The 144,179-nt window shown below is 37.5% G+C and overlaps 6 protein-coding genes across 7 annotated transcripts; 3 read left to right on the top strand and 3 right to left on the bottom strand.

Annotated features, from left to right (window-relative positions):
- The first annotated feature begins 8,686 nt into the window (after positions 1-8,686).
- LOC113050340 (probable G-protein coupled receptor 173) lies at positions 8,687-11,542 on the top strand. The gene has a single exon (XM_026213205.1). The coding sequence runs from the start codon at positions 9,112-9,114 to the stop codon at positions 10,225-10,227; it is 1,116 nt and encodes a 371-aa protein (XP_026068990.1). The 5' UTR covers positions 8,687-9,111; the 3' UTR covers positions 10,228-11,542.
- A 2,995-nt stretch (positions 11,543-14,537) lies between these two features.
- On the bottom strand, positions 14,538-16,580 carry prok2 (prokineticin 2). Its single transcript, XM_026214706.1, has 3 exons — positions 16,265-16,580; positions 14,804-14,929; positions 14,538-14,734 (listed from the first exon to the last, which is right to left on the bottom strand). Exons 1-3 carry the CDS (start codon positions 16,334-16,336, stop codon positions 14,609-14,611), a joined length of 324 nt encoding a protein of 107 aa, XP_026070491.1. The 5' UTR covers positions 16,337-16,580; the 3' UTR covers positions 14,538-14,608.
- A 33,341-nt stretch (positions 16,581-49,921) lies between these two features.
- rybpb (RING1 and YY1 binding protein b) lies at positions 49,922-73,855 on the bottom strand. Its single transcript, XM_026213204.1, has 5 exons — positions 73,493-73,855; positions 72,733-72,858; positions 55,621-55,887; positions 55,442-55,537; positions 49,922-52,425 (listed from the first exon to the last, which is right to left on the bottom strand). Exons 1-5 carry the CDS (start codon positions 73,516-73,518, stop codon positions 52,176-52,178), a joined length of 765 nt encoding a protein of 254 aa, XP_026068989.1. The 5' UTR covers positions 73,519-73,855; the 3' UTR covers positions 49,922-52,175.
- Positions 73,856-91,513: 17,658 nt separating this feature from the next.
- shq1 (SHQ1, H/ACA ribonucleoprotein assembly factor) lies at positions 91,514-120,299 on the bottom strand. Its single transcript, XM_026213203.1, has 12 exons — positions 120,215-120,299; positions 119,266-119,427; positions 118,902-118,966; positions 114,971-115,093; positions 114,692-114,852; positions 114,488-114,600; positions 114,215-114,315; positions 111,279-111,436; positions 110,414-110,467; positions 107,648-107,771; positions 103,131-103,251; positions 91,514-92,331 (listed from the first exon to the last, which is right to left on the bottom strand). Exons 2-12 carry the CDS (start codon positions 119,406-119,408, stop codon positions 91,713-91,715), a joined length of 1,782 nt encoding a protein of 593 aa, XP_026068988.1. The 5' UTR covers positions 119,409-119,427; positions 120,215-120,299; the 3' UTR covers positions 91,514-91,712.
- Positions 120,300-121,323: 1,024 nt separating this feature from the next.
- Positions 121,324-133,730, top strand: LOC113050336 (glucoside xylosyltransferase 2-like). The gene is made up of 7 exons (XM_026213202.1): positions 121,324-121,745; positions 126,467-126,662; positions 128,424-128,555; positions 128,651-128,902; positions 130,904-131,027; positions 131,371-131,543; positions 131,943-133,730. Exons 1-7 carry the CDS (start codon positions 121,477-121,479, stop codon positions 132,120-132,122), a joined length of 1,326 nt encoding a protein of 441 aa, XP_026068987.1. The 5' UTR covers positions 121,324-121,476; the 3' UTR covers positions 132,123-133,730.
- A 426-nt stretch (positions 133,731-134,156) lies between these two features.
- On the top strand, positions 134,157-140,446 carry LOC113050335 (serine/threonine-protein phosphatase 4 regulatory subunit 2-B-like). Of its 2 annotated transcripts, none has more exons than XM_026213200.1 (9): positions 134,157-134,316; positions 135,244-135,325; positions 135,724-135,894; positions 136,127-136,220; positions 136,684-136,721; positions 136,838-136,912; positions 136,992-137,132; positions 138,433-138,749; positions 138,834-140,446. In XM_026213200.1, the coding sequence occupies exons 1-9, from the start codon at positions 134,283-134,285 to the stop codon at positions 139,154-139,156; spliced, it is 1,275 nt and encodes a 424-aa protein (XP_026068985.1). In that variant the 5' UTR covers positions 134,157-134,282; the 3' UTR covers positions 139,157-140,446. The 2 variants fall into 2 exon arrangements, with proteins under 2 accessions (XP_026068985.1, XP_026068986.1); XM_026213201.1 differs by having other exon boundaries at positions 134,232-134,347.
- The last annotated feature ends 3,733 nt before the right edge of the window (positions 140,447-144,179 follow it).

Below are 144,179 nucleotides of genomic sequence, written 5' to 3'. Positions count from 1 at the left end.
GAGTCATCAACCTCTTTTGCAAGATCGCGAAGTAAATCTAAAAATATCAGTTCTAAAATGCTAAATTTTCCAATACAATGAAAAAGTTACATTTTATCACAAATCTATTTTGGGGAAACTTTATATGAAAAACCTTTGAATGGAGCCTCAAGATTTGCATTTTTCCACTACAGGTAGTTGGTAAGCACAGTAGTGAAATAAGGTGAGAAATAACTCAGGCTCTCATTGAGCGCCAAGGCCGAAAAGTTGCAAAGAAAAGTTCAGTCAGTGCTTTTAATCCTGGGTCAGCCTGCATTTGCAGAGGTCCATTTCTGCATAAATGAGCACACAAACATCAGTGCCTGTTCAAATAGTCCCTTTCTCTCTCCCTCCCTCCTTCTCTCTGTCTCTCCCTCTCAGGCAGCTCATGACAACGGCCCAGCAGCAGTACTGTTTGATCTCCAGTGTTTTCCTTAATCTGGGTTGTCAAGGTTCGCTTGTTGGAGGCTGTTTACTTTACTTCTCCTACCGAAAAAAAAAAAAAAAAAAAAAGCATTCTTTTTTTTTTGGGTCTTCTTCCCTCAGACAATGACTAATCCTAAGAACTGAGCCGTGCCAACGCAGGGTGTTAAAGCTGCTGCTGCTTCCTATTTTAAAATGTGTTCTTAAAAGACGTTTAAAAGTTACATTTATGAGAATCAATTAGTATAATAATATACATTTACACACAAACGCAAAAAGCAACATTTCTTTTGCCTTGCCAGTTCCAAAATAAATATAAAACATCTGCATTAAATGATTTACATGTGGATCCATTTAGTTTGTATAATTATGCAAATGCATAACAGTGTAATGTATGTTAAAAATATATATATTTATGGCTATGTATCTATGGTATAAAAAAAAATTCTGTTTGTTTAATTTGTAAATGTAAAAAAAAAATAAGCTAAATAAATTATATAAATATAAAACAAGCTGGGCAATAATGGGACCAAATATAGTATTATGTGAAGAAAATGTCAGGTCAATTATAAATGTAAAGTATTAAAATGTAAACTTTTAGAAAAGAAAAGTGCTACTTTTATTCTGTTCATGTGCACAAGGACTGCATCAGTTTAAAGGTTTCTGTCCTCCACTTCTTATAACTTTTGCTAGACTTTTATAATTGTTTATTAATAGAAAAAATTGATTTATCCATTTGTTGCTTATCTCAAAATCCGAAATTACAAGCAGTTAGGTACATTTAACTGACTTGTTAGGCTACAACACAATTATGGTGGCAGCCGATCTCACTATAACTAGCTACACTTGACATGACAACATTTAAGGAATTGACAGGCACGTTCGAACGGTCGATATCAGTGATGCTCAAAAAAGCTTACTAGGTTTTGAAACGCAGCCGACTCTAGATGGAGTGAGTAACTTATTTCTCTCAACTCTTTAGCCCAACCGGATGATACACTGTACTGAACTTTTTTAATGCACAGAATTTTTTTTTTTTTTATTCTAAGCAGTTTTCGTACTCATAAATAATGTAGTATTTAATTCCAAACGAAAGGATTCACCAGTATAAGTGTTTGTTGATGTTTTTTTTTTTTTTTTTTTTTTTTTTGTGGTTGAGGGAACACGTGGGGAAAAATCCCATATTCAACACTGTATCACTGAAAGAAATCTCGGCTCGCAAACTTTTACTCAGTCGACAAACAAACGCTCAACGATTTTAATACATCGTTTTTACGCGTCTCGTCATGCCAGAGCTGTCAAACGTGTAGCGATACAATGTTGTTTCTACAAACAAAAATGAACAGCGTAACAACTTACTAGCCACAGAGCTAACTTCAGAAAAAGTACTTGAAGACTGAAAAATAAAATTCATCCCCCCGACATTAGTTATTAGACACACGACCAATAATACTGTTTGTTAGTTTGCTAATTATCTTATTGCTAAAACAATAAGATAACAAAGACAAACTCCGTATAACCTAAAATGTTGCAGAATGCTGGAGGAGAGTGAACTTACCGTGGTTTGACAGAGACGTGACAGTATGCGGAAATTTGTGAACGATAACAAATTCAACTCTTCACGAGATCTGTATATCATGAGCGCGTGCTATAAAACGTACTGTAAATAACCAACAAATATATCACTCCGCCAGCGGCACTAACTTCAGCTGCAAACACTGTACTGGGAACAACGCCGTCGCTTCGAGCCCGGTTTACACCGCCTTTCTCCGCGGAGCTGCTTCGGATGATATTACACTTTATTGCGTGTTGTACTCACACAGAAAAGGGAGAGAATCGCGGATTTGGATGTTGTTATTTTCTTGAGTTGTACGCCCGTGACGTCACATCCACCTGCTGGGTAAACAACATTCATGCGGATCTTTGCGATGCAAAACAAAAGTGTGTCAAAAAAGTCACAGATACATAAGTTAGATTATAGATATGAGATAAAAAAAATAGTAGTCAAAATATCTCCATAAAAAAGTGAAAGACTACGAACCACTCAGTGCTTATAACCAGATTTAGGCTGAATTCAAATTCACATAATAATACTCAGTTAACTTTCCTTGGCCTAATAAATAAGGGTAGTTGACATAATGTAAAACATGGAGATTTTACATGTATTTAAAAAGGAAAGTATGGGGGGGGGGGGGGATAAATCTGTATGCAGTGAAATATATTGTAGGTGTGAAGTTAACCTATAATATATAGGTAGAATTAGAATAACTGATTAAAAATATGAATTCATAAATAAATAAGAGAGAACGTATAATAATTGGTCGTTTGAATACGCTGGTGACTGTTCATTGTGAACAGCATTAACTTACAATTCTGGAATAAGGGAGAGTCTGACTGTCCTTGATCAAGGACTGAAATGCACAGTTCAAGTAACTGTGAAAGAGGACCCAGGTTGATGTGTTGCACGGATATAGAGCGCCACCCCCTGGACTATTGTGTCTCCTGCAGGCATGTAGTGCTGAATTTATACAATTTTGTCCTAAAATAAATTCAATATATAAAAATAAGTCTGATAAAAAATATTTGCTAAAGAAAAAAATATATTATTATTATTATAGTGAAATTAATAACAGTTACAGTTTTTCTCAGTTGCTTTGGTACATTTCCCGAATCATTCTTGACATTTGCAAAACAGTAAGTGCACTTCTCAAAACAACTCGTACAAATAGCAAAACACCATGGATTACCTTTGAGGTCTCTTGCTCAAAATCCTTAGTTCATCTCTCAAAAATAAATCCTTGTGTCATAGTTTACGGATAAGACAGTCAAATTGCTTCGTCATGTTGTCAATATAACTGTACTCTGGAGGGATGCTCTGATGTAAACCATGGCAACATTTTGGATGACAGTTACTGTATTGAACAGTATGCCATATGCTTATGTATGCCATACTGTATATCCATTTCAAAAGTACAAATTTACACATTACTGTATGTGGGATATTGATTGGAAGAGACTGGATAGATTTCCTAGTTACACTTTTACTAGTGGTCTGACCCAAAAAAAAAAAAGTATAAAAAAAAAACCTTTACAATGTCATTGTGATATAGAAATGGAAAAATAAATATGGGCACAATGATGAAAATAAGTCAGTTTTCAGAATTTGTAACTCTTGTGCTGTCCTCTGTCAATACAATGTAAGCTTTCCAACTGAAGATTCATGAGATGAACCTTTGAGCTATTTCAGAGAAATGGTTTATCATTGGTTCATCATCTACATTCTCTTCATTAGTGAAGATTCACTTGCACAATTCATGCCAAATTGACAAAATTCTAATAATAATGTGTAAAAAAAAAAATAAATGTGCTTGGCAATTTATGACATATAGATTAACCATTTTGCATTTAATGACTTATACAATGAATTAAAGACTAGATGTTTTGAGGGGTAAGACTATTGCATAGAAAACTGTAAAATGCATTTTGAGCAACATGACATTAGCAACTGCACTTCCATAAACACTCTTTTGACATTTGACAAAGAGAGGCATTGCAATGCTTTTGTCCCTGGTCATATTGCTCACAGTATGAAAGGGGGCACCAAGGGGCGTCACTGGCCTATATTCTTATCCAGAAAAACTGCACGCCTACAGGCATGAGACGGATACATCAATCACAGACACACCCATCATGGAGATATACTCCATTTTGACTTATTATTCTGCTTCGTGTCCACTGCAGCTAACAAAGGATACTTTCAAGAAAGTGACAGACATCTACTGAAATATGTAAAAGCAACATTAAAAACCTCATCAAGATATAATAATTATTTTAAAAGAGGTCACAAAAGTGTACAAATGATGCATACATTTTTAATGATTTTCCAAGCAATTTTTGGTCAATTTGGTTAATTACTTCAGTATTTTATTCATTAAAAAATTACCTTAATATTAGTTCAGTCTGTCATGAATTTACAGACATTATTTTTTTTATTTTTTTTTTTTTTTAAGATGATAATGAATAGATCATATAATGTTCCACTTCAAAGGTCAAAAGGTCACCGCTGTAATAGTCACTTTGGTGCATCTCTCAGATCAGAAATCAAATTCTCAAAACTACTTGTTCAACCTCCACATCATCTACTTAACTGTGCACATCATAAAAGCAGTTTTTTAATTCTTTTGAACAAGTTGTGATTACTTTGGTGCGTTCATGCAACTGATTATGTATGTTTGTCTGCAGTTTCCTGCATTATCACTTGCTAATGTCATGTTACTTGAAATGTACTATAGTTCTCTGTGCGACCGTTTTACCCCCAAAAACATCTAGACCAGGAGTCACCAGATTCAGTCCTGGAGGACCCCTAGCCCTGCACATGTTGTATGTCTCCCTAATTAGACACACCCAATTTAGCTCTTGCAGTCTCTGCTAACAAGCTGATGAGTGGAATCAGGTGTGTTAGATAAGGGAGACAAACAAAAGGTGCAGGGCAGGGGGGCCTCCAGGACAGTTTGGGAAGCACTGATTTAGGCATTAGTTCATTGTGTAAGTCATAATTGCAAAATGGTTGATCTAGTTGTCATAAACTTTCAAGCATATTTTCTACACATTTCTATTACTTTTTGTAAACTTTCCATGAATTGTTCAGGTGAATCTTGACTTTCACTAATGAAGAGAATGTAGATCAGCTAATGGCTCAAAGGTGCATCTCATGAACCTTCAATTGAAAAGCATATATATATATATATATATATAAAGGACAAATCTGTTGCAAAAAGAGTTACAAATTCGAACAATGGATATTTTCTCCCTGTTGGCATGGCAAATCAACAGTAGTTCTGTGGCTGATGACATTTCAACCATGACTTCTGCTTTTGGTCAGGTTGAAGCTAACGTCATCCTTATATATGAAGTTGTGAGATGGTTCACTTGACTTCAATTCCACATTGCATTGCGAGGGAAAATATTTGTTGTGATGTAGATGAGAATCTGTGGCCCGACAGAACAACTGAGAAAAACTGTAAAACACAACTCATCAGTAATTGGCTGAAGAACTTTATTGGAGTAAAATCCATGTGAGATTGACATGTAGTTTGTTTCTCAAAAGGAAAACAATAGCAATGTTATTTGGATTGTGTTGACATCAGATTTGGCTTTTCTGATGCACTGTGGATCTGGTTTTGTTGTGATAAAGTAGCACTTTAAAAAAATTAATTGAGAATTACTATTCATTATGTAACATTATCTCAATATGCACTCATGCTCAAAAGGGGAGTAATTAGAGTTGTGTTAATTAGGTAATTAAGCAAATGAAACGAGACGACTCTGTTCTTCATAAGTCTGGCTCAGAAATGATATCCGTCCATGATTCTTAAAACACACTGAGATACAAAGGAACAATAGCTGGTATTTGCCTATTGTATAAAAGACAAAGAGCCCTTTATCTCAATCTGACATGACACAGGTGGGACAATTTCACTACTGACCTTTGGAAAATAAGATGAAATCATTTTTATTATTTTTTTTTTTTTTATCATTTATACATAATAAGGCTGCAGAGCACAAAAAAGGCATTCCTGTTAGCATATTAAGCAAGTTTAATGAAATATAATAACACATATAACCAACAATACACCTAATCTACTATGAAAATCCAGTGGAATTGAAATTAAACTTAATATGTTTACCATTTAAAAGAATAGATCTTTAATAGCATATCTAAGTATGACATCTAATTATGACTAATTATCATGTAACACCACAGAGAAGAAACAAACAACATTTTCAGCTAAACTGTATATGCATATATAAGGGAAAGTGTGTATTTATATTTATACTGTAACCATTCGTCTACATCTTTATTTTTTTATTTAGTTGAGTGAGTGAGAAAGTGATTAAATTTAACATGTCACTGCCATTGTTATTATTGAGAACTACTCAAAGTAGCGGTTATATTCATTCCGAAATTGACCACTAGGTGGAGCCAAATATAAAATAAAAAACAATATATAAAAACAGGTTAAATTTTTGTTACAGGTTAAGACTGTAGCATTTTTTCATGTTTTATGCAAATTTGATAATATATAATATTCCATCATTTTATAAAGTTAAAGTCTTTTAATAATAAGTTTTAAGCAACCCCTCGCTCCAGAATTATGCCATCACTGCGTCTGCGGTCAAACTGGCATCTTTGGGTCTCATCACCTGCATCAGCCTGCTCGGGAATACCGTGCTCTCCGCATTGGTGCTGAAAGACAGCTCCCTCCACAAGGCTCCATATTACTGCTTATAAAGTTAAAGCCTTTTGATAATCAGTTTTACTAAAACTTTTTGACCTATTAAAATTACCTTGGAGTCTCTCAAACAAGTGTTAATGCAAAGAGCCTACTCCTCATCTTACCTAACTTAAAGAAAAACAAGCAAACAACAACAAAAACATTGGCATGGTATGCTCTATGTAAAGCAAAGAGCATAGGTTATGAAGTTATCATTAGTATGAAACATTCAATAATTAAACACTTATAAATAGGTGCATCAAAAAAGCCACTTTAGCTATTACAGTGGCCTAAAAGCACACCTTTTGCCACAATTATAGTATGAATTTCATGTTACTGCATTACATTAAATTTTAAACCAAGTGGCATCTGCAGTAAAGTTTTTCTTATATCTAACTTCCCTTTTCCGAGTCTTTATTTATTTATTTTTAATTTAGAATTTGTGAATTTTAGTGAATGTATAACATGCACTGCACATTTTATTCATAATTAACCTTCTACTGACTGGTACAGCCAACAGTTTGTTTGATTTGTTCTGCTAAATGTAGTGTCAAATAATATATGCTTTCTAATCATTTTAAAGGGTTTCAAATAAGCACACAGAATAAAACAACTTTACAATAATAATTATTAAAAGCTTCTTGTGAGATACCTGTTCGGTTGCTTCACAAGAGTCCAAGTGTTAAGGGAGCCTTTCACATTTATCTCACTCCATACACTCCATTTTGGTTAGGAATAATATTCCCTCATTCACCTGCACACATACAGTATTTATAATAATTATGATGTTTCATTTCTGTATTTTATTGTCGTGGTTTTTATTTTATTATTATTATTATTATTATTATTATTATTATTATTATTATTATTATTATTATTATTATTATTGCCCTTGATTGCATTACCATATCTAAACACTAGATGACGCTATTCATCACAAAACTGACTGGGGCTGCTTCTGGCCTGGAAATGAAAATACCATCGATTCACTGGAAATTTGTTAAGATAGAAAACCTCTCTCGTGTCAATATTATTTCTTAGGTTGGGTGATTTTATCAGGTCAGCAGCGCTCTGATTGACAGCTATCAGTCACGATTGCACTTCAGCACCACGGACAGCGCTTCGCCAGAGTGAAACTGCATGAACGACCACCAGGACTATGTGTTAAGACTGAAGTAAATGTAGATGCAAATACTCCTAGGTGTACATCTACTAAAAATCACCTTGGGACCGGTTTGTTAAACGTTACAAAATTGAAGTTAGCTCTGAGAAAAGCCCTAAACTTTCGATTGGTTTGACATTTCGTCTCTAAAGCAATGACATTTAGACATTTAAAGCGTAATTTAAGTCTCCAAATATTTTATTTCATTTCATTCAGTGTTGCAATTATTTAATTCACAATTTTATTGTATGTCTAAAGGAAATGTGTGCCTCAACTTGGTTCTTTAACACCTTTTAAAAATCTAATAAAACATAAGTAACTAATAGAGAGTGGAATAACATGCGGTGACTATCACATACAATATATATATATATATATATATATATATATATATATATATATATATATATATATATATAATTGTTGTGATTCTTAGTAAGCCTACTGCTAAACTATTTTTATTTTTAGAAGTGTTATACACACACACACACACACAATTTTATGTTGTACATGATATGTAGCCTATATAAAGTTGTATACAGATATCCACTCATTAAGCGTTACTGAAGTAATCGAGGTTACAGCTGATTGGCCCGCGATAGTGAACGTTTTAAGATGACGTGTAGCTTCGGCGTAGACAGCCTCGAGCCGTTGCGTTGCGGCGCGGCGCGTCGCGAGGCATCGGCCGCTTCTAGTATAAACGCGGTGTCAGGATCGCGCCGCTCTCCCTTAAGACGGACCCACCCTTGCTGTCACCGGAGGTTCCCATTTTACCCCCCCCCCCCCCCCCCCCCACCCCCCAAAAAAACAAGAACGCACTAGACAAGACGGCTACGTGCTCCAACGCGACCTCCACATTAGACTGGATGCTTACATATACAGGCTGGTATTTATTCAGAAATTATGTTTCGCTGAAGTGTCTTGGATTGTTTTCGGCCTACGCGACCGCGATCGGATTAATAGAGACGGATATGTGTCTATTATTGTGTAATACACGTCGTTTTTCTTCGACAAATAATGGATTACACAGCATCTGGTTTGAAGAATGAAGAACCGTACGACGCTGTTATAATCAAAACGATGCACGTGATGTCTTGGATCTCCAAAAGGCTCGAGGTATGGTCATATAAAAGAGTCGACTGATTGTTAACGGCTGATTTTGTACATCAAACTGGGGGACAAGGACTGCTTAATGTCGGATTACAAAGCCCAGCTTGGGTTGTGCTTGCACAGATGGCGAACACAAGTGATCCAGGAGGAAGCATCCCCTCGCTCCAGAATTATGCCATCACTGCGTCTGCGGTCAAACTGGCGTCTTTGGGTCTCATCACCTGCATCAGCCTGCTCGGGAATACCGTGCTCTCCGTGTTGGTGCTGAAAGACAGCTCTCTCCACAAGGCTCCATATTACTTCCTCCTCGACCTGTGCGTGGCAGACATCATCCGCTCGGCCGTGTGCTTCCCGTTCGTGATGATCTCCATCAACAGCGGATCCGTATGGAGCTACAGCATCATCAGCTGCAAGATCATCGCGTTCGTGGCCGTCTTGTTCTGCTTCCACATCGCGTTTCTCCTTTTCTGCGTCAGCGTAACGCGATACATGGCCATCGCGCACCACCGGTTCTACTCCAAACGCATGACGCTATGGACATGCGTCGCGGTGATATGTATGGTGTGGACGCTCTCGGTCGCCATGGCATTTCCCCCAGTCTTCGATGTCGGGACCTACAAATTTATCCGCGATGAAGAGCAGTGCATATTCGAGCACAGATACGTGAAAGCTAACGACACTCTGGGCTTCATGCTCATGCTGGCCGTGATTGTGGCCACGACGCACGTCGTGTATGTCAAAATGCTGTGTTTTGTTTACGACCACCGTAAAATGAAGCCCGCGCAACTGGTTCCGGCTATCAGCCAGAACTGGACCTTCCACGGACCGGGCGCGACGGGCCAGGCCGCTGCCAACTGGATCGCGGGGTTTGGACGCGGTCCGACGCCGCCGACGTTAGTGGGCATCAGGCAGGCGTCACACAACGCCACCCGGAGGCTGCTCGTGCTGGACGAGTTCAAGATGGAGAAACGGATAGGAAAGATGTACTACATGATCACGCTGGCGTTTCTGCTGCTCTGGACGCCCTATATTGTCTCGTGCTACATCCGGGTGTTTGTGAAGGGAAACGCGCTTCCTCAGGTGTACCAGACCGCGGCCGTGTGGTTGACGTTCGCCCAGGCGGGAGCGAATCCCATCATATGTTTCATATTCAATAAGGAGCTGAGAATGAGGTTCAGAGCATGTTTGCCGTGTTGCCTGACTACTCAAACACCCATGGAGCCATACTGCGTGATTTGAAGTGTTTTTCTCACTTATTTTCATTGGCTCTGTCTGCTTGTCAAACATACAGTGGCTCCAAAATGTACAGAAGAGACCTATGAGTGTTCAAACCTTTGTTTTTTTTTTTACATTCCTATATTTGTCTGCTTCAAATTAAAGCTGTTTATGATTCTAATACTTCTTCACAAAAAGTGCTGCTTTAACAAGCCACCCTATAACGTTACTTGAAAACAAGGAATCACTCACTTACATGCACACACATACATAAAACATAGACAACTGTTCCATCAAAATTCTTTTGCCTTATAAATCTTTTATATTTTAAGTTTAGGTTAAGTTAAGGTTTATGAGGCAAATACATTTTTTGATTAATGCCACTTGATCTTTTGCTATGTAATGCAGTTGTGTTCATTCATATAAAGTGTCCTGATACTTTTTGGAGCCACTGTAGCATGTGACATTTCCCTTCATTCAGAGGTGAAATCTCAGACCTGTTCCAGTGTTGCATATCAGAAGATCCACATCTACATTTATGCAATCCACATATCGATGTAAATAATGTAAAAATATGATTTATTTATATTCTGGAATTCTTTATAACTGATATGTAATATATTTGCTATGACTTTTTGTGTGAACAAAATGGCCAATGTCTTTTTACTATCACATGGACTAAATGTGAATAAACCAAGTCCCTCTCACAGTCCCTTTAAATTGCTATTGGAAATTTGTTTTCAGTGGACACAAGCAGATTTGATGGGTCGGTGTTGAGGAGACTGATTTATATTTTAATTAAAATAAATGATTATAAATGCACTGTGTTGGTGTGCTAAAGCAGTACAAGAATCAAATGCAAAAACAAATGCAAGCAAAAGGCCAATGAGGCATTACAAGAAAGGGATTTTGTTGTCTTGTCAGACTAAACTGATGTTAAACATCTGGTTTTGTATATATTTCGCTAAGCCTTATGTGATGTTTCAGACTTGCTCATTCAATGAGAAATTTTTGGCTGTGTTTCCACCCCCCCCCCCCACCCTTCAAACAGGCAGTTATATAATACGGAGCCCTTTTTTCCTGAACCTAACCTCAGCACAACTCCAGCTCTACATTAATGTGATCTGGTGCATTGCAGGCCACTAGAGATGCAAAATAAGATTATTTATCTTCAGTTAATGTAAACAGTGCATGCTGGGTAGCTGCTTTCTATGTAAAAGCGGGGGAAACCTGAAGAGGGAAATATTTCGGGTTAAAACATACAAGAGACAAGACCATAGCCACCATAGATATTGAAGGTGACAAGGTGTCCATAATATTTAGGCTAGCAGTCAACCAAAACTTTTCTTTCTACAGTCTGTTCTGAATTTTTTACACTAGATCCCCCCAATCCTGGTCATGTGGTTACTTAAAGAATTTTAAGATATTTCATATATATATATATATATATATATATATATATATATATATATATATATATATATATATATTTAAAGGAAGTGTTCACCCAAAAAAAATAAAATAAAATGCTTATAAATTGGACATCTTGTGAAGTGAAAAGCTGCATGTTTGTAATAAACAAATCTATCATAATTGTTTTAAATTTAAACTGTTGCTTTCAGGCACCATAGTCCATAATCCATATTCAAACTTTCTCCAGTGAAAATGTCCATCCTCTATTGTCTTCCCACATCAAAATCCATTTAGAACTGTTTTGGACAGTTTTCGCTTGCTAGCAGTGACCTGTGCATATTTTTGTGCATATAAGAGTTTACTTTTTCACTCCACAAAGAAATATTATGGATAGATGACTTGTATTTTAGCTGGAAACAGTGGTTGGAGGTTAGAAATGTCTTGATGAATTTCTTTTTTACAAACATGCAGGTTTTCACTTCACAAGATGTCAATCGATGGATTGGAGTCGTGGATTATTGTGATGTTTTTATCAGCTGTTTGGGCTTGTCATTCTGATGGCACCCATTCACTGTGATGCAATGCTTAATTTCTCAAAATCTTTTCTGATGAAGAAACAAACATCTTGGATGGCCTGAGGCAAAGTCAATTTTCAGCAAATATTCATTTTTGGGTTAACGATTCCTTTAACAGGAGAACGTTGTCACCAAATAATTAAATCTTTCATCATTTAAAAATCATACAGGATTGGAATGACATGAGAAAGTCAAATGGTAAAATCATTTCACAGAAAGAAACTGCATTATTGACCCCTGTTGTGATCATTCTGCATCTAGCAATATAATGAAAACCTCCATCAGCTAATTGTAGTGTTTTATTTGAACGCACTTTGTCATCCATGTGAGACCCATAGGAGAGACAGAAATAGTCCACAATCTGCTGAGCTGTTAACACTACCTTATTATATATGAACAAACAATTTTAGAACAGTTTCAGACTTGCTTTATTTGCTGCCATACTAATCAGAAAGGTAGCTGCAGTGCCCAGGGAAAACATATAGACTGAAGCACTTGCTTTATTAAAAAATATATATATATTCACCCTGTATTCCCGCCTTGTGTAAAGATGCGCCACACATACTGCCTTCTTTCTGGCCTCCTTCCAGCTAGTGCATTAAAACAGCAGTTATAGTCTGATGGAAAGACATACTTATTTGAAAAGCAGGCCATGAATATTTTATCATGCAGCGCAGTGTAAACTTATCTCAGACTTATGGATGCAATATGCAGTTTGCTTTGTTCAAGCAATTGAGCTTTCAAAGACTGAAATGTTTTTTTCAAAAGAAAAAGCCTGTTTAATCCTTTGAGAAAAGTTTGTATAATTGCTCTAGAAGCATGCCTGTTATTTAACAATGACACAATAGCTCTACACAGTGTTCCAGCTCCAGCACTCTCAATGTTCTTCAGTGCAGCAATAGAGGGTAAATAAAGTGATGGTGGTCCTTTACCAGGACAGTTTCTTCACTGTGACACACTTAAGTGAGAAAAGAATACTATAATAAGCATTTTTAAGAATAGTTCTGTCGAGTACTTTGACATGTTCTTTATAGGCCCACACAGTAATCCAGAAAATATGCAAGAGACTATTTGAGTATTGGACCAGTTGAATACACAATTATATAAAACAGAGCATTTTATATATTGTTATTTGCAGTGGTTAAATCATAGGTATTAATTGTATTCAATACATTTGAGTGCACCAACAAAATAAAGTACCATGGTAGTACCACAAATGATTTTGAACATAACATTTTTTTTATATGCTCCACACTAATACCATTATATTATTTTAAAGTACCTTAAAATACCATGTAAAGAATATGATATGCAAATATGGTAATCATTACAGCTTTTTTCCTACACTCCAAATAGTAGGCCATTCTAAATTTTGAGTAAATCGATTCCAACATTACCTTGTTTCACCATGCTCATAAATTACCCTGGGTTAAAAATGATTCCTGGTTATTCATAAGATGACAATTCACATGCTTAAACCCTGTTCTTTTTTGCATATTTGCATTGTCAGCATCATTGTTTACGTGAGAGCTCTAGTTTTTCCTGAATTGACTTTTCAGACTATAAAGGTAAGGATAAGAATAGAACATTACAAGGATGGAATAAGTCTCTTTTTTAAGTCCAACTCATGCGTTTTCCATCACCATTTGCCACTTCTTTCCCAAAACGCTGCTAACCTTGCTCCAAAGAAGGCTTTCAAAAACCCGCTTCTAAATTGCAAATGTGAAATGTTCCTCTACAAAGGTACCAAGAATCTTGAAAGCATGCAATTTAGTGAAATTAAATGGCATGAAATCATAACTCGTAATAATAAATGAAATGAAATTACAGTGTACATCACCTGATAATAATAGAACTGATTTATATTTATGTAACCTTTAAGTGTTGCTAAAACATTATCAAAAATATGAAATGGGTTCAGTAAGAAACTAAATGATTGTGTTTTAGTCCTTGACTAATGAACTGTCAAAGAGCTGTTGCGCAGCGCTCTGAAAACAACCACCACACGTTGACCATACCTGTTTGCTATACTTGAAGTAGCATTTATCATAGTGTCAGGTTCAAATAGCTATTACGACCTGTAACCAAAGTTTCAGTGGCCCACATCTTTCTGTTAAAAAACACAGTTAATGGCTTATATACTTACATTATACTACCTTAGTGTATAATATTGTAAACAACCAAAAGAAAAACTGTAATATTTATTTATTTGGTCATATTCTGACATTTTGGCAATAGCGCTTGCATTTTATGATCTCATTGCCATAATTTACTTATTTACTATACTTATAATTTATTTTCCATTTTCCATAAAGATTAAATAAATTCAATAAAATGAATCTAAAATCAATCAAGAAAACACTTTTGCAACTATACACTGTACAAACATCTGCATGGTATACAGGTAAACATCTTCATCACAGGTACTGATCCTGGAATGGAAATGGCGAGAGACATTTGGACTTGCCATCAGCTATGGTGATGCATGCTAAGTTGGGCAGACAAGGGCATGTATGATGGAGTCTCCTGCCAAAGAAGGGCACCTAAACAGAAATTAAAGATTAAAAAACAGGAAGACGAGAAAAAATCATAATGAAAGTGAGGAAATGAACCTTGTGGGTCATTGGATGACAGTCTTCTCCCTCCTGACCCATTGGGATGCACATTCGTAGGCTCCGGATCCACAGGCTGACTGCACAACACATGCCACCTCCACACTGAGAGTCCTTCTCACATGCCTGCACACACACAGGTCTTAGGGCCCTTACTCATTATAAATACAACAGCATGTCTGCTTTCGACTTTAGTTAGAAAACATATCAGTGTTGAAATGTTCAGTGTGTCCACCTCATGCAGTAAAATAGCACCATATGACCGATCTGAAATATTTTTAAAGCCATGTAGTGAGTAGGAGCCCAAAAGTGGCATGGGATTTTCTCATGTGGATCCAGGCAACTGATTTGCCTTGACAGAAAGTGTAGGATGAGTGTCTCAGTATGTGTGAAAATGCCATGCCTCCATCTCCATTAGGCCTGGGGTGTTCTGACAGCACTCTCAAATATTTTGGGAGTGCTGTAGGCTTTACTGTACTGACAGGTGTGGAGGAAATGCATTTCAGCATCCCAACGCATTCATGTCAAACAGCACGGCATCTCTACTGACCCTAAGAAATGCTCAGAGAGTTTCAAACTTTAGTAATGAAAACCCGTTTTATGCATGTGCACTGGAATATTACATTTATTGTTTTATTTTTACATCCCTTTATTTAATTGTGTGATTGCACTGAAATCTGGAAAGATGTAATGTTAAAAAGAAAAATGCAGGGCTTTGATTTGTTCTGTTGAATAATTCAGAATTAGCATATTCTAATATATGGGCTACACCCTTAATGGTAGTGTATGAGTTAAAGACCACCAACCCCCACCCCCCAAATTAAAATGTATAAATAAATAAATAAATAATAATAAAAAAATTATGAGGCATCACATTTGTATATATAAACAAAATAACAAAATAAGAGGCATATATATATATATATATATATATATATATATATATATATATATATATATATATATATATATATATGCCTCTTATTTTGTTAAACTAACATTTAATTAACATAGTTTCTGCAAGGGATGTATAAACTAATCTAAAATATAATAAAATATATATTATATAATATAAAACTACAATCTAAATATGCACACATACATAAATAATAAACAACTCTCCCCTCAGTTTAACGCCAATGATAGTGCCACATTGCAGACAAAAAATATATTATAATTTGTTCTACAGAATGCTATAGTGAAAAAAAGATCTACAGCAAAGCATTACACTTAAATGGCGTGGCATTTATAGAGGTATAAATAAATTATAGATGCAGTAAATAATTAAATGCCTTAAATTCAATCATTCAATCAAATATGAATCAAATATATATCAGTGACTTCCAAAATACATTACTACTAGGAAAAAATAGATAAAAGCAGTCATTTAGAGTAATAGCTCTATAGTTTTCAATCCAGTTAACCAGACTTGCTCTTCAAGTTCAAGTAAGGGTCACTCACCCCGGTGATGACTGCAGTCGAACCACAAGACACCAGCAACAGGCAGAGACAGATCGAAATGTTGGATGTCATGGTCTTCAAATGCTGGTGTCAGAGGTTTCTCTCCCCTGAAGTGGGGGGGTCCAAGCACAACAAACTGCCTTCTTCTCAGCCACACCAATCAAATACTTTAAGGTATAGTTTTTCTTCAGGTGGCAATGTCCCACAGGTACAAATGGTCGTCACGAAATATGTGAGTATATGTATGTACTGTATACTCCAAAATGGGAAAAGAGGCAGCTTCTCAGTTGTTCTGATGAGGGACAGATGGTTTATAAGCACTGTCCTTCATTCCGAGTTATCAGTGAGTCACGTCTTCATACGTGAAAGAGATGGAATACGAAAGAGAGGAACAAAGAAATCCAAGGTAATAGAGTTGAACTCCCATCTGCCTGACACACATTACACCCCTCGCATCCCAATTATAACATTCCTGTATACCTAATAATATATTTCCCATTGTCCCAACCTGGTCTGTTGCAATTTAAATGCATATATTATTTGCATTTAAAACAATAATACGCAATTTTAGAAATAAAAAGTCCTTGTGCATGTTGTGCATTTTTTATGAATTACTGTTATATTAAAATATAATAAGTTAACCTGTAAAAGCAACAATATTTCCCCATGCATGCAAACCTGTTTGGACCTAAATTTCATTTCACAAATCTGTCAAACATGATGTGTGCCACACAAAATATATATATTTAAAACCCCACTCCTGGGGTCTTTTTTCAGTTATTTTTATTCAATACTTGCTCTAATGAATGGCTGAAATGGCAATGAAAAATGGTGAGGGGAAAAAATGATGAAGGGAAGCTATGAATGGTGTTGGTTCACAAGGCCAGGGATGGCAACGTCAGATGGAATTGTCCTTGAGCATTAACAATGGTGGTTCAAGGTGGAGAAGAAGTTGAAAAGATCCTTTACGCACAGTGAGTAATGTGAAACAGCTGCCTGTCAAATTGTGATCACGGAAATTTAGAAAGCACCCAAAAAGATACACTTTCTATTTGGGTATAGACAAATAAAAACACAAAACAGCATTTCCTGAAAACCATGAAAATTCCCACTATGGTGTCCTTTACACCACTTCTCAAACTGTGTGTAAAAGAACGATGTATTGGAAATGACAGTGATGATTAAATTAGCCTTTAGTCAAGGGTTATGGTACAGTAGATATTTTATGTGCTAAATAATATTTTCTACACGTTTTGGATATTTTGACGAAATTGCTGCTTGATTAGAATTTATGTACCATAATATTTTGTTCATAAGTAATATTTACCTTATTTTGCAGTTTTCTTCACACTTCACATGCTTCAAACTTCATCTCAATCTTTCTCTTTGGTAAACTATTAAATAAATAAATATATAAATAAAACCAATTATTTTCTCACAATTTGTATGGTTTATTTATTTCACCCTCTCTAGAATATCATAGTTTTAGTTTTAACTTTTTTAGTTTTATTGTAATAATTCATTTTTTTTATGATGGTTTTTAATATTTAAAGATTGGGACAAGGCATCGCTTGGACAAGGATAAAAAAATAAGTTTATGCATATGCATTTGAAAAGTATAGCAACCATAAAAGGTCTGATAAAATATCCTTTAAAGTGACCTTCGTGTAGCAAAAATAATGAAATCTATTAATAACAAATAACTCCTGGGAAATAAAAAGTCTGTAATGTTTAAGCAGTGCCCATATTAGTGTGACACTGGCTTAAGTGTCCAAATACTCTTGTACATGGACTGACCCCTTCATTTCATTATGGAGTTTTGCCAATTATGTGTCCACCCACTTGTTTGTACACCTATCTGCCTGAAGAGTAAAACAAACACCAAATATTTGCTTTACAACCGACTTGGCAATGGCCACTGGCCCATTACATTTGAATAGGCAGGTAATAGCAGCAGCAATTTGTTCAAGCACATCCTTCTGCTTCTTTGTGGTTTGCACAATTTAGTTCAAAAATGTAGTTTTAAGTCCATTTAAAAACACCTCAGCTCTGCTTTCAAAATAGTGGACATTGTTGCCAGCACAGTAATGTAATTTCAGCCTCATTAAGGACTTATTAATATCCCATTAGTGCCTCTCTTTCTTTCTATTTCTCTTTGTGTGCCAGGTGTTTGGCCTTCTTCCCCCACACTGCTTCTCTTCTACATCATCTCTAAGCTATTAGTGCCGGCATTTTTTGACTACAGCCCAAGAGTGATGAGAATGGATTAAGAGGACCATATGAGCAGAGGTCCAGAATTGCAGTCTTGCATCGTAAAACTCAGCTATACACGTTTATCAAAGCCTTCTCTGTAGTATCATGGTTTGTTAACAAGACCCCCATAATCCAGTGCCATAATCCTTTATTATGCTTGAGTAAACGGAGCAGATGGTTTAGAGACGGGATTTAAGCAAACTGTGGTAGAGATGATTACATAGCAGCTCTTTTGTGGCCTATGAAGGACTTACAAAGAATTAGTGGGGAGAATAAATGTTTAATGCTAAACAGAAACCTAACAAAACAAAAAAAAAAACAGATTTGCCAAGGTCTCAAATGAGAAAGAGAATAAGAGAAGAGAGTTCTGACTCATCCATTTTTTTAAAAGATATTTGATGAGTAACATAAGGTTCAGATTTATCGATCATTCGTTTATCATTGTAATTATAACATGACAGGAAAGTTCAAAAAGCTAGTGGTCTGTATTATATGGATGGAAGGATGGAACAGTTTACAGGTGGATGAATAGGATGGGTTGATGGATAGAACAAAATAAAAATATATGGATGGATGGATAGAACAAAATAAAAATGTATGTTTAAATTGATTGATGGATGGATGATAGAACAATAGAATAATATACAGATGGATGGATGGTTAGAATTACAGAACATTATACAGATGGATGGATGGATGACTAGAATGACAGGACAATATATGAATGGATAGATGGATGGATGGATGATAGATAAACAGAACAATATACAGACTAATGGATGAACAGATAACACAAAATATAGTACAGTTGGAAGACAGGAGAGATTGACGGAACAATATACAGATGAATGGATGGATGGATGGCTAGAATGATAGAACAATATACGGATGGATGGATGGATGGATGGATTATAGACTGATACTGTACATGGATGTACACAATGATAAAACAATATATGGATATGGAAAGATGGATGGCTAGATATAATGATTAACATATACAGATGGATGGATGAATGGATGGATGGAACAATAAAACAACATACAGATGGATGGATGTAAAAGAACATTTTGGAATTCATTTATGTTGCATATGTTTTCTTACTACATGCAAGGGACTAAATTCATGAACACAGACTGACTCAAAAACCCAGATTTATTAAATATTGAAAAGATTTTGTTTTTCTCGAACTAAAATAGAAACTCCAATGAAAGAAACACCTTTCTCTGGAAGCGTTTGAATATTATGCCATCACGTTCTGGTTTGCTACCCTCGGCAGGTGTCAAACTGAGGGTGAAAAAATCATGCATATAGCGCAGTCTCTTTTTGCTGCGTTCCCCACATCAGAATGGCTTTGTGTGGGTGTGCGACAGTTGGAATGATGCAGAGGAAGTGTAGAAGTGTCTTTTGGTGTCATATCAGATTACCGAGTGCTCCATCGCACTGTAAAACCTCATGAACACAGAAATGATTGAAACAATAAAGACCAGCAGGGATGTGTTTACATCCAACACCAATTATTCCACCCACTTCTTAGTGTTTTAAATGTGGATGGCAGACTTTACCCTCCTATGTCCTTGAATGTTTTTTATGCCTAAAAAGTTTTTGCATGTCAAATTTTAATTGAATTGCAAATAAAAATGAATTGTTCGTCATAAGAAAGGTAATTTAGTTTTTTTTTTTTTAATACAGTAATATATGTTTGTGAATTTCTTAATGTATAAAACTACCCATAGGCAATCAATAGGCATTGTAAGCTTGGTCTCCACATGCAGGAAGTTAAATTGCATTCAAATTAATATTACAAATAATACAACAAAATGTTGAAATGTTCTACTACTTTGAAATATTGATGAAAATATGAACATTGTGTTAAAATTAAATAGCAGAAAAAATATTGTTTTGAGTTTTCTCTCATTTCCAGAGCACAATTTAATTAAAATTTAACAGTTTACCTTATTTGTGCATATGAAAGTAAGAAAAATAAAACTTTTAACTGAATGATATTTAGGGCATCATCCAGAAATAAAAAAATCTTCAGCTTCTTTCAAATAGCACAGCCAGATGCTCTCTGGCTCCCTGGTCGCCTTGTCTAATTATTTCTCCCTGTAACAAGGCCTACGTTTGGATCATAGCATCATATTTTGTGCAATTTCTTCTTTCTATAAATGGTTCTGAGGTTCAGTAATTTACTTGTCTTGTAATTCAGTTAAAGTTATAATAACCTAAATAAATGCTTGACTTTAATTAAATTTTAGTTTGCCTCTGAGACTCTGCTCATTTTAAAATGTTTAGATGCCCATTTATTTTACAGTGTCAAGGTGCATATTTTGGATGAAAAAAATTATACAATTCAAAGATATATAATACAATTAATACAACTGTTATACATGTCAAATACATGCTTAGCAGTGAGACCACAATTAACAATTTATCAGTATAGGCCTGACCTGAGAAAAAAGTACCATCTTAAACCTTGTAACAGTTTTCGTAACACATATTTTTGCTAACTGCTTTGTCTAAGTTGGGCAATAAACCCAATGTCTGCAAGATTTGTTCTAAAGAGAAAATAAAAGAAGTGTAGAAGAAGACCCAATGGACACTGGGTAAAATTAGCATCTCATTACTCAATAAGCAAAATGTGCACAATAGCAATCTTTTTATGTGGATGTATGTTACTGTGCATTTCAGGGAGGATATTTTATTTGTAATTTAATTCACCCCCTAAACTTAAGCTACTCTTTTGGTTTTGTGATATATATCCTTTATGAGACTGATAATAAACAAATATAATTTTCAGCTTGGGAAATGATACGATTTAGACTATACCCTGCCTTGACATGCCACAGTCCTTAAAAGACATAAATATGAAAGATCCACCATGGAAATAACGTTTAGTTCTGCAAGGGTAGTAGCTCATGTCCTCCTGGCTGAGATCCTGACAGCCTTGGCTTCTGCTGTCATAACAGAGGAACAATATGTACAAGACATCATGAAGGTCTCCAAAACAGCTGCAACATCAAAGTTTTAGTGAACATTAAAGTACGCCATGCACTCAATCTCTAATGCCACATCTTCATCTTGAACTGAAATAGACGATCATTATTAACCCATTTGTGGCCAATTTTTTTCTGAATGGTTTTTATGCATATGTTACTAGTGTCCTATGTGAACATATTCTGCATTTATTTCCCCCAGGTTTTTTATTTATTTAATTTTTTTCTTGAAAATCATATTTAAATATGTGGCAAAATGCGCAACAATGTTGTATGCACCCCTCCAATGTCAAGTTTGAATAGGAGGAGAGTATTTGGCATCTAACTCAAAATAACTAAATAATAGAATTTAGAAAATATCACATCTATAAAATAAAAAAGGTCTAAATTAAGTTTATGCATTTAGCAGACGCTTTTATCCAAAGTGACTTACAGTGTATTCAGGCTAACAGTTTTTACCTAACATGTGTTCCCTGGGAATCAAACCCACAACCTTGTGCTGCTAACGCAATGCTCTACCATATGAACTTGTCTGGATTTTAACATTATAATGGAATCATAAGCTACTAGTCATAAAAAGAATTAGGGTCCTGGACCAGTTGGAATGAAATGCATCCAAACTGGATAAAGGCGCCTCAATATTTTGCCCCTTAAAAGACATAATCTCATAAAAGGGAGAAAAAGATAATCTACAGCAATTAATCCCATGTGTTAGCTTTTTATCGTACCATTCTTCCTCTTGTGTGACTGACTTGACTGAAGTTTGTAAACTGCCGCTGTCACTTGAAAACTGTAAATCTCCACTCCCCAAGGCCAAAGCAGACACAGAAGTGGAGCAGAACAGCTGTGGAACGACTGCTCTCTCAATCTCCTACTTTTGACAGATTTATTCCAAATTAAATTAAGGTCCACTATGCAGTAGAGATGTCAGTTAAAGGGTTAAATTATGTTTTAGGCAGGATATTATGAAAGCAAAAAGCAGATAACAAGACCAATTACCTTGATTTATTAACCTAATAAAACATAGTATACCCCATTTCCCCTTGATGTGCAGTTACAAGTCATTTGACTACAGGCAACTATAGTTGCAGCTTGGACTTTTGACTAAGTATACAAAAAACTATAAATCTCCCGTAAGATTTTTTTTGATGAATAATTTTAGAGACCTTCATGATTATGTAGATATATATTTATATATATATATATGTCAACAAAAAATAATATTTATTTGGGAGGGTTTGCCTTCGCCATGCTTCCTGGAATTATTATTTTTTTAAATATATTTGGTTGTTTGGTTGAATGTCACTGAGAAAATAAAACATGGATAACGTCTAGAAAAACACCTTCAAAAGAAAAAAGACATCTATAAACTGCGGCAACTATAGCTACCAGTGGGCTTAAATAGGTTTTAATCACTGTCAAAAAATGAAAATGAAATGTGCACTGCAACAGAATCCTTGACGTAGATCTATATCTTGATAACTAAAATGCATACTTTATACTCTAAAGAGTATAAAGAGATTTTGATGTGCAAATTACTTGAATCTGGAGGTCAAATGCAATGCTCTTGATGTTATAAGGCCATGCTTATGAAAGTGAAGCAATTTGCACCTTTCTAGTAGAAATAATCTCAGGCTGGCTTGTGGCACTCTTTCAAAATGTAAAAAAAAAGTCCCAAACAAAGTCTCTCATACATAACAAAATATGCGCCCTTGAGATGTTTCAAACTTATCCTTTTGCTGCCAAGACATTCAATATGATGCTAATGTCTCCAACACCCCCACAAGGTCAAAACATTTTTAATAAACAAAAAGACCTTGACTGCACTGAAGCATCTGTCCAATTGCAATGTAGTCTGCAAATCAGAAGCTCGCTTAATTTAAAGAACTACCAAAAGAGTTTCTGTGACATAAATAACATCACCATAAAAGCTGTTTAATATGGGTTGTATGCGATATTCTATGCCCTCTCGTGCTGTATTCAAGCTTTTTTTAAACAAAACATTCACTGAAAATCATAGTTTTCATATCTTTTTCGGATTCTTACTGGCCCAAAAAAGGCCATACCCAAGCCACTATGATATTCTGATCTCTATACGGTTCAGGCTGCTTTTTCAGTATAAATCTATTGGATTGCTTATTTTATCAACAGCTTTTTTAACATTTTTGGAGTACGCTTATAAAGTTTGTATGATTTTTACATCAAAATTTAGAAATAAATTGACATTTTCTACCGTGGTTTTAACCCTCTGATTTAAACGCTCTGTTTGTAGGGGCATGTCTGCTGTGAGACTTCAATGGGAACACCCATTGCTGTGATTGGCTAATATCCTTGCATATGTAATAAGTATTACATGTGGAAAATAGTCAAAAATGTATACTATGTTTTTACTATTACAGCTATCGATCTAATCATGGAGAGTGTTGATTATAGCATTATATTTAGATTTACTCCTGTTGCAAAAAAGGTTGCCGCAATTTCACCACTGCAACTCAGTTTTGCATTTTCACAAATCATCATAACTAACTAACAGTGGCAAACACAATGTAAATAAGATATTGTGCAGTGTGGACTGCATCACTGAATATGAACTCATGTTGTGTGATTGACAGCTCCCGCGATGATAAAGGAGGCCATAACTAAGTCTCTATTATATCCTGGTCTCTATGGTTCAGGTTGATTTTTTTTGTATAAATGGTATATGGACCCACTTTATATTAAGTGGCCTTAACTACTATGTACTTACATTTTAATTAATAATTTAGTACTTATTGTGTACATACATGTTTTTACATTGTACTTATATTTAAAACAACTACATGTAATTACATCTGTATGTAATTTCTGTAATTACCTTTATAATTACACTGTTGACCCACACTTTACACCTTAACCCACCCTTAAACTTACCCATACCTCCAACCCTCCCCCTAACCTTACCCCTATCCCACCTCAATAGCAGAAAAAGTGTTTTACGATACAATATGAACACAATAAGTACATTGTACTTATTTTTTTATGTAAGTACATAGTAGTTAAAGCCACCTAATATAAAGTGGGACCTGGCATATAATTTAATATAATATAATTTTTTATCCTACTGAATCCTGGATGTATTTATAATGTTCAGGAATAATGCAACTTCATGGTAGATTCACATGATGCATTGCAAACGTGCTTAGAGAGCAGATACTGAGATATAATGGAATAATAATGCAATAGAACATGCTGCTTTCCCACACAGTATATACTGTATGCCTTTTTAATTTTTTTTATTTAAATCGTCAATCAATACTTTATGAAGAACATTTTAAACAGTAGGATATAAACTACATGTCATATAACGTTTATTTGTCATCCTGGGAATTTTTTTAAACTTTACTCCAACTCTGTAAAAGCGGTAACACTGCAAATGTTTAATGATTTTTTTAATGAAAAAAGTGACATGACGTGAGGCCACATATGGTGGCATACTTTGATCAACATCAGCATATTAGAATGTTTGCTGAAGGATCATGTGACACGAAAGATTGGAGTAATGACTGCTGAAAAAAATTGGCAGTCCAAATAAATATGGAGTCAAGAAAAACTGGTAGTTATTACTTCTGATGTCACTAGCTAGGGCCACGCCACAAACCAGCTATGCAACTGGGCAAGAGTAGAAAGAGGATGAAGGGGTCGAGGGAATGGGATGATGGTCAGGTTGATCAGGGAATCTTGAATTGATGGCTCAGGGAGACTCAGGGTGGGGGTACCATCTCTAGCGTATATTTAGGCCAGACAATAAGGACCCCCTGATACAACCTGATAGAAATATAATGTGGGATAAGGTTGGTTGAATGGATGAGAAAGGGAGGGAAGGGTGGGTTCTCGAGAACGAGACTCGCAGAGTGGTGTGAGGTGGCCCGGTATATATGGAGGTTTGGAAGTCAGGTGATTGTTTGAGGCGTGGCCCTGCTCCCGAACTTTAGTTAACCTCACTTAACCCCATGTTGTTAACTACAATAAGTGTATTATGCAATTTTCACACCATATCCATAACTACGTCAGAAGTGGCATGGCTTTTTAAAAACGGTACTGTCCTACTTTTATCACAACATCTGGTCACCCTAATATGGACATGTGTTTTAACTTACTCAAACCACTTTAATTTTGAGATCAGAGACTTACAGTGGTGTTTTTAGAACTAACACAGCTCTTTCTTTTCAAAAGATAAAAAATGTGATTTTCTTGTTATTGTCATTTTATCATATCTCCAAAGAAAACACTGCACTGATATTTTGAGGTCAGAGCAAGCAAAAAATAAAAATAAAAAAGCAAAGAGGCATTAAATCTTGCTTGATGGTGAAACCATTAAGGCTTAAAAGGGACACAAACCTCTCAGCCTGCTGCTAACACACAGCACTATTCACAACGTGAGGACACAGCTTCACCATCCCTCCACTGGAAAGCAGTCATCAAACTCAACTGATTCATCCCTTTTCTCACTTTATCTCCTGTATCTCTCTATTTGAGTGCCTTCCCCTTCTTCTGTAGCCTGTTTACCCCTGGCACAAGCCCCCTTGGCAGATGCACAGCATACGGCAGTAATAAGGAGCTTCCCTCATTAAAGAGGTTAGCCAGAGGCATTATGACATTACTGTCCCCAAACACGCAGATATGCACATACACACACTGATTCCCTATGAGTGACACTGGTTAAACTGGCATGTATGTTATTCATATTATAGCCAGCTCATGAATGTAATTTTCTATGTATTTGTTTTTGGGAGCTCGTGTTAAAATGTCTGGGAAATTCTATTATTGCATTCTTAAATGTCAGGAATGTTCGATAATTATTGCTTGAACAGCACCACAGAAATATCAACGAAGAGAGAACTTCCAGGAACTCATTCTTTAATATTTGCTTTTTTTATATTTCATCTTTTAAAAACATTCTACAAAAATCCCAAACTTTGAAGTATTTTAATTTTTTCAAAAAAGCTGGACAAACATCAACACATACCTGCAGTGATTGTTGGTTTTTCTTGAATCAGTGTGTTAACATTGTCTGTAGCAGCCGTGTGAAAAAGAAAACACTAGTCCAAAAAAACTTGATCCCTAGAACATGTTAAAAAGCCATAACCGTAATATTACAACTGTAACATAAGCCTGAAGTCTGAGGAAGACAATCTGACCTTTTATGCTGTTTACTGGGTTAAACATAAATATTATGTAGGGCATCTGCATTCATTTGAATCTCGATGACATGGTTTTATATAATTCTCACAGATAGTGAGAAAAATTAACCACACGAAGCCCTAATTTGAGGCTAAAAAAGGAGATTCAGCTATTATTTTACAAATGCCATATTTCACAGTGTCATTATTCATAACCACAATAACTTAACGAAGATGTAATAATGTGAAAGAATAATGTATTCCATGTTACATTATTAAATTACCTTGGTCTTTGGGGGAGGCCTCTGCTCTTTTCTCTAATTTAGAAAATGCTGCTGAAGCAGAAACTCTGATATTTACACTTTGCTTTTTTTTTTTTGCTGGAAGGTAAAACTGCACCTCCTTTTTCTTTCCTTTTGAGTCAGGCAAAGGAAAGCGCTCTCTCTCACTCCTGACAGCTGATGCAGAATAACACCATACTGAGGGAGAGAAAAAGTGCGAGGAAGGGAGAAAGAGAGAGAAGTAAACTGAGATTTGTGGGAATAAATCACTGTCCTTTCATGACATATCCCAAGCTGCCAAGCCAGAAACAGAGACAGTTTAGAAGAACTCATGGAACTGCAACAGCATCCAAATGCATCGGTTTCATTTGCTTTAACATTTGAAACCTTTCCATCTCACATCTTTGCTGTTAAAGGGACAGTTCCACAGAAAAATGGAAATTCTGCCATTATTTTTTCACCTTCATTTTATTCCAAAACTGTCTGAGTTTCTTTTGTGGTACACAAAATAATAATTTTGAATACCTCAGTATCAATGCCATGGAAGCCAATGGAAATGGCTTGAAATACCTGTTTGAAATGTATGTATGAAGTGACATAAGAGCAAATGTTCACTTTTGGGTAAACTATACCTTAAAATGATTTACACGAATGTCATTCTATCTGCAAATGATGCAAATCTATGGCCTGAATAGTCACAGCCACAGTGTGTGACCTATATTACCAGGGAATCCTGTGGGTGCCTGTATGGGGCAGTAATGATGGATGTTTGCTTGAGCCAGGCAATGAAGCATCACAATCTATTCTCCTCTATGGCACAAACACCTCAGGTAAAAGAAAGAACGGTGCCCCACGCTCGATCTCAAACATCTTTACACATACAGGGACACACATGCACACATGCATCAACTAGTTTTTCATCCTTGTCCCTCTGTGATATTTCACCTGCCAGAGGCCCGGCTTCTTTATTACCTCTGTTCTGTAGCTGATAACCTCACTTCCTGCTTCTTAGTCAATGTCATGATATTGGGCTTCATCTCATTTGTCAATGTAGCCTTTGTAGGCATCTGGAGAAATATCTCCAATCTGTCTCTAAAAATGGCTGCTTAAACAGCTCTTTAAGGATTTACTGCATTGTCTTGTGCTATATAGTGGGTTTACTTACAATGTCATTCATATCCACTTTGAGTGGCATTATAAATACTCCTTGATAAATTTCGGAACCACACAATTATGTAAACAAACTCCCCAAAATATAACCTAAACAAGCAGTCTATCTTATACAATGCAACGTTGAAATACATTTATCTCATCCGCTGCTTATATGTGACACTTAATTAAGACGTTACACTAGCCACAAAGAAGTCTTTAAACACAAGGTGAAGGCTGATGATTTGTAATGGGGTACTAATTAAAAAGATAATTACACATGCATCTGTTGAAATATGGATGCCAGCAGAAGTTCCCTCTAATTAATCTCCCAAGGACGCTCAGTTAGTAATGCTGTTAAATAAAGTGGAAGAGAGAGAGAGAGAGAGAGAGAGAGAGATAATCAACTCATCTTTCAGTGACACAGCAATAGAAAAAAAGCAGGAAAGAAAAATGGAAGGAAAAAGATGTAGCTATTATTAAATGCTCTGTATTCTTTCTGGAAGGTCCTAATGGACATGTTCTTTAAATATAGTGGCGAAAACACACACACACACACACACTTCATGCACACATGTGAGGCCTAAAGTCAAACTCATGGAGAAAACATACCCAAAGCCCACAGAAACACGGAATACATTTGTGCACACTGTTCAACTAAATAGCAAAGGCATTTTTGCTAAAAATAGAGACCCAGCTGACAGCCTGAGGGGACAGAGTGCACATCTACCAAAATACTCCTTTTATAACTTCAAAAAGTTCTTTTTTATGAGACACAAGACAGTCTTGGTCAGATTTGTTCTCTGAATTTTAATGTTTAAAGAGCTTATATCATTTGGAAGAGAGAAAATGATATCAGTCGAGTGTTTAAAGTTAGTGGTGGCCAAAGCATTTGTATCTGTCAGGCCTATCAGTTAAAAACATGCAGCGTGTTGCTGAATGAATGATGAGAGCAAACTGAGCTGTAGCACACTTTTACTGTTGTAAGGGTTTTTGAGTAATCATATTTGCGTACAGGCAATGATCCAGCAAAAAAAAAAAAAAAAAAAAAAAATCCCCCCTTTCAATTTGAATTCATACATTACTTCCTGCATTTACTTACCTCCATGTTGCTTCAAACATGTACTGTATGACTTTTATTATTAAAGTAGTTAACATATCTTGTGTACTATATTCCAAATCTAAAGCCAAAGAACATAAGTTTATAAGTAAACTACTGTTTTAAAGGTTTTTTAATTCTTTTGGAAAAAGACGTCTCTTAAGCTCAGCAAGGCTGAATTTATTCAATCAAGAATAGGGTAAACACTAATATTGTGAAATATTATTACAATTTAAAACAACTGTTTTCTATTTTCATATTTTATAAATGTAATTTATTTTTATTATCAATGCTGAAATCAATTTTGCTGCATCATATTTTTGTGGAAACCATATTTTTCAGCAAATTTTTTTTCAAAGTTTTCTCAAAAGAACAGCTTTTATTTTAAGTATTTATATATATATATATATATATATATATATATATATATATATATAGTACCAAAGCAAAAGGAAATTTTGCTCAGTTTAAAGGTACAATTTGTAAGATATTTGCAGTAAAATATCCAAAAACCACTAGGCTAGTGTTATATATTTTGTCCAGCTGATTACTAACAATATCTCTAATGTTTTCAACTACTTGTAAATTATGAGAAAATTCCCATTTTAAACAGTGACACGGGGTAGTGCAGTCACCTGTCAATGACGTTAGTTACCCTTTGTTACCACCTTTACTGACTTAGAAACCACATGACGTGGACAGTGTCGTGGACAAATGTGGGAGTAGCTTCGCGACAAAGTTCAACTAGAAAGAGATGCTGATCTCGCTTGTGTTTTACACGACAGGTGAGTTGTTTTGATTCGTATCTTTACAAAATGTATGCTATTATAACGATCAACAAGATTAGCATTATGGGGCATACAGGCCAAATGTAGGGCATCGCGTCTCTAGACCTGCACGAGGACGCATTTGATCTATAGTCCGATCGCGTCTTTGCATTGACTTTGTATGTAATCTACTCGCTCAAATCGTTGAATTCGCGTTAAATCCATGATATATCTCTCCGTCCAATTGATGGCCGTCAGCGTTTGGGTAGAAGACAACAAATCCCATCATTCCACGCTCCTTCTTAGCGTCATCAAACCACGCGATTGTTATTGTTTTGATGGTGCGCCCTCTTGTGGCAGGTCCTACAACCTGTACCTTTAATTTGATCTTGCAGTTTTGTTCAGTTTAATTTTAAATGCTGAAGAAAATTATTTTTAAAAAATTTACACAAACAGTAGCGTACATTTAAATTCTTCAATTAAAATTTTTTCACACCCAACTTACATCTCAAAATCTCATTAATTTACTTGCACATTTTTAAACATCCATTTTTTATGAGACCAGCAACAACAAGTTTTATGTAATTTATCTTTTTCAGAGTTGAGATTTCACTGTTACATTTCCCATTGCCTTCGGAACCAAAAACCCACATATAAATATTTTAGCAGCACTCTTTGCTCAAGTGAATAGTCAGCACTATTCTCAGTTCTTCAAGCCCTATATTCTCACGAAACAACCAGATGCATTTACACTCAACCTAAATTTACAATGAATATATATGCTTTCCCAGCATGCTAATGTTTTGTGAGTTGCATCAGATATTGCCGTTTACCATGCATCTCTCAAACAGATGTCCAATGTCTCTCGTCATTAGAGTTTAACTGTGCATATCTTCGGCTGAATCGTGGTGTGTTAACAGCACCGACAGAGCAGTTTTGCTGTTTATGTGATGCAACAGGCATGGCAGGCATGTTTGATGACAAACAGAAGCCCTCAGATGCACTTGAATTGTTGTGCAGTTGGGGGATATGAATATTATATGTTGTGATGTTTTGTACGAGTCCCCAATGTCGCAAAGTCGATGCTATTATCTTTTATTTAACAGCAAATGCTAATGATGTTTACAGGCCGGGTAGTCTACGTTTTTGTCAGTTAAAATATTTTAAAACTCACAATAGCACAGTAAAGTTTCAAATGGATAACACTGGCTCTATATCTGTAAGCGAGTGACATTTAATTTTAATTAATTCTTATAAAAGAATTCAGGGCACAAGGGATATATCTCAGCAACTTCAGGGGTTTAGAGTCAAAAGCTCAATTATCAGTTTAATCACCTAGTTTATGGTTGGAAAATCTCATGGTTGAAATCAATTCACTACTTTGCATAACAATAAGGTTGTGTTCAGTTCAGTTCTCTTGGTTCTTTTTGGCCAGCTCCTATGACAAGAAGAACGAGCTATCATTGATCATTCTGTCTTCTTTTTAGGGTTGCATCTTGTGATATCACATTCAGTTTTTTCGTTCATTTAGATGTGTTTGGTCCACTTTCTGCTCATATATCAGCGAAGTTTGTTTGGAAGGGGGTTGATACCAACCTCTTTAGGGGTATTTGGTGTGTACCAAGGCCCAGCAGAGTTTGCACTTATCAAATGATAATAACAAAGTAATCACCGCCGTTTTAATGTATCTAACCCTACTAAGTGTAAAGACATAATGATTCATTGTAGTGAATTAGTTCACTTGGTTAATTAAATTAATTGTGTTCAGAAGAAAACGCTCAGTTTCAAGGTAGTTTCCCTAACAAAAAATGTATTGTATTTTTGCTGTTTCATAATTGTTTTGCCGTATTACTATAAATCAAGTTTCAAAAAAGCAATGAAATAGCCGTCTAGGCATCTATGATACAGATATGTTGGAAGATGGCTTTTGTTGAACCTTAGATTGCATTTCACAAAAATGGTACAGTATTTTAATTAATTTTGCGTTCACTTGCAAAAGTTCTCCAATCCCCACAAAAGCTTTTTGTTTCTTTGCAAAACTTTTGAGACTGAATGTAACTAGTGATGGAACTGGAAATAATGAAAATAAAATGAAATGGATAGAAAAACTATATTTCAATGCTTTTGCAAGTGGATGCAAAGTTTCTTTGGGGAATACAAGAGTTTTGGGAGTTAACGCAAAAGCATTGAAGTATAATTATAAAGATTTCAATAAATTTCAATAACCAGAAGTCTCCATTCTTTACATTTTACTTCACTCAGTGTGATGTGATAACATGTTCCGTTGAATGTCTTAAATTAACTGAATCTTTTTTTCTTCTGCAATAACGATATACAGACAGAAACGGACTTTCAAAAATAAACTGAGAAATATGTACTGGCGTCAAAAACTAGGCCTGGTTTGGTTTCCCCTACAATTTAGCTCTCTTTGATGACACATGCTCCAAGGGAACCGTGTTGAACATTTCAAAGGTTGCCTATTCCTATTCCTCTTCAACACAGAGGAATCTTTGATCCTCATGCTGCTCTATCTATTGCCCACACCTGCATGTGGGCAGCAGAACACGATCATTAACCACGCACGTCTGCATCACATCTAGCTGAAGCACTTAATTGAGGAGAGAATTCTTCCTCACGAGGCGTTAATGAAAGGTTTTCACTTGAATGACCGTGACATCCCAGCAGCTCAAGCACCAGCTACTAACACGAGAGGTGAGAATATATTCTGTTACACATGCTATATAAGCTATGGATGATCATACCTTGTCTTTTTCACAGTCAAAATCTCAGTAATAAAGATTTTGTCTGCTGTCCAAAATTGGGTTATTTTGGGTTAGTTAGATTTGTTACCATTTCACAGGCCAAAACTCTATTTAAAAAAAAAAAACTGATTTATGTTCACACACACACACAGATACATACATGCACAGACAAGCTGATTCACCATTTTTCTTGAATCAGCCATCAACATTTACCAATTGTAAGGTATGGAAATAACTTTAATGATCATTTCAAATAGGTATTGAAGATGCGGTGTGGTTTTCCTGGCTTTAGGAGATCAGACAGACAGTTTGCCTGGAGGCTGATAGCTCTCCCATAAGAGAGAGATGAGAGGCTTTTCAAAGAGAGAGATGGGCTGAATAGCTTAAAAGGGATTTAAAGATTTATCGCAAAGTGCCACAGGAGGATATTCCCATCGAAACCTCACCTGATATCAACCTTCCTGCTTCACTAAGCAGTACAGTGAAAAATTCAGTCAACGAATGAGCAACAGAAGATTCACACTCACTTCAAGCAACACCTTCATATATCATAATCATTTACGAAACGTCTCTGTATTCTTTCATCTCAGAGCCATATGTTGAGTTCATCGGGCAGATCAGACCCGAGAGAAATACCACAGAGATAGAGAAAAGACATGTGAGAAACTGTCAGAGCATGAGATGACTCCAGGCAACAGATGCCGTATTACCATCTTTGCACAATTATGGTGATGCAGTTGGATCCGAATGAAGTTGTAAGAGCACAGCTGTTGTTGTCCAGCTCAGGCGTAGCTCAGCATATACTCAATATTTATGTGACATTTCATGATATTGCAATTGCATAGTGCTTCTCACAGTCAAATGCAGACCCATATTAAAGGCTTGAAGCCCATCTGCAGCAAGGTTTCACGGCAGAGTTAAATTTAACAAAATATCATAAAATAATGAAATGAAAATGATATTTGTGCAGACAATTAGATAATAGTTTAGTTCCATCACTTCTTTTTTTTTTTGGTAATAAATAAAATCATTAAATTGAAGGAGGGAACTATATATATATATATATATATATATATACATACACACAACACACAATAATGAACAAAAATAACCAATATCATCTGAGGAATATGCATGGGGCAAAATTGAAGCACCCCAAACTCCTAAATATGCATTTACTGAAAGTAATCAGACGATAAAATGAATGAGACACAAGCCTCTCTGGAATTTTCCCCACTTTAAAATATGTTGCTTTGTGCTTCCCCTTTGAAGAAAGGCCTGCTGTTAACAGGCTTTGTGCAGTCTCGCTAGCTAGCTCTTGGCCTGAGTCTTTTCAACTTTCAGATAAATTATTCAGACAGATAGCCTAAAAATACTGTTCCGTTTTAATGAAATATCCTGGCAAGGCCCTGCAGTATGATGTAGCAAACACAGACAGTCCTGTTGTCTTCCACGTTCATCTATTTACATTTCTCAGAATACAAGACCTTACAGGAAACATTTGATTATCTCATTTCATCTCATCAAGATCATACATACTCATACATTACTCTTTAAACGTTTGGGGTCAGTAGTACTTCTGTTCAGTAAGGATGCATTACATTTATAATGTTGCATTCCATATAAATGCTGTCTTTTTGAACTTTCTATTAATCAAAGAATGCTGACAAAATATGTATAACAGTTCCCACAAAAATATTATGTTTTCACTAAATGAAAATAATAAGAAATGTTTCTTAAGCACCAAATCAGTATATTAGAATGATTTTTGAAGGATTATGGCATATTGGAGACTGAAGTAATGATTGCTGAAAATTCAGCTTTGCCAAAACAGGAATAAATTACATTTTAAAATACAGGTTTATCTCAGTAAATTAGAATGTCGTGGAAAAGGCATGTCCCTTCTGGAAAGTATGTAGGGGCTCCTTTTGCTTTAATTACTGCCTCAATTCGCTGTGGCATGGAGGTGATCAGTTTGTAGCACTGCTGAGGTGGTCTGGAAGCCCAGGTTTCTTTGACAGTGGCCTTCAGCTCATCTGCATTTTTTGGTCTCTTGTTTCTCATTTTCCTCTTGACAAGATTCTCTCTGGGGTTCAGGTCTGGTGAGTTTGATGGCCAGTCAAGAACAACAACACCATGGTCATTTAACCAACTTTTGGTGATTTAGACAGTGTGGGCAGGTGCCAAATTCTGCTGGACAATGAAGTCATTACAGACTGTTGAAACTTAACACTGGACTTCAAGCAACTTGGGCTATGAGCTTCTCCACCCTTCCTCCAGACTCTAGGACCTTGGTTTCCAAATGAAATACAAAACTTGCTCTCATCTGAAAAGAAGACTTTGGACCACTGGGCCTTAGCTTCTCCTTAGCCCAAGTAAGACGCCTCTGACGTTGTCTGTGGTTCAGCAAATTCCTTGACACTTCAGTGTGTGGTGGCTCTTGCTGCCTTGACCCCAGCCTCAGTCCATTCCTTGGGAAATTTACTCAAATTCTTGAATCGATTTTGCTTGACAATCCTTGTAAAGCTGCAGTTCTCTCGGTTGGTTGTGCAACTTTTTCTTCCACACTTTTCCCTTACACTAAGCTTTCTGTTAACATGCTTGGATACAGCACTCTGTGAACAGCCAGCTTGTTTGGCAATAAATGTTTGTGGCTTACTCTCCTTGTGAAGGGTGTCAACGATTATCTTCTGGAGAACTGTCAGATCAAGCACTCTTACCCAGGATTGTGTAGCCTAGTGAACCAAACTGAGAACATTTTGAAGGCTCAGGAAAAACTTTGCAGGTGTTTTGAGTTGATTAGCTGATTGGCATGTCACCATATTCTAATTTGTTGAGATAGTGAATGTATTTGAAAATAAATTGTTTAGAATCTGACTCAACAAAATTTCGATGGATGAGACAGTTTGCAAGTTTTAATATGTGCAAATGAGATTTGAGTGAAGGAAAAAAATAATAAAATTATTATTATTTTTTTTTTTGAGTTTGACAGTCACTGTCCATTGTCTTATACCAATACCGCTCCAAGTCCAACACAACAGATAATTTAACAGTCACATGTAAAAGCAAAATAGTAGGTGTATTGTAACTTTAAGTGTTTGTCATCAGAGTAAACTTCACTTTGAATGCTGGGGGGAATAGCATTTGTATAGACTCCTTCATGTGCTTAAAGTAGTGCTGCCACCTACAGACTTTCCACAATTAAAGCAAATTAAGAGCACTGCCAAAATCACTGACTGCCATCTATGTACATATGACTGACATATACTCAAATGCATTGCTGTTACATTCTGTAGTAGCATTAATGGAAATATTAATCACTAATATCAGATGACAATGCAAAAGAATCTAACTAAAAGTGACCACTTTGGTCTTCTTATGTACTAAAGCAGCATGAGGTGTTAATTAACATGTGATAAGACAGCTGCCATGCTCCTGATGATCTCCGAGTGCAACATCTTTCCAGCTTAGCCTCAAAGTCTTTTAAATCTCCTTAGCATTTCTGTCTAGAAAATACATATAAATGTAAATGTCAGCTCCGATGAGGATAGACACACTGGCTTTTATGGCTCATGAAACTGTCTGTGCCTAAGGGTGGGCGAGGAGCCACGGAAAAGCAGTCTGCCGTATCTTTAATGCAGTAGCTAAACAGAAGACTGTCAGATATGATGATGAGGATGAAAATGAATTGAATCAAGCTATAAGTGTCACAAATTCACCTCCAAGTGTCACAAGCTATCACGTCACCTCACACTATGCTTCGACGAACGACACAACCAATGATTTAATGCAGCAAGATTGTGGCTACTGACACACTTTTTCACAAGACGACACAAATTTGTTCTTCTATGATGGTGGGAACAGTAACTTCTTTTGTTCTTATACTGAGCTAATTATAGCTTCTATATATCTATCCCCTAACCTGACCTCTACTCAGAGAACTTACCCTCATACAAACCTTTCTGTGTTTCTACATTTTCTGTAATACATGTGCTTATAAACAAACTGAGACAGAGATACATGTCTTCATATTAAGCTGATTTGCCTGTGGGTAGCGTTAGCCTCAAAAGGTAAATTCAGGTCTTGATTTTTTTGTAAGGACATTTAGTACTACTGTACAATGTAGGCAAAAACCTGACCCCAAAACCAAAGAGAGGAATACGACAAAAACAAACTTGCGGATTGTGACCACTAGATGTCAGAACAATACCATTGAAAAAACAGCCACATCATCTGTAAAGATCCTTTGAAATATTGTTTTCCCTCAGCCCCTTCACTGGGTATAAAAGTTAAAAGAATAATACAAAAAATTAATAAATAAATGAAATATCGAACAACAGTATCGAAACACGAGAAGTAATACTGACACTTGTTTAGCTTTCACTAGATTTCCAAACACAAATAAAACGCATATCTGCTCAGCCAAATACAGCCTAAAATACAGTTAAAACGAGTACTGATAAAAAACAAAAGCAGTTTTATTCACTAACTGCAATAACGAGTTTTACCTTGTTTGTGTTACGTTGAAGACGGGAAAATTGGACGTCATCTAGCGACGTAAGCATTATCAGTCCTTTAAAGGTACAATACAATATTTACATCTTATATCTTTATATTTTGCTACGGTTAAGCATTTCGTGTGAGACAAGGGGACTGACTTTTGGTTATTGGTTAATAAAGACCGATAATAGCCTGTACACGCTTTCAGGACTGGTTAGTCTGAATCTACAACTGCTGTAGGATTTCTGTGCCACTAAACTGTTTCCAAACAGGTTTCCTACACACTCCTCCCATCTTCCCAAAACTCATTCCATTGGCTTAATCACTTTGGAGTTTTGGAATTGGACCACATTTACATGTATATAATTTTTCAATGAAAAACAAATTAAATAAAATGCTTCACTGCTTTTGGAAATTTCCTGTATTCCTTGTAACCAGCATTTTGCATCAGCTTTTCTCTGGTGGAAAGATGAACAGCCATTTATTTAAATGTATTTGTTATAACTGATTCACTAATTCTTCTTGACAACAGCATCTAAAAGTGTAGCAAACTGTAGGTCAGGATTTTCACCTATTTGTACGCTGATGTATGTTCATTTTAATGTTAATTATAAAAGAATCTGTGAAAATGTGTTTAATGGCTTGTCTTTTTTCTGTCTCATACTTGAATGAGCAAGTATGCAGGTATAAATAAGTAATTAATATTGTAAGATGTTTACAAACCTGACAGACATCCTGATTAATATGCCACATGCCAGCTGTCTTACTGGATTTCTAAAAGATAACGTTGTCTTAATCAGGTTATGGAAATCCAGTTAGCATTTGAAATAATACAAAAAATTGTTGTGAATATCTCACACCATTGCCCTTTCTCTCTCACCTTTATGGACTCACATACACATGATGGGTTTCCATGTTTTATGGAGACATTTTTTATACTGTATGATCTATATTTTCTATCCCCTTACCCAACCCCTATATACCTCTCACACAAAATCTTATTTCTTACATATTAACACACACACACACACACACACACACACACACACACACACACACACACACACACACACATATATATATATATATATATATATATATATATATATATATATATATACATATATATATATGCATGTATGTATGATTCATATGCTGTTTTTCTCATGGGGGCAAAAATGTGCCCCCCACAAGGTCAGAATTTAGAATTTACTGGTATTACTACACATATGGGAACATTTGTTCACCATAACATAGGGAATACCAGGACCGACCACACACACACACACACACACACACACACATGAAGATGCTCACACATCTTCAGTTACTGTGTGTGGTTACCAAGCTGTGCTGCTTTCACATTCATGAAAATCCCAGTCATTAATTCCCTGGGATGGAGGCGAGGCTGGACCACTGATGAAATATATACCAGAAGCCCTGCCAATTTCTATCTGAAAGCCAACAGACATCTCATTCGCTTAATGCTGTTTTGGTGAGGGGAATGGGGATGTTTTTTTTTTTTTTTTTCTACACCATGGACTTGTGCATCATGATCAGCAGAGGGAGAGAGAGAGATTGAGAAAGAAAAGACTCTGCCTGAGGTGGGTCATTTCTCTGTGTGCCTTCCATCAGCTCTTTTATGGAATAATGGCATTCCCATGGATATTGAAATAGATGGTGTGACAAAAAAAAAAAAAAAAAAAAATAAGTGAAGTGAAAAATGTGAACAATTCAAGCAACTCCAGAGTGCAAAACACAATTCTGACCCAAAGAATCAGTCAACGTAACACTAATTGACTTTGACCATCCAGTCCAATGTTTTTCTTTTTAACGTCTGGTATTAATGAAAGAAGAGCAATGCTGTACTGAATTGTACAACCGTGATCAGCAGCTGCGTAGGCCTGTAAATGAAAATCTGAGCTCACTCTGACATCAAATGAAAAGAAATATTGTTCCAACATTTTAGTATTCATATTTGATCCTTTTTCAACCATCTGGGCGTTATGGTAGTGAACTTTTTACTCTGTAGAGTTACTACTACAGTGGGTATGCCAGCTGGCAGCTTGGCATAACACATTGCTCTCATAGGTACTGATATTTCAGACAGCCATCTTCCATGCCAACAGTTCCTGCAAATCCTCATGCAAACTATTGTTGGGCCCCACGGACCTCAACAGAGCTAGAAATGAGCACACCATTCTGCATGTCATTTCAAACCGACCCTGTAAAGGGCCCTCTCAGCTTGGAGAGCAATAGCAATGTGGCTCAAAACTGCTTAGGAGCAGATATCATTTCAGAGAATGCAAGAATGCAACATCTGATATTCATTTAATGTCAACGCAAAATCTTCAATCGTATACTTTTTATATAGTTTAAGGTACATCAATATTCAGTCAAATTAACCATCATCTTCAAATAAGTGATTCATACAATGAGTTCCAAACTATAAACAGGCACTCTCAAACATGATGATAAAATACCAGATATAAAAAGACCAAATACAAATTAGAGCTATAACTCTCCACCCAATATTGTAAGCATAACTGTCTCCTAAATCTTCCCTCCCTTGGACAGCAGATGATTGGCATGCCTGTGAAATCCTAAAGGGCCCCAAGAGAGGTGATGCCTGGAGATGATAAGAGCCATTCCCATCAAAGGTCAGAGCTGGTCAAAGAATAATACGGTCAACATAGGGCAAAATCCCATCACATTCCTTATTAGCATATTCCTGAGAGCTGCAGATAATGTCACTGAGAAAAAGTACAATAGGACTGTCGAAGAAAACTGATAACAAACTACAAAAGAGACAAGGCCTGCGGAATGGGTGCTTAAGATTGTGATGGTAGTTTTCATTTATGCTGCACGTAATATCTATGAAAACCTGTAGTATGAATCAGCTTTCCTTATCTTCTTCGTACATCATATGACAAGGCTTAAAAAAGAAAGCATTTTCTTCTTGGCTTGTTGAAAATGTTTGAAGATGACAGAGTTAGTCCTCAAAGCCCAGGCCACCCTCACAGGAGCAAAGCGCTGCACAAACAACCCCCATCTCCCTGAGGAAGGAGTGAATGAGTTTATGTTGCCTTACTGTTCCTCGTCCTTTCCGTTTTTGTCTCCTCCTCCTTTCCTAACTCATGAGACCTTCTTGGCTGAGGTTCAGAGAAGTTTAGTTTGGAAATGACTCACATGGAAACTCATATAGTGTGGGCTGCCTGTTCCTATAGCCTGTGATATAGTGAGAATAATGGTGATTTAATGCCGGTACAGCCCTGATACAGCCACGGAGAGATAAACCATACATGAATGAAGAGCAACTCCTGCTTCACAAGAATAAAATGATTTTTGGCTCTAGGAAATGGTGCTATTTGTGTCCCTGTGACTTAAATAAAATTAATAATAAAGGAATAAACACAGAGACTTAACTAAGTTGAATGATTTGACATTTAAATATATAATATGCAACCAAAGACTGACTACGTATATTGATGATTGATGCAAGTCTATCGAGGTTCTTTCACATTCTTAATGGGTTTTAGAAAGAAAAGAAAAAAATGGTCACAGCAACAAGAATGAAAACTGCATAAATATTCCCAGTTTATACAGTCGTTTATTGATATGGAAATACTGACATGCAATGCACATGTAAAATGGTCTAATTCAGCTATATCTACAGATAAATTATTATACTTTCTGTGGCTCTGTATTCTCTGACTGTTGAATTCACATTTGCACAATTAATGAAGAGGTAAACTGTAATATGTAGTGAGTGTGTGTGTGTGTGTGTGTGTTCTGTGGACTTATACACACACTTGCTGCCCAGCCATGACATTAGAGCCAGGCGGTTAAAATCTAAGTTATTAGCGTTCAGACAAATGGAGGTTGCATTTGGTGCAATTTATTCTCATTAATTATTTAGCGGCCAGGGCCTCACATTATGCAGTTCAGATACTTAACAGGAGCAGATCACCGAGTGGGTCAGGAATGATTACACATTGCACTGGCTGGCAACGAGAAAGCGTTTGCTGAATGGTAATTACTTGAAATGATAAAGCGCTTGCATTAAACATGATAAAGAGAGGGTTCAAATGCCAAGTCACTCTTTGCGAAATTAAGAGAATTAGCAACAATTCTGCCTGCCAGTCGTGCAAGGAGTTCACATTGCTGAGGTCAAATCAGACCACAATACACTACAAACATATCCATGCACTAATTGACCAGAGTGGATGTTTCTGAGGTTGTTTTAGATTTTTTTTTTCAGACGCATCACTTCCTATGATAATGTCAGTCGAAATGCTTTAAAATAGCTGCTCAGTTTGCAAGCCTCCAGAGGTTCTTCTCTAGAATTGAAATAGCAACGCAGAATGTCTTCTCTTGAAGCAGACACAAAGACGAGCCCACGGGAGCTGTAGCAAAGTGAGACAAATGAAGATTTGACCAGCAGTCAAGTTATTACTCCAGACCGGCAGATATGCCTGTCTCAGAGGCACCCAGGTTATCAATTATTAATAATGGGGGTTTAGTTCAGTATTCAGGCTGGTTCTTGAACAAATTCTAACTATGCGTTTTAATTCATGCTATGTTTCCTCTTTCTGTCAGACATTTCCCTTGTTTGTCACTATCTTGTTCAAACATAATGACTTTGGTCATGCAAATGATGTCTCTCCACGGGCCCTTTTTTCACTCGCACACATTTTCTAGTCATCATTTTCCATCACAGCTCATCGAAGCACCCAGTTAGAGGCAAACAAAGACTGAGCGATGAAGTTTATAGAGAGCACACTTGGCTGCTCAGCATGATCAGAGTGGCAGATTATCCAAGCACACAGTGTTAACTTCACTGCTGTTCTTGTAAAGTAAACACATCCCGTGTCTTAGGAGAAGATTTTGTTAAATTCATTTTTTTTAAAGCATCATATGCGTGTTCAATCCAAGTCTAAACCTAGTAGGTAGACCTAGATATCATTCTTGAACACCATAGGTTTTGTGAACATATTGAGCCGCTTACCTAGTCAACATTTTTTGCATAATCAAAACTAGTCAAAATCTAATCTGCTACCTACTTTACTTACACAGCATTTTTGAGCATCATAGACACATTTGAAATTAAGATCCAGCATTTTGGGTAATCATAGGCACTTTTGAACCTATTGTTGTAAATATTTTATATATATATAAAAAAAAATTTTTTTTTTTGTGTGGTTTTTGGACAGCACAGGTATGTAAACCCGATGAAAACATAATGATATACCTATCTATAGCATTTTTGGCTATAAGAAGTACGATCAAAACTATAACGAAACTAGTGGGTATTTATCTAGACAGAATTTCTGACCACCTAACTAGGCAGCATTTTTGGTCATCAAAGACATTCATTCAAAGGCATTCAAGCTGTTAAAACCCACAGACACTCATATCTAGACAACATTTTGGGCATCATAGGCATGTACAAACCAGTCAAAACTCAGTGAGCTACCTATCTATGTCATCTGTACGCATCATAGGCACATTCATTGCTAACTAGGCATTACAAGCACTTTAAATCCTGGATACTTCAAAATGTAAACACCCAGGCATACCGTAATATCTGTGCCAGATTGATATATATATACGTATATCAATCTGGATTTTTTTCAGGCTCTTATATTTATGTTCAGTTATTTTACTTCAATAGCCTGGAAAAGGACCTGCACATTGCCATTAAAGTAAAATGACTCAACCTAAGCATAGGAGCTTGATAAAAATCCTAATTTTAGATGAAAATTTCAGATGGCACTTAAAGGCTTTTGCGTCTGAACTCTTCATATATATATATATATATATATATATATATATATATATATATATATATATATATATATATATATATATATATATATATATAGATATATAGATATATATATATATATACAGTATATATATATATATATATATATATATTAGTGCTGTCAAAATTAGCGCGTTAACGCATTCGATTAATTTGAAATATTTAACGCGTTAAAAAAAAATAACGCAATTAACGCGGTTGCAGTTTTTTTTTTTTATTTCCAGTTGTGGCCTATGTGTGTTCAACGTGCAAAGAAATATGGATAAGACCAAGGAAGGACTTTTAGACGGAAAGTTTCAGTAGCTATAAAACTCTGCCGGATTACTCTTCAGTCTGCCACAAGAAACATTACTCTTCATTTAGTCTGCCACAAGAAACAGCAACATTAAAATCATGAACTCAAATGTCATTGTTTAAAATAAAAAAAACAATGACTGTAACAGTGCGTAAATCAGACATTTCTGTAACGCTAACGTTAATAAGCTTAAATGAAAATAACGAAATGATTGTGTAACGGAGTATTTTTTGTTGTCAATCACTCCTGTGCGCGTGCATCACTGTCCTCCTCGCAGCTGCAGCAACTTGCGCTCTCTCTCTTCATCAAGCTTTAAAACAAAAAGGGGACAAAAAGATCATATTGTCTTTGTGCATAGGCTATAGATTAATTAGATAAATGAATATCTAAATTTGTGCCTTGCCGTCTACGGTATTTTTTTAGAACTTAGAAAAAAGATGCTGCAGCCAATGAGCAGCCAGCGGGGGCTGCAGGACGACTCAACCTCCGCAGACAGTTTTTAATGTTTATCAGACAATAAATACTCAAGATTTTGCTTTAGTATAACTCACAACGAGTTTCACACACCTTCTCCGGCCACGCTGAGTTGTTGACACTTAACAGTGGGAAAGCGCCACAAATGCGCTATTCACTTGTATAACTTAAGGGTGAATGGGTAATGTATTTTCTGCTCTCCGTGGGATGAATTAGGAAGCTTGCATTGTGAAGGGCGCTCTGAAAATCGGCAGTGCAGGTAAAAGATTAAAACCTCTATTAAAACAGCTGTCCAAATGAGCGTACCGGTACGCTACAAGCACGTTCTGGGCGCACGGAGAGGTGACGGTACGCTCAAGAGCTATATTTGGAAGTGGCGGTACTGAGTACCTGTGCATACTGGCCCACTTAAAGCACTGGCAATGACTATACTTCGGCTATACTTATAATTTTTTTGCAGTCCACTTAGAATTCAACATGGAAATCATTTTTGTTGTTTATTGGCATTGATTGTTTTGAAATTCAAATGGTACTTACATGCCTGTGTTTTTATTTCTGTAATAAATATGGCTTTCAAGCCAACAGTTAATTTGGAGGATATTGATGGTTTATTGCAGGTATGTTGTTTACATGAGAAAATCTGTGTTACAAGTTAAACAAAAATTCCAATAAACAATCATATTTTGAATTTAAATAGTTTCTTTGTCTTGAGTTTACATTAATTATTTACATTTTACATTTACATATCCAAAAAGTTTCAGTCTTTTAATTGCGATTAATCGCGATTAATCGCGATTAATTTTAAAAAAATTGTGCGATTAATTAGTTAATTTTTTTTAATCGATTGACAGCACTAATATATATATATATATATATATATATATATATATATATATATATATATATATATATATATACACACACACATATATATACAGTGGGTACAGAAAGTATTCAGACCCCCTTAAATTTTTCACTCTTTGTTATATTGCAGCCATTTGCTAAAATCATTTAAGTTCATTTTTTACTCATTAATGTACACACAGCACCCCACATTGACAGAAAAACACAGAATTGTTGACATTTTTGCACATTTATTAAAAAAGAAAAACTGAAATATCACATGGTCCTAAGTATTCAGACCCTTTGCTGTGACACTCATATATTTAACTCAGGTGCTGTCCATTTCTTCTGATCATCCTACACCTTCATTTGAGTCCAGCTGTGTTTGATTATACAGATTGGACTTGATTAGGAAAGCCACACACCTGTCTATATAAGACCTTACAGCTCACAGTGCATGTCAGAGCAAATGAGAATCATGAGGTCAAAGAAACTGCCTCAGAGACAGAATTGTGGCAAGGTACAGATCTGGCCAAGGTTACAAAAAAAAATTCTGCTGCACTTAAGGTTCCTAAGAGCACAGTGGCCTCCATAATCCTTAAATGGAAGATGTTTGGGATGACCAGAATCCTTCCTAGAGCTAGCCGTCCGGCCAAACTGAGCTATTGGGGGAGAAAAGCCTTGGTGAGGGAGGTAAAGAAGAAACCAAAGATCACTGTGGCTGAGCTCCAGAGATGCAGTCGGGAGATGGGAGAAAGTTGTAGAAAGTCAACCATCACTGCAGCCCTCCACCAGTCGGGGCTTTATGGCACAGTGGCCCGACGGAAGCCTCTCCTCAGTGCAAGACACATGAAAGCCCCCATGGAGTATGCTAAAAAAACACCTAAAGGATTCTCTGGTCTGATGAGACCAAGATTGAACTTTTTGGTCTTAATTCTAAGCTGTATGTGTGGAGAAAACCAGGTACTGCTCATCACCTGTCCAATATAGTCCCAACAGTGAAGCATGGTTGTGGCAGCATCATGCTGTGGGGGTGTTTTTCAGCTGCAGGGAAAGGACAACTGGTTGCAGTCGAGGGGAAAATGACCTCAGACTGGACCCAAGGTTCACCTTGCAACAAGACAATGACCCAATAACCCACAGCTAAAATAATGCAGGAGTTGTTTCACAACAACCCCGTGACTGTTCTTGAATGGCCCAGCCAGAGCCCTGGCTTAAACCCAATTGAGCATCTCTGGAGAGACCTGAAAATGGCTGTCCACCAATGTTTACCATCCAACCTGACAGAACTGGAGAGGATCTGCAAGGAGGAATGACAGAGGATCCCCAAATCCAGGTGTGAAAAACTAGTTGCATCTTTCCCAAAAAGACTCATGGCTGTATTAGATCAAAAGGTGCTTCTACTAAATACTGAGCAAAGGGTCTGAATACTTAGGATCATGTGATATTTCAGTTTTTCTTTTTTAATAAATGTGCAAAAATGTGTTTTTCTGTCAATATGGGGTGCGGCGTGTGTGTTCATTGAGGAAAAAAAAACGTAAATGATTTTAGCAAATGGCTGCAATATAACAAAGAGTGAAGAATTTATGGGGGTCTGAATAATTTCCGTACCCACTGTGTGTGTATATATATATATATATATATATATATATATATATAAACAGAAGTTAGTAGAGGATAGGGTATGGATAGGGCAAGGGACGGAGAAAAAGCTTCTCAGCAAAAAAATAAAACTGATGGAAACACTTAACCAAACAAACCCCAGTAGCTGTCTAAATCTCCCCTGCTCCTCTATCCTTTCAAACCTTCTGAAACATTATTGTCTTTCATTAATCAAACCATGGAAGTCACGCCGGACTGAACAAAGAGAAGCTCAAATTCAAAGCAGGCAACAATTCCTTCCTGCAAAATGGAGATCAATGCTATATTGGCTCGCACTCATCAGAGTAAATGATTTTTTTATTGATTCTGCTGGAAGACCGACATGTGGAAGCCAGAGAATTATGCTGTTTGGTAAGATCTGTGAGTGCATTTCTGTGCGTGTAAACAATCGAATATTGGTCATAGGTTACCAATCCAAATACATCTCATAGATGTCACAGGTTACAGAAAGATGCAACAAACACACTCTGTGACAGCATGGATCAACTTCTGTGGTGAATTTTGTAATAAGAGTCAAGTCAGAGTAATCTAAGAAACATCGAGTAATGTGAGATGCATGCATTATGAAAATTATTAGGAAGGACATTTAAACTGACACGAGTCAAAAATAGCAATCTTTTAGCCTTTTTTTTTTTTTTTTTACTTTTTCAGTTTTTTTCCCCCCCAGAAATCAAAAAGCATGCATACAATATAAAAACCGTACAAACAATACATTGATTTCACCACAGCACTTCTGAACTGAAATGATACAAAAATAATTATACACTATACATAATATATCGATATATGGGAATAAAATATTCAAATTTCAGTCTATATTCATAATAAATTTATCATTTATATTAATTAAAATAATTTAAAATAATTTATACATAATTTAAATAAAAATATTTTTCATTAATTAATAAAAATGTCAATATCTAAAATTATGTTAATACAATTTTGTTCATCTTTAGACCATCTTTGGGGCCAATTTCATTCACACATGCACAATATCTTTTATCTTTATCAATATCACAGTATCTTTTTTTTATCAATTCATCAACAGGTTGGGTAAAAATCCTATTTACTGTTCTATTAAACACATATTCTTTTTCTCTTAACTAAGCTTCTGGTTTTTTTTCTTCGTATTAAAAGCTCTTCCCTTACCTGCAGATGTTCAGATGTTAGCCCCTTCCCAAACATATGGAATTCCTCACCCTATGGTCTGGAGGGAGGGAATGTTCCAGAAGAGACCCATCTGGAGTGGGAACAAGGCGGGTAATGGTAGAGATAAGTTCCCCCGTCTCTGCCGGACTCTCCATGGGCTCGTCTGGAAACGCATCAGGCGGGACAGACACAGCGGCCCGATCCAGAGCCAGTCACCGGATAGCCCAGGGAGAGGAGTTAAAATGACAACTGGTTCTGCCATTAATGAAAGACACTGAAGACTGCACGAGTGCTGAACAGACAGGCTTAGTGAATGCAGCTGAAGGATTATGGCAGATTTTGGGTGATGATGGAGACAAGTGGTTTCGAGACCGTGAATAATCAGACGCAAAGTCAAACTTGACCACTTTTACATGCTTATTCAGGCTTATTATCACGTGTGAAGAGCCAAAGAGCTGCATTAAACCCCTTTCACCTGTCAGGGCCTCAACGCAGCACTCAACACAAGCGTCACATGCTATTTTGACATATTTTAAAAGTGTCTGCAGATAACATTACTTAAGGCGATGTTATGAGATTGGCATAGGTTTACAAAAGTGTTTTTTGAGGTAAAATGTGAAAACAAAAGGTTTAGCATATTTTAATCTACTGTATGTAATGGATCACATGTCATACACAGTGCTGAATAACAATGATGATGAAGAAAAACTGAGATCATGCTTTTTGCTGTACACAAATGGATAATACATGTTTGTAACACTATTTTATGACTTAAGCACATTTTGATTCAGTGACGAGCCAAAATTCTTTCAGCTTTGCAGCACACTTTCGGATAGATCAATGGCTGATGGGGGCATATTTGGAAATAGATTTTTTGTTTGGTTGTTTTGTGGTACAAGTGTCACAGGAATTACACTTTTTCAGCTTAAATGTGTATACAAGTCTGTCTCATTTTAGTCTTAAAAAATTGGAAATCCCTGACTGTTTCACATGTCAGCAGCAATGATTGAAGTGTGTGTTCAGTGCACTCAATGCAGTTCAGATGGTAGGGCCATAGCTTTGTGAAGCCTCCATATGTACAGTTCAATGCATTTGGGAACACTTGTGGGAGTCATTTAACTAGAGGAAGAGAAAAGGAGTTGATTATCTCAGCTGGGTTAAAGCACTTGACCCCTCTGGGTCTAGTGTCAGTGCTTTACATGAGGAGTGAGAGCTGTATTCTGACATCTCCATCCCAGATGAGACAGCTCCCAGCAGCCCTCGGGGCACCAGGACTCACTATCAGACACACATCACTCAACATACTGAGGAAGAAGTTTTTATATTGCATGCCAATTTATTTCCTACAAAATGTCATCGGAGGACAGAACAGTAGTATGGAGATCTACAGCGGTTCCAAAAGTATCCAAACACTTAAGCTGCACTTAACATGTATAAATGTCATTGCATTAGATAAAATACAAAACGGTCACTCTAATAATCAGTTATTTTAGCTCTGGGTGTGCTGAAAATGAACTATGAAAAAGACCAAAATCTACACATTGATAAATTGAACATTTTATTTGTGGAAAAAACCAAGCAAATGCATCAATAGACATTTCTACTGGAAGCAAGGGATATGATGAAGAAGCATCTAAAAGCAAAGTCGTGCACATGCCAGAAGTCTGTTGAATGCTAGCTTTGTATTAGCTATAGACAAGGAGCAGTGATCAATTAAAAAAAATGAAATTAATGAGCTCCACACAATTTTTTCAATAACAGTAAGGAGCAAGAAACAAAACGAGGAGAAAAATAGATTCTTGCTTACAAAATTAAAACTTCTTATGCAAAAGGAAACTGTAAAGGCATTTTTACAAGACATAGACAAAATTTAAGGAACCAGGACTATACAGGTACACGGTAATTTCACAATGTTAACGCTAAAGCATATGTAAACAAGCATTCTATATTTGGGTTTCTGACAAACAAAGCTAAAAAAAAAAGTAACCATCTTTACACAGTAAATTAAGGTTACTAGTCGTACACAAGAACAGAGCTGCTTGCGCGTAAAAACTCCATTGTCATTCATAGCCGTTACGTTGGCTTTTACACCATTTGAATTATACATAAGCACGGTTTAATTTCAGCAATTGTTCTTCTCCTCAAATGTAAATAAATTAAACACAATTCATTGTTCTTTTTTTTCTTTACAGTTTTACAAGATTCAGGTAACTGTTTCTGACAGCGGATAAGGCAAGTGAAAAAATGGCTATACTCATACAATTTTACGAAACATTGCGTTATGCTATACATTGCACATTTGATGACGTTTGGGGTTAAAATGTAGTAAAATCTCAGTAATCAGAATAATGCAGAATAATTAACACCCCATTGATTTGTGATTTGTCAAACATCTCCCATTCTGGTTATTACTTTGCATACTTGTAAGAAAAAGAAGATTTTACGAAGTGTCAATCTTGCACTGATCTAATTGGAATTGGATCAATACAACTTAAATGCTTTGTATCCAACAATCAATACCGGTTTGATTGGTTAACATCACAAATATATAAAGAAGACACATGGTTACCCTCGAAAAAAAACAACAACCCAGTGAAGTCTTCATTTATACATAATGCTTTAGTCTGTCTACTTCTGTTAACAAAAACAGTAACCTATTCAAAGCGTTAAAGTTGCCAGCCAATAATAATGTCCATTTATCTCTTCATTTCAAAACAACACAATGGCTTAAAAGCAGAATTTGTGGAAGGGAAAAACAGCTTGATGGGAGTTCACTGTAATAATTCTATGCTGTTACAGAATTAACACGCAGTACAGTGACAAAAGTCCGTTTCGTCTTTACAGACTTGACATGAATTTCTATGAATTTACAAGTATACAAATCTTCTGCATATATCAAGAGGACAAGAATTACACATTTGAAATGGATTATATTAGACTTTATTAAAATGTTATATCACACATATGGTAATTACATTTTGAATTATTCATTTGTCTAGCATGTCATCAATATCAAATTCCTTTGGTCCTTCAATAAATAAAACTCATATCATATACACATACTTTATACAAGTTTAATACACTTCAAAAGGGAAGATGTGCTGACCTTGAGATTTGTGGGACTACCTGCTAGACATCTTGCGTTAATGGGGAGCGGGAATATTGTATGAAATCATGCTTGCATCAACTTATTGTGACACAAATAAAAAAATGTTATTACTGAATGCTTGCGAGTAGGGGTGCGCAATAAATATTGTACGATAATTAATGCGCATCTCGTCAGTAAAGCCGGTTCTCTAATCAGCGGTAAATTCCATCAGGTGTGCGATTTCACATAGAGCAGCTGTTACTTCAAGGAGTCATTGTTAACGGATTAGCTGCGCAAATCCACGTTCATTATCATCGTTTATTCGCGCATCTTCTCAGTTAACAATGGCTCCGTGAAGTAACAGCTGCTCTATGTGAAATCACGCACCTGAGGGAGTTTACTGCTGATTAGAGAACCGATGAGATGCGCATTAATTATCGTACGATATTTATCGTGCACCCTTACTTGCGAGATTTCCCATGCATTCAGTGACAGTTCACGTTCAGCACAATATCACTTATTTCTAGAGTTGGGATTGTTTTAGTAAATACTGCACTGCTTACCATCATCTAAGTTTCTGTAGATTATGGGAAAAAAAACTTCAAAAGTTTGTATTCAGATAAAAACAAGGCAGAGTAAAACCCTAAGATTAAAATCTGTATCTTTCGATCAAAAATACCTATAAAACAAAAGTAGTTCTTCAAAATTAAAGGCCTACAGACCTTTTAGTGTTTTTAAAATACATCATATGTAGACCATAAAGGACAACAAAAGCCAAGGATGTTAAGCCAAGTGAGTGTTGAGAAAGCTCAATTCACCTCAGAACAATCAAATCCATAGCTCACATCAAGCTTGCAATGTCTCCTTGCAGTTTGTGAATGGCAGATGTTTTCTCCATACTACGCCAGATGCAAAACACCATACGTTCAGTATGTTGACGAAACCAGATCTCAGGACCGTCAGTGCACAAATGTCCAGATCAGTTGCAAAAAGAAAAAAAAAAATCCCAAAACAAAGCAACAGAAGAATGCAGCCTGACACCAGGACACAAATATTTCCACTGTTTCCAGGAGAAGAGGGATCTGTTTCTATGGTGTGAAATCATTTCACAGTGTATCTAGCACCATTGTGAGAAGTTTCTCGGGAATCTTCAGAAAAATCATTTCAGCACTGAAAGGGAGCTGTTGGCTACTTTAGCTGAGAAAAACGGTCCATCCGAAAAAAAAAAGGGTACAAAGATGCAACATAATAAATTAGAGCAATAATGGTCCAGAATAGTTAAAATGTTGGTGGTTATTGTGCACCACGGACATTTACATATATATATTTTTTTAAACAAAAAAATGTTGATTCGGCTGCACATCCACTTACAAATATAAAACAATACATACAAGAGTGGGATGTCTCCAGGGAGGGAAAATCCATGGTCCGCCATGGTTGCACCATTCACAAAAATGTTGTGTATGTTGTATGTTGAGTGTGTGTGGGTACAAGGACCTTAAATCCCTGTTTCAGTGATAGAAATGAATACGAGTTGACTCAGGGCAAAGAGAGGGGAAAGTGGAGGCAAAGTACATCCCTGCTGTCTGGACAGCGTCCGAGGTGCTCAGAATGACTCATCGTGCCCGACCGAGAGGTCTCCCTTTGGTGTTGAAGCACGGGATGAGCCCTTGTCCATGCTCTCGGAGCCAGAGCTCTGGTGCTGCTGTTCAGAGCCGGCGCTGGAGGTCACTGTGGAGGACGAGGTGGAGGAGGAGCGGGTCTTCTCCTTAAAGTCTGTTATGATCACGGTGACGTTCCCCACGGTGATGGCCAGCTGCTGGGCTGTGCTCCTGTCAATGTTCTTCAGCTTGGGCCTGCAGGTTAGGAGACAGGGAGAGAGTGAGAGAAATATTCAGGAGGGTAATGCGACAAAGAACGCAATAAAAAAAAAAAAAAGATAATGGCTTTATATTTGTGGCTTCAATTTATCAAATGAAGATACAATTCCTGTTTCATGTCTTCTTTGCAAATTTTCTGCAAATAAAAACATTACAGATTCTCTCTGGTCACGTCCATAACAAACAATTCTATGGTTGGATAATGGGGGGCAGGTCCAGCATTTCACCTTCCACAGTATTTGCATGATTTTGATATTAAAAGCTGAAAAGGACAGGGGTATGGCCGTTGCACAAAAGTAACTAACATGAGTAACATTTAGGAATAACATTTCCTTAACACGGTTTAGTATTCAAAAATTTGAGGTGAAAAGAAACGTTTTTCCCAAACATCAGAATCTAAGAACGCAGGCAAAGATTAACCGTGATCAACAAGATCACTGAACAGCATTAATAAATTCATACGTTAAATATTACCCAAACTGACACAAATGTACACAAAAAGCCCACCTCAAAATCTGTCAAAAAATGGAGACATATTTCCAGGGTTGTGTGCATGGCAAAAGCACAAAGCTAAATTTCATTGATTGGCATTAGCCTTAGTTGTTAGTATGCCACCAAGACAATGTGACACAGTGAGCTCTGCTGGCAGAAGCAGACAGAAACTGAACGGTGGGACGGCAGCCAACAGGGCGTGTGTGGGAGTAAAACTGTGCTGCTCATTTGAGATCAGCCCACGACTCGCTCATTCAGACAGAAAGAGAGACATGCAGACAGAGAGAGAGAAAGGCATTTGTGAAATCAGAGCACTTTCTGCAGTGACTTTCGTCATTGCTGTCTGCCAGCTTTGTTCACTCTCAGTGTGACTTACAACACATTCTCAAGCAAGACCTTCAAAAGCAGTTATTTATTATTGCAATACCATTACTCTGGCTTTTAAATGACTGCATCAAGCGTCTTTATAAATCTGTATGAAAGTGACTAGTGCTAATAGAAATAATAACCAGCACCTGAACAGCACCCTCAAAATGACTAATTAAACCACAGAAAGCTATACTCTCAGTTGTTTTCTGTAACAAAATTAATGCTGGCAAATTTGTTGTTGTAGTCTGGATCCCTGTGGAGTAGGGAGTCAACATGAATGATCCACACGTCCAAAACGCTACAAGGATTAAGGCCTGTTCAAACCAAGGATGATAACTATAAAGAGAAAGATAAAGATACAGTTCCAAACATTGTTGAGTCCACACAGAGACAATTTATAAGAGACATTCCACTTCCTCAATCCTCAATACAACTATATATGCCATATGCATATGGCATATATAGATGGGACATGTGCATACAATCGCCATCTTTGCCGTTGCGGGTTTTCCTTATATTATAAGGAAAACCCGTAACCGCAAAGATGGCGGTTGTATGCACATGTCCCGCCCCTCCCGCTGGAAAGCCAATCATCTGCTCTTAACAGTCAAGCTGGGAAACATTTAAGCCTATCGTCTGGTTCTACTGATGTATGCGCACAGTTGAGGAACTCTTGCGCATGCGTAGAAAAAGTATAACCTGTGGGGAAAATGGCGTTTTAAACCTTATTTTGGGGCAAAGTAATCAAAAATTTTCAGCAATTTTTATCATATTTTACTGCTGTTTCTTTACATGTAGTTTTTATGTCCCGGTGACCAGTGAAAGTGCAGTTCTGACTCTATGCCCATTCATTTAGATAGGAGCCTGGTCTTGTTAGTCTGAAATAGCTGCCCGGAGGCGATGCCAAGATGATGGCCGAGTGGCACGCCTTGCCTAAAAGGACTTTGGTCCACACCACAGCTATATCGATAAAGGCACAGATAAACAATATCGTTGGAATCACTTTCAGAATGTTTTTTTCCAGCTGATGAACGATAAAAACATTGCAGCGGCTTTTTGCACTAAGTGTAAATAGCTATAGATTCTAGATTCAATATTAACTTATTGAGTGTAAATTGTAATTTTAATTTCAAATTATTAAATTAACGCCACCTTATTGGGACAATAAAGCCCTCCGTTCACCTATCCTAAGCCTACCCAATACTTTATTTTCAACTTTTTGAATATATTCTTCATTTTCATTGAAAATAAATGCTTTTCTGATATGATTTGAAATTTGAAAAGGGAGAAAAAAAGTTTGCCAAAAGGCGGATTTGAACCCAGATCGACGGCATCAAAATGAATGTGTCACACATTTTACCATCTGTGCCACTGGAGTTGATGAATATCGGTTGACTTTTGCAGTGTTGGTGGGCGGGGTTAGTGCAAATAGCTTCAACCAACAAGGCGGGCTCTTTGCACTTAGTGTAAATAGACACTCCGTAAAAACACTGACACCCAATTAGAATCAATCCTGCGATAATGAGCTTGAGAATTTAAAACAGCAGATTATTATCCTTTGATAAATAGAAAATTCAAAAGAGCAGCATTTATTTGAAACAAATTATTTGTACAATTATAAATGTCTGTGCTGTCATTTTTGATCAAATTAAAGTGTTCTTGTTGAATAAAAGTATTTAAGAATTTATACTGACTACAAACATTTGAAACTGTAATGTACATGTTACACTAATTTGATAAACTATTAGTAGACAGCAGGAATGTGTATAAAATAAATTATTTTGGTTGACTGGTAGGCAAGTCGGTATGTAGATATTAAGTAGGAAGGAAGAATGAAAGTGAAAGAACAAGGGAGTAAAAGAAAGACTGAACAAAAGAGTAAAAATAGATAAATACATTAGAAAATATGAATTTACAATACCAGCCTTTCTACAGCATTAGCCAAGAACAGCCTCAATTCAACTTGATAGGAATTTAACAAATATGATTTCATTTTATACATCTTGTGTTGTGCAACACACACTAAACAACTTTACAGTCGACAGGTTTTTTCAGGATTTTTCTCAACAGTGAGAAAGAGACAGTGCGGATTTGTCATTACAGAATGCATACAAAGATAAAGGTGAGATACCTGGAGATGTGGGAGTTCTTGGTCTTGGTTGTGGATTTGCCGGACTGAATGCTGTTGCGTTCACTGGGTGGGCTTTGATGGCTGTCTGACTTGGGTCTGTAAAGAGAAACTTTTTTGGTTACACATGCCATAAAGCAGAACATCTGAATTTCTCACATTCTTATTGGTGACTAACATACTTGTTCTTTTTGCTGTTGGGTTTCTTGATGACGGCTGGGGTGATTTCTTTCTCTCGGTCCTTCTTCTCTTTGTCAGGCTGCTCCTTCTCACTCTTGTCCATGTCCGTGTGTTCGCTGTCATGCGGATTTCTATCAGGACGCTCCCCCTCGGCCCGATCTTTCTCAGGCCTCTCAGGCTTTTCCTTCTTGTCTTTCTTTGGTGGAGGAGGAATGGCGTACTGCTGGGCCACCTGCTGTGCCACCAGCTGGGAGTTTATCCGGGGTTTTCTGTGGGGCGAACCGAGTTAATAGTCAGTACCAGAGCAGCACTAACTCCACTGAAACAAGTAAACTCTTCACTTAACCGCAGAGTCTGGAGATTATGGAGTAGAAATGCAATATCTTAAGTCTGAAGTAATGTGATGTATCCTTTTTAAATTAATGTTCTGTTCTGCAAAACAATGCATTTACAGTAATGCAGAAATCTATGGTGAAATGCACTCAGCAAGTATACACATGTTAAAATACACAATTTTCTGAAAGTATAGCAATGTTTCTTCAAATTATCCATGTCAACAGAACATTAGAGTGATCAAAATGTATGCTTTTAATAAACCACTAAAAACTGACTGAAAGAGAAAAAGGCTCTTTTGCTTAGAGCAAACTTACAGAATTGTATTACGTTTAACTAGATATTCATTCATCTAGAACAGAAAATAATCACTAAACAAACTAACCTTGTTTATTTGTTTTTGAAAAAAATACTGGATGACATACTATTCTTGAATCAAAATCTATGTCATATCACAGCAAAGTTTCTAACTAGTGGTCAAGTCTTCATTCAAATGCACTCAAATTGTCATATCAAGCACCTCTCACTGGAATAATGTACAGTACTAAAACACGTCTGCTCTTCATCACACATCTACATGTAATCCACCTCAGCCAGTGTTTACACAAAACCATTTTAAAGCACAGATTCTCTGGATTGTTGTGAGGGCATTAAGACATACCTAGCCAGATAAAGCCCTCTGGAAGCATTTCAGGGACTAAACCCCTTTCACTGGTCTCCTGAATGTGATGACGGCCCATCGCCAGCTGTGTGGGACTGCTGAATGTGTAATCTCATTACTCTACTCCTTTAATAAATGACTGTGAGGATCATAGGGTGGGACATTTGCAGCATGACAGGGACTAATCAGATTAGTTAGAAGGTTTGGCCTCATTTGCCACAAACCAGAAAGTAAGCGGTTTTCAATCCAATAGACCTCTGAAACAAACAAGCCAAGCCCCATCAAAACTCGCATAGAGGGGGAAAAGTTTACTCAAAAGGCCAAAAACATCATTATTATTAGCGTTTTACTCTCACAGGCTGTCATAAAAAGCCATAAAAATAGTCAATATGACTTGATCTCAAGTATTACGTAAGCAATACGATAGCTTTGTGTGCGGATCAGACCCAACTATAAGCCGTTTACTGAAATCATATATTTATATCAGGTATTTACTTATTTTCGGATAACCTTTATGCATTTAAAAGTTCAAACTTGTCGATTTCATGATACACATGAAAAATATTTTTTAATATAGCTGTGTTCTACAAGAAAATACTATCAGTTTTTCAACTTCAAAATATCACGTTTAATTAAACTGTTAGATGCCCTTTCTTTTTGTAATTATTTCACTCGCAATTTCTGAGTGTAAACTGACCCTTTGCCCAGGAGATTGATTGACAGTGCTATAACTAGTAAAGAGGAAGAGATGATCGTTCCACGTGATGCTTGTACTGAGGTCTGAGGTAAGTCTTGTCTGTCAATTTCCTCTTTACTCCGCAATGTATTTTTCACTGCGTGAGAACTTGGTGTGTGGCGTGAGAGCTTGTCGGACATAGAAACAGTCTTAAGATGGCAGGTCTTTGTGACGGGTCAACTGTTTTTTTTTCTTTTTTTTTTCAGTGTCTGAACTTTATTTACAAAAAGCACAAACCTGAAACAAAGGCTGAGAAGAAACTTCACAATATATTCATCTATTCTCATATGCACCATAAATACACCATTTACCAGTTACAAAGTGATGTATAAGAACCTTTACTAATAGTATCTATGTCGCTGAAGAAATCTTTCTTGTGCTTCTGTGCTCACACACACATTCTATAATGGTTGCGGGCTGGAGTCTCTCTCTCCTCAGTGCTGTGTCTGAGATCTGAGGCAGAGCACCACGCAGCCTCAGCCAGCTCACGTTCCTCAAGCATAATGGCCAACATCTGGCAGCAGCTGGGGGTAACACAGGATTTCGATCATAGGGGAAGAGCCAAAGCCCACGAGTGTTTTTGCTTTGTCTAAACATTTAGACTTGGGAGTCCTCTTCACCTCAATATTTCAGATCAATCACAGTTGTGAATGTTTAGCGGCTTAGATTGCGGTTAGATTTCTAAAACTCACGAATGAAAGATAAAGGCCAGACACATGATCTATACAAGTGCACAAACATGCTTGGCCAATGCATTGCACTGTGCCATTGTGTGTACTTAACCACTGAAAATAAGGCTGAGAATGCAATGAAAGTCATGCTCTTACATTTTGGAAAGTGATGACAAAGCACAGCCTTTGTCGCAACAGGTTGTCACTAGAATCATGTCATGTTGTACCTGGCTACCAGCGTAAGTGGTCACAGAATAAAAAAAAATCAGAATACAGTTGGAAGTACTGATTGAAGCCGCTCTAGTGATCTCAAGACCCATTGGTCCTGCTGATGCCCTTCTACTCAAAACCAATAGATGACCCAGCTGTCTACTGGAGGTTTTAAGAAAACTTGTGGCCCTTAGATAGCGATGGTTCTTTCACTCCCTATGACTGATGGGATACAGCCGCCTTTCTCAAAGAGACCGGCCAAAGTGAAGCCAATCTATCCCTCATAATGGGGAATCATGTTCATAAGGCCAGCACAACTACAATCAATACAACCTCTGTGAGAAATCTAGATGAGCTTCAGGGCCCGCTGGCAAAAGATACTGCACAGCATCTTTCAGAGCATGTGGGAATAGTATGTGTTGGGTCTGTGCTGGTCAAGGCAAGAAAAACAAAGATCAGGAACTATCACACTGCAGAATAACAGAGGAAAAGTAAACAATTTAAAAAGTGGAAATATACATGGTTAAATTTATGCTATTCGGGCAACATTTCCAATCCAGAAGATGAAAAAAAAAATAATAATAATAAAGCCACGAGAGGTCGTGCATTAAAGTGTTTTCCCCCCCATGGTTTTGCCATGAAGTACTGTCTAAAATGCTCTATACGATGATAAAAAATTACCATAATGAAAAGCTTATCATGGCTTACTGCTTTCATTAAGGGCAAAAAGAGTGATGTTAATTTAATAAATTATATAAATAGTATTATATCAATAATTATATTTTTTTTTTCTTAATATTTATTAATTAGGCGTCTGATGGATGTCACAGATATCTGCCAGTATCTATGAATTAACTATTCTGGCAACACATTTATTAGCTAGTTAACAACTGTATAGATCTTAATCAGGTTAGACACCATACTGAATCTAATGTGGATGAAAAGGGGTCTGTCAGGGATGGACCTACAGTCTTTACAATGACATGCACTGTGTAAAAGTCCTAAGTCACATAACTTTCACAACTCCCAACTTTGAAACTGTTTTATGGAGTTTTTGTCTACTGAAATATTTCAGAAAGACATTTCGTCAGCAGAACTTTCTATATGTTGTAAACCAACAGTAAAAACAAATCCATTGAACGGACTGTATTTTAATCCTACACAGTCTCATTTTCATTCCTGTCAAAAATAATAATGTTGTTATCCCGACTAAGGCCTACGAGAATCATCAGTTCATCACACACCAGTGATGAAAGCCACAGACATCCGTCCATCACCTGTAGTACCTTGAGCGCTGTTGGAATTCGCTCTAATCCAGACCAGAGATTTGTCAAAAGCACACACTCCTCCACTTAACAGGGACTTGGCTTAGTTTACCTTTCACAGGGGGATCCAAAAAATCCCTTCTAACTTGAGGTTAGCCCTGGAGTCTAGCGCCGGACAGGCCCGTGATTGATTTGATTAACCTCCCCTCAGTGGAGATTTGTATCAAGGGCAGTACAGCAAGACAGAAACAGGCCGAGTGGTTGAGCTACGACTCATTGCCAGCTGTAACTCAGCCACGAGAGCTCACTGGCATGTCAGGCCTGCTGTCAACACTCCCTAAGCACGACAAAAACCACACAATGCATTATTTACTGATCGACACATGACCGCCTCATCCCAACCTCGTCCTGTTGACTGGTTCTTGTGTATGAACACAGGTGGCATCCCTCCAGTGGAACAGCACACAGTTTGAGATGGACACTGACCAAACTCACATTACCGAACAGACGATGCCAAGTCGAGGGAAACCTAAATGAAGCTGGTGAGACAGGCCACTGTGGTTGTTTTGGAAAACCATATTACTCTTACTATGGATCAATCAGGGCATATGTCACATTTAATTTGGCTTGAATGAAAATGAGGCTGTGAGGGACAATGCACTGTTGTATGCTTCGGTTTCCATCATTTAGAAAGCACAGGGAACACGTGCTGTGAAAATTACACATTAAGACAAATATTGCAAGCTACTGAATGGATGGCATCTCTCTCCCTCACAGGCTTATTTTCATTTGCATCAAAATAAATGATGCATATTTTTCCAGTATAGTATACTGTACAAAGTACATTTAAACACAGAACACCCAGATGACCTACATTTGACAAAATATGCAGTTCAACATAGAACACTGTACAATACTGTATCCCACATTTCAGTGCAATGCACTTGACTTGCCTTGTCCTGTAACTGCCATTTGACCATGAAACTGATAGAAACATCATGATTTAGCCAACAACATCTCCTTGATTCATTTAATATAGTTCTTAGCCTAATAATTTATACAAAAATTTATTTAAAATGTGAAATATTCATTTTCCAGTAGATAAATTAATTATGCCACTTGCATTAATTATGTAGTAAACCGCGAGTATGGTGCTAGTATTCCATTCCAATCATAGTCCTCATGCTCAACCGGCCCTCGACAGAAACCAACACGAGTAAAAGGGAAACTTCAACTTCAAGATTAAACCAAGTGAAAATGCATGGGTCATTAGAAGTCAGAAACCCTTCACAACATTCTCGCTGCAAAATATCCAGGCTCAGTTGCAACCAGCCCCTTAAGCCAAAATAATTTGTTTTATTTAAAACTAAAGGTTATCATGTAGGGTTTTCTTTGCTTAAATGTTTTTTTGCAACCAGCTATTGCCCTTTCTGCTGAATATTCAAGAATGTGTTCCTCAGATGTAATCGTATTTCCAAACTAAACCTTGATTACATGATATAACTGATCATTTTCTAAATGTAGGAGTGCGCAAAAACAAGCCTTGGTCTGAAAAGTAATTAATAACACCGCACATGGAGGCTCTTTAATTCCTGGAGCAGTTGGCATTTCCGTGAGACTCCAGTCTAGGCTTCAGTTACACAAATGTTAGCGGTGCAGTAAATTACAGTGGCGTTAAATAAAACAGATTGCTTGTAGAAGCAAGACAGAATGAGAGAACGCTCCAGTGAAGAGAGGCTACAAAAAAAGTGCTCAATTAACACAGCTCTCCATTTCAAGTGCAGCATAACCAGGCGATCACTGTCAGTGACTCTTACAAGCTATGGGGGCACAAAGTGGCCTGGAGAGAGGACAATCGGGTCAATGGGATACATATCTGCTACTTATGTATGGCTGTACAGGCAGACTACAATCTAAAGAGCAATCTGTTGTCATTTAAAAGACAAGTCTATTTAAACTGAACCCAGACTCTATACTGAGCCTATGGATTTAATTAATCTCAGATGGAGGACTCTGAATGTAAAAAATGCAAAGCACTCATATTTGTCCTAAAAAATTCTATACATTTTTTCGACATTTCCTGACAGCATTCGTGAGATTCTCCACTAGATTTAACATCATTCACCTCTTACATCATGGCAAAGGCGACAGTTATGAGCAGTGACAGTTCGCAGAGTGCCTTGATCCTCTGGCGTAGCAGCATTATGTGTCTTGCTGGTGGGGGATGATGAAGCTGCCATGTGTGCGTGTGTTGAACAAGCTCTGGGACCGGGCTCCCATAAGCCATTCTACTAAGCGATTAATGGCTTTGTGCCTGTTGTACAGAACGGAGATAGCGAAGCGAGCACCTAGAGAACAGGCCCTGGGTTCTTGTTCTGTCGCTCTCGACTGGGTGGAGGACATTAAACATTCATCTCCACCTTCTGGAAGGATTCTGCCCTCTCTCTTCCCTGAGGAAATTGCTCCCTGGGGAGAAGATTTCAGCTGTGGTGAAAAATCTAGCCATGATATCTAACTGCTCTCCTTAGACATGGACGTGAAATGCAATATGAAAACGCAGCAGTTAGCTGAGTGCATAGTGTATAAAATAAAAAGCACCAAATAGTGAAAGAAATGCAATCTGTGGGATATTTTATTTTAGCAGAAAGCAGAAAATTATTGATCAACCCTCAGGAGGTCAAACTAAATAGTTTGTGAATTAAATTTTCTATAAATTTCATACATAAATAAAATTTCTAAGCAATGTTTAAAAATACAAATGTCACAAACTGTTTAATAGACATCAAAATGAATATCAACATAAAATTAAAGAAAAAAAGAAAAAGAAAGATATTTGCAAGTAACGGCTATTTCCTCAACACACTCAAGGGATTTGTTCCTCCAGTGTCATTTAAAAAAAATATGACTAGCATTTTGGATTTGGAAATGGGGCACAGATTCTGTGTGGGCCTGTCTAGAAGTAGCAAAAAAAAAAAAAAAAAAAAAAAAAAAAGAGCGATAAAAAGAACTTTTTTTTGTCTAAACATCTCTTTCTCTTTTTGATCCATCCAAGAGAAGACTTCCTGTGTTGTCTGACCTTTCACCAAAGGAAACCGCACTATTGCCCTCATCACTCACACTGCAAACCCAGGTGTAATGTTTGTGTTTAGCCCACATAAGGATCTATCTATCAGCACAGGCTTGTCATGTTTCTTTTCACATAACGGCCTTAAAGAGTGATCCTTTTTCTATCCAATTCTCTCCCTTGAGTGCTGCCTTGCCTCTGACCTGTATAATTACAGCTCACTTTTCGATTCAGTATGAATGAGTTAAAGTCTGTGCAATGTGCACCCTTTTCAACACAACAATTTATTGAATATTTATGTCTAGACTAGTCTGCTCTGCTAAATTAATAAGGGGAAATGCAACAATAAAGCACTTTTTGTTAAGCGCTCAAATAGAAAACCACGCTGTGGCGCTGAACTACTCCTTTGTGATTGACTTCTTGCACTGAGAGAAAAACCAAGAAAACTGCATTAAAAATAAAAGTGTGAAAATTTTGAAAATGTTATTTTAAAAAAAATCATATTTGGAGGCTGGATTTGTTTGCAGATGTTGCTTGATTTGATATTTTGCATGTGATTTAAAGTGACCATTTTTTCCAAAAGACCATGCTGTTGTAAAATAAAAGCTTCACATGAAGCGTTCCCTTGCAATCACCTTCATACGTTATCTGTGAATCCATGCCCTCACTGCTCTGAAGAATTTCAATATGTCATAGAAAAACACATCAGCAAGCAATAAAGCAAGCGGAATAATCCTCTTAGCACTAACATCTATTTACAACCAGAGCTGCAGATTGGAAAGGCTGTATATTTCCTCTGGCAAAAGCAGATTCCAGCTTATATCACGACGAGCTGTCAGTCACGTCGGCTTCTATTGTCTGCCTTACCATCTTCATCAGCGCTCGGCTTCGCAGACTACCGTGAGTCAGCGCTCCTCAATCGAAACAACTTCAGTTCCTACTCAGTTAGCTGATTAAGTGTGGTCACCAAACGTCACTGACTGTGGTTACGTGATATGCATGAGTCAGGCAAACGGAGAAGACAGAGAGAGTTGAATGAGGGTGAGCCCAGTGCTTCCCTGCACTGGGTAATGATGTGCTCCATTCTGCCTTCCCTCTGAGAGGCTCTTGGCTGAGTGAGCACATCCCAACAGAGCCGTCCATCAAACTCAGCATGCAGTGGCCCACAACCCCCTCCTCACAGCGCACACACGTACAACACGCACACTCACATTCATTCACTCTCTCCATTCTTTTGGTTCCTTTTTTATCTCCTCCCTGTTGCCTTGGCATCTACCTCCCTTCAGAATCACATGGCCAGCAATTTCTCTCGTTAAATCACTTTCAGGCCAATTTCAGTCCACTCAAACAGACACACACACACACACACACACACACACACACACACATGGTTCAAACTCAATACGAAGCATCAACCAGGGCAGGGAGGATGGGGTTCAGTGGCAGGGCTCGACAATAAGAACTGCCCAATGGCTCCGGGCCCAGTGTGAAAGATGCATAGGACAGTTTACAAATTTGTCACTGGCCGATCGGGCCACTGCTGTATCGTAACAAAAGTTTATCATTTGCATGTCTTTTTAAGCCTTACCAATAAAAAAATTCTAGAGATTTTAAAACATTCAAGCAAGACAACTCTACTCGGTACAACCATGGAAATGCAAACAGAGCTTGAATGGACGAATGCAAAAGTTTGCCAAAATACCCTTATTGGCCAGTAACTTTGTAACTTTAACAATGATTAATCTCCATTTTATTTAAACAGTGGAGTACAGATGCACTTGTCAACTGGCCATTTTTTGTTTTATTTCAATAGATCTCTGTTCCAGATTTGCACAAAAGCATACAATAATTTTTCAAAATGTGATTTGTGTGGAAATTTTACAATGTCTGTAAATAGCCTTTAACAGAGGGCAGTAGGGCTGTGCGATTAATCGAAATCACGATTTGAGACGTTGCAATTTGCTAATCGCAAAAGCCTGCAATGTGGACGCGATATTACACTGTTCCAGAGCATATGCATGACTGTCAGCCTTCAGTGACAGTCTTACTAACCAATAGAGTGAGTTTACCTCCGTTCTCCCCAAGCCAACTGTGTAAGCTCACCATTATAATAATAATAATAATAATAATAATAATAATATAAAAAAGGTCAGGTCAATAGTTAGGCAAATTAAAAAAATAATAATAATAAACGTTATGTAACTTAAGCTTTGAAAAGACAGACAACGAACAAAAAGGAATTTACAAGAACTGTATTGCAATGTATATCAAGAGCATCTCTTATTGCATCCCTTATCTGTTATAAATGTATAAATATATAGTACATTATAAATGTGCCATAAAAAAAACATCACTGGTGAGCATCTTGAGACAAAACAATGACACTAACATATTTTAAATTATGTCAGTGTAAGTTTATTTCAGTTAAAAGTTTAAGTAAGTTAAACTTTCAGTAAGTTTATTTCAGTGGGGGAAGTCATGGCCTAATGGTTAGAGGGTTGGACTCCCAGTCGAAGGGTTGTAGGTTCTAGCCTCGGGCCGGACAGAATTGTGGGTGGGGGGAGTGCATGAACAGCTCTCTCTCCACCTTCAATACCATGACTTAGGTGCCCTTGAGCAAGGCATCGAACCCCAACTGCTCCCCGGGCGCCGCAGCATAAATGGCTGCCCACTGCTCCGGGTGTGTGCTCACAGTGTGTGTGTGTGTGTGTGTGTTCACTGCTCTGTGTGTGTGCATTTCGGATGGGTTAAATGCAGAGCACAAATTCTGAGTATGGGTCACCATACTTGGCTGAATGTCACTTCACTCACTTCACTTAAAACAGTCCACACATGCATTTTAGTCTGGGACAAGGCTTAAGCCTTTTCAGAAACTGGGGGAAGCAGTTTTTGCTGTGGTATCGAAATTAGAATCTAGAATTCTTTAATACAATTAATATCTAAAATGTTGGTGTCATATAGACTGTTTCATCGGGCGCACGCGCCTGGACGTAAGTAAACTACCGGTCTGTGTTGTGTATACCGGTCTGGCTGCGGTGCCATCTACAAACGCAGTTAAAGTTAAGGTGATGAGTAGACTGAAGTTGGGCTCAGGTGGTTGTGCTGCGGGATGTGCTTCCCATACATTTATTTATTTTTGGAGACTCAACACAATTTTAAAACTGATCGATTTTCAAAAAGGCTTCGTTAAATAAACATGAGTGACGTAACATTACGTATCGTACTGCACGTTTAATAATAATAATAATTCCTTACATTTATGTTTCAATATCAAAACGAGGCACAGTTGTTTTTATATCGCTGTATTTCTGAAGTAGGACTTGCATGTTATATGCCTGATAAAGCAGCGTGTGAGCGTACCAGCTCTGCTTTGTTTACAGCTGTTACTGGGGAGACCTGTATTTCTCGCGCTTTATGTCTATGCTTTTAAACATCTCCTGCTGGCAAAGAATGAATTTGCATTTTCATTAAGTCCGCCTGATCCACGCAGCAAACATATTTTGTTTGTTATCAAAAAATATCTACTCTAGAGGGCCTTGACTGTTGTTATTGATTCTATTTGGAGTCTACCGGAAGTTAAGTTAGGTCCACAAAAGCGCTCACGCGCATTAACGTTTGTTTATGTTGATGCCGTTGAAACCGTCTATAAGCTTTTTTTATTATATAAGCTATTTAACTGGTGATCTCAGACTTTTGGATCTCATTTCATACAACTTCATAAAACTGCCAATTCCAAATAACACAATGGCCAAATATTGTTTGACATCAGCCTGGCAAATATATTAATAATCCACCACTGTTCATTACCTCTATCTAAACTCTTAAAGATACAAAATCTCATCTGTGTATTCAGATCTCTTATTTTCACTGAAAGACAACTATTGTGCTAATTCACTTAAATGTCTACAATCTCATTAAGAAGTTTGAAACACTCAGTTAACACACTAGTATAGATTAAAAGCTTATGCCTGTGGTATAAAGCAGGTCTAAATGCTGATAACTGTGGATACGAAAAGTGTGTCTAAATGCATTTGTTGATGCACGGAAGAATTTGACACAGTGTTAGCAGAGCCTGATTGTGTAATTTCATTATCCTCAACAATCTGCACCTAAGCAATGGCAGAGAAAATTACTAGATTGTAAATCTCTGCTTCAATTACACACACCGAATCTAAGCCATCCTTGTTGATTTCACAAATCAATAGTGTCAAGACAATATTATGTTTTTTCAAGCGAAAAAAGGCACTTAAAACCTCAATTTCCAATCGAATCAGGAAAGAACCAGATCATCTCAACAGATCTGTGACTTTTTGTACTGTGACATACTTAATAATCAATCTGCTTGCTCAATGTGCCTCCCTGTAGATGACACATGAGAGAGACAGTCAACAACTGAAACTTGTTGAACATGCAATGTTAAGACATCTCACAATTTTGATTCAATTTCGATTCAGTGACCATTCAGAAAATAATTCAACAAGATAAAAGCTTTGGTGAGTTAAAGAGACTAGATGTCAAATTCAATGAAAAGATTCTGTAAAAAAGCCATAGTAAAATATTTGGTCAGACCAATCAATATTCGAAATACGATAAGTGGCAGGTCTCCAACCTTTAATTCAGTGTAAATTAATTAATACATCAGAATGACTTTAAACTATGGTAATCAGTATGTCTTGTTTTCTGTAGATCAACTACTGAGTATGTGATGCACTAAGTGAACACATATATGCCCTTTAAATATAAAAGTACACAGGCTGCTAACATTTTGTCCTGTGTAAGCTCTCAATAAACAGAATGTTTTATAATTTAATAATCTAATGCAGACCAGTTCAGAACCGCAAAGGAATTGCAATGCATCTATGAATTGATTTTCCCCAGCACTATTGCTGAGTGTGTTAAAATATAAAAAGCTTAATAAGAAAACTGGACAAACACCAAGGAGAAACTGAGAGGGAAATCTAAGAGAGCAAAATTAGTTCTTTAAGTAAACTCTACTGTGAAGGCGCACAACTCTCATTCACTTTGCTTTTTACCCTCACATGCAAAGAGAGAGACCGAGCGAGAGTGTCTTATATAACATGCAGAATTGACAAGCTATATGTAAACAATATTCTTTATTGTTTTTTTCCTGTCAAAATACTTCAGCTTTTAAGAACTGCCGGGTTCTCTGGTAGTGGGCAGAACTAATGCAAAAATGACAATCTCATTGGCGGGCGCTCGCCTATTATCGTCCCTGTTTTGAGCAAATCAATTCAAAAGAATGCACACAACCTGATTAATATTCATAAATCCAGCAGCTCATTAATCCTTATTGCGTTTTATATTGTTCTTATAGGTGGAATTCATATCATTATTATTTTTATTATTTTATTATAATTTTTTTACAGATAAAAACAGAAAGGCCAAAAAAGCACCAGCACTAAGTTTAGTTAAAATGGTTAATATGCATTCATATATATGGTTACCAAGTTTTAAGTCAAATTACTAAAGTTCTATCATTAAATGATACTTGATTATCATAATATCATATTATAATGCTTGACTGATGTTAAGTGTACTTTCAGATATTTAATAAGCTGTGCCATTTTACAAACATATGTGTATGTGTTTGTAAAATAAAATACAAATAATATAAATATATAATATAAATATCCATATATAGTACATCAGTCTGGCGAGTAAACAAACAAAATAAATGTACTAACCAATGGTGATTTAATTGCCTGTGTGTCTGTAGAGGGTTGTGTGGCTTTGCATTTGATTATAAAAAAAACTACTTGGACACTTGTTTAAAGGAGGAAAAACTTTGGCTGGAACCTGGCAGGGAGCTTCAGGGGAAGTAAAAGTACACTCGCTCTAAAGATCAAGGTAACAAAGGCCAAATGGCAGTCCCCCCTGATCCGGCACATCAATCAACTTAAGAATCCCCTAATGGATTCTTCCCTCTAACCTGTGGGTGACTGATATGCATCTTGGAACACAGAAACCACGGAATCTGATACTGAAACTTAGGTGTCGTATTCTTCACTCCTGTTCCAATGTAATATTATAACATGAAGCTTTAAGATCTGTAAGCAATGCTGCTTGAGGAAATTTGATTTTGACGGGCTCAGAGGAAAGAGATCGTTTTAAGCTTTCCTTGCGGCTTAAGAGTGTTTTTTTAGTTAAGAATTTTCAAAAATGAACATGAAAACTCTTATTTAAAAAGTGCTACCTCACAATATACAGACCGCACTTCTTACATATCATGGATAGGGCTGGGACAACGCGTCGAGGTCATCGATGACGTCGATGCAAAAAATACGTCGACGCAAGTTATGCGCATCGATTCGTCGACCTGTTTTTATTTCTCTAAAAAACGTTTGCAAAACGTTTACCTTATGTGCGCTGAATATATGCGATGGTCGGATCAACATTCTGTCCTACGTTATATAACCAATCCAGAGTTTTTTCCTGCATTGAGCTTTTTTTTTTGGCGGCTGTCAAAGCCTTATTTAATAGGTGATTGATGTAGAATGACAGGGCGCGTTCGAGAGAGAGAGAGAGAGAGCACCGGCTGCGCGCGTGCGCACTCACAGTCTTCAAACAACACGAGCGCTTCTTGCTCTCTCTCTCCCTTGTGCATATTAATCAAAATCATTAAACACGATACAAAAAGGGCGAAACACCAAAGTTTCACGCGCGCTCACGCACACACAGTCTTCAAACTACACGAGCGCTGTCTGGCTCTCTCTCTATCTCTCTCTCTCTCTCCCTCCGTGCATATTAACCAAAATCATTAGACACGATAGAAAAAGGGCGGAACGCCAAAGTTTCACATGGAGCATTCGGAGATTTTTTTTTTCTCCATGACAGGCTGCTGGCTCCCAGTGTTAATTTCTTTTATTTTTTTGGAAAAGCACTCTCTGTATTAGCTTAAAGCCCTCAAGTTTACATTGGTTACTGTATTCTTTCAATTGCTCTAAAGTATTTCGGGTGAACATTTTTATTGAATGTTAGACATCAAGTTGTTGTTATTTTCATCTGAAAGTACTTTTTTCAGTAAGCTAGGCCCTATGTGTTCAGTGAGCTTGTTTCAGTAAGCTATGTGTTTTCAAGGCTTCAAGGTTTTATTGAATGCTATCTCTATAGAAGTGCAAAGTAATGCATTCTTAGTCAGTCTTTTATTTTGTAATTTTAAGACCAATAAACATATATTGCAATGTTAAGGAATTCATGTTTTTTTCATTCAGATACGTAAATCAACATGTATAAATTGTTAGTATTCAATTAATGGGGAGATAATCGAAATTGAATCGGTCTGAAAATGAATCGTTAGATTAATCGATGCATCGAAAAAATAATCGTTTATCCCAGCCCTAATCATGGATCAAGCCCACAGTGATGCAGTAGACATTTCTGCCAGGTTGACAGTAGCATGACCCTAGATAACCTCTACTGCCATGGAAACAAACACTGAATGAGTCTATGAAGTGTGCAGCTGCTGTGTGTAAAAAAAAAAAAAAAGTGAGAGACATGCCCTCCGGCAAAAATGTCATCCAAATCATACAATCCTGCAAGTTGCGGATACACGAGCATGAAAGCAACAACACATATAATTCATTCAACACCTAATTAGCACAATGTCAAGCATCAAATTGCCCAGTCCACAAGTAAACACCCAAACCTTTATGAGATCTGTTAGGGAGTCAATTGGGCAAAAGAGACTCTTGTGCTTAATTAACATTTTTCCCAAAAAGTTGTCTTTAATTATCATTACAAAAGTCCACAGAGGCCAAGTTCACGCGGCATGAAAACAATCGATCAGCTCTAATCCAATGTGCTCAGTAATCAGATTAATCATGATGGTGCCTTCAACAGACCTTCTTTACATGACAAAAAACATTTACTGCTAATCTACAAACATCCTTGCACAGGGGGTTGCTGCATTCTTTGAACTCCAAAGACCAACAAAGATGACATAATTGGTGAGTGGAATGTGTTATCACACCGCAAAGACCCATTCATTGAGGGGAAACAGAGATAAAAGGTGCTGAGATGGGAGCATAAACCACTGCACACTTGTATGGGAGCGCATCTTTTCTCTGTGAGTGCCCCACGCTCCCTCCTGTGCACCACTGGAATACATCAAACATGGACAAGATGGATAATTAGTCCTCATTACAAAGGGAGTCAGGCTTCTTACATCAGCAAACAATCGCATCCATCAGAGCTTGACAGTGTAGATCAAACAGAGACAGAGCAGCTCTCATCACCAATATCGTGTGTTTTCTATTTAGTAGACTGATAGAAGCTGGACTGCTGCCAGTGAAAGTGAGACGAGGGGTTTCCGTCCCGACATGCATGGTATCTTTTTTTTTTTTGTCATTACCACAAACGTTACACGCCTGCTTTCTCCGAACAGATCCATGAGCTGTGCTCGGTTTCGAAGGGAATAAACGCACTAATCGTTATTGAAAAATACGCCCTGTCTGAATTCTCCTAACAACTCTATCTTTCCCTCAAATGTCAGAAAAGCACTGGATGTAAAAGAGAAAATGAATTACTGTGTGCAGTCACATATTACTCATCAGTTCACACCACATCAGTCAGCTAATGAGAAGTGTTGGCGGGTTCACACATTAAAAAAAAAAAAAAAAAAGTGCAGTGCAGCCCAGACAGACGTAGAACATAAGTAACCGAGGATACACAGCTACACTCGCTTACAGGAATATGACCACAATGGCATTTCAGGCAAACCGAACACAGTCATTTGCTGATTTAATCAATGGTTCTCAATCCTGGTTCTTGAGTACCCCAGCACTCCACACTTATTTAACATATTTAAAATGCTATTGACATATTTCCCATGCAATATATTAGGCAAAACACAGTACAGTCATAAAAATAAAAAAAGGATTTTCAAGCCAATGCCATTTAAGAATTAATTTTGGTTCCCCCAAAAAAACCTTACAGCGAGCAGATGCGACGAATGTCAAGAAAATTAAAAAAATTCAAAGAACCTTTCTTGCAATGGAAGCCTTCCATGAATGTTAAAGCTTTTCCATAGTTCCCAATAAAGAACCTTTATTTTTTTAAATCTACAACAGAATGAAATGTAGGCCTAATACTGATACTGAAGTGTGCAGCCAGTAGGCAGTTGAATATCCCATGAACAGCTCAAAACCTTTTAAATGGCAAAATGGCAGAGAACTGTAAGCCAGGAAGTGATAAAGTGCTGTAGGTATCATTAAAGTTGTTCCTCATCGTTACATTACGTTCTTGGGAGCGAAGGATGCATCTGTGCTGCTTTTAAAAACCAACCAGACATTCTAAATAAGGGGTCAAATAAGGGTGACCTCCAAAACTTAGAGTCTTCCAGGACAAAGAATGAGAACCGCATGATTAAATGAGCTTCGTGAGTACACCCAGACGTGTTAGTGACAGCTTCTAACTGAACAGCACAAACATGAGAGCAATGCAATCATCCAATTAGACAAACCAGAAAGACAAAATTAACGTTGGTTTCTTTGCTTTAGCTAAACAGATATTACAAATGGGCAGCATGTTACTTTAATTCTTAAAACAAGCAGAAACTATTTCACTTGCAGGCCTGTTACAACATAAATGTCACATTTAGAAGAATTTCTGACACCTGATTGACATTTAAAGGTTTTAACCAGGTTAAAATGCCAAAAACCCCCAAGAAAATGTGTTTCCTGATCTGAATCTGAACAGCAAATGTATCTATAAAAGCTTGACAGCATAAAAACACACCCAGGCATTAAATGCCTTTGATCAAACCCAACAAATGCCATCCATGGCATTTAATGTGAAATCTGACTGGAGCCATCACTGCAGCAGTGCAATAAATAGCAAGCATGCATCTGCAGGCATGCATGATCATGGAGCTGCAGTCCAAGCATCTGCAGGCAAATCCAATGCAATAAATTGTGTCCAAGCTAATGCAGAACAAAGAAAGTTTGCCTGCCACTGCAATGACTGCACAGGCTGGCTGCCACACTCAATCTAGTGCCAGTCATCAGACTGAATAAATGACATTTAACTTGCAGGAGAAGAATGACGTTTCTCTGAATCTTAAAGAGCAAATCAAGAAGTAAAGCATCGACATCAGCTGCATCAGTGATGAGATCAGGATTGTAATGCTGCAGAAGTCCAGTGTAAATGCCCATACCTGGTAGACGTGCCCTTCCGTACATCACAGATGCTGCATTTGAAGGCTTCGGCACTGTTTCTGAAAGTGCACACACTACAGTCCCAAAATCCGTCGTCCGCTGTCGGTTTGGCTTGTCTTTTCGGTCTTAAATAAAAACAACAAAAAGCCCAAATTATTAAGGTCAACTTACATGCTGTCCCCCTAACATCCTAACTTACACCTTGACTTAAGCTGTCTCGAACGCATTTAACATAACCTAAGTGGCACAGAAAAGTGACAGAAAATCCGAGCCATGACGTGCGAGGACGGTTTATTAGAACCGGAAAATACTGGAAATTCACGCTAACCAGCCACTGTTATTCTTTACTGCTCCCAGTCACCGGGCTTAACAGATATAATAATACACTTTAAGGTTCTAGATTGGTGTCCGTTGGCACTGCAGCTAGCGTTAGCCAGCGAGCTAAAGATATCGCGTCGGTAAACGGCGTGAAATTGAATGTCACAAACCGTCCATTTAACAGTGAACTTCGATTAAAAACCCCTTCCGAAGAGGCCAGTCGTATCCCGTAGGAAGACAATTTCTTTGTCTGAGTGGCACTGAGTCGTGTTGAGAGTCCTCTGTGAAGAAGAGAAAGCCGCCATAGCTGCGCTTGTTTCTGAGAGAAAGGAGAAACACTCCTCGAGAAAAGCATCCGAATATCCACCGAGCGAAAAAACAAACCAGCCGCGCGGACACCAAAATCGCCTCGGAAACTACCGTCTGTTGACGCTTTCTTACCTGGTTGGGCTCTTTTTGTCGCCCATGGTGGAAAACAGACTCTCAGAAGACCGAAAGGGGCTCAGTAATTAACAATAATTATGTGTGAATGCCCGCGCGAGTGTGTACGTGTGTGTATGGTGGATCCACACAGAGAGAAGCGCTTGCAGGCAGACTCGCCTTCCCCCGACTGACTGACTGACTCTAGGCAGGGCGAAGAGACTGCGGACCCCGTGACTGCGCCGCCCAATCACCGCTGTCGTCGGATTAAAAGTCTCGCCAGAAATAATCGGCACGGATAGAGTGATAGTACTACACTACTCTCCGATTGCCAAACGTAATTAGGCTGTGTGCATGTCGAGCTGAGAGAAAGCAGTTGTGAAAGACTGACTCGATGACCGAATGACTCCGCTATATATCAACAGCAGCACCTGGGAGTGTGCCTCTGACTGGGCTGTATGGGAAGAGAAGTCAAGTTCAACTTGGGACATCGCACCACTGAAATGACTAAAATATAGGCGTTTACATCGTCTTATGGCTCACCATCTCAAGCCATAGTATAATTTGGCCATATTAAAGTAAACCAAACAAATGGAAATTCAGGGATTGAATGATCACATAACCACAGTTTAATACCCGTCTGATCTCACTGTGCAACAGGTTTACCAGCAACAGTTATTTTATTATTCATTCCAATACCATATTTATTCATTTTCATTTTAAGTGTTAACTGGTAGCCCATGAAGAACCAGTTGTATTTTTTTTATGTTTGATTATTGATAAATTACCCATAGATTAAGAATGAAATGAACATTATTATGAAAAGTTGTTTTGGATATCTAAAAGAACACAAATTTATTTTCAACTTTGGCTCATTATTTAATTATTTAAGTTATTATTTTCTGTAACCATGGCATACACTGAAGTAAAAATTAAACACATGGATCAGTCGTTCACAATAAGAGTGATTCAGAAAAAAACAATAGGGCCAATTTTCATTTAATGCAACTTTGACCTTAACTTGCTGAACTTGTGAATGCGAGCAATGGTATTCTGTTGTCACTGACATATTGACATTTTGTAAGTCATGGCTTTTTATCTGCTTTAACAAGCATGATCATGGGCTAAATTGTGCCAAAATAAACTGTGGTCTTATGGAAGATACAACAAGTTCTGAGTATAAACACAATTTACCTCATCTGTTTCCCTTGGTGTGAAACACACACGATCATCACCACACAGCCAAAGAGATTATGAAAGGAGCACACACACATAATGAGCAAAACACGATGATATGAGTGTTTTTATTGTTTGTCTTACAAACTTCATGATTTAAATTTCTCAAGTGTCCAGTCCTCATCTGCGGGTTCCATTTATTTTGAATTGCATAGTGAAAACAAACCCTCGAAGAGGCCCCTCATGGCAGACACAAGGGCCCCTCTGTGGGGGATATGAAATGTGAATCATTAGCGGCTCTCCGGGGTTCCAGCCCCTCTGTGCCCCCTTTTTTCTCCATGTGCTGCTGGGTCTCTGTTGCAACTTCATGACAGACTCCTAAGTTTATTACCTGCTGATGTTGACAGGAGGTTTGTTCTGGAACTCTTTTCAGATGGTTCCCTAAAAATCCAGGACAGCTAAGAATACAAACATCTAAGGTTCGGAAAAGCCAAGAACTTCAAAGGCCAATGTAGAAAATTGTACAAGAATCACACAATTGTAAATGCAAGATACAACACAGACGCTGTCAAAGTGTTTTTAGTCACATCAAACTAAATATGAAATATTACACAGCACTGATTACCTGAGCTTACAAACCAAGTTCACACTCTGTCTGATTGTGAACACTGGAGAACTTGGAGAAAAGTTGTAAGGAACTGACAGATCCTTAATTTAGATGAGCAAGCCTGTAACGTCTTAAAATTAGAACAGTGCATTTGGTTGTCACCTTTGTGGTACCAGATTGAAGTCACAGATTTTTAGCTCTTACATGCTATCTCAAGGATGATGAGATGTGATGTGGGAGGAGGTGAATTAGGTTTCTCAGATGAGCGCAGTGATCAGAACTGAGAATCAAGCAAACAGATTAAATAGAAACTAAGAACATGGTTTATTTCATGATTTCTCGTGTGTTTCCAGAGTAAATAAAACACATTCTGAATCAATTTAATCAGATGGGGCCAATGTATCCTAAAAATAAAAAAGCACTATATGCTTTCCTCAGGGACAAATCGGGTGACCTCTAGATTTCTATCATTTTGTTTGTGTTTGGTTTCATGTTTCCCGATTAGTTTCAAACCAATAATTGAACAATTACTTCTAATGTACATCTGACCTTTGTTGTCAATTTCATACCCATCTCACTTAACACACTGCAGCACTTTTCTTTTCTATTGGTATAAACTATAAAAAGAGACGTGATAAGGCAAAGTAAAGCCTTTTAATTCAGTTTTTAATGTTGTTGAAGCCGGAAAAAAGAATCAGATGCATATCTGCAGCCCTGTGGATAGTTTTCATGCTACTGGGAATGAGTTTATGCAATTTGTTCTACTTGACATTTAACCTTACAGATAAAACACATCTGGATTCCATCCCTAGGGCTGCTTCTTGTTGGCAAACTCTTTGTATGCATGTGCTTGTGTTGGACTTCAAACATGTTTTCACTGATCAGTAAACACAGTGTTTGGTGACACATTTGAGTGACTTACAATCCGTGTTCTCTCTTGAGACCGATGTGGCTGACCATTTATGCATATCTGGCACTGACACAAAATCTTGCTTGAGCTCTCAGCTGGCACGCTACCAAATGAAGGGCTCAATCGAAAGGCGTACTTAAAATGCACATTCTTTTAAGATCCCACACTATCACCCATGACTCAGAATAGTGATTAAAGATTAGAGAAGCAAAAGTTTTTTTTTCTTCAGTTTTTACGTTGTAGGAATTTTCACTCAGACATTGCTAGCTAGTAAATTTCTAAATATGACTTTTTTTTATTACAGCAAACAGTGCAGGGCAGATTACTTAAAAAAGGCATTTCTGGTCCCAATTTATGTGACAAAAAATACAGTTAGTAATGTAATCCATTATAACTACCTAAGATATTTTAATCAGACTACTTTTTGATTACCTAATTCATTTATCATATATATATATATATATATATATATATATATATATATATATATATATATATATATATATATATATATATATATATTTTTTTTTTTTTTTTTTTTTCTTTAACCCTAAAACAATAAATCAAACTACGGATACAATATATTTTATGGACTGTTCTTACAATGTACATATGTTTTAATATACACACTCAGAGTAATAAAGTTCATACAACAAGTGCTTCTGAATATTAAATATCCACTGGTGGTCAGATTCTCAGCGATGTCAAGTCAAAGAGCAAGGCATTTTTTTGTATGTGTGTGTGCTGGGAGAATGTTTGGGAAATGGAGGACATGATTTCCTTTTAACACAAGGAATGTCTCCATAAGTTCCTGTTTGGAAAGTGGTTCTCTCACTCTGGTAGAGAGCCAAGAGCTGCTTATGCTCTGATGAGCCCACAGCGATAAGGAGAAGTGCAGCCAAATCTTCAGGAAGGTAGATTATCCAAGCAAATGCTGGCAAACGCACAGAGTGTGAGCGTTTTATTTGTTAGAGAAAGAAAGCAAGAGGCAGACTGCTAAAGTCAGGTGAAGAGACTGAAAAAATGATGACAAAGAGAGCCAGACTGAGCGAAGGGGGAGAGAACGAGAGAGAGAGAGAGAGAGAGAGACTCCTTTAGTCTCATTCTACAGAGCTCTGCTGAATCCAGGGCAAGCTTCACAAAAGGTTGCAGAACAAAGGCCTGCAAGCTAAGTGTGTGTGCAGGGGAGTATGCATATGCACACAGGCAGCATGATGGGGAGGCTCAATCCCATGGTTTGTTAACTCAGAGGAGCACTGTAACATTAAATACGAAAACGAGACGCTTCGCATCAGCTGCCAGCCGCTCTCACTTTCAGATGTCGTTTCTCTCTTTGAAAAGGAGAGCATTTGCTTATCTTTCAAATTGTCACTCTTCACAGTTAAAGACCTTCCTAAAAGGTTTATCAAAATCAAAGTCACTTGAAAACAATAAAGCATGACAGACCAAGAATTGTGGCACATTTTCTATCAGAAGAAAACTCAAATCAAGCTCTTTGAGAACAGGCCACCTTTAGCTGAAGTCATGAGAGGTTGAGGGACTTTGTAATGCTTTTATGTGGTACTTCTAACAAGAGCAGTTTATCCAGAGGACTGTAAATGACCCGGTGTGGTCAAGGAGACCTGAGTCTCGCAGAGCTAGACATTAAACTGTCTGAATGACATTTGGGCCAACCACAGTTTGTTTTACATACCATTTAAGGGTGGGTACATGTGAAATTGATGATAAAATAACATACTACTGTGAAAATAATTCATGTCCATATACAACACAAGTAATACGAGAATTTCATTTCACAGGTAAACTTAGAAAACAACATGAAAAATAATGTTACGTAAATAAGCAGTTTACCTCATAAAAATACCTTTGATGCTGGGAACCATGCAAATGATTCAAGTTCTTCTAGCAGACTGATAAAAATCCATGCACCCCAACTCCCGGAAGTTGCATAAAAGCCATCAGACTGGAGCTAAATTTTGAATTTGCTCCCTTTAATTTCATGATGTGGAATTTCAGTTGAATAGCCATAAGCCACAGGAAGTTAAAATGAATTTTAATTGGGAATGACAGGAAAAGGAATTGCAATTTAAAGAAACTTTTCTAGTCAAAAAAGTGACATGACATACAGCCAAGTATGGTGACCCATACTCAGAACTTGTGCTCTGCTTTTAACCCATCCAAAGTGCACAGACACACACACACTGTGAACACACACACCCAGATCACTGGGCAGCCATTTATGTTGCGGCAGCCGGGGAGCAGTTAGGGGTTCGGTGCCTTGCTCAAGGGCACCTCAGTCATGGTATTGCAGGTGGAGAGAGTGCTATACATTCACTCCCCCCACCTACAATTCCTGCCGGCTCGAGACTTGAACTTGCAACCCTTGGATTGCAAATCCAACACTCTAACCGTTAGGCCACGACTGCCCCCACAACTGCTAAAAAAAAGTAAATTTTATGAACTCAATTTTAATTCTGTATCCTTATATTCAAATTCAAATTTGCTGTCTCATTCTGGATTCAGAAACAGTACTGGAATAAAGTGCTGCAAACATGGAAGACTAATTTGCCATCGATTCCCTCAAGATTTTCCTATGGGTTTTTATAATGGGGTTCTTCAATTTGGTCTGTGGTTGGATGTTGTGCTCTACAGAGTAAATTACACACACCCATTCTGAAAACACAACTTCTGAAGCAATTAGGTTTATTTCTAAAAATGTATGTAAGTGTGTATGTGCGTGCAGTTTATGTACAACAACAAAATATTGCCAAGTGTTTAACCACAGACCTTATTTTACTCATGAATTGAAACCACCATTGTAAAAACTTATTGGAAAATCTCAAGGGAACCCAATGAGTCTTTCAAAGTTTTGACATAACAGCTGCAACACTCTATTTAAAATATATTCTTGTTTCAATTTTAAATGGTTCACAAAACCATGTTTTTTTTTTGTGGAGTTTGCATTAGATGCTCAGTGAAAGGACTATAGGTGGTCTGTTTTCCTGCTGTCTAAGGCTAAGAAGACCTCAACTTAGTATGGGTTCCAGTTCATTTTGACTGATTAGCGCATTGACGAGTGCAATGCAATCAACTGGCAAATCAATCCCCTGTGTGCTTGATTCATTTAACCAAGGACCTTTAGAGGACCCTTTCTCTATTTACTCCCCTTTTTCTTTTCTTTCCTTCTTTCTTTCTGGTGACTCAGCTTGTTGCGTACCACACAACCCTACGTGAACTGCCTAAAAATGGACAAATCTGGAGTACTGGATATTTTTTTCTACATGACTATTATCTGTTCTCTTCTCAGATGAATGAAATTATCAGAAAATATCCAGCTGGCACTCATGGGATAGAGGAGCATGATGCTTTATGTGTTAATCACTTTCCTCCACACCCTAAAGCTCCATTATGATGTATCTGCAACAGTTTTAGAGGGCAAGAAACCTTCACATTAGACTCATATTATTACACGTGATAAGTGTGAGACGCAGAAAAGCAGAGGAGGAAGAGAGAGGGGTGTGGGTGGGAAAATGCATTAAAGGAAGAAAGAGAGGCTGAGAAAGGCAGAGAATGGGGGACAATAGGTTAAGTGCGATTGGATAATGGAGAGTGATTCGTCAGAACATGAGGCGAGAGACAGAATCAGGAAAGATGGCAGGGGGTTGTTGCTGAAGTGAGAGAAGACCTGCTTCTTTTTTTTTTTGGCTTCAGTAACAAGCAGGGTGACATTTTATCACAAGCAGAAACCTTTCATGATGGTATAAAAGCTATTGTGTTTGAAAGCCTGATCAAGCAGGCAACCTCAGGCTAGTAGCTAATGTCAAAAGGAACATAGGCTTTCCAAGAAAATAACTTTCAAACTCCAGATGAAAAAAAAAAAACCTAAAAAAACACAATGACCTGAAATGGTCCTGGTCCATGGCTTTAATGTACGTTCAAACTAAATATAAACTGTACACAGAAGATACACTAATATCTTTACTGTTTTCTGATTATTGTAGAACAAGTTCTCTGCTACTTATGACAAAATCATTGCTCAAGTGTCATGAAGAATATTGTGATGCAATCAAAGGAGTCCTTCAAAGAAGAAAAACCTAAAGCAGTCATATCATGAGGAATCAAAAGTTCTTTCTTTTTGACATTAAAGAACTTAAAGTAACATAAAAACATACTGCAACTTTCAGAATTAGAAAATTTCCGGTAAGAAGGGTTTACTGAGACTCGATCTAAAGACCAGAAGAACAAAATAAGAGTTACGCACTCATATATCATTGCTAGTACACAGTGAGGAAATGTTGTCAAACCTTTGGCAGATTGTTTCTGGCTATGGGTGATACTTTCTTTCTCGCAATTCTAAGAAAAACAAATGGGTGTAATATAAACTCAGAATCAGTTTATAGCTTTAAGAAATTCTTTAAATATGCATCAAAGGATTTTTAGTTTTTCATAGAAATTGCAACTATAAATGCATTCAGAAAATAATAGTGTGAACCTTTAAAACCCTTTTGCACTATAGTAATACTTTCCTGTGATTAATGATTTTTATAACTCTAATTATTCTAATTTGGATCCATCATGGTGTGGTGTTACATGAACAACAAGCATGAATTCCTTGCATAAACATACATCATAAGACACATGCGAGAGTTATTTCCACTAAGGAAGGAAAGAGGTCAATTTGTCTGTATAAATCGACAAAACGAACCAGAGCTCAATTACACAGCCCTGAGCAGTACATGATCCCAGAGAAGGGTGGTATTATTTGTATTGCAAATGAGTGCAGTACTTCTATTAGAGTACAGATCTACTTTGCGAAAACACTCACCCCTCAGGAGAGTTCATTTGGCTGTAATTGAAACACCACCTGCAGCTTTGAGTGAAATCATTAGCAAAGGTCACATGTGTCTGCAGTAAGATTAGCCACACATGATGTTAGCATTGACTTGCTAATCCACCTGGCCGAGCTTCGCCGGGGGTATGGAGTTTGCCCTTTCCCGTCAATAAGGGGATTCTTGGCACAGCGTGCGTGCATGCTTCATGCATTAAACAGTTCTGCTCTGGGTCTGCTTTTGGACTCCAGCTTTAAACCTGTTATAGCTGTTCAGCATTTCCATCAAATGAATGATTCGCTCACCAATGCTGCAATGGAACGCAACAGCTTGCTAGAGAGTGCAACAACAACAACATCCACCTCTGGAATTACAGCCAACACTGTCATTAAGACTCATTTGGCTACTTTGATTTATTGCATGATATTATGCAATGAGAGAAATCAGATCAGCATGAATCGGAAAAGTAGATATGTTGCAAGTTAATGCAACATTTAGGGCTGTGCTATTTAAGTGCATTTTTAGATATAAGTAAAAACAATATTATTGCAAAATTTATTTACAATTTAATAAAATAGTTTTAGTATATTTGAAAAGGTAATTTATTCCTGTGATGATTTCTTACTCGTTCTAATATGCTGAGTTGGTGCTCAAGAAACATTTCCTATTATTATCAATGTTGAAAACAGTTGTGCTGCTTAATATTTTGATGGAAACTGTGATATGTACCATTCAAGCAAAGCAATACTTTTATTCAGCAAGTATGCATTACATTTATTAAAAGTGACAGTAAAGACGTGTTACAAAATGTTTCTGTTTCAAATAAATACTCAGAATGGAGAAATCAATATTCAAATTTGCCATCACATAAATAAATGGCATTTTAAAATGTATTAAAATAGAAAACAGTTTTAAATCATAATAACATATCACATTATTATGTTCACTATATGCAGTCTGGGTAAGCGTAAGAGACCTCTTTCAAAAACACAAAAATCTTAATTATTCCAAGCTTTTTACCGGTAGTGTATATATACATATATTGTACAAAAAAAATTGCTTGCAAATTATTTTTTGTGCTCCAATTCAGATCTGGGTGAACAGTGATTAGACAGTTTTGAGGAAAATTGTTAAAATGACAGTGCCTGCAGCTTCCCCTGCTGGCTTTGAGATTGAAATAGAGATGGAGATGAAAGTGAGCGAGCGAGAGAGGCTGCATCGTGGCAGGATCGCTGGAGCGAGTCACTTCAACTATAAAACATGCGCCTAGGGCAGGTCATGCGTTATGCATTGATCCATGTAACTGTGGCAGGAAAACACCACATGGCAATTCCCTGCTGCTACTGCCAAATCCCTTCTTTTTAGTGTGGAAAAATAAATGGCACTCCATTGTCCGACAGAGTTTTTGACTCTTTCACATTAATTGGGCAGATTCTTTAAAATGGCAGGGAACAAAATATATATTTTTTATGAATTTGGAGAAATTTTGCATTACATCACTTGCTCGCCGATGGATGCTGTGCAGTGAAAAGGTGCCGTCAGAATGGGAGTCTGATAAAAACATCACATAATCCAGACTCCTGTACATCAATTAAAGTCTTGTGAAGCAGGAAGCTTTGTGATAAAGAAAAAAAAGCTTCCAGTCCTCTATCCATAATTTTGCTTTCTGTAGTCATCACACCTCGATCAGGAGACAAATATGAACAAATCAAGCATCATTTACAAGCAAGAAGTTGAAATCAGTTTTAAACATATATGTTAGATGTATCTTAATGTGGGAAGACAACAGGAATTGAACTTCTTGAAGATTATGGACTCGTATTTCAGCCACAAATGAAGGTATGAAGTTAAAGTGCTTTAATGATGGATTTATTTCATGACAAGCATGCCTCTTTTCACTTCACATAATTTTATTGATGGACTAGAGGCGTGGGGCTGACTTATGGATTGTTGATATATATATATATATATATATATATCAGTTGACGGCACCCATTCAACTGCAGATGATTCCATTGGTGAGCAAGTGATCTAATGCTAAATTTCTCCAAATCTAGTCTGATGAAGAAACAAACCCATCTACATTTCCTTTTTGGGTGAACCACTCCTCTTACAAAAACCTTGTAACAAACCTGTAAACAATCTTTACCTACAATTATCATTAATTCATGCCAATGCCAATGCCATCACTCCGCAGCTTGTTAGAGGCACTGACTGGCAGCAATAGTGAAAAGTAATAAAGTACATTTGGACAGCTTTGACTTTTTATTTGTATTTTTTACAGCGACTGGTCTACAGAAACAATAATTCAGATCTGACTTAAATATAGATGAAGACTGAAGCTAAATGTGGTCAGTAGAAAATCAGGCATTTGATTATCTTTTAGTCAAAAAAAGTCATGGATTGAAACACTTACTAGCTGAGGAAGAATCCATCTAAGATATGTGCCATGTGAACCACATTCAATCGTTGCTCCAATATGATAGAATCCCGAATGTGATTTCCTATATGAAGGTGTTTCTTGCCCAGCTGGGGTTAGCGCAGGACGCTTTGCATTTGCAGGATTCACAAAGCGCTTGTAAATCTCTCAGCGTTGCTAATGCCATACAGATGTGCGGTGGGTGAGGTTTGTGCTGAAGCTAAGAACAAGTCCATGGCCGACCACAGCAGATGAATTGCACTTGGGTGGGCGGTTTATTGATCCGGTGTCAGAAACAGATTCGATTAGGTTAAGGTTGCACACACTTATGGATGGGATAGATTAGAAAGAAATAGACACCCTTTCGCCTCAGTTATAGGTCCTGTCAAGTCAGAGTACAATAGAGTGTAATGTTTCCATACAACATTGTTTATATCAAGTAACAATATGAAAGACATTCAGATATCAACAACAACCAAATAAATAAATCTTCCGTTGGAATTAATGATAGCCATTGACTTCCATGGTATATGTATTTCTATACTGTGGATGTTAATAGTTTGGTTACCCAAATTCTTCAAAATATTATATTTGTGTGTGTGTGTGTGTGCGTGTTCAATAGAAGAAATAAACTCATATGGGTTTGGAACACTTCGAGGGCGAGTAAATGATGACTGTATCTTTATATTTAGATGAACTATCCTTTTAACCTCAGTGTTAAACAATTCCAAATTCTTTCGCACATTTCTCTTATCTATGGGAATGGGAGGGTGCAGCTAGTTTATTTTTACATTCATTTTACATAACGGTTTCATTTCTCCTGCGCAGTCCTAAAGACAACAATCACTGAATAATGAACAAACAGGGTTCCAGCTCTATATGAAGGTTTGCATGGTGAAGTAATCACCAAAGGTTCAAAAGTCAGCAATCACTTTGAGAGTGTAATGGACTCTGTAATAGTCCATTCAGAGATTACATAAGAAGGAGCAGGGCAGCCAATACCAACAACTTCCACTGAAGTAAATTAGCATCTTATCTCACTTGAGACACTTTCCAGGGTTTGACTTCTAAGTACTAAGTTACTCATTCCACAAGAATGAAACACAAAATGCAAGAAGTCTCTTATGCTGACCAAGGCTGCATTTATTTGTTTAAAATACAGCAAAAACTGCAATGTTATCTAAAAGTATTAAAATTTTAATACATGCTGAAATGTTATTTAATCCTATTATGGCAAAGCCGAATTTTTCTTCAACTTTTGTAACATCTTTACTATTATTTTTGATCAGCTTAATGCATCACATGCTGAATAAAAGTATACATTTCTTTAAAAATAATAACCTGACCCCAAACTTTTGAACATCAGTGTGCCTCAATGTAATTGAAGTATCAGTCCGTTGTTTATGGAATCTAGTTTGTGCTAGTTCTGGCTTTTGACTCCAACTGTGGTTGGAGTTGCAGTGTCTCATTTCCAACAACACAGTTCTGGTGGCACTGACATGACGAGGGAAGACCTTGACAATCCCAAGAATCCTTGAGAGAGAGAGAGAGAAGAGAGAGAGACCTAGACAGCAGCAGGGTGACACATTCTAATGATGTGCCGAGTTGATGAGACCTCCTGAAGCAGCCCTTCACACATCCCCCTCATTGTGTGTGTGTGTGTGAGAGTGAGTGTGACATTGACAGAATATGTTTGAACTTAGAAATGTACAATCTTTTTGTTAGCTTCACATGAAAGTGTGATATGATTGATGGATTTGACTTTCAAAATGTAGCATCTCAAGGTCTAGTAAGCAAGCTTCTAATGTGAGGTCTGTCTCAAGAGCAACGTATTGCTTCCTTCTAAGATGCAGCAATTTGGCCATATTTATGCAGTAATGCATATATTCTTCACTAAATAGGCAATCTCAGAATGCAGTGCAACAAGGTCAGTATGGAAAAAAAATTGTGATGCTTCTAAAAAAACTCTTATGCTCTTTGCAATTAAACATCTGTCACATTTGATCAATTTAATACATCTTTACTAAAACACAAACAAACCCCAAACATTTGAACAGCAATGTAGATTAGCAAAATATAAAAATTATATTCTCTTTATTTATTTCAATAGGGACAGTATCTAAACAAAATAACATAAGAGAGTATAGCACAGCACTAATTTGCATCTCTGGGCCTTGTCCTTATAAATAAATAAATACACAACAAAAGTAGAGTGTACCAAATTAGTCACATATTAGTAATGCACTTATTAGTTAGTTATTTTAATGTAGCATTCTATAAAGACAGCAAGGCATCTTACTAAGTTTTTGCAACAGTGCTACCATGTTTTGTGTTGGTTGGCCCGCCACTTCCCGTTTCTGCATATTACTACCATCATTCTTGTGTGTGTGGGTGTGTGTGTGCGCAGTGTGCAGATGTAATTTACACCACTCAAGCAGTGAGAGCTGTGCTAAAGGAGTCACAGAGGCCAGTCTAGGGGGTGACAAGCTAACACATTCAGCACATGTAAGGAGATCTGTCTCTCTACACCATATCCCCGGGGGCACTGGGCCGCTCTCTGTGTGTGTGTGTGTGTGAGTGGAATGAGAGAAAAGACACAAAGCCAAGCATGTGACAGGCCCACAATCTTGCAAACTACGAACAGACAACAAGGCAGTGGATGGAGTGAATGGATACCAGGCTCTATCAATGCTAAGCAATGCACGAGGTAACAAGAGGTTATAAAGTCAACAGCTAGACTTCAAACAATCAAAACTAGGTGGAAAGCTAATTAAACAACATTCCCTGAAAAGCTGTGAGCTCAGAGAATGAAGTGCGAAGGCAGCTGAGGTGGCCTTTAACTGTTTTTCAAGTCAGGTCAAGTCACCTTTATTTGTATAGCTCTTTATAGAAAACTGGTTGTGTGAAAGCAGCTTTACAGTGTCAAACAGGAAAACAGCTTGTCAATAATACAAGAAGACAATAACAAAGTCATTTTTTCCAGCTAAAGTCAGTTCATTGATGATTCAGGTTCATCACCCAGTTCAGCTCTCTTCTAAACAATCCAATCCAGTTTTGCAGTATGCTTTGTTTAGGACAAAGGGGGGAAAGCAAGTGTTTTTTTTTTTGTATATATGTTTTTACTTAGCTGATAGGTTGGCTTGTCTCACTGTAAGGCACTGTTAGTGCACAACTCTGCCTTGTGGAAAAGTTTGAAACTGTGAAGTGGTTACACTATAGTTCATGTGCAGACCCCATTTAAAAAGTTAATTTAGTGTGATGAGTTTATATATATATATATTACATATATATATATTACATTTCGTAAGTGATTTTCCTACCATTTGAGTATTGTAAGCTACAGAATAAATTGTGTACATAGTTTTTATCAGTTTAAAGCACTGGGGTTCAGTAAGTGTTTTAAATTTTTTTTATAGAAATAAATAATTGATCAAAAACGGACAGGTCTTGATTGTTATAAAAATGCCATTTTAAGCTTCCCTGAAAAAATGAATGAAGATTGGAGTAATAACTGGTGAAAGTTAATTACACAAGTTATAACACAATTTTACTGTTTGTACTATATTTTTGACTAAGTTAATGCAGCACATGTGAAAATAATAATAATAATAATAAAACCTTACTGACCCCAAACTTTTGAACAGCATGTTAATACAAGTCATTTGATATTTTTTTTAAATGATTGACAGCCCTACAGCCATGCAAACGTATCCCCGTGCTCATGGACTGAAGACAAATGTGGTTCAGAAGTAAAAACCTATAAACTTACTTAATGAGGGATGCACAACTCCCCCAGAGTTACCTCAACTTATGGCAAGAGAGCAGGAGGAATGGAGAGAAGTACTTCGACAGGTTGGCTTGCTGCCTCTGTGGCTTCCAATTTCCCATCTCTTCCAGCAGAGCTTCTCCCTTCCAACAGCAACTTGCGCTAAAACATTAATACTCTGATTTTTGATTCAAATGGAAAACAAATAAGGAACTGCGCCTTTTCTCAAAGCAGCCATGCTTCAAAGTCAAGATTTATGGTGTGGTTCAGAAACTTTCAGACTGAATTTAGAAAACGACACTTTCCTACGCTGACTTGTGAAGCTTTTACATAAACATGGCGGTCTTGAAAAGTTGAATGAATCTAAGAAAATAGCCTCTGGCATGAAAAAAGCCAGTAAAAAAAAGCCATCTTCTTTTAGCCTGGAAATACCTTCAATGGAGCAAACAAAGGCAGTTTATTCACATTACAGTCAAGCTACTTGAACTTGACACCTCGGCTAATTGTTACCGTAGCCTTGGGAGTAAAGCTATACAGTGTGAGATTCTGCACAGCGTAAAGTGCCTTTGCAATCTGAGAGCTAATGATGGGACAAAGCCTTAAAGACACTCACTCTCTCTCTAACATGCACTAGTGTACCAAACATCACCTTGTTAGATAGGCAGGGGTAATCGTTTCCATTAGGTAGGCTGATAGCAAATGTCTGCTGCGAGCAAGAAGTCATTTAACACACACCCTCAGGCACGTACTACTTTAATTTCTCAATTTAAAAGGAGCGATTTAACGGATGCTGCTAACTCCAATTAGAGTGCATCCGGAAGCTCTGCATGTGGGAACTGTTGATGCAAGCACTCTCCGTGGGCCTGTGTAGCTCTCTACAGCTTGGTTGCTTTACACTTTTCACTCTAGTTGTCATGTGAATGAGTGCGAAAGCATCCAGAACATGAGACATCACAAGGACTTTTACTTGCAACTAAGTACAGACAAGAGGATTTGCTCTTTCTCTACTGAAGTAACAAATAAAGGTTTATTACAACTCTAAGATTGACAAATGAGGAGACAAAGATTAAACAGACAATCAGAGAGAGACAGAAAGGGAGACATGGCACAAAAGAAACCTTACTTGCATGGTCATTGGAGAAGAGCCAGGCCCTAGAGAGAAAGAGATTCATTTCTCCTTTAGGGTTATTCATGTGCTCAAGTACCGGAATTGCACCACTTAAAAGGAAAAGAGATTGAGTATTCTATTAGTATGGCACACAGGGGGATCCTGTGCATGGAGGTGAACACATTGTCCTTGTTCTGTCAGTAGTAATCCCAGTGCGGGTCAGGACCGTTTGATGCAATGCGTCACACAGATTTCACCAGACAGCACCAAATCTCACCTTTAATGGCAAAGTAGGAAATATTAACAGGGTTACAATATGTTCTCCTATCCAGTTTTAATGTGTACTTATATGTAAGCTACATTACATTACATTATTAAAAGTAGGGTTGATACCCAAGAACCAGTTCTTATTTACAATCAATTCTATTTATTAAAAAATTCTGAAGTGGCATGGTATTGGGTTCTCTTAATGGTCTAAGTGTGCACATTCTGGAACATTGCACCAAAATACTTTTGCCCCTTTTCCACTGCACGGTACAGCTCAATACGGTTCATTTGGGGTGGGGTTTCCCACTGGATACAGTACCTGGTACTTTTTGTAGTACCACCTTGGTTGAGGTTCCAAGTGAACCGTACCATTTCCCAAATGTGACATATAAACCCTGCTGATCACGGATTGGCCGGAGAGAATCATCTTTACCTGCATTACAACTTGCACACAAACATTTCACGTCATCCTGGTGTGATAACAAGACTTTTACAGGTTGTGTTTGAACGCATGCACATATTCTGGAAAATCACTAGCAGTGTAAATGAACCAAAATCTAGTGACCCGGGAAATTTCCCATGTATTTTCCGGAACTGCATTGTGAAAGGGGCTTAAGTACGTTGTTCATTTACGAGCGGTTAAAAGTTTGATTTGAGCTGCAAGATCCTAGCAAAGCTAATTTTGTCACTCACTGTTATGAGCTTCCCCCTGACAATACTCGCAAACAACAGTTAAAAGAGTAGATGAGATGAGGAGTTCACAGCAGAGTGTCAGAGCTGTTCGTAATTACCGTACACTGCAGAGGACGGAGGAAAAAAAGCCTCCTGAAACACGACCGCATTCATCCAGTTTTGTAAGCTGAATACATTTAAGAGGCACAAATGTCCCTTTAGCTGCAAGTGAAACCTATTAAAAACTTGGCTGGAAAACACTCAAGACAACAAATGGTGTGAAGCATCAGTTTGGTTCTCAGGGGCTGGCATCATAATGGGAAATATACGCACCTCTTTACCATGAAAAACGGCGATTCAACAGAGTGTCACTTAATCAATGGTGGACCCCACAGGGGAGAGGCGGCTACACAAGCTATGAGCAATGAAGTGAGAATAAAAGCTGGAGGGATGAAGGAGGAGGGTTTGATAGAGGTCGGACAAATGATTAGGCTCCCAAGGTGCTGCTGGAGAGCCCGGTTGGCCCCACTTGGAGGGAGCTACTTTAACAACGTCATCCATCCTTAACACACTGCAATAGGTAAAGAGAAAATACATAAAGAAGAACTGTGAAGAGTAAGAGAGATCGAGCGATGGGGAGACGGACAGAAATAAAAAGCTCTAGTTACAGACAGAGACAGTGTCTGTCTCCAAGGTATCAGACAGACTCAGTCGGAGAGTGAACAGGGAAGACAGCCAACAGGAACACATGGCCTAAAACAGCATTTCGTCCAAGCTGCTCCTCACTTGAACAGCTAATAGACTGTCAATGACGAAGTTAACGTGAAATGGTATTCACAGCGTATTCTACTTCCATACTCAGACATATTTCTCAGCAGAAAGTTAATAGAGAGGGACAAAAATTTAAAATGGCACTACTTGAAATAAACAATTGGTACAGTTTTAGAAAAGCTCTTTTCTTAATGGCTTTGCATGATTAATGTGAAATTGTAACCGCATTCGAAGTTGTTGCAACCCAATCTCAAACTATCTTACTATTTTACTATTTGACAATTTCATACAAATACTTACGATTTTAATAAATTGTTTTATCCCTAAACATAAGCCTTTGGGAATAAGTAAACATGAAAACAAGAATCGAGACGGTAAGTTACCAACAGCTATTGCTTTATTTTACAGTGAGGTGTGTTTGCTGATTGCAGTCAGTTAAACGCGGTCTGTTTTCTGAAAGGGTGGAGGTGGAATCTTACAACCTTATCTCCTCAATTTCCACTTGAACATTACACAGTTGGCCATCTATCTGCCTGACAACTGCTTCACTGTTTGTTTTCTCGCCTCTCCGCAATACTCCGCAAAACGGTTTTCATAAGACTCATCTATTCAGCACAGATCAATCAAATCAGTCAACAGCACTCAAAACTGATACAAGTGAGGCTGTTCTGCCCTGCGAATGTGGACTGGGATAACATATAATAATCTAAAGCCAAAACAAAAACCCTCTAAACATTATAAAATTACGTTTAAGAACTTCTTATTACAAATAAGGCTAAAAATGAGCATTTTTATCAGAACAAAATTAATGGGAACTAAAAATAATAATAAAAAATAAATAAAAAAAAGGTCACCTAACAATACATGTCTTTAGTTATCGTGCTAGCAGAATGCTAACAATTTTTTTCTCAAGACAGGGCTGTAACTAACATTTCCTGTTGATAAACCCCCACCCCCACTTTTTCTGCTATCGTCAAACGACCACCTCCTACTCCTTTACTTCCAAGGAAATGACAATGTGCAACCCAAACATGCTAATCTCACACTCATCAGAGTGGAGGACTGACACGCGAGGGATCATGCTTCACCGCAACAGGATGCATGTAAATAACAGCAGCATCTCACACTGCAGAAAACTCATTGCAAAAGATCAGTTCATACAGATAAAGAACCCCAAAATCTCTCTGAAGTGCCACAGGAACGGAGACATTTGACTTGAATGGGTATTTCTTTAAAGACAACACTGTGGTATTTAAACAAAATTTGCTGATGTGCTGTTTTACTGAGGAAGCCTTTAAGTAGTGCAAAAGGGATGCACTATTTTTTTTTCAAAATGTTGTTTTATACGCATTTTTCGACAGATAAAAGGTATATACTTTAAAAATAATTCTGTATATAATAAAAAGTATATACTGATATTATTTGCAACTGTTAAACACAAATAAAATGTTAGTAAAAATGTGTTATGCAAAAAAAGAAGAAAAAGTTTAATATGAAGCTACCCATAATGACAAATGTACAAAGAAACAAAAAAGGCATTTATTTTCAACAGCAGTGGCACTGTGAAACAAGCATTTATGACAACGGCACATATAAAACTGTAATTTCTCACAACATAAATCCATGAAAAAGCACAAATTAATTTTGACAGATTCAAGGATACATCCATTAGTCTTAGTGTGAAGGAATCGCGATACCCAAGCAACAACGTTCCCACTAAGGTCCTTCTTTTCCCACTGTTAGAAGTAGGTTTCCATCATCGTCACTGTCCAGTTCATCATTGCTTATGATACGCAGTGGATTCCTCTGAAGGCACACATCAAGTAGCTCTCTACTGGCTGCTGCTTTCGTGTCGTCTCTTACAGTCTCAGCTGTACGCTGATGGTTATAGTCTCCCTCGCTCTTTCTCTCTCCCTCTCCCTCCGTGTTACTGCTGCTAATAGAGGGTCTCTCCCGAGGCACATCCTCCCGAATCGTCAGCCCCGCCTCCAGCCTCTCTCCCAACTCCTCAATCAACTGTCTGGGCTCTCGCGACTCTCCACCTTCACGCTGGAGCTCAACTACAGTTTCAAGAGTTCTGAGTCCCGTTTGGTTATTTTCCATCTTTTCTTCAGGGTGTGTTATTTCAGGCTGCTCTTCCTCACTCTCTTCCTCATCCTCCGAGTCACTACCACTGCTTGAGTCCTCCTCCTCCTCCTCTTCTTCTTCTTCATCTGCTTCCTCCTTCATCGCAAGTTCAGCAGCTTGTTCGAGTATCTCCAGCTCCAGGTCTAGATGGTTCTTCTGCAGTTTGGCATTATGTAGGGATTCAGCCAGATCTAGCACATGCTTGGACCTGGTGGGAGAAAACAAAAAAACAACAACGTTCAGTTGAGCTTATTAAATAAAAAGATATTTGTGACTCGACTTCTGCATCTATGTCCACATATGTCCATATCACATACTCATTCTTGTGTTTTTCGGTTTTTCACAAACCAAGATAACCATCAGAATATCCCACATTCTTGAAAAAAAAAAATGCACCTTTATGGCTACAACAGCTTGTCACTGGGGCTCAAAGTACGCTTAAAGGGACAACTGTGGATCTTATTTACCCATGAAAGGTTCATAAAACTACTTTAAGGGAACAAATTACTACTCTAAGGTACTAATATTCACTGTGTACCATAAGTATTATTAAACATGTTTAATGTGACTTGTGTGCTGTCAAGCCTTCTGAAGTCATAACTATTGTCCAAGGACGGAATTTTAAGTCATTTTCTACAGAAAAGCTTGCCCTCCTCAATTCTTAATTCTCAAAACTCATTAGTACTGACTTACATTCAAATAACTTCAAAAGTGCACAGGCCACATTTATTATGCTTTCTGTCATTTTTAGAGCTCAATAGCTCACCATTTCCTTACATTGCATATTAAAGGAGCAGCATTGACATTCTGTTAAAGATCTACAATACCATTCAAAAGTTTGGGGTTAGTAAGAGATAGCATTCAATTGAAGAATGAAAACCACATCTTTAAAAAGACATGAAGGTGATAGAATCTACATTTCTTGCCGAACAAATCCTTAAATGATTCATTTATAGGCAACATGTTTTTGTGATCCAAAAAAAGTAGGTTTGGCAGTTGAGTGAAATGTGAACATTAGAATTCAGTTCACATTACAGTTGTCTCCATGGCTACTGTAGGAAGAATTCGAGGACTTCAGCGCATGCTTATCAGCTAGTGGAGGACTCATTTTACAACAGACACTTTACGAGCACATATTTAGAGTGATATAAACATTAACCAGAGAGACTAAACACATATGTACTTAGCCAGTAACTGTATCTACATGCAAAGTTTTAACAAGGGCACAGAAATGATCTGAAAAGTGGGGAATAATCATGGCTCATGATTATAAATTAGGTGATGTAACATTAGTTCAGTAGAAGTCACTGCTGAAAATTAGGATAACAGATTTTTTTTATGTATTATTGGTTTTTTTACTAAGTTGGACTGATCTTGTGCTAATCATGGTCAAAATATGTAATGCGTGCAATATTATGTCTGAACACTAAAATTAATACGTTATTCTACGTTTCACTAATACTGCATGCCGTCACATAGTTCCCCTGGGGATAAGCAATATGGAAAGCAACCTGACAAAGCATTCACCAGGAAAAAAAAATATTGTAACAATACACTCGATGCAAAGATTCCATTACTATAAAGGGCCTCGAGGCATACATTATTCATGTAGCAAATGCGACCGGGTGCTGCCAAAACTCAAGTGGACACTATTCAGAGTCGCTCGCTGCTTAAACCCTTCATCACCATGGAGATTAGCGAGGGAACAGGGGGTCATGCTTCCTGACAGTTTCGAGGTCACGGTCATTCACAAAAAGGATAAAGCATGCAAGTCTGAGCCAGCCCCATCTCTATTGACGTGCGTTGCCATACTCTGTGCTTCAATTAACCCACCGCAGAGAACCAAGATGCCTTGTTATCACCGTGCAGGCCTAATGATGTCCCGGACTGCCGGCGGACAGGGATTCCTAGCAGGAGAGCAGCATTACTGTCTCAGGAGGATACTGTGCACACAACGCTTTAGTCACAAGTATGAGTGGTGCCTTCAGAAAGTGCTTATCTGAGATAAAGAGGTGGTCTTTGATATATCGAGGAAAAGTCATGGTTAGATGGAGACGCACAACCAGTTGGAAACTTTTCAGAGACTTTACAAGATAAATGACTGTTATTTTTGAACTTTTTCTCCATCAAAGAATGCGGAACAATCCTTTGCCATGGTTTCCACAAAAATATTGAGCAGCACAACTGTTTTCTACTTTGAAAAGAAATGCTTCTTGAACAGCAAAATAGCATATTAGATGTCTGGATCATAACATAATTCTGCTACTTCTACTCGGAAACAGAATCAGAATTATAAATATAAAGTAGAATAGAATTGACAAAGAACGGAATAAGATATAGGGTACTATTAAGAGGGGAGAACATTTAACTGTTCATGAGGTAGATTGTCTAAGGGAAGAAACTTTTTTATGCCTGGCAGTCCTCGTCTTCGGTGCTTTGTAGCGCTGGTCAGACAATAAATGTTCAAAAAGGAGATGGCTTGGATGTGAGGGATCCAGAGTAATTTTCAGAGCCCTTTTCCTCACTCTGGATATATACAGTTCTTATAGGGTGGGCAGGGGAGCACCAACAGTTATTGAAGTGCACAGGACAGACACAATGACAGCTGATTAGAACTGTGTGAGCAGCTCCTGTGGCAGGATGAACTTCCTCAGCTGGTGAAAGAAGTACAATCTCTGTTGGGCTTTTTAACAAAGGAGTCAATGTGATTCAGCTCCAGGTTGTTAAGACTGCACCAGACAGCCAGCTGCTCTACCTCGCTTCTGGATGAGGCTGATGACTGTGTTGACTTGTGTTGTCTGCAAACTTCAGGAGTTTAACATAGGGGTCAGTAGAGGTGCAGTCATTAGTGTAGAGCAGGAGTGTCAAACATATGGCCCGCAGGTGTCCAATCTGGCCTGCAGGATGATTTAAACAATAATATAAAATAAAACAATTTTGAAAATTAAATAAAGCGTATTCGCTACAAGATTTCATTTTAAATTTAAAGCAGAACAAATTGCTAATTTATTTACGTTGATATTAGCCTCCGGAATTTAGACACGTACAGTAACATGAGCATTTTAAAGCGTTGTCAGAATCTTGAGCAGCAGGAGGATATGATTATAGCAGTGTTGTAACTGATGCTTGTGTGGCAATTTCTGGTGATTTTAAATATGTCCATAAGAAGAGATTTGACCTGGAAGGGTGGACAGGTTATTTAAGGAGAAATGGAAAGAAAGGTTTTGGAATCTTAACTCCGACAGGTATGTTTAATCACAATTCATGGGTGTGGTAAAGGTGTGCAATATTAAACCACTTGACAGCTTCGCATGGAGAAAGTAAAGGAGCAAGAAGTGTGTGATATTTATCGTGTACTAATATCCTAACTGTTGTTTTAATGATGTGCTAACTCACATTTTGTAATTTTGCAAAAAATAAACAAACACATAAGAGTTTTTTTCAGTGCCGGATGAAGACTATCAGATTACAATATAATTTAAGATTTGAGTGCAGATATGCCCTGTAAGAAATTATATTTTTAATATTTATGTCATGAGTTTTAAGCAATGTCTAACTATAACAAGAGTGTTGCTTTCTTGAATGTCAGTGCGATTTCAAATTAACAGATTTTATACAACAGCTCAACAAAAAAGACGCTAATGTTAAGTGTATTATATTAGTCACAATGCTGTCTGTCTATGTTTCGGCAAGAAAACATTTTTAACAAAGCAGAAGACAGACCAATTGTGCATCTCTGAGCAGCACTATGCTTAATGAGTGCATTTATTGTTTTTGAACAAATTATTTGAGTCAATGATTCTGTTGCCCATTCATAAAGACAATCAATAGCTTCATTTCTAAACAAATCTTGAGTTTTGAATGAATGAGTCAATGGATCACTCACGACGACGGAAACTTGCCTACTTACTTACTCTAACCTACTTGAGGCTTAGTGTCTATATTTGTCCATGAAAGGCTTAAACCAACCAAGGTGCTATCTCTCAAAACACACTATATATACGAACATTTTGTGTCAATATTGTACACCCCTAAAATAACCTAGCATCATCTTAAAAAAAAAAAACGTTTTGCTATATTTTTGTTTGTTTGTATGGTTAATTTTAATTTAATTGCGAGCAAACTAGGGTTTAATAAAAGGTAATACAGCCCGCACAAGGTGAAATTTTCTCAGTTCTGGCCCTCAACCTTTAATAAGTTTGACACCCCTGGTGTAGAAGGGGAAGAGTAGTGGGGAGAGAACACATCCCTGGGGGGCACCAGTGCTGATGGTGCGGCTGTTTGACATTAATTTTCCCAGTCTCACTAGCTGTTGCCTATCTGTTTGAAAGCTGGTGATCCATTGACAGATAGAGCTAGTAAAATAGTGGTAAGTTAGTTTGGTCTGGGGGAGTGCTAGGATGATTGTATTGAAAGCCAAACAACAAAAACAGGATCCTCGCATAAGTCCATAAAATTGTAGGATATCATGCAGTCCAATGTTCACTGAATCATCCATGGACTCGTTTGCTTGGTAAGCAAACTGCAGGGGGTCCAGTGATGTCCTTCAGATAAGCCAACACCAGTCTTTCAAATGACTTCATGACCATAGATATCAGGGCAATGGGTCTGTAGTCATTAAGTCCAGTGATTTTGGGTTTCTTCGCAATGGGGATGATAGTGGAGCATTTTGTAACTCCAGTGATCTGTTGAAGATCTGTGAAAATATGGAGGCCAGAAAAGAAGCCACCTGGTCATTACAGGTTTTCAGACAGGTTTTGTGGTGAAACACAATCTGGGCCTGGTGCTTTCCTTCTCTTCTGTTTCCTGAAGATCTGACACACATAATCCTCACTGATCTTAAGTGAAGGAGAGTTGGGGTGGGGGGTGGTTGATGGAGCTTTTAATGATTGTGTAGAGAGATGGCCAGAGCGGGTGTGGGGTATGAGACAGAGTTTCAAATCTGCAGTAAAACTCATTCAGGTCTGCGGCAAGTTGTTGATTCGCCTCAGTGCTGGGGGATAGCGTCTTGTAATTTGTGATGTCTTTCAGGCATTTCCACACTGAAGCACATACACATACATCTGACCCAACATACAGTTAATAAAATGAAACTAAAGTAACAAAAAGCAACGAAAAACGAAAGTAAAAAACAATGTGATTATACACAAATCAACCTCAATAATTACGCTGTTTTATGTTAATATTAAATCATCTATAAATTGGCTTGACCAAAACAATTAACGCTCTGTTAGAATAAATTTCAAATAACTTAGTTTGTGTGTTTTATTCATGTTCATTTGTTTCCCCCAAAATAAATTAATAAAAATAAAAATAAATAACTAATAAAAAAAAAAAAAAAAAAATGCTTCTTATTACCAACACATGCAACAACATCTGCAAGCACAGATATCGGAAAGCCACAGGTCACTATAGTGTCTCCAGAAGTAGATAACTATAATATTATCAAATATCAGATAACAAATAAAAAGCACACATTTTTAGTGTTATTCTGGACTGAACCCTGGGGTCATTTCTGTCCGGCCAAAGAAAGTTCTCAGAAAAGCACCATGTGGTCTCTGAAGAAGAAAGAAGGTCCATAAAACTATAAGGCACTTCCTGGAGTAATGTGATTGGTGGAAGTACCGTAGAAGTGGCAGCGACGCTTCAAACACTTGCCATATTCGTTTTCTCCCTGTGGGAAGTCATTATTGAGCTAGTATTGTAGAGGATCGCTTGTTTTCTCTGTATCTTACTCTCTCTCTCCTCCTTCACTTCTGCGGTGAGAGAATACACGCTTGCGGTGGAAACAAAGGCCCCTTTTGGGGCAAAGGATAATGTTGTATACTATTCAGTCATTACGATGGCACTGTTGTGGTACGCCTTAATTAACCGAGAAGGGCGGCTTTCAAGGTTAAAGGAGGGTGGGGGGGTGGGGACAAGCTTGCCGCAACAATAACACACTAGAGGCAGCTTGAGAAAATATTTCAGACCTTTATGTCTAGAGAGATGGGCTGTGTCCACATAAAGCTCTTGAGATATTCAAATCAAGGACACACAAGGATGAAATGTACCTATGGCTTTTCAGTTAGATAATTAGTCTATTATAATATATAAAATGTCATGTTAAAAGTGACTGAAGTTAAATAAATTATTCATTTCGTGGTTAAACTGCGAGTTAAACATTTCAGTCCAATCATTACTACATTTACATTCCTTCAGTTTTTTTTTTTTTTTATCAAAGTGACTTATGGTGTTTTCTAGGTATACATTTTTGAAAACTGTGCCATTGATTCATTCAGCTTTTCACATATTACAAGAAGAGAGGATTCGGGGGAAACTGGAAATGGAGAGAGCACCGTCACTGCTCAGACAGACTGTACAAGTCGAAGTCTTCAAATGCTGCTTAACCACACACTGAGAAGGAATATGATCCACTTATCTGTGAGCTCTAAGACCAGGATCACTTTCCTCACACCAGCGGGACACTACAATCCTCTCTCTCTCTCTGTATCTCAAGCGTTCACACAAGACTATGAGACTATGTCTAAGAGAAAGCCCTACAGAGAAAAGCCATGTATGCTTACAATGTAAAAGAAATGCTTGACATAATATTTTAAGCTTAAAGAAGTAAAAAAATAAAAGTAGTAATAACAATAACAGTTATAATAATAATTATTATTATGGTAACTAAAAACTTGTGCATGATGCCAAGTCCCAAAATTGTCAGTCCAGTCCAATAATATTAACTTTTTTTCATAATCAACATGCAGTCTTTACTCTTTTCAGTTTTCCCAAACAACACCAAAGCTGACAATTCAGAAGTAAACTTTTTTTAATCGTGTGGAAAGCTAGTGAAATGTCAGAGACCAAAACCAAAATGATTGCAATCAAACTCAAAATCATCCAAACTGAAGTGACCACTATCCTTAACAATCTAAACAATGCAATTAACACACACACACACACACACACACAGACACACACACCAAACCTTAATATTTTAATCCCAATTTCCCTAAATGCTAGAGGGGGATTTCACAATTCACTTAGCTACTGAAGCGAGAAGTGAAAACACAGTGTCCCTCACCTCTTTTACTCGGTCCTGATTTTACACTAATTGACAACAATAAAGTCCACTCTAGGGCAACTGACCACAAAGCTTTACAAAACCCTTGACCCATGTGGCCCCCCTGGAGGCCTCCTCACCCTCAAGCCCGGGGCACCACTTGGCTGAGCGTCAGTACTCTGACAATATGTCGTTTTCAATGTCAGAGAAAGCAACTTTCTCATCCTGTCAAAAGATAAACCTCTAAAGCTCACCTTTAACAGGTTACCATGGTTGCCATTCAGAATCCGACTGACCCAATTAAGGAGTTTGAACACAAAGGGAAAAGGAAAGCAAGGCTCTGTCAGATAACATTGCACTTAGTGAAACACAGTAAGTTACACCTTATCTAACTGCTTTCTGAACTGGCTGAAGAGTCGACTCACTGGAGTGATTCTGAATGCTGGATAGAAGAGGGAAGAAAAGATAAGAAAATGCCAGTTGTCTCTGTAGTCTGGCACTGAATCTCAGAGTTTGGCTTCAGTGGCACATATTGAAGCTACACTGAAATGTGTAACTGAAGTTCATCTGCGCTAACCGTAATTGAATGCAGAGTTGCTATTAGGTGACTTTTTTAACAGCCTACAAAAGTTCACATTGTATGGAAGTTTTGCAAGCTTAGCCAATGTCTGTAGGCAAAATGTTGTATCATTCCATACCAGATATTTTGTTAGCACAAAAATGATTTGTCTCCCCGTGTCTGTTGTTTTAAACACATAAACCTCCGGATACTAACAAAATGAAGCCATTTTTCTGGTCTATTTTCATTTCCGTTAAATGTTCCTGTTTCCCAATCAGGGGTCCACTAGAAGTAAAATGAAATAAAATACTGCATTAAAAAAAAAAATACGATTAAGATAGAACCTTTGTATCTATCATTATTTAATCATCCTCATGCAATTCCACGATAGAACCTTTGTATCTATCATTATTTAATCATCCTCATGCAATTCCACGATATAACAAATTCAATAAAAACCTTAATTTTACATTGACCAGAACTGGTGTGTTTTTTGGTGTTTTCTCAAGTTTAAAGCTTGATAGTCTGTGACGACTATATTTCTATCTGGACCATTACAGTCAAAGATGACTGACAATTAACAGTTTCGATTTGCGGTATGGTTCTGTTCTGGGCAAAAACTCCCTGCCCATCCATGGATAAGAGCAGCAATGACACCTTAGGGCTAACAGAACAGAACCAATCTAAAAGTATGTTTTTAAATTACAATTTAATGTAACAACCTAATTCAGGATCAAAGAGGAATATCGAATGCCAAGTCCTGACTGTGGATGAAATGAGGAGCTGGGGATGGTGGGGGGTAATTAGCTCCTGCACAAAGCAATAAGCTGCTGTATAATACTGAATTGACCTTATATAAGGAAGTAGGCATCCTATTCCTATAGCTAGATGTGGATCAGCTGAAAGTCAGCTGATGCAAGATTGACTGATGTGACCTGTCAGAACAAACCCTATGCTTGATAATTGACACAGTATGGAAAAATTCTCATTCATTTTTTGTGTTCCACAGAAAAACACAACAGCATGTAAGTTTGGAACACCAGGAGGATGAGTAATAGTAGGATATGGAACAAGTTCCTTAACACCATTCCGACCATTCATAAAAGGTCTGAGTGATGGTGGCTACTTGTCGGACCATGGAGACATGTCAGTCAAACAGCCAGAAAGAGGAGTGTCCAACTCAATCCACTTTGTTTCATTGTTGATCAGGGGCCCATACAGAGATTTAAATCACACTTGAAGTCTTAAAGACATCATAAATTTGAGCATGACATTCGGCAGTCGGGAGGATTTCAAGAATGAGAACGCTGGTCGGATTACATAGAGACACTATAAATCATGCCCACAGGGGCAGCATTTATTAATCCCAACATTCATCAAGAGCAGCTGATCGCATCTGACTGCTGATAAGAGATTTGAAGAGGAACTGCTGCCACAGACGAGCCTGGATAACATCTACAATCTAAAGATCTCACAAAGGCTACTTTCACACAGTCAGGGGTTAATTCACTAAATACATGCGTCACATTTCAGAACAGGTTAGAACAATGATAGAACAAAATGCAGAAGATTGGATAGATGGAACGACAGAACAACATACGGAGGAAAGGATGGATGGAACAGAACAATGTACTGGATGGACGGATGGAACAATATACTGGATGGATGGATGGAATGACAGAACAATATATCGATGGATGGACAGAATAAAAGAACAATATACAGATGGATTGCTATGACAATATGCCTAAAAATAGATAGACAGACAGACAAGATTTTACCCAGCTTTTCTGTGAAATTAACAACAATTAAGCATTCAAATCAAAGACTAACAAGAGCATTCTGCCACTGTGTGAATGCAGCCAAAGATAACTGGACTGAGGCATCCTTCTGGGAGGATTTTTTTTGGAAGAGAATTGTTTAAATCATCTGACAGAGGATATGTCAGATGTTGAAAACGCTGTCATAACAAACCTGCCGTGATAACAGGGAGTTGTCTACACAAACCAGAGCAGTGGGGATTCGATCAAACACTCCAGCACTTAAAAGGAGGAGCAAGTCTCCTGCAGTCACTTCCCATGACAAGAGGGGCTTTGTCTGAACTCAAAGGAAAAGTTTGCAGCAGTGTTTGCAGCAGTGTTTCAAGACAGCTAAAGACGCTCTAAAAAGATGCAAACTGGAAATCAATTTTCAGTGTGATGTTGAGAGATGTCAAATGCCTCAAGGCAAGTATGACTAAGATACATCAGCGTCACTAGAGTGCTGTCGCAGATCCTGCAAGCTGTGCCTTTCAACTCTCTCCAGTCTGTTTTTCCTTTGTTCTGTTCAATAAAGTGCTGAACACAAAGATGAACACAAGCATTCATTCGTGGGTCAATGCTACTGATGCCTCAGTCGATGCATTTAATGATCGATGGAGAACAAGGTGCACAGTCACCCTAAGGACACATTTTCCCCCAGTTTTTAATATTTCATGCTCCTTTTATTTTAAAAAGAAAAAGAGGGAATAAAAATAGGATAGTGCTTTGCCTAATTTGCCCCTTTAACTCAGAGGCCCAGTAAGCACGATTAAGTTTTCCAGCACACTGATGGTGGAACTGTGTAGCTCTTAGAGGACCGTGGAGTCTCTCTACCCACCTCCGTCTCTCTTCCTCATTTTCTCCCTTTGTCTCATTGAGAAAACAGGCACATTTTAACTCTGACATTTTACACATCCATTATTAATTAATGTCAAGGCTGCAGTCTTGCCATAAAATCTACACTTTGGCAAAACATAGGACTGAAAAATTTCGGTGCAATCCCCTCAGGACATTTATTGCATCTGGGCATCGGGCCTACAACTTCAGATGCACATTTTTCAACTGGACTCTTTATAGACAAGCTTACAACTTTAGCTGAATCCCAGCCTGGAAACAGAGTATATCTCATTACTGAATCATGCGGGGGCTGTAGTTTGTAGTGTTTACTAAAAATGGCGAGCAGAAATCATGATTGCAATACCATTCATCCCTGTGGTTCTGTTTAACGAGCAGAGACTGAACTAAAACAAAACCAATAAAAAAAAAAAAAACAATTAAATTGATAGTTTAAATTGACTCTTCAGAATTGTTTAATATTGTCATAATATTGCTTATTGGTTTAGTCTCATGAAACCTGACAAACATGTCTGCAGCATATCTTTTATATGGTGTGAAATGTGACCTGGACATGATTTTGTGAGATTTGCCTGACAAGACCCCCACCCCTGGTATAATCACTGTAACACCCGTCTCATGTGGCATACTGGTTTATTGAACCTTTCAGAATAATGAAACCGGTATGATTACCAGACAATCAGATTTTGGAGCCAGTTAATTTCATGTTGGCTGATTTAGGTGTCATTGTGCTGGACTGAACATACTTGACCCTCTGGATCCAGATGCAGTAGTCTGTGATGTAGAGGTCATTGAGGATATATGCCGGATCATTCTCTCGGAAGATCTTATGGATGGCCAGCAGACATTTCAGGACGCAGGCCTTCCCTGTGACAAAGAAAACAAGCAGTAAACGTCTTTGTCTTTTTTAAGCATGAATCTAACAGAAGTTAGTTAGGGTTATGCTTAAACCAATGGGTTGACAAAAAAAAAAAAAAATCTGATATTTTTTTTTTTTGCAGCAAATGGAGCTTATTTAGTAATCAACCACGAAACTTTTGTTGACGTAAAAGGGAAAATCTGTGTTGAGCAGATGCTTTCTGAGATTGTATTTTCTACTCTGGCAGATGCTTCCAAGACACAAAATATACCCACAAACACCCAGACACCTTGAGGGCATCGTGCCACAGTGATGATATTTGTTGTCATAACACCCTTCTCCCAAATAAAGTGCAAAAAATATCCCCTCAGCGCAAAGTAACGGGCTCAGTTGTGAAGCGCCCAAAGAATAGCCTGGCAGCCAGTGGAGACATTCCAGCCGCCTCAGAAAACAAACAGCGTACTCGCACTGAGGAAAGCCTTACACAAACATTTGGTTCCCATTTAAGCTGGAGCTCTTACCCGGAGAAGCCGTCTTGGCTTCCAGCTTCAGGACATATGAGAAAAACTCCAGGAACTTGAACCATACTCAGTCTTTCCCCATTCTTCCTCCCTCTCTCTCTTTCTCTGACCTTCATCCATCTATAAATGAAGGGTTTTCTTCTTTTCTTTACTGCTCCCTGGGAGAGGGGAAGACAAGTAAACTTTGGATTCTTCTGAAGACCAGCTGTGGGACTGTGCTGTGCTGGGTTTAGATTGCATTTTGAGCCAGTTAATCATGTGCTGCAATCAGGCGTCTCAGGGGAAGAAGTTGATGAGAGGAGAGCAAAGAAGAGAGAGAAGAGGAATGGGGTGATAAGGTGAGATTCGGGCCCTGGAAGTACAGATGGTAAAGGTCCATGTGGTACCAATATTTAAATCTCACAGCATTAGCTACTTTTTGAGTGGATTTTTTTTTGTGGTTATTTTAATATAAAATATGACAGTATAATTGTGCTCATGTGTCACGAAAATCATGTAATAATCCAAAACAAAATAAAAGGTCCATCAAAAAAAAAAAAAAAATGTCTTCTTTGATTTAGGTGTAAAATATGACCTGGATATGTTGTCAACAAGCTTGATGAGATTCAGCCTCAAACCACCAATTTATTTATCACACAAAATGACACTGACTGCTAGCTGTGTGGAAAACACTAACATGACTGAACAAAGCAGCAAACCTTGAGAAACAGCTGCAAAAATTACATTAAAGAACAGTGACAAAATATGTTAATCAAAATATGTTGCATCAAATAGCCTACATCTATCATTTTGAATCTAGCAATGTACTTAAGGTTGATTACGTTGGCTTCGAGATGATGATTCCTGCTGAGCAAAACAATGAATCTCAATACACTATGATGGAATTTGGCAAAAAAAAAAAAAAAAAGTAAAAAGTAAAGCTCTGAGAGATGTGAAAGGGTTTTTAAAATGTCATGAAAATAAACCTGCTTCCAAACCAAAAGATAAAACAACGCAAAAAAACACACGTGACGTGTAATGTACGAGTCGAAAACGTTAGGCACGTTATACTTTCACTGAAGCAATCGAACGATCTCGGCGTCAGCGCGGAAAGTGAGGAACTAACTGATCTCTGCTTCATTACAGTTTGCACATATTTTTTCGTCGCGAATGTTGATCTTCTTTCAAAACAGCCGGTAAAAGAGTAGCGCGATAACGTGTGTCATCACTTCGACACGGCATTAGATCTGGTTTTTGTTCACACAGCACTAGTCCCGGGTTGATCCCGGCAATGTTACTAGGTCCCCAACCTGGGTTCAATGCCGGGAGTCAAACCCGGGGCGTGTTTGCTTTCACACAGAAGGCGACCCGGCAATGTTCCCGCAATATGGCGGGTTCGACGTGCAGTGTGAAAGGGGCTGTAAAGGTTACTGTTTAAAGGTTAAATGGATTAAACTGATTGATTAAGCCAGTCAAAAGTGACACTAAAGAAATTTCTAATGTTACAAACTATTTCTTTTTCAAATAATTCTGAACTTTAGAACTGTACATGTTGATGAAGGGGTATTTAAGCCAGCAATTAAGGCCTGTACAAATATAAGGCATTTAACACGGTGCTATGGAGAAAGTTACAACAAAAAATTGTGAAACTTTAACTGCTTTAACTGGCAAGCAGATACCAGTGTGAAGAGCAAAACAAGTGAAAACTAAATCCAAGCTATGCAGTTAAATGAAATACAGGCAAGCCTCTGAACATTCAGATTACATATGAGCGTTTATATTTACCCAGTTCAGCTGGATCTCTCCAGACAAGCTGCCAGAGGGATGTTCAAATATTTACCTCTGGATAGCATTTACCATCACGGCTTTCCTCATGCAGCATCATTAATGGGTTTGTTTTCTACTAACTACAACTGTTTGCTCGCACTGCAGGTTAAACGAAGTGCCTCAAATTATAGTACACACACATCAGACACACACCTCCATTCATGTTCTGCCAACAAATTAATTACCCAGGACTCTCTATGTGACAGGGCAGTCTGCTTTCTGAGGGGAGTCACAGCGCTGTTACCGTTCATTAAAGGGGAGCGGGAGCCTTATCGCTCACGGGGCTTTGATGGTTTTACATCTACAAATTGCAGACTGGTCTCTGAATTAAAATATACACCAGTGAGTAAATTACAATTCAGCTGTGTTTACAAATCTGTCCCTTGAGTATAAGAGTAAGTAGACCAGTGTAAACCTCTGAGAGGAGATATGATACTAATCAAGGCAAATTTAGAAACCCTATAACGGTAGACAATTAATCTGAAATACAATTTCAAACCAGTTACGAAACATGCAATACTGACAGTGATTGAATTGCAGGAGATCACGAAGTCACTGCACTCCTGGTTGCAGGCAGGTGTTATATACGGTCACATTTTCTCTGCACACTATCCGACTTATGCAAGACAACTAACATGAAATGTGACTTGGGTAACTTTGTTGTAAATTTACATTTGTTAAATAGTCTCTGAAGCAAAAAAGTATCACATTTTGATGGCAGATTATAAAACCTATTAGAATTGTGCACAGAAGACCAGCAACATTTATTATGAAAATAAATATTGCTGATTTTGGTTTTCATCTGGTCTTTAGAGACAACCCAAAAGCTAAACTGACTCTACTTTCTCAATACATCCTTGGTCTTACTGTGAAAGATCCAGTGGTGGACCATTTTCCTATCTACATGTACATTTTTTTGCCTACCTCTGAAAAGACTTCCTGCCAGATTTTACCACATCCCCTCGTTTTTCAACCACCTCTTATTAGGAAACAACTTTTCACGATTCAATCAGTTCTTGGAGGAACACTGAAATTCTTCACTGCCTTTATGGAATCTTCCATGAGTACATATTTTTTTGGCCAGTGCAGGAAGCTGCCAGAACCTGAAGTGAACCTGTGATTGGTGAGGTGTGATTCTTCTTATCTAATCTTGTTCTGTCGTACAGTCTCTCTTCTGGACTAACTTTGCAATCAACCATATCCTGCTAATCCTAAATCTTACAAGGCCTGAAATTACAGTTACTTATGAGTGCTAAAATCAACATGTGTTGGATAATGGGACCACACTCGCCTGAAAACGTGTTTACACAGCGCTTCTGTCACTCCCACAGATGGCTTCTTTGATTTAAAGGTTGCTCCTCTCTCAGAGATATCAAAGCCAACCGTGTCTACTCTGCAGAACTGCTGATTTCTTCAGAAGTGAGTAGACATCCCTCTCGGATTTCCTCATTCTTAACCTCCCTCCCACTTACGCTGACAGAACAACAAGACTAAGACATGACCAATCTGTTGACTTTCCTGTCATGGAAAACGTCTTTTACCGAAGCACCCCGCTGTTCAGGGAGGGCTGGTGAGCGTTGTGTTAAATTTGGTCCCGAGTGAGCAGCTCTGTCTGCTGTGGGTAAATCAAACTTATTCTCATTAGTCCCTTAAAGTCAACATGAGATGGCATTCTTATATATATAGTAACAAAAATAACATCAGTTTCAACTAGTTTTTTGGTTACTGCTTATTTAAATGTAAATAAGTGAGAAGATTAAAGTAAACAGGTCCATTCTGATTTCTTGCTGACTTTAAGTTTTGTTTCTCTGAAAATATCACATAACTGACAAATAAACGCTAATAGAATAATTCTAAGAACGCTTCCTTCCTTCTTTGAAGTTGAAAGAGATACGTTTGCTTTCACTGTGGTGGCAGCAGGGATTCTTGTAATGAGGTGGCAGCACTGCAGGGTTTATAGGGTGAGGAACAGGTCACACGTTTAGTCTTGACCCTCAACCTGATCCCTTGGTGGCTTGGAAAAGGCTAAAGGTCTGGTTTTAACCGCGAAAAGTAAAGAAAGAGAGACAGAACTCACCGGACTGAAAAATGCAAGCAACGTCTTTCACAGCTCTTGTGATCAGAGAGAAGTGCCGGTAGAGTGGGTAGCACAAAGTCCTCCTGCCGAAAGACACCAGCACGTCTTGAACCGAGTGATATGTCTACAACACACACACACAAACACACATTTATATAATCGTGGTCTATAAATTGCTCCAGATCTGTTCATGCATATAACATCAATAATTTTTTTAACTCCACTGGTAATTACAGCAATTTGCTCTAATTATTCCCAATGACTTCTCATTTTATAAGCAGGGTAAATAGTAGGTCAACTTTTTACCACCTTGGCAAATGGCATGCTTAATTGTAGACAAGTGTTAAATCACTTGAAATCACAGAGTTCTTCATAGTCTAAGCATCCACAGCCAAGGGCTTTGGGGGGTAGGGAACCAGGTCTTTTTTTTTTCTCTCTCTCTCTTTTCTCTTGGCATTTTCCAGCCTCCAACTCTCCCTCCCCATTGCTATTCTCTGAGCAGCTTATTAAAAATGCACCCGGAGTCATTCGAGCATGTCATCATAGCTCATGCACTCCCCCAGGCTATTAAACACTGGAGTAAATAAGCCTGCTGAGAGGGGCGGCTCACCGACCACTGCCGACCGGGAGTTTACAGTGGTTAGGCAAAACAGAGGGTGGGAGAGGAAGAGAAATGATGGGGATTGAGAGAGAAAGAGAGAAGGAGACAATGATAGGGTGTTGAGGAGAAACTACATTAGCATGTCCTTAAGGAAATACCAGTGCTTGCGAGAATAGTTGAGGTTTTAGGACTCTTCAGTTTCAGCAGGTCTTCATTCTGCATAAATGAAAGCAGTGTTTTGTGTTCTATTGGCCACGGAAAAGAATCGTCACAAACGCAACAATCTTTGCAGAATGGTGGCGGCTTTAGATGGTTAATTTAAAAAAAGACCACAAGTTAGCATGCAAATAATTTGCAAGAAGAACTCAGTGAGAGAACCAGATCTGTCCTTGAATGAATCATTCAGCCTGATTTTGTGGATCAACAAATTCAAAGAAAAAAAAAAATCACAAAAGAACAACGTTTGCTTTTAACAAGAGAGGTTAAGAACAAACTCCTAACATTAGTGTTTGAGGAATATCAACGCTGCTTTGCAAGCACTTCAAAAGAAACGTTGAAAGAGACAGGGGTAGAGAGTTTGTGGTGTGTGTGTGAGAGAGAGAGAGAGCAGGCAGTTGGAGGATGTCATTACTACCCTTCCATTATCAGTACTGCAGTGGAGTGCTGGCTCTCAGTAATCTGAGCTGCGAGAGGTGTCGGGTTACTCGTCCTCATCGTCACACTCACCCGAGGAAAGGTGGGGGATTAGGGACTGCTGCCGCCCCAGGAGTCACGATACACGTACACACACATGCACCAAGTTTGGAGCGCTCACTCAAACTTGAATTTGTCCCTCGCTTTGGCATCAACTTTGGCACAGGTGCATTATGCTGATGATGAAATGTAAATGCCTGTCTGTGACATTTCACTCTCCACACATGCAAGTTTAAGAAAACTACTGATAAGCACGAGTAATCGAGAACTCCGGAGTGGCAAAGATTATTCACGAAACCGTGTTACAGGATGGTTTTTCAACTTTAAAACAATTATTTTTTTATATTGTGACTTGTTACGGTGACATTCTGGGCAGTATCTTGTAACCTGATTTACAGGATATGAATGTTCATATCAGTAAAACTCCACCTAGCTGTATATTATACATCAGATGTCTTGTGATTGGTTGTTTTTTGTTGTACAGTTGTACACCATGTTCATGTTGTTGGAAGCTTGTTGTGTTGCATCTGGTTAGGACAACTGTTAAGAACAGAATAACTTTAGTTTTAGTTGTTAAACTTTCAGATAGACAGTGGTATAATCTACCAATGTCAGCAGTGGCTTTAAAAGCGAGATTCCATCAGAGGAAGACAAATCACTTGTCTTAATGTAATGTGACCAGAACATCATTTATTGTAGGATTTGTTCAGGCAGGCAGCCGTACTTGGGATGTTAAGCACAAGTAACGTCATTAAGTCTACAATACATTTTGCAGCTGCATCTGAAAACACTCGCTTCTTGTTCCTTACATAACAAACCAGTGTTATTTTAGTATTATTTATATTATATGAATTTTAAAACAATATTGTGAATATTTTAAATTATTTTATTTTAATATTTTAAGTTTTCTTTTAGTTGCAGTAATTGTGTTATGTGCTTTTGTCTTTTTTTTTTTTATGATTTAGTAATTTTTATGTTTAGGATTCCCCTCTAATGTATAAGATTTATTTTCTTTCAACTTTAAATTACCCCAAATTAATTAAAAATTAATTGGTGCATGTGTAAAATCTGTACGTGTAAATGTGTAAAAATGTTTTCTCACATGCCTTGAGTTCAGCATGATGGACATAAGCAGAGGGCGAATTTCCAAATTTTTCGACCTTTCTTTCCACACTGACAGCTACTCTCACTTGTAGCATGAAAAATTCTCTTGAGCACTGTGAGATGCCTTCACCATTACTATAGCAACTCAAGTAGATACACCGGATATTGACTACAGTGTTCAAACAAACAGATCAGATTTAATTACATGTGGAACAGCAGTGAAGACAGTCAGTCCTGAAGATCAGATTTAAAAACAGCTCATCCGAAAAAAGCCTGAGTCTCAATAAGTTAAAATCACTCGCTCATTCATTTTTTTGTGCATTCAAGGCCTTGTCATGTTTTGTTATGCTCCTAAATGTACCACATACCTCCAGCCAGCTGAGAGTACCACTGAGCTTCCTGATGGTCCAGGCTGACTCTACCTGCAAATCATAACAACACCAGTGAATATTGTAATCATTAGCTGTGTTTACATGGACTCTACTAATCCGATCGTAACAGGACTAGATGCACACTCAGAATAAAACAGTCAAATGTAGCCACCTCAAGCGGACTGAATTGGACAGATCCAATTCAGATTTCAATCGGATTGTAAGGGGTGGTTTATAATCTGAGTGAGAGGACCTGCAAACACTTGATCAGACTGAAAACCAAAACTGGAAAGTACTATGCATGTGTAGAGACATTTGCCAGAAACATAATATTGTGCATCACTATTTTTTCATTTTTCACAGTCAACAGGATTGAAAGAACGAGAAATTATTATGAACAGGGGAACCGTTTCTGATGAGCACCATGGCTCAGTGAGAATAAGGGCTAACCACCAAGCCACAGCTTCAATGCTAAATTTGTTACTTTAGACAGGAATGTTTTGTTCTCTAGCTATAATGATTGAATCAAAGCCTAGAATTCGACTATACTTTTAACATATGTTAACAGCTTTGGAGTCAATCCAACAGAGCTGTTCACAATTGAAGCCCTTGCAAGATTCCATTACTTCAACTACAGAAGCCGTGTTTTAAAACATACCCATGATTTTTATATTTTTCTAACTTATTTTTACAATTACTACCATGTGCATTGGCCTCCAAAAAGATTCTAGGGACTGTCTGGAAAACATTACAGGAATGCATCAACTTCCTGGAGCTTTGCTGCACGTGAAAACACCACGACTCGTATGCCATACCCACTTAATAGCAGAGAGATGTCTGTGGCAATCAAGCGCTCACTTACATTGTGCTCTCCTTCTGTAGTGCGCACATCATAGACATACGCGAGAATGATGTCCACCAAACCAAGCCAGACGTGGAAGCGTGCTTTCTTATCCAGCAAGTACGAACGGTTTGTGAATTTCCTCATCTGCTCTTTTTCTTCTTCTGTGAAAGTTATTGCTGGAAGTACAGAGAGAGAGAAAGCGAGGCATTCAGTGTTGTTTATCAAGTTATCTCAGGGAGGTACAGTCAGAGTCAATCTTTTAAACACAGGGCTCCAGCAGGGAATGATGGATGCCTCTGCTCTGCTGAGAGCTTTAAGAAACAAAAGCATGTTTGCCGCAATTATTTTTAAATCAAAGTCGGAGACAGGACTTTTGAAGCAGAGTTAAGTTACCGCATGGGAAAAGCAAAGTTACAGAGCTTGATTGATGCCCGAAACTGACTTGATACTGCATCAGGGAGGATGGAGTCGAAGGCAGGGCAGTGAGAGAGAGAAAGAGAGAGAGAATGGGCAGCACTTTAGTAGCAGCTGAAAGTGATCCCTTTCTTGGCTGCAGCGCTGCCCCTGATAGAGCCCCTCGTGTGCATGCTTGCATGTCCATATACACACACACACTTAAAGCTAGTGCTGGCAGAAGTCGAGTTCTGGCTCTGTTGGGAGCTGCTGGATTCCAGCAACATGACGACTGAATAGCTCCCCCATTTTTTCTCCCTCTCTACCTGATTTACCCTCTAACACAGCTGCCTTCACCTGGCAGGAAACACTGACTCCTGTGAGACCAAAACCAGAAGCTGAGGAAGGAGTTCATCTCCACCCCGGCTCTTGGCTTCTCTTTATATTAAACTGTTTATGTCACCGATTACTCATTTACAGTTTTTTTTTGTTTTGTTTCTTTGTTGCTCTTACCACTTGAACCACTGCAAAACCATTCCTTCTGTCTGGGCCAACTGCCTCGTGGGTCCAAACACTTTTGTTTTATCAAAAAGAGAAGCCTGGACATTCTGCTAGATTACTTCTGAGCTACTGGCAATGCCTCATTGGGGCTATACAAGCCTACTTTTATGGAATGCTTTATAATTTGTCATTAATTCAATTGTAAAATCTGCAAAAACAACATCTGACACCACACAGGTGCCCAGACCACTAACACAAACAGCTATTGGAGTGAGATGGGGGAGTGGAATAATGAAGTGCATACATGAGGCTGTCATCTCCATTGGGACCTAGAGTGAGAAGATACCCGATACACATGGGAAGATAAGACACTTCGGCAGGTATAAATATACACACAGAATGAGGGAAGCTAGACAGACAAGGAAGAAGCAGATATTTTGAATCCGAATCTTAGGAAGTAAACATAACACATTCTCGTGTGTGATCTCTGTTGTGCAGGAAAGTTTCTCATCACGAAGATGAACAGAAAGAGTAAAGCCTTCGGGTACAGCTATTCCATGTCGTTCAATTGTGAATTGCACTTAGAATGTACCTGTCTGTGTGTGAGTTTATTTTGTTTACTTTCTTCTAACAAACACAAGTGCATCTTTTATTTTGAGAGGCACAGTGGGACCCATGGCTATCTTGGTGTCCAGGAATTTAGGAATGTGCCTGTATGATTTCTGCTAAATTGTATTAAATAGACATGGACCACATCATTTCAGTGGCGAGAGTAGGTTGTGGAAATTCAACCGTTAATTTCAAATCTAAACAGAAATAAAGCCTACATGTTTTCTCATAGCTAAACGATAATGAAAACAAACGAGCTCATCCTAATACCCAAAGAGCAAAGGGCCTAATTAACTTTAATGGCTTAATGAGCCATAAACAGTCAGGAAAAACTTAGAAAATAGTGAGGAGGAGATATATTGGCACTGATTTGCATGCACTCCACTTTAGGATTTTCAGGACAGCTGTCCAAGCGATTAATCTGCTCTAAGCATCCAGCATGATGATGAGAACACTAAAAAAATACAGTCGTATAGAAGTGTCTGTGTGCTAAGTGGCTGTACAAAGTTATTTGACTGATTGACAGCAGAGACAGACAGCTTGGAGCACATATCTTGAAACATCGCCATCTCCCTCTGTTCAATCCTTCTCTTCTGTGAAAGGACCCCCGTCCCCCCTGCACCAACATATGCTTGCACCTCAGAGTAATTTCCTCATTCAGTAATCGGGCACTGAAGAATTAGCACGCTACTGTAGTGATAAAGAACATGCTGGTGTGGGACACAATCGCTTCTCGGCTGCTTATGTCTGTGCTGCTTAATCACACACATCAATATTCCACGCAACTTTAAACGTGCCAGAAAGCTTTGTACTGTGCCAAGAAAGAAAGAAACAGACAGATAAAACAAAAGATGCAGAGCTACATAAAAAAACAGAGTTAAGATGGAAAGAGAAAGATGGATGGATTGAAGAAAAGATGAAGAAATAAGAAAATAATAGATAAGACAGAATGACAGATATGAAGAAATATAGATAGACGGAATGACACAGAACAACGTAACATCAAAGAACGATAGATGAACTACCTTGCTGACTAAACTAACTATGTGAGACACAGCCACATCAAAATGACTCTGCAGTTATAAAACAATGACAAAAACACATACATCACCCAAAGAGTAAAAGTATGAGTGTTAAAGCATTGCTAGACTGTGCAGCTTGTGTGAACACAACAACGCTGTCGCTAGTCTAAGATTAGGCTCCCAAGATGATCTGTTTCCGGCAAAAGCGCGCCACCTGCCGGCAGACAATAGGATTAGCAGTTCTGGAAATATTCCAGGTTGCATTGAAATCTTGGCGTTGTCAACTAAACCGACCTAGTTCTCCATCCAGACCCACAAGACAAAGCAGTAATTATGCACTGAATGTTTAAATACATTTAGAGAGATTAACTTCATTCTCTAAAGACAGAACAAAGCGATTTAGTGAATCTGAAGAGGTAAAGGTCTCACAGGTGTCGGACTGCGCTGAAGGGTCCGGGCTCAGCTCTCTCCACCACGGTTTAAACTTCAGCAGGTTTCTGATCTCCTCCTCGTCCTCATACAAGTTCACCCTGCGTCAAACATACTCGACAATTAATGAATGACTCCCAAAACAGTAAAAAAAAAAAAAAAAATCTTAAAAGAATCTGAATGTGTGGATTTTCTGATGTGTGCAATGTTTTAAATATTCTTTGTCCTTGAAGTTTTAACAAATCAGTACATGAACAAAACTGGTGGACTTACATGTAATGGTCGGCGCAGAATATTGTGGTCTCTGCTTCTAGTCGATTGTGTCTCCTGAGCTCAGGAGCAGTGTTGTCAGGATCCTTCAAGTCAATCACCTCATTCAGTTCCTCCTGAGTGAGCAAAACAGCATGTTGTCAACAATAACTCAAGGTCATTTCATTTTCTAAATGTCTCATGGTGTCATCTGTATCACAATCTTACTTGCAGTCTGGCGAAGACTCCAGACCTAAGGTTTCCAAAGCCATACTTGTGGTATTCTTTCAGCGTCTCTGCTGGGGTTTCGGTGTAAACCTCCTGTTCTATCTGCCAATCAAACTCCTCCTCTTCTTCTTCTTCCTCCTCACATACTCCACCACAGGCCTCTGTGAGAATGCCAACAGAGGGCGTTCATTGAATACAGAATGAGTGGAACTTGAAATTTGAGAAGAACGTGCTGGAAGATGATCTGCTTTTCAAACCCAAGGAAGAACTCAACCTTACCTGTGTCCTCCACCAGTGGTTTGGCTGACCTTGATCCCTTAGGAGCCAAGAGACTGGTGAGCATCTCCAAACCTTCAAAGTGCTCTCCGGGCGTCTCTTTAGGGACATGCAGCGTGAAGAGGCCTGATAAATACACACATCCTTAAAGTGGTGTAACAAAGGCAAATCACGTTTTGAGTTGTACATTTGAGTAAATTATTAGTAAAAAATGCAACCAAACAATCAGTTGATGATTGGATGGAGGCCGATCTGAGAGTTAACAGTTGATCGTAAGAAAAAATGTTCAAGAGGACTAAATGATTGAAGATTCCATCACCAGAGCAAGTCTGTTGTTGCACTAGAAAATGGAGTTATGGTATTTTAATAAAAAAACTTACTAGGTCAAAAACAATTTACTAAATTGAAATATATTCATGGACAAAATATATGCATTTAGAAAATAGGGAGAATATTAGATATTCAAACTACTAAAATAACTAATTCAATAGTTATATATATATATTGAATGTTAGCTTACCCAAAAAAAAAAAAAAAAAAAAAAAAACTTTTTTGGGGAGAATGCCATTATACTAAGATGCTGCAATTCAGTTCCTACTTTTGTAGGGTGAGGTGGGGCTGAAAGTCTCTACTCTTTGCTTGTCTTTGGTCTGTATGTGCACTGTAGAAAGGGAGTTTGAGAGACCAGTTTTGGAACTCATTCTTTCTGCAGTTTCTGTTTGGTTCCAAGGCTAATGTTGCAGAAATGATCCACTTCACCTTTAAATCGCTAAACAGCTCATTAAGCAAGCAACAGCAACTTATATATTTCAATGGACTGAAACAAAAACAGTAGGCCCCAACAAAATGAACTCAAAGTCAGCATGAAATCGAAATTCACTCTATTTCTACATGCATGGTATAGACTGCATCGTGGATTCTATTAATGAACATTTCATTTTTAAAACTTTTTGACTTTGCAATTTTTAACCAAAATGTCATGAGCATTCTCTTGAACACTACCACTTTCATATTATCGACTGCGAGCTCACATCTAGATCTCTCCAGCCAATCAAGTCCCCGACCCCCATCTTTTTCTTTTCAATAATTAGTTTCATATAGATGTTTCTCACAATATGGAAGAAAACTGTATTCCATTTACATCAGAACTTTAATACAACAGTTCACATAAAATTAATAATTCTACTCTTTCTTCTATTTTTTCTTTCTTTTTGTCCATACAGTGGGGTCCAAAACAACATTCTTCAAAACAACACGGTCCCCAGCTGCTATTAGTGAAGCAAACAGATAGTCCCACCCCAAACTCATGCCATTGGTTAAGCCACTGTTGCTGTGTAGGTCTGGTCTGGATTCTTATACAAACAGAGCAATCTTTTGAAAGCAGCCACAATATTAACTCTTTTCTGGGAAATCAGCCTACTTGTTGCTTACGTACAGGTGTCTCTACTTATTAATCTGGGACAGGATACATTTTTTAAATGACCAAAAATAAACATCATCCTTAAAATGACAATAATTGCCTTGATTTTAGTCCTTACAGATTTGTGAATGATTTATAATTTCTTATGTATACACAGTAAGCAATTAAAGGTACTTTAAGATAGACGACTGCTTAATTATTCATTGGTTGTTGATCAAAGATGATGCACTGAAATGAGGCCAATGAGATGTCAAGCAGAAGATCCCATGGCAATTAGGAATAATTAAAGTGCTAATCGGCAGCTCATTAAAAGACATGTGGGGACTACAGCTGATCGGTGAGACATAAATCACACTGCTGCCTCTGCTGTTTCTTCCTGAATTAAAGATTTATGAGCACTGCACGCAAGAGAGAGAGAGTGAGTATAATCAATGTAAAGGTATTAGCGCCCCACCGATATGGTTTTTATTTGGGGCCGATACCGACACCGATATTAAGGAGTAAAAAAGGCCGGGTGGTCTCATTTGAAACAGGGCCTCTAGACGTACACTCGATTCACGTTAAAGAAGGTTCCTCGACCTGAAGAGATACCTCGAATTTGGTGCAGATATGCCGCCCTTTTATGGAGATATGGCCATTCAAAGATTCAATGGTTTTCCATACACAATCTAGATCACCAGTAGCAAACGATGGAAAACCATTAGAAATCAGAAAGAAGAAAGAAAGACAGCAAATAAGAGTAAGCAAGAGAGTTTCTCCATTTCATTATTCCCATTACTGAAAAACAACAACAGCAAAAAAACATTTTAAACTAGGCTAAGCTGGTTTGCTGGTCTTAGTTGGGCCTACTACCAGCCTAGCTAAACCAGGTCGAAAGACCATCTAAGACAAGCTTAAAGAAGTTAAGACCAACTTAGGCTTAAAGCAATATTTAGTTGGCATTTTTTTATTGTTTAAAGGCATAGTTCACCCAAAAACTACAATTTTATTGTAATTTACTCATGTCGTTCCAAACCTCTATATGAACCTCTATATTCTGGGGATCATAAAAGAAGATCATTTGAGAAATGGCTCAGAGTTTTTTTTTCAACAATGGAAGTTAATGCTCAACAATGGAAATTAACATTCTTCAAAATACCTTCTTTTGTGTTTCACAGAAGAAAGTAAGTCATACATACAGGTTTGGAAAATCATGAAGGTGATAATTTTCACTTTTTGGTGATCTGTTCATTTAACTCTGAGTTTTTAAACGAGACTGGGAAATTATGAGAAGCAAGGTAACAACTCCAAATCCACTTCTCCCACATGTGCACAATATCTGGATTGCATCAGTGTGCTAACCACTAAACCATCATGGTGGTTTTTGATCTCTGACTTTATTTTTTTTCTTATGCAGGTTTGTGAATGATTTAGAGTTACTTGTAACTCCCTGTAAACACAGAAAGCAATTAGATGTTCTTTATGACAGACTACTGCTAAATTATTCACTGGCAGTCGATCAAAGAAGACATGCTGAAACGAGGCCAATGAGACGTCAGGAACAGGATCCTATGGCAATTTCTAAGCAACTGGAAATCTTCATGCTATTTGGAAAGCAGTCTGACAGCATGAACTGTTGTGAAAATGTTAAAAAGCATGTATTAAATAAAAAAAAAAACAATGACCTATCAATCAGATCCATGGGAACTGTAAGAAAAAGCAAATCCTTGGAAGTCAAATAGCATTGTTTTGCCTTAAATTCCTTCATATTTCATCTTGGATTTTTTGTTCTATTTTTTGGGTAAACATGAACTTTTTATTTTTTGTGGATTTATTTCCACATGAATAATACAGAGAGCACATTGGTGACCAAAAGCCAGAACTCGCCACTGCGCTGTATGTCAGAATGCTGCCTGCAAGGATATTAGCTCCAACATATTTTCGATCTTATATATGTCCTGTGAGGTTGTTATGTTGTATCCTCTATGTGTGATTTTCTTCCAAACCAGTTAAACGCAAACCTCATTGCCAGCTGTTTCCAACTATTATTGCTCCATTGCCCTGTATATAATGTTAGTCAAAAAACAAATGCATGTATGTTGCCCTGTACAAGTTTAAACCTTTTTATTTAAAGCATAATTGCTTAAGAGCATCCTTTATCTAATTCTGTCTCAGACCATGCTTTTATTTTAGATATAACTATGGTAATGACAATTTCTCTAAAACTGCACAGCAGTTTACTGTAACACTAAATAGTTATAAAATACTGACAATTTCACTCAGGCAACAGAACTAATCCAAATCTATCAGACTTTAATCACTGATATGGTTGCATTAGATCTTAAGCTAGTAAATACAAACAGAGAGGAAACTTTGAAGAAATTGATTTTTGAAAGACTAGTGCAATTTAGCTGCTTCTGCTGAAGCTTGTTCATGTCATGTCTTTAGAAAAGCCCATGTCTGAGGTACTGAGTGGTAATAATAAAAAAGTAAGAGACAGTTACAGAAGAAACTAGATAAGCGAGTGATTGTTACCTTTATCGATATCAAATGAAGCTTTTTCCCGGCCATCTTCTACTATTCTCCCAGGAAGAGTCAATCTGTAAGGTTAATGATTACATAGATTCATTAATAATGGTACAAATAAAAGCACCATATATATCTCCATATGTATGTGTATATTATTATGCAATATGCATTTACCACCAAAAAGCACAAATTATTCCAGAATTGTTTTTTAGAACTTCTCGGAGTGTCTGATAACTTAAAATGTAATGTATTTAAGTGTGGATGAGCTGCCCTAATACTTTTCTGGGTCTCCGTCTTAAGTAAAAAGTGCTGTAAACATCTTATATCAGGAACAGCAAGTATATTCCCGTGGCATTTGTAGGCGAGTCACCTGAGAAAGTAGGGCTTGGCATAGAACTTAAAATCTTCCCCCTGGATGTAGATGTCAAACTCAGATGTTCTGGTGTAGGGTACACGAATAACTATCGTAAGGAAATCAGCATCTTGACTCAGTTCAAATGCTGGTGTTATCATGATTACATCTGGTGAAGTACTAAAGCAAAAGACAGAAAAACACAAACAGTTAGTCAGACATCTCAAACTGGTCAGCAGGGATAAACAAGGCTAAATGAATGCGAATTACAGTGTTAATATAATTTGCAACCAGTCCCAATGTTACTAAACAAGAACAAGAGAATCATTTGTGGAAGAAAAAAAAAGTGAACATATTATTTTAGTTTGTTAATCTGTGCACCAATCTCTCTAAAAGTTACTAACGTTACTTGGCACTGTAAAAAGAATGGAAGACTTTATAAAGTCTATCTAGTCCGTGCTCAAATAGATATTTGAGAAGTAATGTATAAAGAATAGAGCAGCTCACAACTCCATCTTGTGGTTACTCAATTTGAACACAGTGAGACATAAACAACCCATTCGCCGACTAGCACACGAGAAACCTCGATTTATTTGATTAGTTTCAAATTAAACTTCACTCTATTTCAACACAACACTGTTATTCGCCAGTGAAGACTGAAAGTATTAAGGACTAAAATAAAATAACTCCTCGATAAATGTCATCCAAGCTATGCTAATATGATACGTGCACACAGGATAAAACCCTCCCAAAAAAATAAAAAATAAAAATAATAAATGATAACGTTAGTTAAAACCCAAACGCAGATTAGAAGCTGTCCAAAGTATGCCGATGTTGTTTGTAGACGCAATGTTTATGCCAACATAAAACAGACAAGACCATGCACTATTTAAGACTTTTACGGTTTCAATAGGTATAGTACGATTTAAATAAGGCAATTACAATATTATAAAAACAGAACCGATACCTTCACGTCTCTCCTGTAAAGCACTAAACAACATCAGTAGCACATTTGCAGCACATGGACTACTTCCTGCTCTCAGGACTGGCCATGTTTTACCGTAATGACACACATAAGGAGGACTAAAAAAAGAAATTTCACTGGAATACTTCATGGTAAAGATGAACATTAACGTAATTTTAAAATATTTATAAATCATCTGAAATAAATCTTTATTGTGTATATATATATATATATATATATATATATATATATATATATATATATATATATATATATATATATATATATATATATATATGTGTGTGTGTGTGTGTGTGTGTGTGTGTGTGTGTGTGTGTGTGTGTGTGTACTTGTTTTTCTATTCTGGTGGGGACTTAAACCTGAATACACACAGACTCATGGGGACTCGTGTCACGGTGGGGACCTAAATTGAGGTCCCCACGGGTAAACAAGCTAATAAATTACACAGAATGAAGTTTCTTGAAAATCTAAAAATGCAGAAAGTTTCCTGTGAGGGTTAGGTTTAGGGGTAGGGTTGGTGTAGGGCGATAGAAAATACGGTCAATACAGTATAAAAACCATTACACCTATGGAGAGTCCCCACAAGGATAGCTGACCAGACTGTGTGTGTGTGTTGTGTGTGTGTGTGTGTGTGTGTGTGTGTGTGTGTGTGCATAATAAATAATTATTAAAATGTAATTTTTCACAGTTATTTTCTGATTTGAACAGTCCCTTCAGAAGAGTATCTTTTAATTTATAAACTGATCAGAAGCGTGAACTAATATGCATGTACACACAATTCTGCAATATAAAAATATATATAATTATTATGTAAGACACTGTTAATATCCTACTGGCAGCTAGAAATTGCTGTATAGAAAAAATAATAATGTAATATGATAAAGATGAACAGTTTATTATTATATGGACAAACATAACAATTATGTAAAAAAAAAAAAACACACCAGAAAAGTGTATATATTTTTATTATTGTGTTATTTATTCATTTATTTTTACAGAGCTTCCCCTAGTAAGGCAGTACGTTTTATCGCAGAAGTATTACAACTATTACGGTAATGAATGCAAGGTCCGCCTTCAGAGATCCATTTACGTGTCTGATATCTACGCTTACGCTAAGCTGAGCAGCATCGTCTTCATCGCCACATTACAAATGAAGAAGTATGGCTGCACACTACAAATATGTCCCGTGTTTTAACCAGAGCCATGGTTAATATATTTCCAAGCGGCCAGAACAGTTTTTCACCATGAGGATCCACTGCAAGGTCGTGGTGATCGCAGTATGTTTCGGAGTTTTTCTACTTTTGTACTTTTTCAGGGGGAACGCTGCGGACGAGCCGCCGCTGAAAGAAGTTGCGAAAGAAAATCATTTTCAATCCTTTAGTCATATCGAGGATATAGCACCGGAGAAAAAAGCCAAACAAGTCAACGAAGAGCCACAAAAACCACCGAGACTAATCCGCAAAGAGCCGAAGTTGAGCAGCAGAGGAGGAGGGAATGTCATCGCAAAGACTCGGTAGGAAATTCTTAAGTGCAACATCACGATCAACAACCAGTTTGATGCAAAGCAGGATGTATAAATATCTGTTTCAAGTTGTCAAGATGTTTTCAAGGGTTTTAATATAATATAATACTATAAGGGTTTTTCCCTCATACTGTTGATATATATATTGAAATCCTTTCAGCTCCCTTCTGTGCACATGATCAGTGCTTTAGTTTCTTAAAGGCATTTATGACCTCACTGTGATTTGCAATCTCTACAAATCAGTGCAAATGCATGATTTAATAACAATCCATAAATCATTGACCTTATACCGGATGTCAGTCCAAATAGACATTCTTGTCAAAAGCCTACTTTGGCAATAGAGATTTAGGCAAGAATGTCTTGAACTGATTGTGCAATATTAGGTTTCTTAATGTAACAAGGAAATCATGCATGACATTATTTTTGCATTACCCACATCCAGATTAATAAATCTGACCAGAAACCAGTGTGCACTGCGCATGCTGCAAAGCCAAGTCCAAGAGCCCCCTGTGTGCGTCTCAGCCACAATTATCTCAATTGTATTTTCATCATGGCTTTATTAAAAAGGTCACCTTGAATGCAGTTGCCTCGTTCCCAAAGGGTCTCAACCGAGGACAAAATCAATGATTGGTTGTGCTGAGTGAGTGAACACGGTCCCTTGTGAGTGGAGGATGAAGTAGTTTATCCATCAAGATGATCCGCCCTTTCCGAGACATAATTAAAAGGAGATGTCACATTCATCCTTTAAGAGAACTGAAGATTGGTTCATTTGTGTCAGTATTTTGATAGTGTAAAATCAATAACATCAAGGTTGGCGAACTATAGATAGATGTCGTCTTGTATAGTGTAAAATCAATCCTGCATTGAGGACGAGTTTAATATTCATTGCTTGTCTTCTGACAGCTTCACATAAACGCCACTAATTGCATTTGCGAGAGATCTCAACCCTTTGACCCTCCTGTTAGGTTTCCAGCAGTGATCCGTCTTGATGTCCACACCCCTGTGACTGCTCTCTGCTGATAAACCAACATCGCAGAGGGCCAACGCAGCCATGGCGAAATTAGTTAAACAGATCCACCGTACAATCAGGAGGGACGCGAGGGTGTGATCTGGAAACCGCTCTATGCGTTTAATTCCTGGCTCCATATCCATCTCCACAGAGGAAGGAGGAGGGGTGAAACCGTCTTGTCTCGTATGACCTGTTGTTTTATTTAGAAGCGATTAACTCTTCCGCACATTTTTTACTTTTTTAAGCGCATCCTCCAGACGTGCTTCCTGCCTCACTACTGCAAAACAGACAAATGTGTCCCTGTTGATATGTCTCATCACGTACAGGGGGCCCGGAGGGATTTTGACCCAAGGGCTCTAACACAAACAGACCTTTTGATCCCAGTCTCTAATTTCTATATTTTATTAGCTAGGGTTGTATTATAAAAAGAATAGTGAAAATTCCTTCATGTACTCAACCTCATGTCATACCAAACCTGTATGAAGATATTTTGAAGAATATGGAGTGGTACAGAGAAGACGTAATTTTATAGGCCAAAATTCAGGGGATGTTTACACAACAACATTTTCAGCCCAAAACGGGAAACTTTTTCATGTGTTTTCCCTCTTTGTTTCCACGACAACAGCATTTTGGGGACTGAAAATAGATATTTTTGAAAACTGGTTTCAAAGTGCAAGTTTTTGAAAAAAGCTGCTGTTATCATTTCGGTGTAAACGCCAAAAACGTGATTCTTTAAAAACGGTGACTTCATGCGTGTGCATAGTACGTGTTTATTTTAAAGGCAAGCGCAAACCAACATACACAACAATGCCTGAGTAAACGGTACTTTTGTTGATGTTCAAGAGTTTGCTAATGCATCTTTAGCAATGTTTGGATTTAATTCACCAATATTACAACCAACAGCGGAGACGCATCATATACAACAGTGGTTTTGTCTAAGTCTATATTTACATGACAACGATGTAATCAAAAACTAAAAAGTTTTTCCCTTTCGTGTTTTAAATATTAAAGTCATGCAAACATCATGTACCTATGTTTTTATTTTTATTTTAGGGATTGTGTTGAGGCATACTTTCATGAAAGTTGTGTTCATTTGTGAAGATTATCATGATGAAAAAAAAAAAAAAAAACATATAGGAATCATAAACTTTTTTTGGCCACTGAGCTAATTTTCTACAATAATCCAAAAGCCAATGAAAAAAAAATCCTTTTAGGTTTTTTTGTCGAGGGAACCAGGGTGATGCGAGCTTCCAGACTGGCCTACAAAATACGTTATAATTTTTGTAAAACTCTTTTAGTACAAATAACATTGACCACCATTGGCTTTCATTGTATAGGTGTTTAAATAGAGTATCTAAATATCTTTTTTTTATTTAAAAGAGCAAAGAAAGTCATACATGATGGTCAGAAAATGATGACAGAATTTCAATTTTCGGGTGAACTGTTCTTTTAATGCAACTTAGTCAAATGATACTGAAGTAATGAGCGTGCAACTGTAAATTCACATTTCTTTCGCACCCTTTCCCAGAGTAATCAGCATTACTGGAAAGCTGGTTGCTCATAACACCTGTCTTGTGTTTTGCCAGAACAGCAAAACACCACTGCAAACGTTCTTGCAGCACCTAGGAATAAGTGTCTATTAGCTGTCAGACGAATAGCTTGCTCTGTCATCTGTAATGCAGCTATGACTAAAGGCAACTGTCGTGTGACAGCTACATTATATGAAGCCATAAACCTGTCATGGAGGAAGAATAAGAGCCCTCCACTTGTGTGTGTGTGCGTGTCTCTCTAGCCTCTATTTTTTTTGGAATAGATTCTATACAGAACACAGATATCTCTCCATTGTTACCCTTGCCTCTCTGAGTTTATTCCTCCCCTCCGATCTTTATCTTCTAGGCTGGAGCACACTAGCATTTCACTTCAGGGTTCCATGGAACAGCTATCTTAGTAGAGGAGTATAGAGCAGGCGGCAAAAATGTTCCCTTTTCTGGAAGTTGTTGGGAAAGTATGCTTGAATTTGAAATATTCGATATTCACACTATTTTTTACATTTTACATCATCAAAATTATTTCGATACTATCGCTAATATTCGCTTCAAAAAATATTAAAGCCATTACAGTTGTGAAGTTACTTTTTTAATTTACTATTTCAAAACTAAAAAAACTAATGGCAAGTATCCATGACACTAATATCAAAGTAACTTTTGTTGATGTAGTACATTTAATTGCACGGCCAATCTATGAGAGAATTACTAAAACCGTTCTTGCATAAATTGTTGCACTCAATTGATTGCTCCATTTACATAATGATTTTATGAATTATTTGTTCTTTTATAAATGAGGCTAAATATTCAACAATTAGGGGAAGAGATAATGAAGTTCAACCCTGTACACAATATAAATCCATGTTTACAATCAATTGTATTTCTTAACAAGGAATCATCAGTGTCAGCCTTAAAACTGTTTCAGGAACTTTTGCTCAATAAGGAGTGCAATATTTAATTCGGCCTTCCTAGAGTCTAAATGGTTCCAGATGTGTCCACTCAGACTGCAAGAATTTTTATAAGCTCAAAACATTTCATTTTTAGTAAAATGGTACCAAAATCCAGTTGGGTGTTGGTCGTATGCTTGATGAGTTATTAAGGATCAAAATGCCTCTCAGTGGACAAATGATTGAAGAAATGAAATGAAGAAATTGTTTGATATCATTCAGTAAGACCATAGATGCAATTTCTGTTGCTTAATTTGCAGTGCTATAAACGAAGGAAGCTTTTCCCACAGGAAACAAACCACAGCCACCAAAGCAGATTCTACAGTCTTTTGTGATACTAGTCAGAAAAATCTGAAAATATATTTTCTTCCCATTTGTCAAAGCCCAAGGTGTTTCCATGTTTTCCCTATTCTTTACTTCACTTCAAATTAAGGTCTGTGGTTCACTTGAAACGAGAGCAAGAGTGTTTGCACGTCCTTGGCTTAATGGAAGCTCTTTGATGTCTGCTTGAAAGGCTGTGTGCTTTTCTTGTGGTATGAATTTGTTTCCTCCACCAAAGCCTCGGATAAATGGAGGACTTTTTTTTTTTCCCAGAGGTCGTCTCTAGGGTAGAACGTTTGAGGGTTAGAGAGCTTACCTCTCTGGAGCGATAGAGACTCAGCATGAATCACAAAAGCAAACATCACACCAATAACAATTCTGATGGAGATTCAAGACAAGGAAATGTGAGAAACACCGGGTCATGACGAACAAGGGTGCTGCTCGTCTGCATGTTTAATATCTCGAGTTGTCTTCAAACTATTTGTTGAGATAAAATCAATTTCTCTAGAAATAAAGACGAAACAGTTCTACAGGTGATATCTTGTTTGCTGTATATAAAGATCATTTCTTTAAAAAAAAAAAAAATTTTCAAATAATTTTAGTTTTTCAATGTTTCATTTTTAATATTAGGTTATTATAAATAATTTAAAAATGTATTTTATTTTGTTATCAGGTTTGCCCTTGAGCTGCTTTGCAGGTTGGTCTGACTCTGACACAGAATTGTTTTCCCTTGAATCGTTTAATTGAGGTTTTCAGTGTGCAGGAATATTTTACAAGTTTTTTGTCTCACGGTTTGACTCAGCTGATTCATATCAGATGTTTTTGTTGTTGATGTCACCATTTGGATGAGTTTTGTTTGACTTAAGTTGTATCTTATTCTTTACCCTCTAGGCAGAAAAGTGAGGTGGGGCGTCCTGGGTCAAAGGTCACACAAACGGAGGATGTCATGCACTTGGCAGTGGTGGCTTGTGGGAACCGTCTAGATGAAACGCTCAACATGGTTAAGTCAGCGCTGCTCTTTAGCATAAAGAAGATCAAATTCCACATCTTTGCAGAAGAGGACCTGACCGAACAATTTGAGAAAGGGGTGAGAGCATGTACCGTGATTCTTTTCTCTTTACTGTGGCTAAATGAGCCTTTAATGTTGATGGTAATTTCTAGCTGACTGGTGACCTGAAATTGTCTCTTTTTTTTCCTTTTCTTTTTTTCTGATGCTTTATTTTATTTTCTTCAAAAATGATTTGAGTATCTTTACATATCTAAGGTTTGTCTTCTCTCAGAAAATCTGTGCTATGGTTAACTCTGTTCCCAATGAAAAGAATACCTTGCTGGCTCTCCAGCTATTTTATCTCTGCAGTGGTCTATATTTTACCTTAGACAAAGCTTCATCTCCTAACTATGTAGCTCTCTTGGACCTCTTGGTTCATTTGATATAAATTAATTATAGTAATTCTAATTACTATATTAGAACAAATGTCTTTTTACACTTTTTACACGTAGCTAGCTATACAATTTCTCATTGTATTTAAACAGACCTTTGATAGAACCCCAGGTGTGAATTTTGTGGCTTTGTGGTAACCCTCAGACAATATCAGGCAAACCCTGACGACCAGGCTGGTGAGGAGGGTAACGTGAGAAACCTTTGCACATAAATCAATCGATCTCTTAGCATGCACTTAACTCATTATTCAGTTTCTGGTAAAGTGATCATTCTCCACAGTCTTAATCGTTTCTTTTAACAGAGGGACTGTAATTGAAAATAGCAATTTTTTTTACAATTGGACAGCCAAAGCTTTTTGAGAAGTGCCCTCAAGCCTGGAACTGATCTTGATCTAGTCCTGCACCGTATTGCTGCAGATAAAGGAACTGAAAGCTTTGAAGAGAGTGATAGTGAAGGAATGCAATGTCATATCCTCAGTATTTTTTCTCTGCAGCCTTTTCAGCAGAAGTTATTTGGCTGTCAGCAGGATATTATAAACCAGTGCTTCTTTACTGATGGGTTATGTCCCAAAAATGGATAGCAGGTCTGTTCTAATGGGGACCTGGACAGCTAGGAAAAACATTGCCAACTGAGAATAAGAAAGTGCAACCAACCGTATGGCTGGGATGGGAAAATACATTGAATTCATTTTTCAAATACATTTTTCAATATTTATAAAAATGTAATATGTTGTTGACATGCATCTAACTAAGTAAGACAGTTGAATTTAAAATTAAATACTGTCAAGTTTACATTCACTTGGTATTATGGCTACTATTAATGAAGGAATAATTCTATTCATTTTTGTTATTTATTTACCCAGATTTTGCTGCATGTGTTGATATAATGCATTTTGAAAATTATCAGTTTCTGTTTATGAATAATTTTGCATATTACTTGACTTGTGCAGTATTTGGTGATATTATTAATATTAATTGTATTATTATAAAAAAAATTTTTTTTTTTTTTTTTTTACAAATTTTACCTAGACAAAATAAATGCAAAAATCTTACAAAATAGCTACATTTGATACTTTTTGCAATTTGAAAAAAAAATAAAAAAACCCTAAACCAAAATTACACACTGGTCTGTGTCAACGCTGAAAGCAGGGAAAATTGATCTTCATTATGTTAAAATGTGGTTAGAACAAGGTGTAACAATATGGGTAGACATCTTTTGGACCCATGCAACAATATGGCATTCTATAAATCACAATTCTTACAAACATGAGAAAATGTAGCTTTTTTGAAAGCATTGGTATAGGTCTCCTCACACTCTTCTCTTCACTGCCACCTGTAAGAAATAGATTTGGGGTTTACTGAAGACTGACAGCCATGACATTGACTGATTCTTTCAATTTCCTCACAGTTCAGTCAGTGGCCTCAGACGGTGTCCTCCAGGTTTCATTATAGCATCTATCCAATCACCTTCTCTGTGGGGAATGCAGACGAATGGAAGAAACTCTTCAAGCCATGTGCTGCCCAGAGGCTGTTTCTTCCCGTAGGTTCCCGCCGCTGCTTCATGTTCTTTCTTCATTTGTTTGTGTTTTCCACCTCACCACACCGACTGTAACCAAGTATTTCCTCTGATACCAGGTTATCCTGAAAGACGTGGACTCGCTGTTGTACGTGGACACAGATGTTCTCTTTCTTCGCCCTGTGGATGACATCTGGAAGTTTCTGAAGGCTTTCAACAGCACTCAGCTAGCTGCCATGGCCCCAGAGCACGAGATCCCTAAGATCGGCTGGTATAGCCGCTTTGCAAGACACCCCTTTTATGGAGTCACAGGGGTCAATTCAGGGGTCATGCTAATGAACCTCACACGGATTCGTAGTGCTCTGTTCAGGGTAAGGAGCAATAGAACTGGCTTGACTTTTTTGCAGTTTCCTATACACAAACATTTTTATTTTTTTATTTTTGTAAACTACATCTGGATAATATTCAGTACTATTATCAAAGCATAAATCCAATAAATCGCTTCCATCAACACCTCCAAAGCTTGCACAGACATATACCATTTCCTGGATCAACCTTTTACTCCGTAGCATTATGCAGTTTTCATTTATATGCTGTATATTGCTGATCATGGCATTATTTTTAATATGCATCTGTTTACACAAGCGATCACTCATTTCTCTGTCCTGTTCAAATGTGTTTTTGTTCGGGAGGTTTTGTACTTGTTCAGAAGATGTGTAATAGCACCCCGCCGAGTGTATAACAGTGAAAACACAAACAGACGTAAAAACTCATATTTGGCTGGGAAGCGTAGTCTTTTAATAGACGAGATGACTCATCAATGGCGGGGAAAGAGTTAAACTTCAAATACTGGAGACACATGGAATATCAGTACCATTTTCAGCTAATATTATAGAGATTTTTAATTTATCATTATCAGCCAATATTTACAATTAAAGTTAATTTAAAAATGCTAATTAATAACACTTTGAAATACAATGTAACAAATCTCAAAATATGTATTTATACTATACCTCAGAATGTTGTTCTAACAAATGACTGATAAAATGAATGATTTTAGTTGAATGATTTTAGTTAGACAAAAAAACTGACAATTCATAACTTGAAAATAATTATCAGCAGTATTATAGTATAGAATTTTACTATTGATGCATCTCTGTTAAATACATTTTTATTTATACATCTTAAAAACTGAAAATATTTTTAGTAGGGCCGGGACTCGATTAAAAAAATTCATCTAATTAATTAGAGGCTTTGTAATTAATTAATCGAAATTAATCGCATTTTAATCGCATATAAATATTTGACCTGAGAACAGTGAGAAGTAATTTTTTTCACATGGATTTATAGTATACCATTGAATAATGACTGAATACATAAGCTTAAGCAACAAAATATTGTTTATTTTTGTTCAACCAAGTCTAGCAGAAAAGTGAAATTTTTGCCATGAAGTGTAGCAATAGCATATTTAGAAACAATTTAGAAAATAGTACATTTCAGAAATTCAGGAAGCTTATAGGTGCTGGAACCTTCTGTAAAGTGTTTTTTTTTTTTTTTTAAGTAAAACACAATACTGTCAATTACATTCAGAATATTGGAAACACTGACTATTAGAAATCATCTCTCTGTTGCTTCAGAGGCCATAACACACTAAGTCCAACTCTCAATAACCTTGGCCAAAACAATAAAGAGTTCAACATAAAGTGCCAGTTGCAACAACAAAATAATTCATAGTTCAACATAAAATGTAAAGTCCACGCTAGCGGCTATATGTTTTGCGTTGAGGTGATACTTGAGGCTCGATGTGTGCTGCGGTGAAATGCGAAGCGAACGCTAGTTGGTGCTTCAGTATAATCGGTCCACCGAAATGTTCCGCGGTGCAAAAATAAGTTATTAAAAATGCGGGATTTTTTTTTTCTGTAATTAATTAATCTTAGTTAACGCGTTATTTTTTGTGGAATTAATTAATCTCAATTAACGCATTAAAGTCCCGGCCCTAATTTTTAGTAATGTTTATATCTTTTTGCATTATTTATGGTGTATGGTTATTACTAGATATTGCCAGTGTTTTCCTTGTGTGGTTTATTTCTCTTGATAGTCGTTTCACATGTCTTCTGCGGTTTCTTTGCACATTTAAATCCTTTTAACCCCGGGCTGTTTTTAGTAGGCAGTGATGGAAGTCTATAGATTGCCATCCGTCGAGAGCGAGTGGGTGACAGTATTTTTGTAACTCAGCTAGAAGTGATATTTCCAACCCAAGCACATTTTCAAGGCTTCTGAAAAACACCTTAATTTCCATATCAACAGCTGTCTGAAAAGTGGCCGCCAGCCTCACTGTTGAGGGAAATGACCTGCCACTGTTGTGTTTACAGAACAGCATGATCGCCAGCGGCCTGTCCTGGGAAAATCTGCTTCACCCTCTCTATCAGAAATACAAGAACCACATCACATGGGGAGACCAAGACCTCCTCAACATCATCTTCCACTACAATCCAGGTAATGTGTGTTTGCTCAAAGACATGCTTGAATATGATGAACTATGTGAAAGCAGTGGGTTTTTTGGACACATTTTATTTGATTTTTTTTTGTATACTGTAAATACAATGGTATATATAAAAATAGCTTGGTTTTTGGACATATACTATTAATACCATGTTTTTGGCCATGCAGTTATTAAGGTCTCTGAATTGGTGAGACACTTGTCAAGCATTGTGTTTGTCTGATAACACTAATGGAACAGATCCTAAAAGGCAGATTAGCGAAAAATGAAAATGAAGTTGCTGGGGTATGGTATTTGCAGTTTGGATGAAACATTGACTATTTTAATTTGTGTCTGCAGAGTGTTTGTACATATTTCCATGCCAGTGGAACTACAGGCCAGATCACTGCATGTATGGAAGCAACTGCAAGGCTGCGGAAGAGGAGGGGGTGTCTATTCTTCATGGTAACCGTGGCGTGTACCATGATGACAAGCAGCCCGCTTTCAGGGTGGTGTATGATGCCATACGTGAGGTAACTTGCTTTTGTATCAATTATTTTTTTCAGAGAATGTAAAAGCCAGTTGTTGGACTTGAATTTTTTCATTCGATTTTAAGCATAAGAAATGTAATCCATTTTTCTTTGCTTTGCCAGTCCACTTTCTAATTTTCAGTGCTAGCAGAGCACATCCTGAGGCAGTTGAATCATATGAGAATAAATAGTTGCATTATGCATTCAGAGGGCAGTGTCCCTGAATCTCCCCTTGAAGACTAATAGCAGGAAAGTGTCTCTTCAAGAGGAAGCCTTTTGTATGGTTGAGTCAGGAGGGCCCCTCTGCTGTTCAGAATTCATTCAGATATGAAATGTGGACCTTGTGCCTCAACAAATGCATTGAACACTTTGAAACATAATGGATTTCATCTTCTCTTTCAGCATCCTTTTGAGGAGAACTTGTTCCAGTCTTTATTTTACCCTCTTCAGACTAAGTTCCTGGACACTGTTAACACCCTCTGTGGAAGGATACCACAAGTGTTCCTCAAACAGATTGAGAAGACCATGAGGGTTGTATATGAGAAAAAAGTGGTGCGCCGTGTCCGACTGCCACATGAATAATGAGCCTCGACTGCATTTCAGCATCATAAGGAAGAATCTCTGCCTGCTTGCTTGAATCAGAGTGATCTTTTTCATCGACGATGAGCAATGCCGGAGGCAAGCTTCATTTGATCCATTAGGCACAGTCTGAGCTTCATGAGCCAGAAGAGTTGGAGATTTCTGTTGGAAGTTTCATTTGAGTAGAGGTTTTGGTCTGCTGGATGAAATCCGCAATGCAGGATGAATGGAACGCTAGCAATACCATCAAAAACTCTTGAAACAGAGAAGTGACCAAATGCATCGAGTGTCTCCAACTGTGAGAAACCAACCACCTGAATGTTCCTGAAAGAATATGAGAGACTCGTTGACAAAGCTGTTTTTAACCAATCCAAAAAAATATGGATTTATAACTGTTTATCTACAACTGTGTTCTACCATTTTTCAGCATTTAGTTTATCATGTCTGGTATTATACAATTGGAGTGTTTGTGTCTCAGTATACTTTATCTAATCCTTGTCCTTAAGTGACTTCACCAGTGCATTCTGCTGCTTAATAGCATGAGATGGCACCTTGTTTTCAAGCCACACAAATGAATGTAGCATGCAGAAAATACCAAAGAGAACTAGCCCGTCAGCCTTTCGAGCTCAGTAAGATGTACATTGAGTTTAAGGTGGATGTTCAGACTGTTTACATTGAAGATGATTTGTTATTAAGACTAGAAAGAATCCTGATGTTGCAACGTTTCCATTTGAATTGCATTTTAATATATACTGTATATATAGAACTTCAAGAGGAACACTTTCGGCCTTTTGTAAGAATTCCACTATATTAATACGACAATTCTATTCTGATGGACATAATAAATTTGAGGTGCAATGTTTCTTTTAAGGATAATCTGCAACAGTCTGGGAGCTACGAAAAAAGGAATTGATGTTAAAGGATTTTAAGCAATATTCAGTCCGGTCAAGTTAAATGGAAACGTTTTGTTATTAGGAGTTTGAACTTCTGCCATAGTGGGATTAAACTAATGCGATCATATAAAATAAATGTATAAAGATGCACTGATTGGTAAGGTTTGCACATCCTCACATTATACATAAAAACAAAACTATAATAAAATCATACATAAGTCATAGTTTACATTTAAGTGCACTTTTTAGTACTGAATTTGGAGAAAAAATTAAAGGGAAAACAATGGCAAGATTTACAAAAACTCTCTGCACCCAGTATGATCAGTTTACCAATTTCTTAAAAAATCAAATCAATTCAATTTTGTGTAATCCCTGACTGTTATTGTGTTGACTGTTTCAGTGTGTATGTATGAATATAGAAGGCAGGAGTGTGTTGTGATCCCTTCGTTAGCACAATATGCTTCATTATCACTGCTGTGACCAGTTTCCAGCCTCCTGTCACTGGTCTGGAATCAGTGAAAACATTTCTTTTACTGGAAACTCAGGAGACACTAATACATCTCATGTTATCTCTATGTGAAGTGATACACCAGCAATGTTTATTGTATTCACTGTGCTTTTCTTCTAAATGTATTGCATTGTATGTATAAATTGTTTTAAGTGTGTGTGTGTGTGTGAATGTCAGAAATGTAATGAAAACATATGCATTTAATATTAATTTGACTTTGTCTAACAATTATTTTGCATTACATTTCATTACAGCAAGTATGTTTAAATTAAGAGAGAGATGAGTCATACTTGCGTTTAAATAAACTGGAAGATGAGCGTTCAATTATAAATAGGTTAATAATTCCAGTCAGGCTGCACAAAATAATAAGGCCGTGTTTAAAAACCTATTGAACCAACCTTGACAGCATTTAAGGGCATACAGTTTGTTCGAATCGCTTCTATTGTGCTCCAAATTGTTGTCTACATGGGGAGTTCACTAGGTTTTGGCACATTTGCAAGTCACATTAACGAAACACCAGTAATACCTACAAACAAAACCCCCCAAAATGTAATTCTAGGTGAGCAGCAGACAAGCTTTTTTTTTTTTTTTTTTTTTTTTTTTTGAGCAGCAGACAAGCTGTTGCGCAACAGTCAGCCGGCAGTGACGTCGCAGACTCCGCCATATTGAAATGTTTCCCTTCTCCTCTTCTTCACATCACTGAGCTCAACAGCAGCCATCAGCTTTCGCTTTCCAACTGGAGACAGGGACAAAAACACAGACATGGAGACAGACACTCTTCTGGAAGCGCTTAAAGGTGCCCGGCTGTGTGTGCTGAGGTGGTCTGCGTGAGTTTAGAGAGGAGTTATATGAGCTGGTAATATGAGTTAGCTAATGTTAGCATGGCCTTTGGCTAAATGGCTTTTTTCCTGTATTTCGAGGTCTGACTCTGTTGTGGGTTAAGAGCAGATGAATTGGTTTCTATTTGCTATTTTATGACTTCTATCTTTTTATTATTCGTTTATTTTTAGGCTAAAACGACGCGTTAGCTAAGAAATACATTGATAAAACTATTGTTGATTGAAATAACTAGTTAACGTTAGTGGTATGGGATGATGTAGAGTTGATTGTAAGTATATTACACGTCTGTTTATTCAGGGTTAACTCTAAACTAATGAAAACTTGAAAAATAAAGTCTGTTTTTTTTACGTAAGTGTGTTAGGAAAATATAATATTTTGTCATATTTTTCATAAAAATACAGGGCTGGACTGGTTATAGATTTCCTTTAGTGGTCATAAAAGTACGGCGAGGTTTTGGATCTTGAAGATGGCCTGAAGACTAGAATCAAGAGGTTTAGGGTCATTATAGATGTACTGCTTACTTTATTAACCCTTCTTGAAAAATAATGATATATGTTCTAATTTTCATGAAAGCATGCTTATTATTTCAAGACTAATTATAGATAATGTCAAAATAGTTGTAGAAAGTAAAATTCTGTGTGATTTTGGATCTTGAATATGACCTAAACCTAGCAACAGGTGCACTGTAGTTGTTCTGTTAACATTTAAAATGTGAGATATAGTTAATAATAAATGCATATTTATTCCCATGAATTCAGATAAAAGTCAGAACTAGAATGAACTAACTAAATTTAATTTGAGATATTTTTAAGTTGGAAGTTGCTTGGATTGCATCCAGTACATATAATAAATCCTTAATATGATCTTATTGTGTTTTCTGCAGATTTTGACAAGAAGGTGAAGAAAGAGTCATCTCCGGTGTTGGATCAGTTTTTGTGCCATATTGCGAAAACCGGGGAAACTCTGTAAGTATCTCCAGATATCAGTGATTTTAAGAAGGGCATAGAAACCACATTTACCTTTGTGTGATCCCATTTTTTATTTTTTAATCATAACTTCTTTTCTGGGTAAGACCACAAGGTGGTTTATTGCATTACCACTGCACTTTTGGATTTGTTCCAAAACGCACTGAACCTTGTACTTATCGACTAGATGTACTTTAGACAACCTGCTCTCATTTCATGAAATAATTGTAAGAATACATAGTCAGATGCATATCAGAAGATTGAATCAATGTATGTCTCTGGAATACCTGCTTCTGATTGGTCAGTTGATTTCTGTGTTCAGCTATTTGGTGTACCAGCAGATGTTGTCTCTTACACAATAATATGAGTTAATAATGCTATGTATTGTTGCATTTCAGGGTGTCCTGGTCTCAGTTTAAAAGCTACTTCATATTCAAACTGGAGAGTGTGATGGAAGATTTCCAAGCATCGGCCCCAGAGCAACGTGGGCCTGCCAACCCCAATGTAGAGTCGGTTCCTTTTGAAGAAATGAAGGAGAGAATTCTTAAAATAGTCAGTGGATACAACGGGTGAGTAACATGCTAAATAATTGCATAGTCATAGTGTGGTGCTATCACCAATTTTCATTTCAGAAAAGCACTGAGTTTGTTCCTGTAGTAAGTGTACCATAATGATCTTTTGGATAAAAAGAGAGAGCCTGTCTCTTTACCCCAGAGTAAGTGTGCCATCTTCTGGCTGTTGAATATAACCTAGCCTACACCGCTGTGGAGGATGCAGCAGCTAATTATTTTCTCTATCCAGGATCCCATTCACTATCCAGCGCTTGTGCGAGCTGCTCACTGAACCTAGGAGGAACTACACGGGAACAGAAAAATTTCTCAGAGGAGTAGAGAAGGTCAGTGCATGATATATTGTACGATTCTAACTAATAGCCAAATGGATGGTGTTTATTTGTGTGTAGCGGTGCACATCCTATAAAATGCTTTTATCTCCTTAACCCTGTTCTTATATAAATCACAGTTCATTCTCAGTATGTTCACTTTTTGTTTACAGTTTTATTATAGTTTTGTTCCATCCGAAGTCACATGTGAGGGAGCATTACTAGCTATCTTTGACTTCCATAAAGGCTCTGTTGATTTATGGTCAAATGCATTTGTTTTGCAGGTGTGATTTATATATCTAGATGATCGTTTACAGTGTTTTACACACTTGTCTCTTCAATTGTTTGCAAAGTGGATTTTATTATGTGCTGTGACTCACGGATGTGTTTTATTGCTTAAGTGACAAGGCCCACATTTTAGTCCAAGGAATTTGTATTGTTTATGTTATTGAAATTGATTGTATTCTGTCTTCATCAGAATGTGATGGTGGTCAGTTGCATTTATCCTACATCTGAGTAAGTAATTACTGTTCACTATTCAAATATAAAGATGCTACATATTCATTGAATGCTTAGATAGATGCCTCTAATTACTGTAGATAAATGAAGAGCTATTTCTGGCCTCTTTGTAGGAAGAATGGATGCAGCGGTGTCAACAGAATGAATGGAGTCATGTTGTCAGGGAACACATCCACCTTTACAGAGAGGTGAGGAAAGCAGATGGAGCTCAGGACTAGTCATAAAAAAAAAAAAAAAAGAGCTTGACACTTGGTTTCTATATTACAGGAAAGTGAATGGTCCAGGAACGCCCAGACCATTAAACAGACAGAAACACTCCATGTCCAGTTCACTGGCCACAAATGGCCTTCCGGACAGTACAGATAACAAAGAGACAGACACAGCACAAGGACACAGCAAATCAGCCAGGTAGGTTAAGTTTGCGATCATATCATATCTTATCTCATCTGGTCTTTCACACTGTTTTTTTTTATTTCTAATTTTACTTCTGAATCATACTTAACACTTGGAAAAATAATTAAATATCAATATGTATCGTGATATACTTTTTTCAGTGACGGAGATATGATTCTTAAACCCATTTAAGATATTTCGATATACATTACCATTGTTTCCCATACATTGATTTATTTGTGGTGTTTGACTTCGTTGTTTTATATGAATGTATCTCTGAAGGGAACCGACTGTCTTCAGTAAAGAAATGACAGAAACGTTATTTTTGCACTGCAATTTTATTTTATTTATAATACTTTTATTTAGCAAGGATGCTTTAAATTGATCAAAGAGTTTACAATGTTGCAAAAGATTTCTATTCCCAATAAATGCCGTTCTTCTGAACTTTCTATTCATCAAAGAAACTTGAAATATTCTACTTATTTGTTTTCAACATAATAATAATAAATGTTTTTGAGCTGCAAGTAAGCATATTGGAATGATTTCCGAAGATTCATGTGACTGGAGTAATGAATCACAGGAATAAATCACAATTTAAATTATTTTCAAATCGAAAACTATTATTTTAAATAGTAAAAATATTTAAAATTTTTACTATATTTTATTGTATTTATTTATTTCCTGTATCTTGGATCATATAAATGCAGGCTTGGTGAGCAGAATAGATAAAAAATAAAAAATCTTACTGTTCGAAAACATTTGTCTGCTAGTGTATGTCAGCCTGTAGTTTTATATAAGGTGAATATAATTATTATTATTTTTTTATTTATTAAATATCGTAGGTTTATAGGAGGAAGTTTCATAGACTTGGAAAATTCACATTTCAGAAGTTTTTAGGTACAGTTTATATCTATATATCTATTAATATATCTATATTAAATTATATTGTATCAACCGAAATTAAGAAATATATTGTGATATAAATTTTGGCCATATTGTCCAGCCCTACTAAAGACCAGAGATGGTGGACAGCAAAATTGAAATGCAGAGAAATACATAAATTACTGATAAGCCCTGAACATAAATAGACATAAATCAAAGGAATCATTTCATGATTTGTTTAATAATGTGACTATACATAATTTGTTGTATCTTAAATAAATGGTTTAAATCTAACATGGTGAAATCACTGATGGTTAAATAAGTGGACATATTCACTAATTTCTCACATGATGAATAATTAAACAGCTTGAAATTCAGCAGCCCTGAATATCCTTCACGTAACTGAAATACAGAGTATATCTTTGTGTTCCAGTGATGCGTCTGTATCAAGCATTGGTGGACCTCTCAGCAGCTCTGTGAAGAACAAACACTTAGATGACGAGGAAGATGAGGGAATGGAAGAGGAGGAACATGAAGTCAAGAGGCTGAAATTTAACCAGGACGGCAATGATGAAGAGGAGGATGAAGATGAAGTAGACCAGCAGGTCGTCGAGACACCTAGATCTACTTCAACTAATAGCTCCTCAGATCAGTCAGAGGAGCCCGAATCACCATCATCCATGTTGCAAGAGGGGAGTGAAGAAAAGGAAAGTAAACCTCAAGGTTCAGCCGGAGGCTCTGAGGACCAAGGTAGCATCATTTTCATCCCCTCCTCTTTTGGCTAGTTCACACAGTACATAAATCACTAACATATTCTACTCTTTGTTAACCTAGAGCCTTCCAGCACACAGCCTGAGTGCTCCGTGGCTGATTCTAGAGAGGCTTTTACTGAGAGAGAGGTTCCCTGTGGCTCCGATGACTCCTCAGAAGAGCCCAGCGATATGGACCAATCAGAGCAGAGAGCCCCGGCGGGCGTGGACTCTGAGGTGAGAGAAGGGGAGGAGCCAAGCGAGCAGGTCAGCAGCAGTAGCACTGATGAAAATACGTCCGGACCCACATCCAGCAGCAGCAGCGTAGAGTCACCCACAGAGGGCGACTCTGGGTCAGGGGCCCTGGACTCGGAGAACGCAGAGGAGGAGCCTATGGAGCAGGACTAGAAGCCTGCAGATTGCTAGCCTAAACAATAACTGCAAGCTTTTGTGGAGATTAAGAAGACACACACTTCAGTGGTCTTCCACAAAAGCCATCAGAAGCAACACCCAAGCTACCGCCATGCGCCTTCCGGTCGAGAGTCCACCTAACTTCTCCAACTTTCCCAAATGGACACTTTATGCAGGTGTACATATGATTTCATTGCTGAAGTAAAGGGTTTAAACTTTTTTTTTTTTTTTTTTTTTACAGTTATTTCCCTCAGTTTTAATCATATCATCGGTTTCTGTCGATTTCCAGTCTGTTTTGTCACAGAGCCTAAAGCGGTTTGACTGAAGTTTTTTGGTGTCCAAGTCATCACATTGTCAACTGTGACATAATAAAAAATCTAATTAAAGAAAAATTCCTGATAAAATACAACTCTATTGATGCAGCTGTGGCATGCTTTTGGTTACCACAGGAAATAATTCCAACTCGTAGCTCCATTAGAAAAAGCTTAATTTGAAGTCGCCCGTCGTAGACATCTATAATATTTTTCAAAGCCAAAATGTGTTGTTATCAGATACAGCATACCTCCGCTGTTGTTGTTAAAGCTGAACTTGTCTTTAAGAGAGTTGAATCTGTATCTAGTCTTGTTGAAGGCTTTAGATCAGATAGGTCTTCTCTGCATTGGTTTATTAATATTTAAATCACCTAGTGGAGTTGATCGTCCCGCTCTCTCTGAAGACTCGTAACTTGGCTGCTGTTCAAATACAAGCCATAGCTATCTTTGTTCTGTCGAATGATTCAAGCCTAGCATAACATTTTCTTTCTGGTCATTTGTGTGTAACTGACGGAATGTAAAATCTCCTTTCTCACGTGCTGCCACCTTCGCTTTTGTATTCTTGTGGAGTCTGCGCTGCATTGAAAGTGAGTGGTTTATGTCAGGTACATTTACCTCTTGATTCAAACTGATTTCATGATTCATGTTAATTTATACCAGCATTTCAATCTCCTACTTGTTTTTCGTTTGTCGTGGTGGGTGGTTGTTGACTGCTCCGACTAGCTCAATTACAATGTCATTTGTGACGGTCCAACCTCGAGTTATCCCGCCGTTAACAGCTGGCTGCCGTTTTGCAGCTGTGTGTTTTCGATATTTAGAATTTTTAAATTTGTGTAAAGTAGTGTTTTGTAGAGAATTGTTCACTGCCTTTTGTGCATCCATATATAATTGTGTACTTTTTTCTGTGTATTACTGAATGCGTGTGGTTTCAATACAGTATTCAGACAAAGCAATAAATGTTATTGTTTTAAATGTTTGGAAGACCCTTTAATTTATCTGACAAGTCTGCATGTGAATTATTACCTTTTTGGACGAGTTCTGCCCCAAAGTTTAATACTTGGTAAGCACCACTAGCCTGTAGGATGTCATTCATAGGAGGATTATCGTTACATAATATCTCTTATGCTTTCATCTGGGCCTTTTCACAATCCTTAATCATGTTCCTCAAATTAATACATGCCCACTAATTAATTTAGCTGTTGCACAAATTTTTCTGCTTCATTTCCCAAATACAAGTTTCCTTTTCATACGTCTCTAACAATGATTTCGGCAGGTTCTTTTAAGAATGGAAAGCTTTATATGACCTGTCTTGTGTTTGTACTCACGTTGGCTGTCTAATTTCACAGTCCCATGAGTATGTGTTACTGAAATTGACCCAGCCCTCTCGGAGGAAATAAAAAGTGGATTGTTCTGCCATGGTCTGTGGCAAGAGGTTACATCAAACGGTCTTCTACGAACCGCCGTCTCTTGGGAAATAAACCTGCACATGTGGGAATAGAAACAAGTCTTAAGTAAATGAATTGTAATTTGATCCATGGTAAGGCGAAATTGAAGTGCTTATTAATAATGATGAAGTCAAGTGACTATCAAGACATTTCTTATGTTTTTTTGAACATTTAACTCCTTTTTTTGTATTAACAGTTGTACTACAAAAACTAAAATGTGGGGTAATATTTGCTTAATTGTCGTGTCAAAGCAAAAAGGATTCCATTTTCTTTTAAAGACTATATTTGCTTATTTCTTTCTTTTAATTAAGGAGTAAAATATATGAAAGGTTTCATTTGAAATTCGTCTGTATATGGTAGCTCTTCTGCTCACTACTGCTGTAAAGCGGTATCATATTTATCATATATCATATCAGCCTTTGACAGAATCAAACATTGTGTGCAGACTCTGGAAGGCTCATTACTTTGGGATAAAGAGGGTAAATAACCACAATAATGTCAGATTTGCAAGAGAAAACACAACCATATGCTAAACCTGATCTGAAACACATCATTTGCACATTTCTGGTAAGCTGATGCATTGACTGAGACATAATGTGATAATTATTGAAATTTTCTTGCACTCTTTATTGTAATTTTGGTCTGCTCCCATATCAAAATGAGACTTAATAAAGCAGATAGTGGCCTGTTATTTACAAAACTCACGTTAAAGACAGATGACAGTCTTCACTTTATTGTCACTGGCTGGCAGCTGACAGGAAATTAGTGGTGAGATATTGGGGCTTACCTTGAAGCCTTCAGAACTTACAATTCATCTCTGTAGAGCAATATATATATATATACATACAGAAGTACTCCTGAATAACCAATCAGGCCAATTCATTATGTGCAATTACCACGTGCCCATAAGAGACCGGTTTAATTTGATATTATTCCCAGCAGAAGATATGTTAAAAGTGTCTGAGACTGAGACTCATGAAAAGTATATTCAAACATTCGGAACAGCCGCTGTGGGAAGTGGTCCTGCAGATCTCCTATTCTAAAGCAGGAAGCCTTTATCCTTTATTGAAGATCAAAGAATAAATCAAAAAAGTGTGTTGATCTTGCATTGGCTGGTTAGCTGATGTCCACGGTTCTTTGAAATCCTACATTAAACTGACTATGTACCTTTTAATGCAGGTTTTTGTGAACATATTGTGAACATTTTATCAGTGCATGTTATTGTGAAGAAAAAAAATTGTCTCTGTTATCTTTAATCAAAATGTAACATTGCAAGTTATTTTGTAGATAGCACTTATCTATAGACTAAATGTCTAAATTTTAAACACTTTAAAAAGTGTAATTGTTAAAAATTAAATAATTGTGATCTATCTATCTATCTAAATAAATAAATAAATAAATAATGTTTCAATGGGAAATGTCAAGTAACAAAGTAAAATGAGACGCAAACGGCAATTCACACTGATTTAAAAATTGCATTTAAAAACCTGATATGAAAGCAAACTAATTCTAAACTTGTACTAAAATTAATTCATCCCAAAATGAAAGGTAGCTTATACGTCCTTCAAACGCATGATCACATTTAAATTCTAGACGTGGCTTGACTCGGATCGGATTGGAAGTTCACTGCTTGGTCACTGTTCTCATTGGTGTAACCCTTAATGTGGTTCGAGCGAGGGTCAAGCCTCACCATGCACAATCTCTGTGTCATCCAATAGAGGGTAGTCATTAGTCTCTCAGCCAGGCCTAACGGGTTTACCCCTCCCCAGAACGAGGAGACAGACTGACTGCCCCTGGCCTGTAGATATGGGATGCTGTCTTCTGTTCTGCTTCCCCTTCATACTTTTCCCTGGCATGAAGTCTCGATGACTGCTCAACTGCTGTGGGCACCGTGGCCAATGCAACCTTCAGCTGAGACTCCCATGTGGCCATCAGCTTAAAGAGCTCTTTAAAGTAGATGGAAGCTGCAATGAGGGAGCAATCACAAACTCTAAAAAAGTAGTGGCTGTTTGAGCGTGGCTAAAAGATACTTAGTTTCATGTAGCCAGACTTTAGATTACTTAAAGTCTGTTCCACTTTCCAATTTATCCTGGATAAAAATGCCCAATTAGACAAGGAGAGACTGTTAGAGAAGTATGCAAAGTGACTAGTCACAGAGCAGTCAATTATATGTTCAGTTATGTATTTATAATTTTTACTTTACATTTCTGCATAATAAACAGGGTTCAGGATGAATAGGGTTTTGTGTGATGTCAAGGCAAAAGTGTGTTATTTCAGCATGTGGATGACAGTTGGCAAGGACAGGTGGATAGTGGAGTAAAAGATGTTTGGGTTGCACTTTATTTTACAGTACGTGTACTTCCGTGTACTTATAGTGTACTTACTGTGTATTTATCTAAGAAAGTTCTGGTAACACAAGGTAACTACATGGGGTAGGGTTAGGTTTAGGGGTAGGGGTAGGTTCAGGGTTAGTACCTAGTTATGACATAGTTATTGTAATTACTATAATAAGTACATAGTATGTACATAAGGAGCAGGACTGTAAAATAAAGTGCTACCGATGTTTGTGTAGGGCAGTACTGTTTTTTTTATGTGGGAGACATTTCCTTTAAACACTCAAACCTACTGATGATGACACATTTGTTTAAATACCATGTTGCGTGGAGGGATGAGTTGTCAATTGCAGTTTCCCAACAAAGCTTGAAATCTTAGAATTGCCAGACTGTTGAAGAAGTGCAATGGAAAAATGCATTGTTCTCAGGCCAATGTTGCTTGAACTACCACTGACTGGTCAGACGGACATCGACCGAGACAGTCCTGGACTTAATGCTCAAAGATGAGGCAGAGCCAGTTCACTTGTTATGCCTGTGGAGATTTCAGTATAATAACTGTATAATAAACTGTAATATAACTCCCAAGTCTTCCCATGTGTGATATTTGGAATCTCTACTGAGACTTAAAATGAAGCTTGGCGAGAAACAAAGTAACAAGAAAATGACTGCTTTCATACTGCAAAATGTATCCGACATCTGCTTTTTGCCATCTGTTTTCTCTGCATAAACAGGTGAGGGAACATATTGAACACAGTCTGCCAAGCCCATTTTCTTGGCTCTTTACAGGGTAGTTATGAGATGGAATCGGTGGCAACATGCCTATTATATAAAGTCCCTTGCCTGTTATGTTTGGTCCTACTGTATACATTAGTTTCTTGTGGATTTCCTATACCTACATTATTTTCGTGTGCATGATAATAAGTTACACAGC

The sequence above is a fragment of the Carassius auratus genome, chromosome 31 (assembly GCF_003368295.1).
Source record: "Carassius auratus strain Wakin chromosome 31, ASM336829v1, whole genome shotgun sequence".
Classification (NCBI taxonomy): domain Eukaryota; kingdom Metazoa; phylum Chordata; class Actinopteri; order Cypriniformes; family Cyprinidae; genus Carassius; species Carassius auratus.
The sequence above is the reverse complement of the archived record's forward strand: the minus strand, read 5'-3'. Positions and strand labels throughout refer to the sequence as shown.

What these genes read in the sequence shown, in the direction of transcription:
- LOC113050336 (XM_026213202.1), top strand. Translation starts at nt 121,477, where the DNA reads ATGAGGATCCACTGCAAGGTCGTGGTGATCGCAGTATGTTTCGGAGTT. An exon ending in CCGAACAATTTGAGAAAGGG is followed by an intron (nt 126,663 to 128,423) that starts GTGAGAGCATGT and finishes ATTTCCTCACAG; the next exon opens with TTCAGTCAGTGGCCTCAGAC. An exon ending in CCCAGAGGCTGTTTCTTCCC is followed by an intron (nt 128,556 to 128,650) that starts GTAGGTTCCCGC and finishes CTCTGATACCAG; the next exon opens with GTTATCCTGAAAGACGTGGA.
- prok2 (XM_026214706.1), bottom strand. Translation starts at nt 16,336, where the DNA reads ATGACATCCAACATTTCGATCTGTCTCTGCCTGTTGCTGGTGTCTTGT. An exon ending in CGACTGCAGTCATCACCGGG is followed by an intron (nt 14,930 to 16,264) that starts GTGAGTGACCCT and finishes GTGTGTGTGCAG; the next exon opens with GCATGTGAGAAGGACTCTCA. An exon ending in GTCATCCAATGACCCACAAG is followed by an intron (nt 14,735 to 14,803) that starts GTTCATTTCCTC and finishes ATTTCTGTTTAG; the next exon opens with GTGCCCTTCTTTGGCAGGAG.
- shq1 (XM_026213203.1), bottom strand. Translation starts at nt 119,408, where the DNA reads ATGATAACACCAGCATTTGAACTGAGTCAAGATGCTGATTTCCTTACG. An exon ending in CTACAGAAGGAGAGCACAAT is followed by an intron (nt 110,468 to 111,278) that starts GTAAGTGAGCGC and finishes TATGATTTGCAG; the next exon opens with GTAGAGTCAGCCTGGACCAT. An exon ending in GTACTCTCAGCTGGCTGGAG is followed by an intron (nt 107,772 to 110,413) that starts GTATGTGGTACA and finishes TGTGTGTTGTAG; the next exon opens with ACATATCACTCGGTTCAAGA.
- LOC113050340 (XM_026213205.1), top strand. Translation starts at nt 9,112, where the DNA reads ATGGCGAACACAAGTGATCCAGGAGGAAGCATCCCCTCGCTCCAGAAT.
- rybpb (XM_026213204.1), bottom strand. Translation starts at nt 73,518, where the DNA reads ATGGGCGACAAAAAGAGCCCAACCAG. An exon ending in GACAAAAAGAGCCCAACCAG is followed by an intron (nt 72,859 to 73,492) that starts GTAAGAAAGCGT and finishes TTTTTATTTAAG; the next exon opens with ACCGAAAAGACAAGCCAAAC. An exon ending in CCCAACAGCAAAAAGAACAA is followed by an intron (nt 55,538 to 55,620) that starts GTATGTTAGTCA and finishes TTCTCTTTACAG; the next exon opens with ACCCAAGTCAGACAGCCATC.
- LOC113050335 (XM_026213200.1), top strand. Translation starts at nt 134,283, where the DNA reads ATGGAGACAGACACTCTTCTGGAAGCGCTTAAAG. An exon ending in GCGAAAACCGGGGAAACTCT is followed by an intron (nt 135,326 to 135,723) that starts GTAAGTATCTCC and finishes GTTGCATTTCAG; the next exon opens with GGTGTCCTGGTCTCAGTTTA. An exon ending in ACATCCACCTTTACAGAGAG is followed by an intron (nt 136,913 to 136,991) that starts GTGAGGAAAGCA and finishes TCTATATTACAG; the next exon opens with GAAAGTGAATGGTCCAGGAA.